At 55.3% G+C, this 138,355-nt stretch overlaps 4 protein-coding genes across 10 annotated transcripts; 3 read left to right on the forward strand and 1 right to left on the reverse strand.

Moving 5' to 3' along the window:
• Window positions 1-1,750: 1,750 nt before the first annotated feature.
• Window positions 1,751-25,183, forward strand: Adgrg3 (adhesion G protein-coupled receptor G3). 2 transcript variants are annotated; one of them, XM_027939107.2, is made up of 13 exons: window positions 1,751-1,868; window positions 5,494-5,647; window positions 14,280-14,418; window positions 16,090-16,236; window positions 16,914-17,048; window positions 17,546-17,585; window positions 17,712-17,812; window positions 17,928-18,040; window positions 19,201-19,323; window positions 20,300-20,580; window positions 20,749-20,842; window positions 22,213-22,487; window positions 24,138-25,183. In XM_027939107.2, the coding sequence occupies exons 1-13, from the start codon at window positions 1,817-1,819 to the stop codon at window positions 24,251-24,253; spliced, it is 1,770 nt and encodes a 589-aa protein (XP_027794908.2). In that variant the 5' UTR covers window positions 1,751-1,816; the 3' UTR covers window positions 24,254-25,183. The 2 variants fall into 2 exon arrangements, with proteins under 2 accessions (XP_027794908.2, XP_027794909.2); XM_027939108.2 differs by lacking the exon at window positions 19,201-19,323.
• An 8,140-nt stretch (window positions 25,184-33,323) lies between these two features.
• On the forward strand, window positions 33,324-52,349 carry Drc7 (dynein regulatory complex subunit 7). Of its 2 annotated transcripts, XM_027939168.3 has the most exons (18): window positions 33,324-33,438; window positions 33,542-33,754; window positions 34,104-34,287; window positions 35,140-35,265; window positions 35,721-35,915; window positions 38,619-38,777; window positions 39,176-39,394; window positions 42,761-42,889; window positions 46,386-46,458; window positions 47,205-47,333; window positions 47,526-47,654; window positions 48,374-48,594; window positions 49,215-49,421; window positions 49,970-50,080; window positions 50,159-50,269; window positions 51,111-51,305; window positions 51,884-52,023; window positions 52,100-52,349. In XM_027939168.3, the coding sequence occupies exons 2-18, from the start codon at window positions 33,561-33,563 to the stop codon at window positions 52,191-52,193; spliced, it is 2,616 nt and encodes an 871-aa protein (XP_027794969.2). In that variant the 5' UTR covers window positions 33,324-33,438; window positions 33,542-33,560; the 3' UTR covers window positions 52,194-52,349. The 2 variants fall into 2 exon arrangements, with proteins under 2 accessions (XP_027794969.2, XP_027794968.2); XM_027939167.3 differs by having other exon boundaries at window positions 33,324-33,754.
• A 3,456-nt stretch (window positions 52,350-55,805) lies between these two features.
• Katnb1 (katanin regulatory subunit B1) lies at window positions 55,806-75,199 on the forward strand. Its single transcript, XM_027939154.3, has 20 exons — window positions 55,806-55,915; window positions 56,970-57,271; window positions 61,449-61,579; window positions 64,484-64,601; window positions 69,329-69,429; window positions 69,741-69,782; window positions 70,281-70,364; window positions 70,551-70,666; window positions 71,048-71,119; window positions 71,278-71,428; window positions 71,518-71,708; window positions 71,810-71,940; window positions 72,344-72,394; window positions 73,106-73,173; window positions 73,307-73,426; window positions 73,527-73,676; window positions 73,941-74,017; window positions 74,089-74,163; window positions 74,351-74,467; window positions 74,783-75,199. Exons 2-20 carry the CDS (start codon window positions 57,232-57,234, stop codon window positions 74,913-74,915), a joined length of 1,968 nt encoding a protein of 655 aa, XP_027794955.2. The 5' UTR covers window positions 55,806-55,915; window positions 56,970-57,231; the 3' UTR covers window positions 74,916-75,199.
• Window positions 75,200-76,169: 970 nt separating this feature from the next.
• On the reverse strand, window positions 76,170-110,893 carry Kifc3 (kinesin family member C3). 5 transcript variants are annotated; one of them, XM_027939223.3, is made up of 22 exons: window positions 110,809-110,893; window positions 106,607-106,817; window positions 103,836-103,978; window positions 99,940-100,078; window positions 97,275-97,477; window positions 87,403-87,468; window positions 86,831-86,953; window positions 86,517-86,756; window positions 85,858-86,031; window positions 85,272-85,419; window positions 85,062-85,192; window positions 83,725-83,836; window positions 82,470-82,651; window positions 81,596-81,700; window positions 79,630-79,760; window positions 79,136-79,259; window positions 78,754-78,883; window positions 78,438-78,667; window positions 78,102-78,236; window positions 77,607-77,715; window positions 77,105-77,131; window positions 76,170-76,881 (listed from the first exon to the last, which is right to left on the reverse strand). In XM_027939223.3, exons 2-21 carry the CDS (start codon window positions 106,776-106,778, stop codon window positions 77,127-77,129), a joined length of 2,802 nt encoding a protein of 933 aa, XP_027795024.2. In that variant the 5' UTR covers window positions 106,779-106,817; window positions 110,809-110,893; the 3' UTR covers window positions 76,170-76,881; window positions 77,105-77,126. The 5 variants fall into 5 exon arrangements, with proteins under 5 accessions (XP_027795024.2, XP_071460425.1, XP_071460426.1 ...); XM_071604324.1 differs by lacking the exons at window positions 106,607-106,817; window positions 110,809-110,893 and adding exons at window positions 100,712-100,959; window positions 101,091-101,196 and having other exon boundaries at window positions 103,836-103,918; XM_071604325.1 differs by lacking the exons at window positions 106,607-106,817; window positions 110,809-110,893 and adding an exon at window positions 106,284-106,352.
• Between the last annotated feature and the right edge of the window lie 27,462 nt (window positions 110,894-138,355).

Here is a 138,355-nt window from a genome sequence, read left to right on the forward strand (position 1 = left end):
TTGGGTCCGGTCCCATCTTCTGATAGGCTCTGTGATGCTCCTGGGGCCCTGAGGATTCTTCCTGGGCTGTGGAAGGGGACCACCAGGGGATCACCCTCCCCCAGGACATGACCAGGTGGGTGTCCCTGTGGCATGGGAACTGGATGGAATGGCCTATGGGTGAATACTGGCCAGGTCTGACCAGAGGGCTTGAGGCCCTGCCCTCCTAGAGCCTTTGGGACAAGCTGGGGACAGGAGGTAGTGGAAGAAGTAGCCACAGTTGTGTTGGCCCTGAGATTTAGGGGACCCAGGGCTCTGTGAGTGGTTCCAGTGGCCCCCTGGCCCTCCCAGGGTCTTTCCCAGAAGAGCTACAGTCCTGGGGGCTCCTCTGGTCCTGCCTGACCTCCTACCACCCTCCCAGCACCCCTGGTCCCTCTCCCACGGGGCTGGCTGCAGATCTCTGGGCCCTTCACAAGCCGGCACTTGTTGGTCCCCTGAGGGCCTGGGCTCAGGGTGGGGCTCTGCAGCGGCCCTGCACGTCAGCACGGAGGCCTCCCCTCACCCCTGCCTGTGTGGCGGGGTGAGGCCGGCAGGTCCAGCGGGCCCCAGCTTCCCTGCTTAGGAAGTTCTGGGGCCCAGGAACTCTGGGTTCTGAGCTGCTGCTCTGCCCTGGATTCCCACCTGCTTCCCACAGCCCATGAGTGACCCTGAATTCTGTCCCCACCCCTCCCCAGGCCCAGAGGACCCAGCAGAGACCTGTTCGGACGCCCTGTGGAAGGGAAGGCCTGGTAGCTCCCCAAGGTACGACAGGGCTAGCCTCCGCCCCAGGGGTCTGGGGGTTGCTGGTGACAACACACGGGGGCCCTTTGCCTTTTGAATTCCGAGTGGCCGTGGGAACACACCAAAGGCCTGGCCTCACCTGTGGCTTCCTCAAGGCCACAGAGTTGGAGCCGGGGTGGCGTGTGTTTGCTGCCCCCACTTCCCGCTTGGGCCAGCAGCAACCAGTCTAGGGAGGATGACGATTAATTCACAGAACTGATTACCATCGAGTGACAGTGTGATAATGCCCCTCCCCCACCAGCAAGTCCCCATTGCCTCAGTCATGAGTTCCTCCCAAGCCCTGTGAGTGGCAGATAGCCCAGGCAGGGTCACCTGGCCAGGAAGTGGCTAGGACAGACGTCAGCCCAGGCCTGACCACCCTGCCAGGGCCCGTGCTCTTGCCCCACACCGTCCTGCCTCCCTGTCCTTCCTGTTATCCTGAGCAGGTCGGCGGGGCCACTCCTCTCTCCTCCCAGGCCCCCAGCAGCTGTGGGCTGGAGTCCGGCTTTGTTCAAAGTGGGGGGCAGCCCAGCATCTCGACCTCATCCCTAGAGCCAGGCCAGGTGCCTGGCTTGTCTCAGCAAATCCTGACCCCACCTAGGAGGCTACCTACTGCCACCAGCGCTTTGCGGAGGAGATGAGGTCCCCATTTGCAAGAGGAGGTGTCTGAGTGGAGCCCTGACCCGGGGCCATCGCTCACCATTCCCAGGGTCTGCTCTGGTACAGAGTCCCCTGTTGCCACCGACTCTAGCCCCACTGGCAGGCCGTGGGAGCAGCCCCTGGGTGGGGCTCAGTCTGGGTCCCTCTGCAGGGGGTCTCAGGGCCTGTGACACTGGGAACACTGCCTAGTTCCCCATAGTCACGTTTCACAACTGATGGCGATGGCGCCACTGAGCAGGAAGGGTGAGAAAGAGGCTGTCACCGGAAGTGACAGTGGGGTGGGCAGTGGGGAGTCAGACCAGAGGGACAGAGCTGGGGACCAAAGGACCAGACAGCTGCAGGGCTCTGCCAGCCATCGATGGCGACACCTTGGGGCGTGGGGACCCTGCTCCTTCTGCTCCTGGCCTCAGGTGAGCGTTGGCGCCTCAGCCCCTCCTGCCAAGCCTGGGAGACCCTGTGTTGCAAGAGGCGCAGGGCAGGGAGGGGGAGAGCCGTGGGCTGGGCAGGCGGGAAGGGAAGGGGGGTCGGAGCATGTCCCCTGCGGAGCCCACCTCACAGCCTCGGGCCTCCTCCAGGCTTGTCCCTCTGGGTGGGTCCGGTGGTCCTGTGGTCATCCTGTGGTCGCAGGCCCCCTTTGTTCTCCACAGAGCCCTGCAGGTGGGGAAGATGGAGAGTGACCCCATCCCAGCTGGGCTCCCTCCCAGGCCTGCTCTGGGACAAGCTGTTCAGCTGGTCTCTGGACTCTGGGGAGGGGGTTGGGGGACACTCTGAATGCGGCCGTCCACCCACTCCTCATGGGCTCACTTTCCCTGTGTCCCAAGTGTCCCAAGGTCCTCAGCGACCCGAGCTGGACCCAGAGGCCTCCTGCCCCTACACACAGAGGTGGGGTCGGGAGGTCTCGAGGGGCCTCTGGAGGCTGGGGCCCTGCCTTGCTGTCCTCCCTCCCAGGAAGCCCTCCTCCAGCCCCCCGCCCCGGCCTGCTCTGTGTGCCCCTCTTAGCTGCTGGTGTGGTTCAGGCAGAGGGGGCAGGAGGTGCCCCGACCTCAGAGCTTGGGATCAGGGAGACAGACGTGCTGACCACTCACTGCAGCGGGAGCAAGCAGGGGCCCAGGCTCTGACCAGCCTTTCTGGGCTACAAAGCCCCCTCTTCTCTTCAAATGTTGGGAGACCCAGCAACTTGCAAATTTCTGTCTCTGCCTCAAAACAGTGCCCAGTGGCGCTGCCCCTCTGGTGGGCAGGAAGGGCCTGGCACAGTGCGGGCAGTTAAGCTAACTTAGTGGGAGATGGCTATCACCGGGCCTCACGAGTGTCCTAGGACCTGGGTCTTCGCCAAAGCCATACTTTGCTGTTGGGCCTTCAAGGCTCCTCTGGCGTGTCCCTGATGGTGGTGTGGGGTCTCTGGGCTTGGGGGAAAGGGCAGCCATTTGAATGACATAAGGAGCTCGGCAGGTTCAAGTCTAGAGGTGAGACTCTGTCCTTTGGGGATGTTTATGGGGCAGTCCCCATTTGCGACTCACTCATCCACTCATTGATTCACTCACTCATTCATTCACTCAGTCATTTACTCATTCATTCATTCGAGAAGCACCAACGGTGTCCTGCATAGATCCTGTGTTTGTGCCACTTGGTCCCTACTCCCATGGGGCTCACGGTCTAGCAGACAGACAGGGGTGCTTCACCCTGGGGTGAGTGCTGGGGACCCGCATGTGGAGGTTGAGGGTGAAGGCTGAGCAGGGGTCAGATGCCTGCTCGGGGGTAATGGAGGGATCATAAAGGGCACATTTCCAAGGTGGGAGAGGAGGAAGGGGACAAACACCCATAGTGGCTCTTCTGAGGAAAGCTCTCAGTACCCGAGTCTAAAGGCTAAGGGAGGAAGGTGTCCCCAAGGAAAAGTGAGGCTGGTGAGCAGGAGGGAGGGGCTGGAGGGCATGGGAGGAGGCCTGGAGGCCGCCCTGGCCTCCCCTCTCACCTCTGCCCCCTCCCTGGGCCACACAGAGCAGCCTGGGGCAGTGTGGGTGGACCAGGCGGGGTGTCTGGAGGGGTGGGTGGCATCTCTCCACACTGAGGCCCTTTGGGGGATCTGCTTGTCTGGGCTAAGTGCTTCTGACATGGTAAAAACAATAATCACAAAAAGCTATTTAACAATGTTCTTTGAGCTGGGTTCTCACCAAGAGCTTCCGTAGGGACCTCCTGAAATGCACAGCCCCAGAGGGCAGCCGTGTCCCCCCACGCCCTGGGCCTCTCTGCTCCTGCACATTTGTGTGCCTGGGGCAGACCAGGGCTGGGCAGGGCTGGGACATTGGAGGAAGGGCGGCTCCCTCCCAAGTCAGCTTCCACTCCCCCTCTTTCCCCTTCTCCCTCCTCCTCCCCACCCACCCTTTACTCCAGGGCAGAAAAGGATCCCACCCTGGGCGGCTCTAGGAGCATCTGCCTTTAATCTTCACATGCTAACCTAAGTGGGCAGTTCCTTTATAAGCTAATGAAGACAACATCGTCACATATAGATCTGACTATTATAAAATCAACTGTAAGATGTTACTTTTTAACCCGTGGTTACTCCTTTCTGCCATGACAATTACCACGGACTTCTCTTCCCCGTTTTTTTTTATGACGCATAATAATGATACACAATGGTGGGATACATTGTTACATATTCATACATGCATGGCCATATGTCCATACAAGGTGGCCAGTATCATTCCCCATACACTTTTTGTCTTAAAAATAAAAAACCAGGGGCTGGAGTTGTGGCTCAGTGGCAGAGCGCTTGCCTAACACAATCCTCATCACCAACATAAAAGCAAATACATAAAATAAAGGTAGTCTGTCCATCTACTACTAAAATAATAATAATAATAACAACAACAATAAGAATAATATTAAAACCCAACTAGTTTAAGTTGAATGTACTACTGCATGTGATTTTTTAGTTTTTTAATTGTAACACCAGAGAAGGGTGTTTAAATGATCCCTCTGCCCACCTCACCAGACCTGGCTCTGGAAACTGCTCCAGGTGGGCTGGTCTGAAAGATGAAGATGCCCAGAGCCCAGACTCCCTTCCTGCCCCAGTGTGTGAAGCAAATGGCAAAGCAGTCCTTGGAAAGATACCAGCAAGTATTTGCGTGCCCAGCAAATACACAGACAGTTGCTCCGACTCCTTCCTAAAACTAGAATGAGACTCTCAAGTTCACCTTTTGGATGGGCAAGAATTTGAAGTTGGGTAAAAGTTGGTTTTATGAACATGTGACCAGATAGCCACTTTTGCCCACTTTTGGTGGGAGTACTTATAACTGCAGCTTTTTTGAAGGAAAATTCAATAGTTCTTAACAAGGTTGGCTTATTTATTCATTGGAGATTGAACCCAGGTGCTTGCACCTGCTAAGCATGTATTCTACATCTGGCTTGTTTTTGGTTTTATTGTTTTGTTTTGTTTTTGCCATGCTGGGGTTCTTTCTACCACCGAGTTACACACCCAGCCCCCACGTATTTAGCAATGCTTAAAAACACATACATTTTGATCTAGCACTTCCTATGATAGGAATGTTTTTATGAATTCTCAGCACAAGCTGACAAAGATGCATACTTGAGAATTGTCATGGCAACATTGTTCCAACTTGTAAAAATAGAAAAGGAAAGAAAAGCCCCAAACCAAAAACCTAAATACCATCAATAGGGGACGAGGTGAAAAATTGTCTTGCTATCCATATGATGGAATAGTATGCAACTATATAAAGACTGAGATGAAAAGCTCTTCAAGATATATCACCAAGTGATCCTATTAGTGTAAATTCGTGTAAGTGATCTGTCCATCTGCCTGTCTATCTTTCCCGCATCTACACTGACTAGTCCTGTGAGGTGGCAGGGGTGTCTCCTTTCACTTTGGAAAGGGGGGGTCAGGGTGGGCGGAGTCCAGCCAGATGCACCGTCGCTGTGGAGGAGGAGGCTGGGCTCCAGGCCCCATCACAGACTCTCGAGTCCCTCCTGGCCCCGGTGCCCCGCCCACCCTGCCATTCACTCTCCACATCCCTCCCTTAGGCGAGGGGGCAGGCCCTGAAGAGCCCCGCAACTTCTGTCTTGGGGTGGACATCCAGGACCAGTACGACCCCTTCTACTTGAACCGCACCGGGGAGTGCTTTGCCAGGTGCCTGCAGCTGGGGAATGTCTCCTGCAACCCTGAAAAGCTGGAGAGGTGAGGCCTGGGGGCGGGGCTGCTCGGTGGGGGAGGGGAAATACTAGGAGGATGCGACGTCTGTCTCCAAAGGTGCGGCTCCACCTTCCCCTCCACCTTGTTTTTAACACCCGCATCCCCCTGTCGCAGCCCCCACCCCTGGCGATTCCTCTCTGCCTCTGCTAGGTGGGGGTCCTCCTGACCTAAGGGATGCAGAAATGAATGGGTCTCTGTCCTTGGCAGTCGTAGAGGGACGGACATGAACATGAACCCCACTGACGGTGACTCCAGTGTGTGACTGAAGGGTGGACAGGTGCCAGGTAGTCCAAAGGAGGAAAGTCTGCCCGCCTTTGTAGAAAGGGCAAGGGAGGAGGGTTCTGAAGAGTACATAGGAGTTTTATGGTTGAACCCAGGCAGTGGCGGGTGATCAGACTTTCAGAGTATTTGGGAAAGACGACAGGATTTTGAGCTGCCAAGCATAAAGTTCTGGGGATGGAGGCCACGATGCCAAGAGGGACAGGCAGGGGAATAGGATTGGAAATAAAAGCAAGGGCCAAGGAGGAAGGGGCTGTGTAAGCCGGTCTGACCTGGGGAAGCAGGCAGGTGCCAACTGTCAAGCCCCCAAAGAGTGTAGACGACTTGGCACTTTAGAAACCGTGACTAGGGCTGGGGGGCGGCTCGGTGGTAGAGTACTTGCCTAGCGTGTGCAAGGCCTGGGGTGGACACCAGCAAAGGCTGAACCGAGACTGAGACCCACGCCTGTGCAGGACAGGTGGCCCCGGGAGACGAGCAAGGTGAAATCGCAGAAAGGAGCGAGAGTGAGCTGGGGGAGCGGAGAGGGAGGGCCTCAGAACGCACCTTCAAGAGCCCTCTCCCCAGATACCCCTGCCTCTCTCCACCCATCGCCCCTCTGAATACCCCCAGAAGGCCCTGGCGTCCAGCTGGGGCTCAACAATTACTCCTTGAAGGAATGAATGAAAACTTGGTGCTCTCAGGCTCGCTGTTGGGACAGCAGCCTGATGGAACTACATTCTTTTGGTGGCCTGAAAAACGGTCCCATCCCCACCCGCAGCTGCTTCTGTAGCTTCAGAAGGATGTGAGGGAGGGGCCTCGTGTGGCCCAGGCTGGACTGAGACCACCAGAGCTCAGAAGTGGCACTGGCCTTTGGACGGGTTAGCTCTCAGTTTCCCCAACTGTAAAATGGGACTAAAATAACACCTCCCCCTTAGAACCATTGTGAGGGCTGAATATATAACCCAGACATGTCAACTGTCCCCATGTCCCCGGTCAGCCCTGTCATTTTAATGCTGATCCAAAGCCTTTGCTGCGGGGCTCTCCTGCCTTCTTCAGGGGGTTATCATGGAGCTTAGAGGATTAGCTAATGCGGGTAAGAACTATGAGTGAAGAGTAAGAACTCAACAGATGTTAGTGTTATTTATGTTAATGATATTTCTCTTCATAAAATATATCTTCATCACAAAATATTTGGAAAATAGGTGCGGAAAGGAACATGAAAAAAATTCCCTTAATCTTACCATCCAGGGACAGCTATCATTTTAACTTTGCAATATTTCTTTTTAGCTTCTTATGTCACACATGACTCACCACTCATTTATCCAGTCTTCCTTGTGGATGGCCAACATGAAGAGCGTTCTATGAGCATTCCTGATGGTGTATGTTGTTGAATGCATGTGTTTCTGTAAGGTATTTTCCTAGGCAGGGTGGGTCAGAGGGTAAACGTATGACCCACTCACTAAATTTAGTAGAAACTGCAAAGCAGTTATCCAAAATGGTTGAGCCAAATTTCACTCCTACCAGCAGCTTATGATAGTTCCAGATGCTTTGCAGCCTTGTCAATACTTGGTATGGTCTTCTTTCTCACTTGAGCCATGTGGCAGGTTCCGAGTGTAACTCATAATAATTGACAGCTCCTTGATGACGTTCAAGGTCCCCACCTGTCACGTGCTCACTTGGCATCTAGATATCCTCTTGGCGGAGCGCCCCTTTTAAGCCTCTTGCTCATTGTTCTATGAAGTTGTTTAAATTATTCTTTTTGATTTTGGGGGATTCTTCACATGTTCTCGATACTTGTCTTTACAAATACACGCATGGGAATCATAGTCTTCCTCCTTGTGGGTTACCTCTTTCTCTCGGTGCTGTCTTGACTAAGCCCAGAAGTTCTTCATTTTGTTATAGGGCGGGTTGTCAAGTTTTTGCTGTCTTGTTTACGAAATTCTCACCCATCCCTAGCCCATGAAGAGGCCCTCCTATTCTTCTAAAAGCTGTATGGAACATCTTTCCCATTTATGTCTACAGTCCCCTACAGGAAAATAACAGGCTGCGGAAGCTCTGCTCGGCTTCATAGAGGGTTTTGGTTTCACCGGCAGCACTCAGATGGTGCAGCTTCAGAACTAGGAAAATTATCTCAAGGACATATTATCTGTGTATTTAAGGCTCTTTGGGAGCCTGGGTCGTTTTCTGTTTTGTTTTTGTTTGAATACTGGGGATTTAACCCAAGGGCACTAAACCACCGAGCCACATCCCAAGCTCTTTTTTATATTTTATTTTGAGACAGGGTCTTGCTAAGTTGCTTAGAGCCTTGCTGAGTCTGGCTTCGAACTTGCGATCCTGGTGCCTCAGCCTCTCAAGCCACTGGGAGTGAACATTTTTTGGAACGTGTTATTTCTCTTGGGCCAATAGTGAGAGAATTGGGCAGGTGCTCTGTCACAGATGGGCATGTGGCTTGTTTTAGTAAGCACTGCCATAGTTTCTGTGGTGGGTGTTATCAACTTACACTCCTTCCAGTCACGTATGAGAGCTCCAGCTACGCACATCCTTGCGATGCTTGGTATTATCCATCTTCTAAATTCTAGCCCCTGCCGAGTATATACTTGTGTATCATTTGCTTCTATTAATTTTGATAGATTAATTGGGATATATATCCCACACCATCTACACAGGTCAATGATTGCTAGTGCATTTGCACAGAGTGTGGACTCGTCACCACAGTTGCTTACAACACCTCCCCACTGTCCACCCAGGTACCCTTGTATCTCTTTGCCATAAAGTCCAGCCCCCGTTCCTAGCCACGGTCAACCACTGATCTATTTCCTGTCTGATATTTGCCTTTTCTGTGCATTTTATCTCAAGAGATCCATACAACAGGTGGTCTTTTGGGTTTAGCTGCTTTCTCTTGGCATGCATTGAGTTCCAATCATATTTCTAGCATATTCTAATATACATATCATATAGCTCTATGACATTGAGTGTATTCATTCACCAATTGATGGGCACTTGGATCGACTTCAGTTCTCGGTTATTTTGAATAACGTTGCCATGAACGTTGGAACTCAATTCTTTGTGGATATGGTTTCCCTTGCGGGGTGGGGTAGACACTAAGGAATGGAATTGCTGGGCTACGCGGTTAAGCGTGTTTTGTGTCATGAAAGACTGACAAGCTGTTTCTCAAAGTGGCTGCCTCCTTTGCATTCCCTTTAAGAATATAAGAAGGCTCTGATTGTAATACACACTTGAATTCCCCCCAGTGTATTCAGGGGTAGCCATTCCAGTGCACGTGCTGTGATGTTGTGCTGTGGTTTTAATTTGCATTCATAAATGAGGAATGAAGCTGAGCTGCTCTTCATGAGCTTATGAGTCCTTTGTAGATTCTCTCTGGTGAAAGGAGTATTTAAATTTTCCCCCTTTTTATTGATTCGCCTTCTTACTATTAACAATCTCATTATTATTAATAAGTCCTTTATCAGATGTATGATTCGCAAATATTTTTCTACCAGTGTCTTGTTCATTTTCTTAATGCTGTCTGTTGCAGATCAAAAGCGTTTTTTGATGAAACCCAATTTAAATTTGCATATGTGTGTTTAATATCGTATCAAAGAAATATTCACCTAGCCCAAGGTTACATAGATTTTTCTCCTGAGTTTTCCTCTGCGAGGGTCTGATTTTAGCTCTTATAATTGGGTTATCCATTTAGAATTAATTTTTGTGCACAATGTGAGACAAATGCCTAACTTTATGTTGTGATCATTATTACTGTAATTACCATTTTTGCATTTGGATAGCCAGTTCTTTCATCAAAGAACTGGATGAAAGACAAAGGGTAGTCTGTCCTTTGTCCATTGAATTGCTTTTGAGAGGCATTTCATGGAAGGCTAAATAGAAGGTTCTGGTACATCTTCCAATTGAGTTAGTAAACCACATCCCTGGAAGAACTGATAGGGGTTACTGCCACCATCCAAGACCTGAAAGAAGGAGGGATGTGACATTGCCCTGCTCAACTCCCCATCGGTCAGGTGGCCTTCAAGAAGGACCAAGGGGCAAGGATGAACTTCCTCAGGGGGGTCAGCCACCTGCATCTGCCCATGAGTGTGCCAGCTCCAGCACATAAACCCAGCCCCTGGCAATGGGCATACAGCAAACACATGCCTAATGCTTTTTCTCCATACCAATCTTCAGTAAACAGTTTACTTTAATCTTGCAGCGCCAACTGTATACTGCCACAGTGATTACTTGGGCGCTCCCAGTTCTCCTGCTCTCTGTCAAGAGTTCACAGAGACCTTCTTCATCTTGACGTTCTGCAAGCTCCTCTCTGCGCTCCCCCTGGTGTGCTGAGTAGATCTGATGAGGCGCGTTTGCATGTTGGGTTCTTCCCCACATTGGGCCTGTTTTACCAAAATAAGTAGAGTGAAGGCCAAAGCCTCGTCATTTACCTTGAGGGGATCTGTTCACATTCACTGAGTTGATGGGACCCTGACTTCATTCCTAGGTATCTGCCTAAAAGGAAGGAAAACATGTCCATAGAGACTGGAATTCAGATGTCCGTGGGGACATTATTCATAAGAACCACCGTGATGATCTTTAATGTGCCTCAGGAAGACATCCAGGATAGGAGAGAAACCCCACAAGAGTGCGAGGCCTAGAAGTTTCTGGACATTTGGAGGTCTGGAGAATATGAGGAGAGCCCTTCAAAGTAAAAGACACATTTTTGAATCTCATAGCACTTATTTAGAAAAAACAGGCACAATGTGAAAAAAAAATACATTTGAAGTAAACCAGGGGAAATCCAAGTAGCTGTATTCATATCAAAGAAGGTGATACTTCAATGAGTGCCAATGTTATGATTAATAATTTAAACAGATTGGGTATGGTGGTGCACGCCAGTAATCCCAGAGGCTTATAAAGCTGAGGCAGGAGGATCACGAGTTCAAAGCCAGCCTCAGCTACTTAGCGAGGCCCTAAGCAACTTAGTGAGACCCTGTCTCTAGATAAAACATAAAAAGGGCTGGGGATGTGGCTCAGTGGGTAAACACCCCTGGATTCAATCCCCAGTATGAAAATAATAATAATAATATTTAATCATACATCTATGCTTTAAACTTTTAAATATGTATCCCATTTCACAACTAAAATAATATTTTAAAGTGGGCTGATGTTGTGATTTAGGATCTTTAAAATGGAGAGCACTCTTCAATAATTAGGAGGGACATGAGATAGAAATAAATATTTTATACTTATGGATCCTGGAGAGTTTGTGGCACATCTGGAGACCGTGCATGTGTGTGCACGTGCACACACACACACACACTCTTCAGGAAGTGCAGCCAGGGAGAGAAAGAGAGACAGAGAGAAACATCCATGTGTCAAAGATTTCCTTGGGGTCCAAGGCATTATTCAAGCATTTCTGCAGGGGAGTTATTGGTGGGGTTAAAGGAAATAGGCGTGAATTCTAGTAGGTCATGCAGGACTGGGATGTGGTCATTGTGCACGTCTGCATGGTTCATTTGGGGGATGTGGGTCACTGGCGCCAGTCAAGTGTGATGTTTCTGGCTGTCCCAGAGGGAAGTGGTCACTAAGAGACAGTTGTACAAGGTGGATAACTGGATTAAGCACATGGATGAACTGGAGGAGCTGGAGAGCAGGAAACTGTGTCAAGGGCGAGGCCTGCTTCTGCTAAGAGAAAGTCCAGTGGATATTCAAAATGTATGTTTAGGCTGGGCACAGGGGACACACCTGTAATATCAGGCTCGGGGGCTGAGGCAGGAGGATCTCAAGTCCAAAGCCAGCTTCAGTAAATTAGCAAGGCTCTAAGCAACTTAGCCAGACCCTGTCTCAAAATGAAAACTGAAAAGGGCTGGGGATGTGGCTCAGTGGTTAGGTGCCCCTGGGTTAAAAAAAAAAAAAAAAAAAGATATGCTGAGGCCACATAAAATTATAAGAATTCCTACACCTGAGAATCAGATCAGAAAATTGTCCTCAGGAGTGAATTGGGTTGTTTTGCAAAGCAAAGGAATTATGTTTAAGTGCATGAATTTAATATGTGTGTGTATATATATAAACATATTTATGTATAAATATAAACACATATATTCATACATGTATATGTATATATATATGCATATATAATTGAATACATGTGAATATATATAGTGAATTGAATATATATGTATATGATTCAGTGTTTTATTTGGCAACAAAATTACAATACTTCTACAATTTGTTATTTTATTTGATTGCAATAAAAGTCACCATACTTCTTTGTCTAGATATTTTAAAGGTAAATGAAAGCTAGGATCAATTGGTGTAGCTCAATCAGTGGGTTTGGACCATCTGTCTGGCTGGTTGCTTTTCTCATGCCTTTTCCACCAAAGCATGTGTGCATATATTTGCATGGTTTGCTATTTCTATTGCACAATATATTTTCTGTAGTCTCTGGGTTTTTTTTTGTTTTTGTTTTTTTTTTTTTTTGCTCTTCATAACAGCAACTGTTCAAGAATGATGGCAAAATAAAAGGCTCCCTTTTTTCCTCCATGGTTACTCCTTTCCAGAACTTTCATCTGGTCATATCTCCACTCCTCCCCGTTATGTCCCATGACTACCTCAGCCTTCCCCTGCTCAGAATTTCTAGAACAGGCTGGCAGGAGCTCTGGAGACTCCATGCCTAGGAAAAGGATCCTGGTGCACGGTGAGATTTCAGCACCACGGAGAGCGCCACTGAGTGGCCTTGACAAAATGAATGCCAGTTAATTCCTGTTTTAATGGTTCCAACACCAGCTCTGTTCCCAGGCGGTTCCCATGCAGCTCAGTTCTCAAAAACCAAACTTCTCTCTGTTGAGTTAGTACTCAAGCAGTGTGCTGATGTGCCTGGGGGAGATTTTAAATATAGAAGGTCAATAAGCACCCGTGAAAAGATGCTCAACATCTACTGGTCATTAGAGAAGTGAAAATCAAAACTCTGGGACACCATGAGCCTTTTATTTAGGCCATGAGAATGGCAAAAATTAAAAATAAAATGAAACAAAAATGAAAGGTTTTAAGCGTTGGCAAGGATGTGGGGAAACTGGGACCCTCATATGTTGCTAGGCAACTACAAAATGGCGCAACTGTTGTGGAAAATAGTTTGACAACTTCTCCAGAGGTTAGATGTAGAATTACCACGTCCCCTAGCAATTCTATTCCTGTGTAAGGATTGAAAACAAATCTTTAGGCAAAAGTTTGCACATGGATTTTCGTAATTTTGCCACTGGCCAAAAAGTGGGAAAGATCCAAAGGTCCATCAATGGGTAACTGCCGGGTTTCTGTTCTCGCGACTAAAAGGCTCAGGGGTCACTCTAGTTAAACTGGGCTAACTGGGCTGCACGAAATAACCACACAAGAGACACAAATACCTTTTTCTTTGAGGTCGCTGTGACGGCTCCTCTGACCTTAAGGGTCCGCAGAAAGAGAGAGAGAGAGAGAGCATGCACTGACCCCTTTTATTGAGGAGAAGCTATTCAAATGAGGCAAGGGGTCAGGTTTCAGGGGGCTGAGTCTATCTTCATGATCTCCACTGTCAGCAGGTTGACTGACACCTGGGTAGGCCACACCCAAGGGCACAGTAAGAGGAGGGGACACACACAAGGCACTTCCATGGAAGATTCTATCCTAAACAGGACAAGGGGTTATATTACAAAGGAACAGGTGAGCATAGCTTCACCCATGGGGCTGTAGCAAGACACACCCATTTCTGTGACTGAGCGCCTCAGCACCCAGCTGGGGAGTGTAACTCAGTCACCCGTAAGGTTGGCCTCCCACAGGTAACCAAAATATGGTACATCCATACAAGGAAATGATATTTATTCATAAAAAGAAATAAGATAGTGATGATGATTCTACATGCATTAACCTTGGTAACACCACACGAAGACGCCAGATGCCAAAGACCACCTCCTGTATGGTTCTGTTTGCCTGAACAATTCAGAATTGGCAGACTTATAGAGGCCGGAAGGCAAATTTAATGGTTGCCAGGGGCTGAGGAGGGAGAGTGACTGCTTAATGGATATGGGACTTCCTTTTGAGATAATAAAGTGTTCCGGAACTAGATAGTGGGGACAGTCCCACAACGTTTTGAATGTACTTATTTCTACTGAATTGTACACTTTAAGATGGCAAATTCTGTTATTTTTTTTTTATCACAGAAAAGATAAACACATAAAATACTTGGAGGGACCCCTAGCTGGAATCCCTCAGGACTGATCTGGTTATTCCCAAGCCACCCGTCTTCCCCCGCAGTGACCCCAGCATCTTTGGTGTTCTGGGTCAGATGAGTGGGTGACTCAGCCTGCAGGCTCCTACTTCCCCCAACCCTGGCCCTTTGCAGATACTGGCTACACTACGAGTTCTACCTGGTGGAGAAGAATTTGGAGGACAGAGTGGATATGCCTTTTGTGAAGGCTTTGGTCCAGAACTTCAGCACCGACACCTCGGAAGATCTGCTTTTCTCTCTGAAACCCTCTCAGGTGAAGAGCTCTCCCGAGCCCCTTGGCTGGCCTTGACCCTGTTGTCCTTGGGCATACAGTTAAAGATTCTGAGAGAGCCATGTCCAGTGCCATGTGCCTGTGAGAGCCTCACCCTCCCGGGTTCCATTCAGTACAACTTTCCCGCCTTGTGAACGGGTGCTAGTGAGTTAACTAGTGAGTTACCTGGATGAGTGGACCTGGTACTAGACAGTCTAGGGTGGTGGGAGGAGACCTCTGGGACATCACTGAATTGAGAGTCCAGAGAACAGTGTCTGGTACTGGCCTTCCCACTTCTGCCCTGGATGTCCCCAGAAGTCCCTCTCCCTCTCTGGGCCCCAAAATCCTCATCGGTAGGATGAATTCTCAAGCTCCTCCAAGTCTAAAATCCCCGTGAGCTCTGCTGCCCAGGGAACACATTTAAAACCAGGGAGGATACACTTGGCAGCAGAAGGGCTAAATGGGCAAGGGGGTGTGTCTTCGTCCACATTGGTTCAGATTCAAATTCCAGCTCAGGGGGCTGGGGCTGGGGCTCAGTGGTAGAGCGCTTGCCTAGTACGTGTGAGGTTCTGGGTTCAATTCTCAGCACCATATGAAAATAAATAAATTAATAAAGTAAAGGGCCATCAACAAATAAAAAAAATATTTTAAAAAATTCCAGCTCTGCCCCTTACCAGCCATTAAGATTATGAGGAAATGACTTTACTGAGCCTCAGTTTCCCTATCGGTAAAATGATGAAGGAGCTGCCACTCTGTATGCGATTGGAGGAGCGAGCCCACCCTGGTAAAGTTGGGGCTCCCAGGCCAGCAGCCTGCCTAGGGGATGGATTTGATGGTGAAGAACCAGGCAGCTGGGCAGGCTGGTTATCCCTGAAGGAATTTTGGTTCTTTCTGGAGAAAGGGGAAGACAGAGAGGGTCTTTCTCCACCCTTGATTATGTCACTCACCTCTGCCTGGCATGGTCCTTTCAACAATGTCTGGACTGAGAACGAGAAAATGGGGGCCTTTTGTTCCAACTCTTAGCTCCTCTATTCCAATCCACCTGGGATGCTGCTGAGGCAGGGACCAGCGGGGAGCAGGCTGCAGTCCCCCGGGAGCCAGGGAGATCAGGGAATGAACACAGTGGGCTTTGTGATCACCACTGGGGTTTATTCTAATGTTCTGAGCATCCTTCGTTTTTAAACAATTTGAGGTTGGGCAGGAAGGATTTCATTCAGTGAATGTGTGTGTCCTGCACCTCTGCCCTTGTCTCCCTTGCTGACCTTCCTTCCTGATGGCCTGATTCTTTCCACTTATTCCTGAGTCGGAAGCCAGACACGGTCACCATGGAGCCATGTGGAAGCACGGGGATGTTAGGTCCCAGCCCACGGCTCTCAACTGCTGGCCTTCCCCCTCCTTGCAAACTGAGGCCGCCCAGGGGGTCTTCTCTCAGGAGCTACCTTCAGCCTGGCAGGTGGCCACGGTGGCAGGTGGTTGTTTTCTATTCTAGGGACACTGGGGCTACACAGGTGTCATTGACTGTGAGGAACAGAGCCTGGCCTAAGCCCAGTGTCCTGCCCCTCGGGGGGGATGGTCTGTAAGTGCTGCCCCTCTGCCCAGCTTGCCTCAGTCTCCCTTCCGACTGGAGCAATGGTGGACCTGCATGGGGGCTGGAGTGCTGACCTGTGATTGCAGATTCCGAGGCAGGTGATGATGGGCGAGGACAAGCCCCCTGACAGAGTCCGACTTCCCAGGAGCTTTTTCGCCTCCCTGCCGGGCAGCAGGTCTGCAGTCCGGTTGGCCATATCTGTTGTGGACATCGGTGCTGGAGACCTCTTCAAGGTGAGGATTCAGGTTCAATGCTGGGTTCTCCGTGGTCCTGTGCACCAGCCTGGGCCTGGCTGGAGACCCTGGGGTTTGGGGGAGGGAGGTACCAAGCCCTGTGAGTGTCCCCAGAGCAGCCAGGTCATCCAGAGCCATTTCTAGGGGGCATGGACTGCAGCCTCCACCGCCCCATAATCAGCAACCCTTGGCTTGCATATGAGACGCCAGCACGCTCATGTGCCCTTGCACAAACACACGCGTCCTTTTCTATTTCTGTACACACACAATTGCACCACTCACGTGTGACCACAGTCAATGAACAGGTGAGCTCTCACTCTTGCAAATGGGAACCCAGTGGGTGTACCCAGAGGCGTGTGGCCACTTCTGTACAGATGTGGGGTCTCCTGGGTGTGGATGCTCAGCCACCTGAAGACACCCACTGCCCCTGGTTTCTCGGCTGATCTTAGCCCTGTGAGCCCCTGGGTAACAGGACAGAGGAGCTGGGGCCCACAGCAGAGGGCTCTCGGGTACAGGGCTTTGTGATCAGCTGGTCTGGAGCACGGGCCTCGGACTTTGCCCCCCAGGCAAGGGCCCCAGGTCCTGGAGGATCCTGGATCTCCAGCCAGGAGGGGTTGGGGCAGTCCCTGCTGCAGCCTGGCCTCCCCCTCCCCCTCCCCACCCCCTCTCCTTCCCAGGGCCCCCAGCTTCGCCTGGAAGATGGCAGCAGTGTGTTGAACAACCACATGGTGGGCTTGAGTGTGGGTCGCACCCCTGTCACCAGGCTGCCAGAGCCTCTGGAGATCACCTTCTCCCACCAGCGTCAGCCCCCGGTGAGTCCCTACCTGGGGCCTGGAGTCACTATCAGGCAGTAAGGCGGGTGGGCACACACAGGCACCGGGGCTCTGTGCGGACACACGTGGGACCTTGTGCCCTCTGTCATTCCCATCAGCCCAAGAGAAGCCATTAGGGACATACACACAATTGTGCCAGAGACACCTCACAGAGACACCCTCTGTGCTCACAGCGGGGCACGTGAGGGCCAGGCCAGCCGCCTGCATGCCCACAGCTTCCCACGCCCGCCCACCGCGCTCCCTAAAGGCGCAGGTGCAGACGCACAGACCCTCCGCCCACAGCCCCAGGCCATCTTTGTGTCCCTCACTTATCGGTCCAGGCACACCCAAGGTGCAGGCCACTTTCCTGTGCAACCCACGGGGCGGCTTTCCCCCCGATGCACCCCAGGTTAGGCCTGGGGACGGTGTCCTCTCCCCCCTTCCTCCACCCGCCCTAGCCTCTTTCCTCTCTCCTGACTTCCACCCTCTGGCTTCAGAACGCGACCCTCACCTGTGTGTTCTGGGATGTGAATAAAGGTAAGGCCTGGAGGACCCTCTCTGGGGTGAGAGAGAGGGAGACTGTGGGCTCCCACGGGGGTGAGGCAAGTCCCACCCTCAGGGGCCTCCCTTCCCTTCCTCTGGTCCCCCTTTCCTCCCCTCCAGGGCCTGCAGGGGACTGGGACTCCAAGGGCTGCTCCACCGAGCTCGGAGCTGAGGGGACTGTCTGCCACTGTGACCACCTGACCTTCTTCGCCTTGCTGTTGGTAAAGCCCACTCCACTGTGACCCCCGTAGTCCTGCCCCAGGGAGGGGCTTCCTGACAGGGCCAGGGCTTTGGGGGAGCATGGACCTGCTCTTATGTCGTCCTTGTCATCCACAGAGGCCCGTCTTGGACCGGGCCACCGTGCAGGTCCTCACTCACATCTCCCAGGCAGGCTGTGGAGTCTCCATGATCTTCCTGGCCTTCACCATTGTCCTCTATCTTACCCTGAGGTGGGTGGCCCCAGCCCAGCCCACACCTCCGGGGGGCAGGGTAGAGCCCTCACTGCTCCTCAGTCTCCTTGCCCACGAAGCAGGGTGGAGGTTGAAGTGTGTCAAGTGGCAGCAACTCAGATTGGCTTAACAAACCATGATAAGGCAGATGAGGTTCACATGTGGGGGCTTCAGGCAGGGTTAGATCCAGAGGCTCAAAAAAGGTCCCCAGTCTTGGTCTTTTGTAAAAACATATTTTATTTTGAAATAATTATAGACTAACTGGAAATTGGAAAAATAGCACAGAGTCCATAGTTCCTCCCCACAACGTTCCCCGATGGTGACGTCTTATGAAACTGTAGAGTATCTGAGCCAGGAAGGTGACGGTGGGTCACAGATCTCCTCCCACTTTAATCATCTTAAACACACACGGGTACGCGGGCAGGAGCGGCAGGACCTGTTCCCAAATGAGACGACGTGGCTCCCTGTTCAGGCGTTATTCAGCTGCCAGGATGGGGTCAGGAGAGCAGTAACCCAGCCCGGGGCCTGTGTGACTCCAGGCCCTGCCGAGGTCACCTGCCCATGGAACTGGCCATTCACGCCGTCTACCCTGTGCCTACACCAGAGCCGTCTCACTGGTCCAACCTGGACCCTGTGCCCACGGGGTCACTGTGGTCAGGGGCTGGAGGGCGCTCGCTGGCCAGGCCAGGCTTCATGCCTGCTCCTGAGTTGGAGCGGACAGGACCAGCCACCAGCTCCCTCACCCGCCATGGATGAGTGCGCGGAAGGGCAGGGTGTTCTTAGGGACACCTGGGGCTGTCTCCAGAAGGGGGCAGGGGCACAGGAAAAGCACAGAGTGAGAGCACGGCCACTTGGCTCTCCTGGCAGCTCGGAGGAGCCGTGGGAGCAGCGGCAGCCCAGCCCTCCCATCCCCGCTCCTGGAGGGGCCTTGCCCGGGCTCACCACAACCCACGGGGCAGCCTCTGGGTCTCCTGTCTGCCCTTCTCAAAGCCTTTGCCTCCATCCCACGTGGCCCTAGGCTGCAGCCCCCGAGAGCCCCACTCATTCCATCACAGGCCACCCCCCATGTGGCACCCACCCCACCCCTCCAAGCTCTGCTCCATGACACCATCCCCATCCCAACTGGCCGAGTGTGACTTTCTACCTGGTTGTGTTGCCAGAGCCTGTGAGCTGGGCTTGGAATACCAGGAAGAATGTCACCAAGATGGGGCCTGGCAACTTAGGAGAGGTGGACATTTATCCCTCATGCCCCCTCCAGGAAGCCCCACACTCCCATTCCTCAGGCAAGAGCCCTTTTGCGGGGCGGGGGGTATCGGGGATTAAACTGGGGGGCACTAACCACCGAGCCACACCCCCAGCCCTATTTTGTATTTTATTTAGAGACAGGGTCTCACTGAGTTGCTTAGTACCCTGCTTTTTGCTGAGGCTGGCTTTGAACTTGCGATCCTCCTGCCTCAGCCTCCGGAGCCCCTGGGATTACAGGTGTGGGCCACGGCTCCCAGTGTCAAGAGCCCTTTTGGATCGAATTTGCTAGGAATTCAGAGGGAGGTCTCCATAGTGGGGGGGAGGCGAGCCCTGCAAAGAAGCACTGAGCAGGGAGGCTGGGGCCAGGCTCCGTGACTCTGTGAAAGTCCCTGTCCCTCTATGAGCCTCTCTTCCTACTACCCCTGTTCACCCACATGCCCATCTACTCACCCAACAATGAACTCTGGGCCCCTTTTGGCCCTGTGCCAGGACTAAGTCTATGGTTCAGGGAGGGGAGAGGAGAACGTTTCACTGTGTTGCTGGAAACGTCCGATCAGCCTGGGCTCAGGTCAGGAGAGTATGGAGACAGCTCCCCAGAAGGAACTGTCCCGGGGGGAGCTTGGGAGGAGAACAAGAGTCGGGGAACCACAGGGGGTGCAGCTGAGGAGCAGGGAAGGGCTTTGAGAACAGAGCTGGGCATGGCCGAGTCTGGGAGGCGCAGGAAAGCAAATTGCGCTCAGGGGACGGCAAGTTATGCAGCTGGTTGAAGCCCAGAGTCATGGGATGAGGCTGGCAGACTCCAGAACCCAGGGTGCCCTGTGGGCCACAGCAGGGCGCCTGAACTTGAACCTGCGGGTACTCACCTCTGGCTGCTGGCAGAGATGGACACGGGAGCTGACCACGAGGCTGAGAGCCCAGGGCTGTCGGGGTGGAACCTAGATGGTGGGGTGGACAGGCCTGGGTGACCCGTGGGAGCGGCAGCCCCCAGGGCCTCACTGGTCCTTCTGGCCCCAGGTTCTCCCTGCAGAGATTCAAGTCCGAAGATGCCCCCAAGATCCACGTGGCCCTGAGTAGTAGCTTGTTCCTCCTGAATCTGGCCTTCCTGGTCAGCGTGGGCAGCGGCTCGGCGGGGTCCCGTGCTGCATGCTGGATCCGGGGAGCCATCTTCCACTACTTCCTGCTCTGCACCTTCACCTGGATGGGCCTGGAAGCCTTCCACCTCTACCTCCTCGTCATCAAGGTCTTCAACACCTACTTCGGCCATTACTACCTGAAGCTGAGCCTGGTGGGCTGGGGTAGGTGCTGCGTGGAGGGGGACAGGGGACCGCGGTCCTGGGGGAGAGAGAGGGGGGCAGCCTTGGGGAGAGGGAAGGGTGTTCCCGCTCCCCCAGGACTGGAGGGGATTTGGAGGAGGACATGCCAAGGGAGCCCGGAAATGCCACACCTCCTGCTCTTGTGCCCAGGCCTGCCCGCCCTCATGGTCATTGGCACCGGCAGTGCCAACAGCTATGGCCTTTACACCATCCGCGACCAGGAGAACCGCACCTCTCTGGAGCTGTGAGTGGGGGCTGTCGGGAGACGGGGTGATAAGGAGCCTCTAGCGTCACGTATTAATGCTCTAGGGAGGTGGGGGAGGGGATCCTAGGAAATCAGACGGAGAATGTCAAGCCTAGAAGGATCCTCAGGTCCAGGTGGCTCGTGGCACAGGGGAAAACTGAAATCTGCAGAAAGGAAGTGAAATGGGAGAGGGGGCTTCCTCAGGAAGGGAGACGGAGACCTGGGCCAGGAGGCAGGATGTCCCCCTCTGCCCCGGGCCACCACCAGCCACCATGGTGACACCCTTCCCATGCCTGGTTCTCAGCCTGGTGAGTGCAGGGCATGCTAGACTTCAGCCCCTGCCTGACCCTCATCCAGGTGCCCTCATGCAGGGCATGACCTGCCCAACCTTTCCCAGCATCCCTGGGCCCAGTCAGCCTCTGCCCCCAACTGCTGTGAGTGTGACCCTGGGAAAACCTGTCCTCATTGGGACCCCAGTCTCTTCTTCTGTACCCCGGAGCAGCTGATGGACATACCCTTCAGGCCTTTAGCCCTGTGGTGCAGGGAGCAGTGGTGGAACTGGCTGAGCCTCCGGACTTCTACCCAGTGATCTCCAAGGAAGCCCTGGCTTCTTGCTCTGTGCTGGGAGGGGTTGGGGCAGCCTTGGGCCTGTCCACAGGGCCCCGTATGCAGGGTCCTCAGAAGCCCAATAAGTCATATAAGTGCACATGGTGGCCACGGGGCTCTGCAGTGGAGGGGGAGTCCCCTGTCCATCTAAGGGGCTGCCAATCATTATCCTCCAGGGAGGGCGTCCGCAGGGCAGCCTGTGAGTGGTTTTACAGGAGAAGCAAAATTCTGGGTATTAATACCCAACTGGCTACAAATTCATATTTTTTACAACATGACGTGGAGCAAGCGGAACAGGCCTTTGGAGTTCGTCTGGCCCTTTTGCACCATTATCTAAAGAGACACCAAGCTGAGCTGGGCCCTGTGGCCTGTAATCCCAGCGACTCGGGAGGCTGAGGCAGGAAGATTACAAGGTCAAGGCCAGCCACAGCAACCTAGTGAGGCCCTAAGCAACTTAAGGAGACCCTGTCTCAAATAAAAAAAAAATTAGAAAGGGCTGGGGATGTGGCTCAGTGGTGAAGCACCCCTGGTTTAAACCCCGGTACCAAAACAACAAAATAAATAAAATAAAGATAAAACAATAAATAAATAAAATAAAGGGGGAGCCTGTGGAGGCCCCATACCCAGCGGAAGAGCAGGGCATGGAAGGTGGAGGTGGGGGGAAGGTGTCTTCCAGGTCACAGAAGGTCAGCAGGGGCAGGAGTCCTGGGGCTGGCTGGCCAGGCTCACCTCCCCCAGTCCCAGTGGCCATCCACTTCCTCCAGGTGCTGGTTCCAGAAAGAGCCTGCCCTCTACGCCACTGTCCACGGTTACTTCCTCATCACCTTCCTCTTTGGTGCCGTGGTGCTGGCCCTGGTGGCCTGGAAGATCTTCACCCTGAGCAGTGTCACAGCCGGCAAGGAGCAGGGGCAGAGCTGGAAGGCCGTCCTCACCATCCTGGGCCTCTCAAGCCTGGTGGGTGTGACCTGGGGGCTGGCTGTCCTCACGCCCCTGGGTCTGTCCACCATCTATATCTTCGCCCTCTTCAACTCCCTGCAAGGTGAGCTTCCTGGGCCGCTGTCCTGTCTGCACCCGGAGGTGCTGGGAGTCGGGGACAGGATGGTTTGTGAAACAGGATTGCTCTCTGGCTTTAAATATCCAGGGCTCTCTTACAATCAGAGCATCAAGGGTGGCTGACTTCATGGGACCTGCTACCAGGATCAGGAAAGACACCCAAATCAAAGCAGAGGCTGTCCCCATCTTTTCTCCGGAGCCTGGTGTTGTCGGTCACTTAGCATTTGTGGAAACTCCTTCATTCTTCTCTCTCTGCTTGCCTGTTACTACCCATGGCCCCAAATGGCTGTCCCACATGGCCCACCTCGACCCTATATGACCTTCGAAGACAGGTGACCATCTCTGGTCCAATCAACTGTGAGAGGAGGGCAAGGTCATGTGATTTGGTGTCCATATGACAGGGCAGGTCACATAGAGTCTCTAAGGAGGAGGGAAGAAAGTGATTGCTATGTGTACTACGGGCCCTGGTGGGGTCCTCCCTCTGAGACCCCCTGCCAAGGAAGAGAAGCCCAGGCGATGGATTACACTTTCTTTCCCACACCTGATCTCTTTGCTCCTCGGTTTCCAATTATTCATGCACACAGCTCAAAGGGACATCATGCCTGACCGTGAGGGACACAGGCAAGAAGGGTGGGATAAGACTCACCCTTTCCAGGGGAGCCACTAGGAACCAGTCATCCCAGATGCAATGGGTGCAAACCTGAGAGACCAGGGCTGGCTCCCGGTGCCCCATGAGACCATGTGGCATGGCGGTTGGGTCCAGGCCCACCTGGATTCAATCCCAGTTTCACTCACCTCTCAGGCAAGTCATTCATTGCCTATGATCCTCATTCATCTCTAAAGTCAGGACAGTCTCAGCACTTTCTTGCCAGATTTCATGTTGAATAACTATGATCTTGTCCGTGTGAGACAATAGATCTTCAATATGTGGGAACTGTAGTAACAGCAATAGCAATGATTACTTTAAAACCATCTGAGGATAGACTCAGTTGAAGAATCGTTGAGTCTGTCTCTGAAAAATTCTAGAAGTTAAGAGTTAGGGAGAGATACATCTTGAAATCATAAATTGTGCCATTATTCTTGCAGAAGTTAAGCCTGCATGCCTCACTCTACTGAGTTCAATTTCAACTGAGTCTGAGTTATTTGGGATTTCTATCTTCCTCCCAAACACTTCAGGCATTTTAATTGCCATTGAATCCTCTAAATTCTATTATTGCTGTGTAGTATTTTTGTTACAAGTTTTTTTTAAAACACAAAGCCTTTGTTTCTCATTCAATTTCCTACACCCCACACCTTCCTTCTTCTTGCTGAAGTGCATCCTGTAGTAATCCTTCAGAGAAGGAGATCCCACTGCAGTAGGTTTGTGTGTCTGACAATTCTTCTTATCTTGCTCTTTCTTTTCTGTGACAGATGTCTGAGGTTTTTTGTTTGTTTTGTTTTGTTCATTTCAAGATCCTTGTTTTTTCATTTCCAAGGTTTATGTTTGGTTCTTTTTCAGGAGTAGGTTTCATTTTTGCCTGATATTTTCATGAGTCCTTGAAGGTTTGCAATGGAGCCCTTCTGCCCTGGGCAGCCACCAGCCCAGGCTGGCCTGTCCCCTGCAGCCCAGGCTCACCAGTCTCTCTCCCCATAACAGGTGTCTTCATCTTCTGCTGGTTTGCCATCCTCTACCTCCCGGGTCAGATCTCCACGCCTTCTTCCTCGGGGGGCACTGGCCGGCTGGACCAGGCCCCCTCTGTGTCCCATGAGTAGGTGGCCACGGCCCTGCGCCCAGACTCACCTCCCATCTGCTGTGTGCCCTCAGCAGCTGCTGCGGATGCAGGGGCCTCGGTTGCTTCCTCTTTACGGCGCAGCAGAAGAGGAAACGGGTTGGATCCTGTGGCCTCAAAGGTCCCGTCCAGATATGTCCACAGATCCGAGAGTCCCCGGATGCAGATGTGCAAGGGATTTAGGCCTACAGTCCTGAGACCACCCCCGCCCCCAAGAGCAAAGAGCACACCTTCACCGCCGGCCCGGCCTCCCTAGTGAGCACCCGCTGGCCTCTGTCCACCTCTGGTGTCGCTGGGTCCTGATCCCAGAGAGTGGGTCGTGGCAGGGCAGCATGTGGAACGGGCCCCGGCCTCCCTGCTCCTCCCTGTGTGACTGCCCCCCACCTCTGCTTTGGTCCTGGTGAGGGACATTCAGGAGGTCATTGTCCCCTGGGGCACTGGGGGAGTGGTGGACTGGAGGTTTGTTTTAGGGGTGGGTCAGTCCTCCAGCCTAGCCTGTCCTGGGCCCATCCTCGAGGAGCAGACCCCACCATGCAGGGGACTGCCAGCCCTCCAGGCCCACCAGGGGCATTGAACCTCAGAGGCCACTTAGTGTGTATCAACCGGGAGCCCTCCCTCCCCCTTCGTGACTGCCTGGTGGGTGGGCCAGTCGACCTCAGATCTGCTGTCACTGTGGGGCGGGGGTCATGGGTCCAAGCTCCCCACAGCTATTCATTCAGTGTGTGGGACTCAGGAGAGAGGGGGAGAGGGATCGTGGGGCAGAGGTGGGCATTTCTGAGAGTCTGAGCTCCTAAGGGCAGGGACCAGAACAGCTTGGCTCCTCCATCAGCCCAGCTGAGCACAGGGCTGGGCCCATGTTGAGCCAAATATCGGCACCAATAAGATTTCAATAAATCTTTGTTGGCTGAACAAATGGGTGTATTTGCAGGGCTCTGAGCCGGGGGCGCTTCAGGCCAGACTTGGGTTGGGTAAGTCACTTCCCGTAGCTCGTTCTCCATTTCCTAGCCATGGGCTGGTCTCAGCAGGAAGCTCAGGTGGCAGAGTAACCGAGGCAGAGGGACTCAAGGGACGGGCTGATACACACAGAGAACAGAGGCAGAGGTGGCCCTGGAGAGACAGCAGCCCCCGGCCTCTGGCAGCCAGGAGAGCACCAGGCTCACCCTTACTCTCCCCTCTGGCCCTGCCCAGCCTCCAGCTGGGCTCCTGCAGGTGGGGAGTCATTGTCATTGTCATGACCAGATGCTCACCGCAGCCCCCAAGCTGTGGGCTCTGACCCCCTCCCCCACCAGCAGCCGGTGTCCACCCGAGGGGCCTCCTTGCTTCTTGTCCAACCCAGCAAACAGACAGACCACCAAAGACAGGAAGGTGGATCACTTGATGCAAGTCACCCTGTTCCTGGAAAGGAAATCCTGGGGCGTGGACATTGGGTCAGTTGAACCACAGTGTGTTTTTGAGGACACATTTGGGGCTTATCTTCAGGGATGTCTGTTTCTCATGGTGAAGGCTCGTAACCTGAGTGTCCTGGAAAAGAGCCGTTCTGAGTATTTCCACCCAGGGCTTAAATTCTTCCTCTGCTGTGTGACCCTGGCATGTCACCTCGCCTCTCTGAGCCTTAGCATAAAATGGGGGTCATCAAGTCCTTACCTCAACCCTGAGGAGCAAAGTAAAGTTCCCAGGAGCAACTGGCTCCCTCCTCCCGAGTCCCACCTTTGACTTAAAGAAAGATCAGTCAGAGGCCCAGGGAAGACCTGTGACCCGCCCAGCTAAGCCCCTCCACAGGCGAGGCCCAAGCCAGGGCTGGCCTCTCTGGGTTGCTGACCCTTCCCCAGGACGTTCCCTGGGTTCCAGAACTGTCACCTTGCCCCACCCTGAGCTTCAAGGGGAACCTTGAGCAGCCGAAACCTCAGGCGAGCTGCTGGGGTGGGGACCAACCAAACCACAGCCCCGGGCAGCTGGCTTCCTGGTACAGGTCCCTTCCTCCTGGCCTGCAACGCAGGGGGCGCAGTGGCTCCCCCCAGGATGGGCAGGGGACGATGACCTGAGACAGTGCCTCCAAGGACTGCCAGCGCCGGTCCCTCTGGCCCAGCAGGAGCGTGGGTCTGAGCACCTCCTGCCCGTGGTCATGGTGGGCCACAGGGAGGGTCCCTCCACCCCGGCTTGTCGCCTAGTTCTGTATTCTGCCCGAGTTTCCTCACTCCCAATATATTTTTTCATTATCATATAACAAACATGCAGAAAATAAGAAGGCGATTTATTTACTCTGTGCCGTCAGAGTGACGACTGAAGACGAGAAGCTGTGACATCCTTCACAAACGAGTCTGTTGATTCAATGCAAGTCCAGAGACGATTCCAATTGATCTTATTCTTTATAGAGTCTCCGAAAATTTATTCTAGAAATTTTTATGGTGATCTATGAATGACTTCAAATCGCTGAATCAGCCTGACTGAAAGAGGGCACGGGAGGAAGACTTGACCTCCAGACGTCAAGGTGTTCAAGGTGTACGTGTGGGGACAGGAGGGAAGACAAGCGAAAAAACACAGAGTGCTCAGTGGCGCCCCCTAGAGGACTTCACACACGACCAAGGTCAACAGGAGTTGGTGGGTCCATGGTCATGGTCATGGTGTGGGAAAACTGGGTCATTATATGGAGAAAAAAAACACGACAAGATCCCTGCTGACCCCTTCCGTGCAGGTGGACTCCAGGTGGAGTCAAGTCTAGGGGAGGGTGAAAGGTGAACGTCAGTGTAGGAAGATATTTTTGTGACCTAGGGAGGGGCAAGGAAGGACTTCCCAAAGAAAAATTTGCCAAGCATCAGACCCCAAACTGATACATTTAATTACTTTAAAATTGAGGGCGCACACCTGTAATCCCAGTGGCCTGGGAGGCTGAGGCAGGAGGATCACGAACTGAAAGCTAGCCTCAGCAACTTAGCGAGGCTCTAAGCAACTCAGTGAGACCCTGTCTCTAAATAAAAAATAAAAAGGGATGGGGATGGGGCTCAGTGTTTAAATGGCCCTGGGTTCTATCCCCAGTACGAGGAAGAAAAAAAAAAAGAAGAAGAAGAAAGAAAAATTGAGGTTTTTCTGTTTAATGAAGGACACCAGGGCCAATGTTATCAGGTGACAGAATGGGGGATGGTGTTCGCAGCATCCAAAACCAAGGACTAACTTCTGGAGTCTTGCAAACCAAACCACGAACACTTCCCTAATAGAGGAAAATGGGCTGAGGTTTTCAAAACTGAACGCTGATGAGTTAAGACAGAAGGCACGCTTCAGATCACCACCCCTCGGCCGTGTGTTACAATGACAGTGGGATCTCGTGTCGCTATTTAACTGGCAAACATTAGAAATCTATTCAAAGCCAGCTGGCGGGGTGGGGGACCAGGATCCCCATGCACTGCAGAGGCAGGAGGGTCCAGCGAGTGTAGCCGCTGACAGAGAAGCCACCACCGCTGTGGGGGTCCTGCTCCCGGGACTTATCCCAGAGAAAGGTTCTCAAGGGGGAGAAGGGACACCACCCGCGATGTGTGCAGCATCGTCCATGTGGCCCAGCCCATGGCCGGAGTTGCCCCCAAAGCGGAGGCAACAGAATTCCATTAAGGGACAGTCCGGAGGTAGGGCCGGTTGCCATTCCAAAGACAGAAACACTCAGGTCAGGGTGACAAGGCCATTTACCAGGGGACTGCTAAGGTTTGGGAAAGGACGGAGGGTCCTCCAAGGGTCCCCACTGTGGGGAATTCAGAGGGTGGGAACTTAATTGACCACGGTGTTTAGAGGCAGGGACTGTGAAAGTGATTAGGATTCCATAGGATCACCAGGTGAGGTCCCCAGGATGGCATTCTGGTGGCTTGCCCTCCCTGCTCTTGAAGTGTGATGCCCTGGGCCATCTTGGGATTCTGCCCTCGTGACAGCTGTTCACGACACGTGAGCCCTTGAACCTCCAGAGCTGTGAGAGAAATTAACCCCTTTTCTTTATAAAATTGCCCAGCCCCGGATACTTCATCACAGCGACACCTCACAGACAGGGGCACCTGTGTCCCCGGGGCTGCGGAAGCAGGCCTTCTACCCAGACGTGTCTGCAACTGGGGTCGGGCCTGGAGTTTCCTAGAGGGTTGAAGGAAGCTGGCTCAGGCCTGGGGCTGGTGCCTGCGTGATTAGCGACATAATTGAACATTCAATGTTTCAGGCAACCACCCAAACAGCTTCATACGGGTGTCTGGAAATGTTCAAAGCCCCGGCTGGGGCTCAATCCCAGGGAAAACAGGGCTCTCTGTTTCTCAGACAGGACAAAGAAAGTGGAGTGAGCTGGGGTCCCTACCCTGGGCCACCATCACTGGAAGGATTAAGGAGTAATTAGTGTGGATTCACACAATAGTATGGATGGATTCTTAAACCCACAGCTCTTGGCAAAAATATAAGAAACAGAAGGATGTAAAAACACAATATCATTTACAGACATTAAAAATGCCACCATGCAAAACATGCTCATTTTGGAAAAAGAGCAATATCAGAATGATTGCCTGTAGAGAGGCGGGCACAGTAGCCACAACTGTGATCCCAGTGACTCAGGAGGCTGAGGCAGGAGGATTTCGGGTTCAAGGCCAGCCTCAGTGACTTAGTGAGATTCTGTCTCAAAATGAAATAAAAAGGGCTGGGGGCGTAGCTCAGTGGTAGAGCATCCCTGGGTTCAATCCCCAGGACCACAAGAATGAAAAGATGTTGCTTGTATAGGATGGGGAATGAGAGTGGATAGATAGGAAAGTAAAAGGAATGAGATGACGTGGGAAAAACAGGAGATGAAGGCTGCCTTCCCTTCTGCCAGCCTGACACGACCCCTGATCTCCATTACCTCTTCCTGCCTTCACCCCATGAAAATCCCCCTCAGGTATATCACCGTCACCGTGCACCAAGACCAGCACTAAGAGGTACATAGGAGTAGTCGTGAGCTCCCCTCCCCTCACCCCTGCCTCATCTGGCCTTTGCTAGAGTGTGACTCTGGAGGCTCCCCAGAGGCCCGTGTGTTAAAGGTGTGGTCCCAGCCAGTGGTACTATTGGGAGGGGTTGGAACCTTCCAGAGATGGGGCCTGATCAAGGTCTTAGGTCATTGGGGGTGTGTCCTGAAAGGAATTGTGGGGCCCTGGTCTCTTCCTTTTTCTCTTTTGTTTCCCAACCATGGGGTGAACAGGCTCTCTCTGCCATACATTCCCACCGTGATGTATTGTGCCACCACAGACCCCAAAACAACAGGGCCAACTGACCATGGGCAGAAATAGCCCAAATCCCAAGACCAAAGAAGTCTTTTCTCTTTTGAAGTTGATTATCTCAGGTATTTTGATACAGTAACAGAAAACTGACTAATACAGCATACAGATATTATTTTTTATGGCTGCATAATGGTCCAGCCAGTGCCGCAGTCTGGCTGGGCACAAATCAGGAGTCACTGAAGCAGGAACAAACTTTATTTCTGAACTCCACCGGCACATTCCACACATGCTCCCCGGGAACTCTCCCGAACCCCACGCAGCTCCTCCAGGAACCACCAACCAGAAATCCCTCCTCCGGCACTTCCCCAACCAATGGGAACTCTCTGGGAATCCCCGCGAGAACTCCAAAGTAGCAGGCTGAGGTGGACAGCAGGGGTCCAATATACATAGCTTAACATAACCATTATCATCTCAATGGCTTGCTGGCATCACCTCTCAACTACTCCGTTCTGGCAAAAATGCCATGCGTCATTCAGACTCAGCTATGGCTCTCAGCAAGCCAGAAAAGGGGAAATCATTCTTTTTTACGGAGAAGTGAGAGATTCTTAAGTTTCCACTGATAACGTCACTATACAACTTCAGCAGGATATTTACAGGATTTCTCTGGACTCTCTCCCAGCCCCACATAGGGTGATATTATGACTTTCATGGGTCCCTTTCTCCAAAAACAAAAGAGCAAAAATTATATTTTATGATTGCATTGGCTCAAAGATAAGTATAATCCAGGGTGAACGCATAATCATAATTATATACTCATTATTATTCCAGTTGGTTTTTTTCCTTCTGATTTGCATGTGTAGGGCTGGGAACTCAGGGCCTTGCACATGCTTTATCGCTGAGCTACAAACCCAGACCCTTTTCTGAATTTTTGAAGAAATTCAAATTAAAAATTGTCATGGGCTTCTAATTAAACAGATGACCTTGGGGCTAGGGATGTGGCTCAAGTGGTAACGCGCTTGCCTGGCATGCTCGGGGCGTTGGGTTCGATCCTCAACACCACATAAAAATTAAAAATGAAGACATTGTGTCCACCTAAAAACTAAAAAATAAATATTTTTTAAAAAACCAACAGATGAGGCTTTTCTTGTCCCAGGAGATAATCCACTAAATCAGAGACCCAGTCTGAGACTCAGTCCTAGAACCCAGGACTTGGGTAGCACGGCTCTGTGGCCCCACCGCAGCAGCCACCCCAGGCCCACGCTGGCGAAGGTCACAGTCCCCCTGTGGTGGAACAGAGGACGTCTGACAAATGTTTAACAATTGGCTTCCTGGGAGAAAAAAATCCTGGTCTGTAGCATTTACCAATTTCCGGGGTGTAAATAACCCCACAGCCAGTTGAAAGCTATTGCCTGACATCACTGAGCAGAAGTTAGGAAGAGACGCAAATTAGTTCACTATTATGTAGTTTTTCCTTTGCACAGAAACAATAACCGTAAACCACCTCAAGAACACAGATAAATGTGAAAGAGAGGAAAATAATTAGGGGATGATGGGGGTTTTATGTATTTATTACTTTGCAAAAATGTAATTAGTTCGTTGTAGATTTTTATCACTTTATTTTTAATAAATGTTTAAAAAGCCGTTTGACGATGGGCTCATAAAGATTTCTAAAGCTTACCAATCAGCCCTTGCCCGCTGGTATCTGCTCTACCAGCAACACCATGGCTGACACCATGGCTGGGCAATCCCAGAAGACTACATTTCCCAGAAGTCCCCTCTTCCAGGACCTGCCCTCCGCAGTTACTACGGAGACCACTAACAGTAAGGCTTCCCTGCTGACAGGGTAAGGAGGGAGCAGGGTGCCAGAGGTGGCTGCACCCTTCCTGGCTGGGAGAAAAGGGACATGGGGTAAAAAGCTTCTTCTGCCTGGGGCCCTCTGGCCTTGGTCTTTCTGGGGAAGTTTTGGGGGGTATGTGTGTGTTTGGTGGGGAGGGAGAGGTTGCTTCTGGGGATGGGGTACAGGGAAGGGCCTGTCTTTGAGGCAGCACTGCCCTCCTCACCCTGGGCTGCAGCTGAGGGCCGCCTCATGAGGCTCTGAAATGCATGGGTTTCAGAGCCAGAAATATATGGGTTCAAACCCCAGATCTGGTACTTCTGGTTGTGACCTTGTGCAATTCCACTTAGCCTCCCTAAGCCTCGGTCTTGTCATCTGCAGAGTGGGTCTCAGGAGAGTGTCTGTCTCAAGGCCTCATTTGAGAATAAATGAGATTGTTTCCATTCAACCCTTAGCCCAGGGCCCGGCACTCAAAAGGTGTTCAGTAAGTGCCTACCCTGGGCTCATCTGCTCTGTCCCCAAGAGGCAGACAAATGAATCTGATGACCTTGCCCTGCTGCTCGACTGGAGGTTTCTCCCTAGAGAACTGGGGTCCCGACAGGCCTGCTGGACACGAGGCGTCAGCTCGGTTGACCCACCGGGGGCTCAGGCAGGACACCCTCAGCATTCAGGCCTTGCTGAGTCTGGGGGCACAGAATGCCAGAATGGGATGGAGATTCCATCCATCTCACCTTTTTATTGCAGAGGGGAAACCGAGGTCCAGAAAGGGGCAGGGAGTGGCCCAAGGGCTCAGCAGGAGCTGCTGGCAGGCTCAGTCCTGGCTGGCAGCCAGTGACTGTCCTCCTCAGGAGGCCCAGGTGACCTGGGTGGGGGTGCAGAGTGGGGGGGGGCGGGTCCCCCTGTCCGTGGCGGTGCTGGGATGGAATCCAGAGCCGCGTGCGCGCTAGGCAAGGCTCTCCCGCTCAGCCACGTCTCCATCCCACCCTCCTGGTCCCTTTTGTCCTGTCTGTCTTGGCTCTGCTCCAGGGGGTGAGGACAAATCTGGGGGGCCCCACTCTCAGTCCTCCCGACTCCCTGGTCCCTCGCCTTTCCAGTGGGTCGGTTTTCCTGTTCTCTGGACCTGTGCCCTGTTTGCTGTAAAGGGAGCAGCTCTTAGAGGTGGGTGGTGGAAAGGCCTGGGCTGGGAGGTGGGGGACTGGAGGGTCAGCAGGGGTGGCATCGGTGGCCTGTAACCAGGACCACCACAGAGGCTGAGTTTCCACATGCACTGGGGTCTGAGGTGGCACTCAGGACTCTGCAGCATCTTTGGGGCCCCCGCTCACCTGTCTCCCCACGTGGGTCACTCATGGCCATGGGCTGGCCCTTACCTCCTGCTCCACACGCAGGTGCCAGGCAGAGAGTGGGGAGAGGACCAGGGTCTGCGCCCACTGGGCCCTTTACCCTCTCCCTCAGCACTTCTGCCCCCACCTCCCTGTCCAGAACTGGGTCACACCCAGGCCACCGATAGCTGCAAGAGAGCCTGGGAAGCTGGACAGTTCCAACCAGGCCCGGTTTGAAATTGAGGTCCTGCCATTGGAAGCTGGGACTGGGTCTTTGGGGAGTGACCAGCAGTCCACGGGAGCCCCAGCCCCTGGGGCAGCTGGGCCCTCAGTGGGCAGTGGCCCCTCAGTGTGGGTAACAGGATGAGCGTCCTCTGGGTCGCGTTACCCCTGACCTTCGGTGGCAGCCCTGCCCTGGAACTCTCGGGGCCTGGGTTTCCAGTTTGATGAGACGAAGCCTCGTTCACCTGCTGCCTCCTCTGTTTGGTCCTATTCTCTGTCACCTTCCTATCATGACTTGTATTTAAGCCAACTCACTTTTTGGATTTTATGAATATATATTTAAATGGGAAACGTTATAACATGCAATAATCCCTCAGCGTTGGCATTGCTTGCTTGAAATCATCCAAATAAACACCGAACAGCAGCGAGGCCGGGGAGGTGCTTTGGGCCACTGGCTCCTGCCCTGTCCGGGGCTCCCAGCCTGAGGCCTGCCTTGTCTCTTTTTTAAAGTGTTAGGAGTTGCTGTCCCCTAGGAGTTGCTGTCCCCGCACTAGCACCACACAGTCTTTCTCCTGGATTGAAAGAGAGGGTAAGAGGGAGTCACTTCCCTGAGGGAGTGGAACTGCCTCCGGGGCCTCCAGGGCCTCCCTGGCCTGCACCTGGGCCGATCCCCACACATCCTCCCCCTCCAGACGGCCGGGGACCCCCAGAATGGAGGTCCTGACGGAGACAACAGAGGAGGATGAGGCAGCCGAGTGGGAGGAGGCGGCCGAGCAGCCTGAGAGGTCTGAGAAAACGAGGCCAGCCGAGGCCCAGAAGGAGGAGACCACCCTGTCGCCCGAGATGCTCAGAGACCTGGAGAGGAAGCTGTCGGAGATCGAGGTCCCAACCCCGGCGGATCACCTGTGAGTGTGTCGGGGTGGGGACTTCTGACCTAGCAGCCCCGGCATGGGCAGACAGGGACTGCCGCAGGAAGGGCCAAGCACAATGGTGGCACCTGGGACTCTGCTCTCAGACTGCCTGATGTGAGTCCCCACTTTGCCCCTACCCGGCTGTGTGACCTTGGACAAGTCACTCAGTCTCTCTGTGCCTCAGTCTCTTTTAACAAGGGCAGGTGCTAATAATGGTGCCGGCCCTGGGTAGTTAGTTGTGAGGTTTCAATGAGGAAGGGGAAAGTCCACGGCAGCTCACATGGATCCCCCTGAGGGCCAGGAGAAGCCCCTCCGAGTAAACGCCAGCGCTGTCATGACACAGGGCCTCCTTCTCCACGGACGCGGACACTATTGACATCTCCAAGCTGCCCCTGACCTACAAAACCAACGCACCCAAGGAGAAGCTCATGCTGCAGGTGGCGGACAACTTCTCCCGCCAGTACAGCCACCTGTGCCCCGACCGCATGCCCCTCTTCCTGCACCCCCTGAATGAGTGCGAAGTGCCCGTAAGCCTGGGTCACGGAGGGCATCGGGGCCCAGGGCAGCGGGAGGTGGGCGGGTTCTCCAAGGTCTGGGGGCCCCAGCACAGAGCTCCTGTGGGCGGGGTTTCTAGTCCAGGTGCCGGCCCTGGAGCGCAGCGGCCTGGAGCCTGCAGACCCGGCCCCGGGCAGCCCGAGGCCTGGGGTGAGCTGGTCCAGAGGAGGGGGGAATCGGGATTTGGGTGGGACACAAGGTAAACATCCCCTGGGCTCTGTGGGACCCGCTGGGCTGGGCGGGTCACCTCTGGATGATCCCTTGCTCCTCTGTCTACAGCTGGAGAGAGCCTGGGAGGTGCTCAGGGTCACAGGCTTACAGGAAGGAGCTGCTGCTTGGGTCCTGGGGCCTGACCTTGTCCTTATTGTCTTCTTTCCCTGCCTTTCCCTGGGTGGGGACAGCCCTGGGACTGGGGACCATGCTGAGCTCTGCCCAGAACCTCTGTAGGCCCTGGGAGGAAACCTGATCTCCCCCTTCAGCCCTGCTTGCTGGGTCACTTCAGGCTGCTCGCTTGGCCTCTCTGGGTCCCCTTTGGTGCCCCAGGGGTTGGGGGAAGGCATTCCCTCAGCCTTCCCAGTCCAGATGCGGAATAAGCTTGTGCCACCCCAGTGCCACCAATGTGGGGGGCTCCTCCCAGCCACTGAGTGCTGGCACGTGCCAGGCCTGGGCATCGCCTTCCCAGCAGGCCACCCGCCATGACTCGCCATTTTGGGGCTGTGGGCCTGGCTGCCTGTGTGCTCTGGCTCCAGGGTCTCTCTGCGGATTTGAGGAAGGAGGCCCCCCTCATCCCGAGCCTGGCCCAAGGAATGTGTTTCCACTTGCAGAAGTTCGTGAGCACGACCATCCGGCCCACGCTGATGCCCTACCCCGACCTCTACAACTGGGACAGCTGTGCCCAGTTCGTCTCTGACTTCCTCACCATGGTGCCCCTGCCTGACCCCCTCAAGCCGGTAAGTGCCACTCACGGGTTCCAGAGGCCCAGGAGGCCTAAGACAGGAGGCCAGGCAGGGACTGAGCGAAGAGCCTCAGCCAGTCTCAGGCTACAGCTTCTCAGAGAGTCCCTAGGGGGAAGCAGGCCCAGAGAGGGACAGCCACTTGGCTGAGGATGCACAGCAAGCTGGGTCTCCTGGCTTCTCCTTTGTCTCCTCTTCCTCTTTCTGCCTCAGAGTCTCCCTCTTCATGACTTTAGGAGGTTCAGAGAGCAGTGGGGGTGCCCAGCTTCCTGTGACATGCAGCCCCATCTTTGGGCTTCTGACTAGTGAGGTCAGCTTCTCATTGAGAACGGGGCGAGGCAGGAGAGATGCACCTGGGCTCGCTCCCGGCCCCCCCGCCCCGACGGGGGCTGTGGCATGGGGCGGAGGCGGGCAGCGGGGCCCGGCCGTGCTGACCGGCTGGTGGTGGCCAGCCCACCCACCTGTACTCCTCCACCACGGTGCTCAAGAGCCAGAGGGGCAACTGCTTCGACTTCAGCACGCTGCTCTGCTCCATGCTGCTGGGCTCCGGCTACGACGCCTACTGCGTCAACGGCTACGGCTCCTGGGACCTGTGCCACATGGACCTCACGCGGGAGGTGTGCCCGCTCACCGTGAAGCCCAAGGAGGTACGCGGCGCCGGCGGCCGTGACATCCCGGGGTGTGCCTTCCTGGGACTGTGATGCCCTCCTTAGAGGGTCCCGTCCTGCCCCGGGCACAAGGACACGGCGCCATCGCCAAGCCCTTGGTTCCCAGAGCCACTCGTCACTTCTCTGTCCTTAGCACCCAACTCTCCAAACCGACAGTCCCTTCCCACTTATCTTCACTCCATTTAAGCTACTGTGTTCCCGCTGGGGACATTTTTTGAATGTCACGTGGTCTCCATCTTGGGTCATTGGTAGAAATCCAGCTAGTCGTTGGCACAGGAGGAAACCGAGACCGCAGGCTTGGCTCTCCCCACTCCCCTGCCTCAGCTAAAGAGGCCTCTTTAACAACTAGACAAACAAACAAACAGCAGAAACCACACACAGCCACGCCCCGGGGGTGCGACTCTATCCTGTGTCTGTTGACTGAGCGGTCAGAATGGGGGGCGCCAGGAGAATCGCCCTGAAGTGAATTTCCATGATCGGAATCTCAGAGGCCTCTCTCTGCGCTGGGAATCTAGTCGCCCTCCAGACAGAAGGTGCTTTAGGTAACCTGGGTGATCCTGTGGTCAGGGTCGAGCCTCCAAGGTCGTCTGCCGCTCAGGGACGGGACCTGGGGTCCGAGGGGTCCAGCATGATGCTGGGTACCTGGGCCACACCTGGGGGAGCACCTGGGGGTCCCAGGCTCTGTTGAAGGAGGCGAGGAAGAGGGGCGGGAGGAGGGCCTGGTGGCTCGGGCTCTGCTCCCAGGGGAGTGGAGGCTGGAGCATGGAGCTTGACCTCAAAGGCCTCTGAGCCCACTTATGGGCCTCTCGCCTTGGCCGAGAGTTTTTTTTAAAAATATATTTTTTAGTTGTTGATGGACCTTTATTTTTTTGATTTTTATGTGGTGCTGAGGATTGAACCCAGTGACTCACACACGCTAGGCCAGTGCTCTACCATGAGCTGCAGTCCAAGCCCCAGATTTTAATCATCAAAATTATATCAATCCAAACAGAGAGAGAGAACTTGTCTCTGCCACCTCCCTGTCGTTGATGTGGCTGCTCCTCTCAGTAGCCCCATGGGATGGGTGTTATCACTGTCATTTCAGAGATGAGTCTGTTGGGACCAACAGGGAGGTGAAGCAATGTGGGGGAGCCCCACGGCTGGTGGGTGGAGACCAGGGCCGCACCCGGGGCTGCCTGCCTCCACCCCCTGGGGGGGTCCCTCTTTATTCCCCAGACTGTCTCAGAAACTGCCACAGCCCTGCACCGTCGGTGGCTGGAACACTTCTTATCCCCTAGCACACACTTAGACACACACAAACACACATGTTCACACACATATGCCACACCCTCACACCTGCATGCACACAGACAGCTGCACCAGTGTGCACGCGCTCTCACCCACGCACAGGCGTATGTATGCACACGTGCGTGCACAGCCTTGTCTTTTCCTTCTTGGGCAGACAAACTCACACTTTGAGTCAACATGTGAAGCCCTCTAATGATAAGATCTGAACCCCCCCCCCCACTTCCCCACCTTCTAGATCAGATCCAGGTCACCCTAGACGGGCAGTGGGTGGGGAAAAGGAGAAGCTCCCACCCCTCAGCTCCTGCCCTGACGGCAGCAGGGTTGCAAGTTCAAGGCCAGCCTGGGCAACTTGGCGAGGCACTAACAGGGCTGGGGATGTAGAGAACCCCGGGGTCCAACTGCCAGCACAGGCCGTGGGAGAGAGGAAGGGAGGGAGGGAGAAAGAGGAAAGAGAACGAGGAAGAGGAAACGAGAACGAGGCAGGAAGTGGAGAGACACGCAGGACCACACTCCCTTCAGGACACACCCAGGGACCTAACAGCCCTTCCCCAGGCCCCACCTCCTAATGGTTCCACCATGTACCACATCACCACAGGTTGGTGACCAAGCCTTTAACACATGAGGCCTTGGGGGACATTTCAGACCCAAGGTAGAGCACCCGTCAGTCACCATCTGACAAAATCATCACCCCGCTTTGACTCGTGCATCCTTTCGAAATGTTGATCGTTGGTTTGTGAGATTAATTTTTCCTTCCTTCCTTCCTTCCTTTCTTCCTCTTCCTTCCCTCCTTCCTTCCTCCCTCCCTCCCTCCCTCTCTTTCTTTCTTTCTGGGCGTGAACCCAGGGACATGCACACACTAAGCATACAATCTCCCACTGAGCTACATCCTTGGCCTCTGAACTCTTTTTTAAAAAAACTTCGTCTTGAAGAGCAGAACGTGTGCCCGTCTTCAACACCCATCTCCGTGAACCCCCCTGGTCCCCTGCACCCAGATCAAGAAAGAGAACGTGCCTGCACCCCAGGAAGCCCTGTGTCCAGTTACTGGTCCCCCCTACCCTGGGCACTTTCCTCTCTGCTTCTCAGAAGGAGCCTGGGGAGGAGGTTTCTAGGGCTCCCACCCCACTTTACAGAAGAGCTGAGATCTGGAGAGAAGAGAAGGCCCCTCCAGGGTCCCAGAGCTGGAGCTGTGGCTCCCTCTGCTCTGAGGGCCACAAGACCCACAGCCGGAGGGACAACTGTGAGCCCTGGTCGCAGGGCCAGGGGCTGAGGACCTGGGGCCAGAGCAGGGTGTGTGTATGTGTGTGTGTGTGTGTGTGTGTGTGTGTGTGTATAAGAGAGAGAGAGAGAAGGATGCACCTCAGGGCTGCTGACTCTGCCTCTCTCGCTGCGTGACAGGCAGTCAAGAAGGAGGAGAAGGCACCCCCTAAGAAGTACACCATCAAACCCCCCCGGGACCTGATCAGCCGCTTTGAGCAGGAGCAAGAGGAAAAGAGGCAGCAGGAGATCAGAGACCAGGAGGAGAAGCTGTGCAAAGAGGCCCAGGAGCGGCTCCTGGTGGGTCCCTTCAGCTGGTAAACCCTGAGAGAGCGACAGAGCCCAGTTGGTGAGCCACAGACTTAGTGGGATCCTTCCATTTTGTCATTAAAACACCAAGCTTGCTGGGTACGGTGGCGCCTGTAATCCCAGCAGCTCCGGAGGCTGAGGCAGGAGGATTGAAAGGTCAAGGCCAGCCTCAGCAACTTAGCACTGCCCTAAGCCATTCAGTGAGACCCTGTCTTTAAATAAAAATATAAAAAAGGACTGGGGATGTGGCTCTGTGGTTAAGCACCCCTGGGTTCAATCCCTGAAACTGGGGTGGGGGGGACCCCATCTTCCAGCCCCAGGGAGAAGTCTAGACCCCCAGCTCCTCTTCCCACCCTACTGGTCAGTGGCCACCTGTCTTTCTCATGCAGGAAGAAACAAAGGTGAAGCCTGACTCCCTGCACGGCCTGCGGGTGCACTCCTGGGTCCTGGTGCTCTCAGGGAAGCGCGAGGTGCCTGAGACCTTCTTCATCGATGCACTCTCGGGGCGCAGCTACAGCCCCCAGGATGAGCACTTCCTGGGCATCGAGAGCCTCTGGAACCACAAGAACTACTGGGTGAACATGCAGGACTGCTGGAACTGCTGCAAGGTGACCCCCGGGGCAGGGTCCCCAGATGTGTGGCAGGCACAGCCTGCAGGAAGGCTCTCCCCACCCCTGGGCTCCCACAGCCCACGCTCCTGCCCATTGTGCCAGTCAGCTTTCCAACACTACGACAAAATACATGAGATAAAAAAATATTTCAAGGAGGAAAGGTTTATTTTGGCTCATGGTTTCAGAAGTTTCAGTTGATGGTGGCCAGGCCCCACAGCTTGGGGCCTGCAGTGGCATAGCACATAATGGCAGGTGAGTGTGACATCTGTTCTCCTCAAAAAGGAGGCCGGGAGATGCTTGAAGTGGTGGCACTTGCCTGTAGTCCCAGCGACTCTGGAGGCTGGGGCAGGAGGATTGCAAGATCAAGGCCAGCTTCGGCAACTTGGCAAGACCCTGTTTCAAAATGACAAGAAGGGCTGAAGATGAAGCTCAGTGGATCAGAATCCATGGGTTCCATCCCAGTACCCAAAATGACAACAGCAGAAATCCCTGAAGATGTAACTCAGAGTGGTAGGTCACAGGCTTAGCATGTGTGTGGCTCTGGGTTCAACCCCTAGCAACACACACAGACGCAGCGGAGGCAGAGAGAGAGAGAGAGAGAGAAGAAGGGGCCACATCCCTTTCCAGGACACTCTCTCCAGTGACCTAACTTCCTTCCACGGGGACCAAGCCTTTAATACATGAGGCCTTGGGGGACATTCAAACCTCTACCAGAGCACCCGTCAATAGCCATTCTGATAAAATCATCATCTCCCTTTTGACTCCTGCATCCTTTTTTAAAAAAATATTTATTTATTTATTTTTTTTAATTTTAGGTGGACACAATATCCTTATTTTATATTTATGTGGTGCTGAGGATCAAACCCAGTGCCTCAAGCATGCTAGGCAAGCACGCTACCTCTGAGCCACAATCCCAGCCCTTCCTGCATCCTTTTGAAATGTGTGATTCACTTTCTTTCTTGTGTGTGCGTGTGTGTGTGTGGTGCTGGGGACTGGATCCAAGGCCCTGCATATGCTAAGCATGTAGCACTGAGCTACATTCCCAGCCCCTGAATATTTTCAGACTCTGTTGAAGTAGAGCAGAATGTGTGCTCCTCTTCAATGTGGAACTCCATGACCTCTCATCGACAGAGCCCTGGTCCCCTGCACCCAGATCAAGAAAAAGAACACTGCCCACACCCCAGGGAGCCCTGTGTCCAGGGACTACTTCCCCATAAATGAATGTATGTATTATGTAAGTGGCACTGACACTCTCTCTCTCTCTCTCTCTCTCTCTCTCTCTCTCTCACACACACACACACGAGAGTGCAGAGGAGGGCAACGTCCTAGGTGTACATCTCATTGAATTATCCTACTCTGAACACTCCTGCATAATTGGGGCCAGCGTCTCAGAAGCCCCCTTCCTCTCTTCTCCTGGTCACTAATTCTTCCACCCTCCGGCTCTATGGTACAGCACTTGCTTAACGTCATCATGAGGCCCTGGGTTCGATCCCCAGCAAGGAAAAAAAGAAGTTCATGCAAACCAACAACCCACATTCCAAAAGGAGGCACAGATCAAAAGGGAGACGATGATCTTGCAGGCATGGTGACTGACGGGCCAGGCGGTGGGCCGTGGAGACTCGGCAATGGTGCGCTTGGGGGTGGATGAGCCCTCCTTGACTGCAAACGACACCCATTAGTGTCACCTGACTTTGGACTGGGTGTCCTTGAGTCCTGCCGTGTCTGCTCTTCATGCCCGGAGTCTTCCCCTCTTGGTTTTGTTTGTGAGGGTCATCATTAGTGTGTGCAGCTGTGGTTTGTTAGTTCTCATTTGTCTTATGGATTTGTCATCCCCCGAGCACACCACATCTTACTTTTCCGTGCTTGAGTTTCACATTTAGATCATTTGCAGCCTGGAAATATTTTAGACAGTGTTACTATGAATATTTTCCGACCCGTGTTTCGGTGAACATACGTATCACTTCAGTTGGCTAAATACACAGGAGTGGGGTTGCTGGGTGACAGGAGGTGCGTGCTTGGGGGTAGTTGATTCTGACCACTTTACCAAAATGACCGCATGGATTCCACTGTCTCCAGCAGCGCAGGAGGGTTCCAGGAGCTCCCCCGACATAAGTGCTGATCCTGGGTATTTCCTATGCTGCTCCCTTTGGCTGTTCTAGAATGGTCCTGCATTTACCAAATGCATTTGATATTTTTCAGACTACCCTCATACCCAGCAAGTTCTAAACCTGCTTATTAATTTAACATGAATCTGTAGAGACGACTGGGAAGCAGTGGAACCTGCAGGGGGAGGACCTCGCTGTGGGAGCAGGTGGGGGGGAGTGTCACGCCCTGAAGAGGGCTTCATGTCCCTGGCTCCCCACTTCCTGCTCCTCCCTTTCTCACACCCTCCCTGCCCCTCCCCCACTGCCAGGGGGAGAGCTCCTTCCCCCACCCTGTCTCTGCCTTGGAGCTAGCCCACCGTGGACAGAACCTTCTGGAACCGTGAGCCGATAGAAATCCTTCACCCTCTGAGTTGATTTTCTCAGAGGTGACAGGTGACTGACACAGAAGGCCAGCACATGACCTCATTCCCCTTAGCAGGAGCAGGACCCTTTCTTAGTTTTTCTGTTTCCTGCTCAGCACTGTGTTTCAAAGTTCTGATCCGAGGTTGCGTCTGCCTCCGACTCCAGGATCCCTCACCCCTTACAGTCCCACGTCCCCAAGTGACACCTGTTCCCTCGTGGGAGAATTTCCTGGGTCTCCCTTCCCAGGTCTGGGATCGCTGAGTCCCGGGGTTTGTCTATGTGTCATTGAGCTGGGGTCTGAGGTGAAGCTGGAGTGGCCAAACCATTTCAGTTCATCTCCCTCCAACAGTGCAAGAGGATCCCGAGGTCCGCCAGCCCCTCGACGCCACCCCCACTTCTGATCTGCCAGCTGGGGAGGGCGGAGGGAGGTTGCGTTCCTTCCCACTTCTCTGTTGAAGGGAGTTGGGGTCTCAGGTCCATTTGAACCTGTTGGGTTTCCTCTTCTGTAAATTGTTCACTTCCATTCTTCCCCCTTTTCTATTGTTGTTGTTTATTATAGATGATCACGAGTCCCTTATGTATTCTGGATACCAATCACAGGTCACTCTTGGACATTACCGACGCCATCTTCCATTCTGCCACCTGTCTGTCCACTTTGCACGTGGCTTCCTTTCTTGAGCGCGTGTCTTTCATTCTGATCCAGTGGGGTGACATGAGGAGTGTGGGTGGCCTCTCGGAGCTGCCTGGAGCTGCCCTCCCCCGCCCCTGTCCTGGGGAGCAGCTGTTCCCATGTCCCCAGGGAGCAGGGGGAGGCTTGGGGCCGTGGCTCACTGGGTTGATTCCCCTCCCTCATCAGGATTTGATCTTTGACCTGGGAGACCCTGTGAAGTGGGAGTACATGCTCCTGGGGACCGATAAGCCTCACCTGTCCTTGACTGAGGAAGAGGATGAGGACTTTAACGATGAAGATGATGTGGAAACGCTGGTGAGTCTCAGTGGCTCGAGGCGAGGGGCCGGGGGGTGTGGGGAGAGCTTTGCTCCCTGTCGCTCAGGCAGCCTCAGGTTTCCCTGAGAGCATGAGTGTGCGTGGGGTGGGGTGGGGGGCATCAGGCCAGGAACAGCGTCTTCAAAGCAGAAGGGCCTGGACAGGGCCCTTTAAGATGGGCAAACTGAGGCCAGACACATTCAGTGAGCCTTCCAGGGGACCCTCCCCAGGATTAGGGGAGGGCTGGGACTTGAACCCAGGTCTTCCGCCCCCTACAGCCTGCCCTGTTCAGGGCTCGTCCTCCTCCTTGGAGAGCTGCCCCTTGGTGCGGGGCCATAAGGCCTCTTCTAGCCCCATGGAGCCCTAGAGCCAGCTGCCCTTCACTTCCCTCCCCAGGAGTCACTGTGGCCTTCTCGTCTGTCTTGTCAGTCTTCTAAGGTCACGGGCCCAGGGCCTTCCCCAAGTCACCAGCCTCACCTTTCTGATCTTCCTTCAGGGGTCTTCCCGGAAGGTGTGCATGATCTTCCCTATATTTGGAGGTCAGGGGCCCGGGGACTTCATATTGGCTGGGACCTTGGGCTAACCTTCCAAGGTCAATAAAACCATTAAAAACCCCAGTTTCCTCACCTGTATGTTAAACGGGGAGAGTGAATCAAAGCCGTATCCATAGGAACAAAAAAAAAGTGCTCCAGTCTGCTAGGGCTGCGTGACAAATGGCACAGACCAGGTAGCTTGAGAAACAGATGCTGTCTCCCGTTCTAGAGGCTGGAAGTCCAAGACCAAGGTGCCGGATCAGGGAGGTTTCTTCTCAGGTCTCTCCTGGGTTTGAAGAGAGCTCCTTCTCCCTGTGTTCTCACATGTCCTTCCCTTTGTATGAATCTATCCTAAGCTCACTCGCTCTTTTTTTTTTTTTTTGGTACCAGGATTGAACCCAGGGGCACTTGCCCACTGAGCCCCATCCCCAGCCCTATTTTGTATTTTATTTAACAACAGGGTCTCACTGAGTTGTTTAGCGCCTTACTTTTCCTGAGGCTGGCTTTGAACTTGTGATCCTCCTGCCTCAGCCTCCCAAGCCTCTGGAATTACAGGCATTTGCTACTGCACCCGGCCTAATCTCTTCTTGTAAGGACACCAATCATATTAGATTAGGGCTACCAGATGACTTCATTTTAACTTTTTTTTGGGTGGGGGAGTACCAGGGGTTGAACCCAGGGGCACTCAACTACTGAGCCACATCCTCAGCTCTACTTTGTATTTTATTTAGAGACAGGGTCTCACTGAGTTTGCTCAGCATCTCACTTTTGCTGAGGCTGGCTTTGAACTTGCAATCCTCCTGCCTCAGCCTCCCGAGCTTCTGGGATTACATAGATGAGCCAGCGTGCCCAGCTATCATTTAAACTTAAACACCTCTTTAAAGGCCTCATCTCCTTCCCACCGGCATTACCTGTTTCCTCACATCCTCGTCAGTACTGTAATTTTTGCTATTCTGATTGTTGTAAAGTGGCATCTTGTTTAAATTTTGCATTTCCTCCATTTTTTTATCTTCTGTTTTTCTTTAGTCAGTCTTCATATAGTTCTGCTATCCGAATCCACCTCTAGTTCTGTCAAGTCTTTCTTCTTGACCAAATTTGATTCCTCCTTTCACCTTAACTTTATCTTCGTTGCTTTTTTGTGTTTCATCTAAGATAAGCGACATCTTAAATACTTACTTGTTTTCAGTGTTTATTGTTTTCAGATAAAATATTTAAAGATACAAAAATTTCTCTAATTACTCTTTTAGACATATCCTGTAATTTTTGGCTGATGGTATTTTCATTTCTACTTATAACTTCTTTCATGATTTCTTCTTAACCCAAGGATTTATATTTTAGATATTAAGTTGGCAGGTATATGAGTTTTTACAGTTGCCTCTTTCTTGCTTTCTTTTTGCGTTGCATTCTGGTCAGAGAACGTGATTGGCATGATGTTAAATTTTTTAGACTCTATCGATGCTTTCTTTGTGGCCTGATATGTGGTCAGTTTTGTAAATGTCTGCATTTGCCCTTGAATGTCTATTTTCTTAGTATTGAGGGTAAATTTCTCTACAGATTAGTATGTTTTCCCACTTAATAAAATATGTCTGTATATTTTTTAAAAGACCTCATCTCCAAATACTGCATATTCTGAGGTACTGGGGCTAGGACTTCAGCATGTGGGTTTTGGGGGGACACAGAGCAGTACCCACAGCCACAGGCAGCACTCAGGCCCCACCAGGGGAATGCCAGGTTCCGTCATAGGTGAGGGACTTGAATTCACTCATCTAAACCTTCCCAGCCACCCAGCGAGGTGGGGACAGGTTTCATCCTCCATACTGTGTTCCCTTTTACATACAGAGTTGAAGGAACTTTCCCCAAGGGACACGGAGCTGAGACTTGAACCTAAACAATCTGGCTCCAAAGTCAGAGTCTCACCAATGACTCTCCTACTTCCTGGTGCTGCGTGAGAATAAAATGAACCACTGGTGGGACGTGCTGGGCACAGTGCTGGGCACAGTGCTGAGCCACGCCTGTCCCTGGGTGGAGTCATCTCTGGAGATGGGTGCGGGAGCCTCCCCGGTGCAGTAAATCCTGGGCACCAGCTCCCCCTGCTGGTCATGAGAGGTGGCGCAGCCCCTGCCCAGGGAGCCGGGCCTGGAGACCAGAGACCCTGTCATGGGACCAGACTCATCCCTGGCCAGGGAACCCCTGTCACTGGCAAGCCTCTTAAGAACACTCAGCTGCGGGTCCCCAGGAAAAAAAATCCGAGCCTCCAGCCACAGCCCACTCACCTAGATGCCTCAGAGACTCCTGCCGATTCTCACTGCTGATGATTCTCCTATCATGTCCCCTGTGGAAAGTAACGATTAGATGACCAGGTGTCGGGTCTGAGCAATGTTCGTAGGATAAAAGTTACAAACTGAGAAAATCGTATCCGAGTTGCTGTAGCTACCTAGTTCAAGGGCCATTTGTCTAGCCCAGGCCTTATTTCACAGAGGGGGAAACGAAAGCTCAGAGAGAAAAGTAATCATGTCAGGAAGATGGCGCTCCAGGTGACACACATTGTCACCTAGTCCTCCTGAGTGGCTCAGCTTACAGTGAAGGACACTGAGGCTCAGAGTGGCTAAAGGACTTGCCCAGGACCCCTTAGTTGGTGTTAGATTGCAGTGTGTGTGTGTGTGGGGGGGGGTCTTGTGTGCTCCTGACACGAGCCAGTGGCTGCCTGAGCCTTGACCAGGACAGGCGGCCTGCAGGGCCCAGCATCGCTGTCCTAAGCCAGGCAGGGACAGGGAGGGCTCCGTGCCCAGAGCTGGGTCCTCCTCAGCTTCTGTATCTTGGGTCATGCTCCTGGTCCCTGGTTCCCCAGGGAAGCTGAGGGACCACCCTGGCTTGGCTGCAGTGGGGAACAGGGACAGGGTCTTTGCGGTGACCTCTACTGCAAGGCCCTCAGCACCACCACCGGCCCCCTCCTCTCCCTGCAGGGCAAGGAGGATGAGGACAAGAGCTTCGACATGCCGCCCTCGTGGGTGGAGCAGATTGAGATCACCCCAGAAGGTCTCTGCTGTTTGCGGGTTCACGCCCCCTCTCCAGAACCAGCCCCTGGGACTCTGGGGAGGTCTGAGCCACAGCTGGGCAGGGACACTCTGCAGAGGCTGCCTGGCCTCTCCTCTCCACCATGGCTCCCACCCTCCTTCCTTCCTGGCTCCGTGGCTCTGGGCATGACACCCACTGGTCCCTGAGACCCCAGGTGGAGAAGGCCAGGGGCTGTGCCCGGCAGGTGACTCAGGAGGTGTCAGGTCCTGGGAGGGGCAGGCAGAGAAGGCTGGAGGTGCCCTGTATCGTCACCTGATGACTGCTAGGTGCCCACCTGCGGGAGGACAGGTCACTCCAGCAGGTGGTGATGCTAGAGAGGTTGTCACAGGGACCAGGGCAGGAGCCCCCGGCCCAGCCCAGGACACTGGACTGGAGGTGGGCAGACAGAACAGGGTTCCAGAAACAGGGGACACTTGGGCGAAGTTATGAAGGGTCCAGAGTGAGCCCAGCAAGGCTGGGAGGGAACAGTGTCCCTGGCAGAGGGACCCGCCCCGCCAAGGGCCTGGCGGAGGGCGTGGTGTGGCAGGGATGCGGACGCCAGTCTTTGGGGATCTGTGCTCTGCCTGGCTGAGAAGGAGCATGGACCGGAGCCAGTGCTGGTGACCTGCTCCTCGGCCGCCTGGAGTGGGCAGGGCGTTGGCCGCAAATAGAGGAGTGCCCCTAGGTGGTGGCCCTCCTGCTCTCAGTCTGGAACGCCGCGTCCACAGAGTTCGAGACCCGCTGTCCCAACGGGAAGAAGGTGCTGCACTACCAGAGGGCGCAGCTGGAGAAGTGGGCGCCGTACCTCAATCCCAACGGCCTGGTGTGCCGCCTCACCACCTACGAGGACCTGGAGTGTAAGAGGCCATGCCAGCTGTGGGGGTGGGTGGGGTGTCCCAGCGGGTCCCCCAACATGCTGTGTGGCCTGGGGCATGTCCCTTCTCCGCTCACAGTGTGTGTGGGCACCAGCGGCCTCTCTGCGCTGGGAGTGACGTGTTAGCAGCGTGGAGGGCTGGCCTGGCTGCAGCCGGCACCCATCGGCCCCACAGGTACCCAGGTGCTGGAGATCAAGGAGTGGTACCAGAACCGCGGGGACAAGCTGGAGCTGAGGCACATAAACAAGAGCACAGGCCTGATCATCGACTACTTCAAGCCGGGCCACCCCCAGGCTCTGCGAGGTGGGTGGACCCCACTGCTGGGAGCCTGGGGCTTTGAGGAGGGGCCTTGTGTGTGCCTTAGAACAGCCTCCAGTTTTGGTGGCCAGCAACAGACCCCGCCTCTCCCTCCCTAAGAAACCCGGCATGTCAGTGGTGGGGGACACTCAGAGCCCAAGGGAGCATGGCCAAGGCTCCTCTAGGGAGGTCAAAGCCAGGGCTGTGTGCCCAGTCAGTGGCTGGGATTGGGCAGAAATCCTGCCAACACACAGTGGGGGCAGCATTTAAAGGGACTAAAGATGCTGAGCAACAAAGCCAAGTTCAACTTTTCTGGAGGACAGTTGAGCAAAATATATTAATAATATATATTAATATACAGTTGGGCTAGAGGTGTAACTCGGGTAGGGCATGTGCTTAGCATGAGCAAGGACCAAGTTCAATCCTGAGCGCCAAAACAATAATAATAATATTCAAAAATTTCTTGACCCAGCAATTCCACTGCTGAAAATTTGTTCTTAGCAAATAGTGGACAAGAACAAAACTGCATGGTGCAGAGGTTCATTATGATATTGTTTATAATTGCAAAAAAAATGGACACAGCCTAACTACCCAGCAATACAGGATCAGTGACATAACACTTGCTCATCCATAACGGAGCGTTGTCCTCTTCCAGTGCCTGGGGTCTGGGTGCCGAGCCTAAGCTGGAGTTCCCTGCGCTCACCAGGCTCCCCCCAACCCACCAGTGCACTCATACAAGTCCATGCAACCCGAGATGGACCGTGTCATGGAGTTTTATGAAACGGCCCGCGTGGATGGCCTGCTAAAGAGAGAGGAGACGCCCAAGACAATGACAGAATACTACCAAGGACGCCCAGACTTCCTCTCCTACCGCCACATCAACTTTGGGCCCAGGGTCAAGAAGCTCTCTCTGAACAGCGCAGATTCGAACCCCCGACCCACGGTGGTAAGAGCTCGCTGGGCCTGGGCCGGGCTGCTTGCCCTCTGGCAGGCAGAGGTTGCCCGGGAAGGGGACAGCACTGGCTGTGGAGTAGCATCAGGCCCACGTTACTTCCAGGGCCAAGCATTTTACCAAATGCACCACCCCCAGCCATCTGGGGCCACCTGAGCCCTCAAGCCCTGGGCCAAGGAGGCACTTCTTTCCTCCTCCTTACAAAAAACAATGTGGGACTAAACTCCTAGAAACTATGAGAACAGAAACAGAAACGTAAAGGGAATATCTTGCAAGGAGCCCTCAATGCTGCTGGGGATCCGTGGGTTTGGTCTTTTTCTCATTTAACTGAGATCTGGGGTGGGATGGGGGTCAGAATCCTGGGATCAACCCGTTTCCCTTGAACTCTGCATTTTTCTCCAAGTCGTTACAATTTATTTGGCACTTGAGGGAGCTGGAGAGGGGTCCAGGTCCACGTGAGGCTGGAGTGGCCTGCCCTGAGAACTCTGTGGGCCACGAGTACCCTGTGTGGCCACCCAAAGGACTCCAGACCCAGTGTGTCAGAGTCCCCGGTCCCGCCGCAGAGCGCCGTGGAAACCCCTTCCTCTCATCCCCCGCGTGTTCTGGCCTCACAGAAAATCACTGAGCGGTTCCACCGCAACCCCGAGAAGCCCGCGGACGAGGACGTGGCCGAGCGCGTGTTCCTGACCACGGAGGAGCGCATCCAGCTGCGCTACCACTGCCGCAGCGACCACATCACGGCCAACAAGCGCGAGTTCCTGCGGCGCACCGAGGTGGACAACAAAATCATCATGACCCCGGACATGTGCATCAGCTTCGAGGTGGGCTGCGGCCGCGGACGGGGGGGCAGAAGGACCCGGGCCCTGTGTCCCCTTCCAGCAACCTGGGGGACCAGGATGGGCGCTTTCGAAGCCCACATTGGAAATTCTTCTCTGCCTTTGTGAAAATTAAAAGCTTCCATCTAGGGACACTTCCCCTTGCAGCTCCCCTGTATATCTTCTCTTTTCCACCAAAATAGAACCTAGGAGGCTGAGAATGCTCCTCATGGTCCATCCCCCCCCCCATCAGAACAGATTCCAGTATGACTCTTGCCACCCATGCTGGAAGGGAGAAGGTTCTCATCTCCTCTGAGGATTTCACCGTCAGTAGTCAAATCCACACCCTCCTGGCATATCCCTCAGTCCCCCACATCTTCAATTCCTCTTCCATTACTATCTGTATATTTGTAAGTGAGGAAACAGATCCAGAGAGGTTCATCAACTTGCTCGAGGTCACACAGCTAAAAAGAGGCAGGAGTAGATTTGAACCAGGTGGTCCCACCATCCTCACCACGGCAGCCTCTCTCTCACGGTGGTGGTTCTGGTCCCAGGTGGAGCCCATGGAGCACACCAAGAAGCTTCTCTACCAGTATGAGACCATGATGCAGCTCAAGAATGAGGAGAAGCTGTCCAAACATCAGGTCTGGGAGTCCGAGCTGGAGGTGAGTCCCTGTGGGAAGAGTGGGCGGGCGGGAGGCAGCCGGGGTCTCAGTCATGCCCTTCGTCACTTCCCAACTCAGGTGCTGGAGATCCTGAGGCTTCTGGAGGAGGAGGAAGAGGCGCACACGCTGACCATCTCCATCTACGACACCAAGCGCAACGAGAAGAGCAAGGAGTATCGGGAGGCCATGGTGAGCGGCCCTTCCTCGCCCAGGCCTGGGCTTTCCTGGACTCTCTGGCCGCCAGGGTGGTGAGGCCCATAGGGAGTCTGCCACGAGCACTCCAGGAGGGGTGAGGTTCTGATACTGTGAGATCACCCTCGCCACTGAGCTGACCCCATGAGTCACCCCCAAAACACTTGGGATCCAGGCCAGGTCTCCTCACCAGGGGCTGTGCCCAAAGCCAAGGCCTGTGGTCATGGTGGAAGAATTAGGATGGCATGCCACCTCCACCTGGCTTTCTCCAGGTTGTGGCTGAGCTGGTAGCCGCTGGCCCCCCAGGTATTTAGCTCGCACTGCCAGGCTGCAAGGCCCAGCTTGGTTTTCAAAGCCAACTTCTAAATCCTCTTCACCACCCAAGTCCCAAGTGCAGATTTCTAAAACCAGTTGAGGCAGGACAGGCCATCAGATGACCGTTCTCAGATCCCCAGAGGAGGGCGTCAGCCCCTATGTCCCCACCTTCACTGGTCACCCACGGAGGCATAAGGGCCAGGGTGAAAGGGAAAAATGAAGGGCGCAGCTGGCATTCCCTATGTCGTCGGTAAGCACCGCCCTTCATCCAACAAGCATCTACTATGGATCCCAGGCACCAGGCCGTGTGCTTTATAGGTGTGATGGCATCTGAATCCTCAGAAGAGGAGCCTGAGGGTCAGGTAGAGACGTGAATTCACGTCAAGATGTTACCATTAAAGATGGCTACAAGAGACTGTCCCGTTTCAGAGGGGCAGGCACTGGGACCTGCCACCCTGCTGATAGAGCTGGTCAGGAGGTCTGGGAAGGCTCTGCTGATCCAGCCGCCCCTCCCCCACCACAGGAGCGGGTGTTGCTCGAGGAGCACATGCGGCAGGTGGAGACCCAGCTGGACTACCTGGCCCCATTCCTGGCCCAGCTGCCCCCGGGAGAGAAGCTGACGCGCTGGCAGGCCATGCACCTCAAGGAGGAGTGCCTCGGCGATTTCAAACAGAGGCTCATTGACAAGGCCAACCTCATCCAGGCCCGCTTCGAGAAGGTGGGCCAGGCCGCAGCAGGGAGGGGCCTTGGCATCCTCGTTCAGCCAGGGGCTCTCTCCCCAAACCTCATAGATGTGTGGGGGACTGACGGGGGCGACTGTGTCGGTGACACATTTCTGGATGGCTGAGCTGTTCCTCGTCACTGGTTTACTGAATGGAAGGAGGGATGGCAGATGGGGCAGATGGGGCAGATGGATGGGTGGGTGGCACATTATCCTAACCAGTCCCTGACCCATTTCTGTTGGCAGCATCTCGCTTAGTCCTCACACAGAGCTCCACAAGGAGCAGGGAGAGGGGTCCCTCGTTTTGGAGACAAGGAATCAGAGGCTCTGAAAACCTTGTCCAGAGCCACGGGGCCGTCTTGACCCTGCTCTGACCTCACGGATGTGAAATAGCTCTAAACATGACCCCAGTTCTTCCACCCAAGACATCTCTGGGATCCCTGCCTCTGCCCCTCTGACTCTGTGGGCAGGGACAGTGGGGCCACCATCGTGGGGCTGCCTGGTAACCAGGGGGATGGCAGCCTGGGTAAGGGTCCACCTTCACCATCCCGCCTACTCGTTTTCCTGACCCTCAGGAGACCCAGGAGCTGCAGAAGAAGCAGCAGTGGTACCAGGAGAACCAGGTGACGCTGACCCCAGAGGACGAGGACTTGTACCTGAGTGACTGCTCTCAGGCCATGTTCCGCATCCGCATCCTGGAGCAGCGACTCAACCGGTGAGGGGGCAGGCCTGGAGGCCTGTGGGGCCGGGCCTCCGCTCCGTGGTCCCTCACCGCCTCCCTCTGTCCTCAGACACAAGGAGCTGGCCCCACTCAAGTACCTGGCGCTGGAGGAGAAGCTCCTCAAGGACCCCCGCCTGGCAGAGCTGCTGAAAGCCTTCAGTTGACATCCTCGTGGGGCCCTGCGAGGGCCACCTCGACGGCCGAGAGCCCCGTGCTCCCTGAGCAGGCTCATGCCCGTCTACTCAGGGCCTGGCCTCACTACTTCGGCCGCCCCCTCCTCGTAGTTTCCTGTGAATAAACACTTTGAATTTGCCTTTGAACTCCAGGCTTCAGCCCTGTCCCTTTTCCTGTCCTTTGGGTTAGTCAGCTTCTCGCTGCTGTGACAAAATACCTGAAGAAATGACTCAGAGGAGGGAACATTTATTTTGGCCCGTGGTTTCAGTCCAGGGTGGGCAGGCTCCATGCATCGTGGGCCTCAGGGAGGGAGCCCAGCTGCTCACCCCACAGCAGCCAGGAAGTGGAGAGGGGGGACAAGGACAGGACACATGACTCAAGGGCTCTCCTCTCGTGGCCCACTCCCTCCAAGTCCTACCACCTTTTGATCATCTGCTCAGCCATGAATCCCTCAGTGGATTGATCCACTACGAGGTCAGAGCCCTCATGACCAACCAGTCCCCAAGCCCCACCTCTGAACAGTGCTGCATCAGGGACCAAGCCTTAAAACAAAAGCCTTTGGGGGACATTCCAAATGCAAACCATAAAACCTTTCCCCTATGGCCTGGGACTGCTCCTTGGCTGCCTTCCTCTTCTGCTTCCTGTCCTCTGTTGGAATACCAGGGGCCCCACAGCCACCTGCACACAGCTGGTTAATCTCAACATGGTGAGGGTGGACCTGCTTACAAAGTGGGAATGGCAAGACCAAGTCCCGCGCCCAAGAACCAAGAGCCCGGGGACTCGACATTAGAGTGCAAAGGATTCCAGTTCCTCGTCTCACCATTTACCCGTCTGTGAAACGGGGACGTCACTGTTGCTTTAAATAAGACCTACAGAGCAGAGAGGGCTGGGAGTGGCACATAGCAAGCACTCACTAGGAGAGCTTAAAAAATGGCCAACACACACACACACACACACACACACACATACACGAAAATGTTTTAAAACTCATTAGTCAACAGGAAAGTGAAATGCCACTACACACCCACCAGCATGGGCTGAGTGTTGGTGGCATGAGAAGCACTGGACCGACTCTCATATAAACACCTTTCCTAGTGAAGTGTCAATCAGTCCGACCACTTTTGGAAAACCATTTGGCATTACCTACTAAAGCTAAACCATGGCGCAACAATCCCTCTGGTAGCATCCACTCAACGGGGCTGCGGTATCTTGGATCTTGATAGGACCTAAAGGCCATGCGTTACGCCTTGGTCCGCAGGGTGGCGCTCTTGGGAGGTGATGGAAGCCTTAAGGGGCGGGGCCTAGTGGGAGGTGGGCTCTCCACCAGGGGATTCTCAGTCTGCAAAACCTCACTGACCTTATAACACGTGCTTTGGGGTATGTGTACTGTAAAAAAAAAAATGTCTTTAAATGCTTGGCATGAATCTGTTAGTTTAGAACTAACTTCCAGTTCACAAGAAATTTGGGGAGGAGGGACAATGTAAGTGGCAGTTGAAGGAAACAGACAACAAATCCAATACATGGGGTCACATATCAGGAAAGGGCTTAATTTCAAGAGATTAATGTCATTAAAACAAATTAAAGATTGGGGGATGGAAACAGGATGAATTTAAAAAGAGCCAAGTGTAATGAATCTTGATTGGTTCCTGGTTAAGATTTTTTTTTCAGTGCTGTAGACAGTTCTGCTAGATGGGGGCTCTAGGAAAGAGCTACACCCCCAGCCTGGTTCCGACAGAAAAGAAAAAAGGTTTTAAATATATTTGAGGGATAACTGAGGGCATCAAGTATTGACTGGCTGTCAGAGAATTAATTTTCTTAGGGGTGGTGATAACAATGGTTAGGTTAAAATAACAGCCCGATTTTAAAGACCCACATGGTGGCTCAGTATTCTAAGTGTCAGGATTGAAATGTCACAATATTTACAATTTCCAACGGGTCCAGGAAAAAATACACAAAGCAAATATGGCAAGATGTTAACAAGTGTCGCAATGTACATGGTGAGTATCATGTGCTATATTTTCAAGTTTTCTCTATGAAAAATGAGTTTTCAAAGTTACTATTAAGTTTGCCGGGCACAGTGGCACATGCCGGTAATCCCAGCGGCTGGGGACGCCGAGGCAGGAGGATCCTGAGTTCAAAGTCTGCCTCAGCAACTTAGGGAGGCTCTAAGCAACTCAGGGAGACCCCTTCTCTAAATAAAATATTAAAAAAGGGCTGGGATGTGGTTCCGTGGTTACCCTGGGTTTAATCCCCGGTACCAAAAAAAAAAAAAAAAGTATTTATTTATTTTTTTTGGTATTAAAAAGCGGGAAGTGGTGCTGGTGCACACCTGCAATCCCAGCGACCCCAGAGGCTTGAAGCAGGAGGATCGTAATTTCTAGGTCAGCCTCAGCAATTTACATAGACCCTCAGCAACTTAGCGAAACCCTGTCTCAAAAAATAAAAGGGGCTGGGTGCAATGTCCGGTACAAAGGAAAGCAGGGGAGTGCAGGCGGTACACTTTCATTCGCTGTTATTCTCCTAATCCAGCCCTCTCTTAAAAATCCCCAAACTCCCCTCCGGATCAGCTTCCCAAAAGTACCACGTGATGGCGGGTGGACTCAGCTTCCTGCGCTGGCAGAGGGGGTCCTGTACAGGGGGGATCTCCCAGGCTTTGACTTTAACAACGAGGATTCGCGCCTTGGGGCCATTCTTTTAGGCTGCGTGGTCTTTTATAAGCACCTTAACCTGGGCCTCAGTTTCCGCTTCTGTAAACGGGTAATTCCTACCCCTTGGGGTTGTGGCCAAGCTGTCCCGACCGGAGGTGCTGCGTGGAGGATAACGGGGCGGTTCTAGGGTCTTCAGGCACTCGGTAGTTAAGGCCTTTCCCTGAGGGCATCCCGCTCGATGTCCCGCATGGACAAAAGGCTGCTGCTGCTTCTGTTGCCCACTCATCCACCGGCCCGGGGCTCAGGCTGAGGGGCCCGCACTCCCGGGCTCCGCGCCTGACTCGGACCGGGAATCTAGCTCTGTTTCGCTCCAAGTTTCTCCCGGGGAACTCAGGGCGCCGATTGGATCAAAGACGCAAAGTCCTCAGATCACTGCGGCACTGCCCGCAGGGAAATGCATGGAGGAGAACAACTGGCAAAATGCTGACTAAGTCCTCCGCTGGCTTCGCCCGGTTCCAAGATGGAAGGGTCCGCGGCTTCAGGCTACTCTCCAAGTTCCCTTCCCATTGGCTACCTCGGGATTGGTTTTTTTTTCCAATAATGTGGATGCTGATTGGTCTATCCAGGACGGTTGCTAAAAGGATTGGAGCGACCGCCATTGGGGGCGACTCGCAAAGTTTTCAAACGCAACCTAGGTTGGAGGAAGAAGAGGAAAGGGAAAACGTGAAGCGAAGGCGGGTCAAAGAAAATGGCAGCCCGCGTTGGTATAGTAGAGACCAAAGGCGTCTCTTGAACCCTCCCTCCTCGTGATTAGTCCGATTCAGGAAAAGGGGGCGGGTACCTAAGAAAAGCGGCAGAAGCGCCTGCTTCCATTGGGCAAACTTGGTAGAAGGCGGAGCGTCCGCGGCGGATGATTGGTGTGGGAGGCGGGGTGGGCGGGGCTCTGGGCCGGAGGTTTTGTTGTGAGGGTCGGTTGTCAAGCAGCGGCCAATCAGGGTAGGGGATGGAGGCAAGTGGGGGTCGCGCCTGGAGCAGAGCCTCGGCCTCGGGAGCCGCTGCTGCAGGTAAAGTGGGCAAGGGAGCGCGGAGGCGAGGGCAAGATGGGCCCTAGGCAGGGCCGAGCCCGGCAGGGCCGGTCGAACTGCTGGCAGAGGGCTCAGGGCGGGGGATCCTACAGCCGGTGCCCCGCAAGCCGAGAGGGGTGGGAGGATCAGGCGAACCCGATGGACCAGCCCCAACCTTGGGACAATCGGGACCAGCTGGGAGGCCGGAGGGAGAAAGCTAGGGAGGCCGGAAGCAGAGTTGGGGGTCTGAAGGAGGATGGGTAATGAGTAGGGGCACATGAAGCCCAAGAGCGAATGAATGGGCGGCGCTGGTGGCAGCGGAGCAAGGGAAGTAAAGTGGATCTGGTGAGGTGGGGACCAAATTAGGGAGTTCAGGAGGTAAGATGTGCTCGAATGGGAGACACAGGAGGCAGGAGAAAGGGAACACAAGGGAGAGGGTTCATGGGAAAGAGGCGAAGCCGCTGTGGGAGGCGGGTGGGAGGCTCCGTGAGGTGGCTTTTTAGAGTTGAGGAGTCATTCCTCTGACGCTCAGATGGAGGCCTACTTTCCAGCTCTGCCCTTGGGGATTTCAGTGGTCAGGAGAGGTTCCCTTACCAGGAGCTGGGGGATTGGACCCTCAATCTCCTTTTTGGGATTATTCCTAGAGAGGACCTTGTCAATGGCAGCCTCTGGGGTGCCTCTCCTGGGCCCCTAAGCTTAGCCTCTGACTCCACCCTCCATCCTATAGGTCAGGTGAAAACAGTGATTCCCAGAAATTTAGACACGTGGTCTTCTCCCACCCCACTGCAGCTGCTGCACTTCAGGCAGCCGGCAGTCCTGTAGCAGAGCTGCTGCCCATTATCACAGCTTCTGGGAGGGCCTTTCTCCCTGTGCTCTAAGTGGCCTTGCCTGAGGTGCCCCTTCTGCAAATCCTCAACAACAATTTGCAGTGCAGCTCCTGATTCTGGTTTGCTTTGGTGCGGGTCAGTTTTTATCAAGTGGCCTTGGTGATCCAGGGGGCTGCAGCTCTTCCCAAATGTTTCCTATCACACCCTTACTTCGGTTTGTATTCCAGCCCAGTGTTGAGCTGAGATGGCCCATGCCTGATATTCCATGATCTGGGATCCTGATAGATGTGCAGAAGCTGCTGCTGTTGCTGCTGTGGATGAGTTAAAGACACCAGGTCGTCCAGGGCCAGGAGAGGAGACATTCCCTCTACCTGGATGTGTGTCAACTCTCTGCCACCTTGATTGGCGGATCTGGGGGGGATCCACCCCCACCCCAGAAGAAGGCACAATCCATTTTGTGGGTGGGGCTTTAAGTGCCAGCCCTGAAGGATGGCCACCCCTGTGGTCACGAAGACAGCCTGGAAGTTGCGTGAGTAGTTTTCATTTTTCTGTATCATTTTGTTTATTCTGTTAGCTGCTCTTTGCTGGGCAGCCTGAACCTGTGGCTGTGTCTTTTCTTGGAACAGGCAGAGACTCCCAGGTCTTGTAAGGTAGACAAAGATGTAAATCGTGGCTGTGGTACTCCTTTGCTGAGTGGTGACAATGTACAGGTGACTTAACGTAAGGCTTACTTTTCTTGTCTGTACGATGATCACACCACATTCGATAGTTGCTGTGAGCTTGAAGTGAGATTTCGAACATAGGATTGCCAGCTAGGCCAAGGCAGAATGGGATGAGAATATGTCTCCCAAGTCAAACTTCCTTGGTCTAATGAAAGCATCCTGGGATATGGGTGGGGGAGGGTGGTGGGAGTAAGAGTGAGCACAGGGATGCTGACAGGGCTCTGGAATGTAACCGAACATGAGCATCCCCACCCCCACCATTACTTTACACGAGTAGCTCTAAACTCTTTGATCTAAGACCCCTTTATACTTTTAAAAATTATTGAGGACCCCAAAGTGCTTTTCTTGTCAATAGTCACCATGTTAGAAGTTAATAGAGACAGTTTGAAATGCAAGAGTGTATAATCAGACATGGACAGAGTGATGATGTCATCATGTCATCTGTCTCCTGGAAAACTCCACTGCATGCTTGTGAGCAAACGAAAGTACAAAACACAAATACCATCTTAGTGTAGCTAGGAAGATAGTTTTGTCCTTTTGTACCCTCTGGAAGGATTTTGAGGATCCCTAAGATCCCTAGAGCACATCTGGAGAACTGCTGTACACCTTGGCTCTTCTATGGGTCCTACCTCAGCTGTAACTTGTTGGCATAGATTTGATGTGTTCCACCTGCTCATCTTCTGCTGCACACTGTCCCTGGCTGCTCTCAGGAGCTGGGGTAAGGCTAAACCACTTTTTAGCCACGAGGTGCTGGGCAAAGCTGTTTGCTGGACCCCACTCTCCTCACTTATAAAATGAGACACTCGGGGCATGTGCAAAATGTTCTCCAAAGCTCTGTGGAGAACTTTTATGGTTCTGGGAGAACCCTTTTATGGTTCCCCAAAGCATGGGGATACTTTGGACAGAGCCATTTCATATTTATTGGGATTGTGTATCTATCCCTTCAACAGCTATTCTCTGCTGAGCATAGAGCCAGGCAGTGGGGACCCAGTGGGGGGACAGAATGGACAGGTTACTGTAAAATTGGAGCTCAGCCTCGGGAGAGCAACAGGCAGGAGTTGGATAACCACATCCATCCATTTCCGACCTTATCTAAATCCAAGATAGTACATGTGCATTGAGTCACCTGAGTGACAAGGGCACTGGGGCAGGGGGTGCTGTAGGCTGCTTGAGCCGCAAACGCAAAGACCCCGAAGCAGGAAGGTTGGTGTATTAAAAGGACCTAAAGGACACTATGGGCTGTGGCTCAGCAGTAGGGAGAACATGGTGCCAGAGGAAGCCATTGAGTCCTGCAGAGGCCCGTGTCCATAGGACCTCAGCCCTTTGACACAGCTTTCTCTGAATGGCAAGGTCAAGCCATCAGAGTATTGGAGCAGGAGGCAGTGTGCCCAGGCATGTTGGGCATCTGCAGACAATTTCATGTGCACAGTGCTTTCCATGGTATAAATTGTCTGAAAAACTCAGGATCGTGTGACTCTAGGGTCAGGAGGTGCTTGGCCAGATGGACCTGTTGAAGCCCAGTTTTGCATCGTCTACCTAGGATGCAGGTCCTTGGCATATCTGGCCAGAAAACAAAGTGTTCTGTTGGGCTGGGATGTGGCACTCAGAAAAAGTGATGTGGGATTGTGCTGCAGGGCAGAGCAGTTGTCACCCCGTCTGCTGTTAGACACTGAGGACTGCGATGTGTCTGCATTAAAATTGGGCACTCAGGTGTGGGCTGTGGCTGGTTGATGGCCTTCAAGCCAAGACAAAGGGGAAGTCTCAGCCCATATCCTGTGCCCCCTGCTCGTTCCTGGGGGATGCCTCCTGCCATCCCCCTAGGCTGCGCTCAGTGCCTGGTCACACTGCTAGAGAAGAGGCGTTTCTTACCCAGAGTCTGCAGCTCTTCCATCCCTGTGCCCTATGCTGGGATTGGGACTGCACTGGAGCATTGAGGCAGGAACCCTGGCTCTCACTCCCCACAGTCTCCCCGTGTGAGGCCTAGAATGGACTGGGCTGGGTGAGGGCTGACCAGAAATGCTTCTGTTTATGAACTAATGGCCATCTCCAGGGACCGCATTCCTGAGATCCAGCAAGAAGTTTCAGTGGTAAGGATCAGAGTCAGGGCACACCAAGGGAGGCCTCAAGTTGGTCCAGGGAGAGGGCAAAGTAGATAGGGAATCGCTTCAGAGGAGGGGACAGGGCTCAAAGTTTGTGGGCAAAGTGCTCAGGGAAAAGATGGGTTCCCTTATTGCTGGGCTGGGCAGAAGCTTTGGAATAGATAAGTGCCTTGGCCAGCGATCCCAGACATCTCTGTCCCTGGTACTCAGAGAACAGGAGGCTCTGTGGTTGGTGTGAGGGCTAAGTAGGGCCAACTCCCTGGAATCCTCATGGTGGGTTTCCAGTACCCCAGCTGATGTCTGGGCCTGCAGGGACCTCCGGCCCTGGGGAGGTGTCATCTGTGAGGTCAAGCCTGTGGCCTGGGCCCCTGGCATCTTGGACAGCCCTTCTGAGTCAGGCTGCCTGGCTTTCCCAGGCCCACTTTCTCAGCCTGCTTGTGCTCTGCAGCCGCCTACACCAGAGCCACCCAGCCAGGCTGGAGTTGGAGCTGGGGCAGAGGAAGGGCCCTCTGCAGACCAGCTACGACAGACCTTTTCCTCCTGTCACCCAGACCAACCCTCAGGGCCTTGGCATGTTGGAGATTTCCCTCGCCTGTGTGGGGAGGCCTGCCTTTGTTCCTCCTTGTTCCCAGGAGGGACTGGCTCAGAGGCCTAGGCGGCCACATGGCTCCCTTCAGAGCACCGATGAGCCCCCCCTCCCCCCCCCCGCCCCTGAGGATTAGGTCTGGGGCCCCACAACCCAGGCCAGGGGCCCTGCTGGCTGCCCACAGGCCTTATCTCCTACTGTGTCTGGTCAGCCTCACCCCGCCCAGCCCACTCTGGTGCCTCTTGCGTCCTCCCCACAGAGCCCTCGCCAGCCTGCCTGGCCCCAGTAGCCGCTCCTGGGGCAGCTGGCCCTTAGCCCCCCCCACCACCACCCCCACCACCGTGCAGCAGCTCCCTCCTCAGCAGCTCAGGGACACATTCCCGAAAACCCGCAGCAACCCCTGGGGCAGGTACTATGGTCATCCTGTTTATTAGACAAGGATCAGCCCTCAGAGGACAAGTGACTTGTCTAAAGCCACACAGTAGCAACCACCAGAACTCAGCCAGCACCTGAGGATGGAATCTGAGCGCAGCCCTGTGTGGGCTCACCTGGGGACAGCCCGCCTAGAGTGGACTTGCGTTGTTTTGAGAGTGTGTCCTGGGGTGGGTCTGCGTGTGAGTGGCACCTAGTGCCTATATATATTTTTTTATTTCAACGGTGATTTTTTTTTGTTCTTTTCCTGTTATGAAAAAAGTATCATGAGCATATTGCTTAAGACAAAGTTAACTGAAAATAGCAAGTTAATCTTAAAAATTGAGTTTATTTGTCCCTTGGTATCCATGTAGGCTTGGTTCCAGGTCCTCTATGTGCAAATACCAAAATCTGAATGATGCTGAAGTCCCTTGTATAAGATGGCATGTTATTTGCATAGAGCCCATGATCTTCCTCCCATTTGCTTTAAATCATCTCTCAATTATTTATAATGCCTGATAGGTAAGTGCTATGTCAGTGGTTATTATACTCTATTGTTTAGGGCATAGTGACAAGAAAAGAGTGTCTGTGTCCAGTGCACACATTCATTTGCTAATATTTTAAAAAATGAAGTCTGATTGTGTAGTTAGCTGTATTATCAGTTGATGTGCAAAAAAGAAAAAAAGAAAAAGAACAAATCATGCATAGGACAGGAATAACTGGCATTGAGAATCCTTTCAGTCCCAGGCCATACCCGGCCCTGTCGCTGGCCCTCCAACTCATGGGAGTTGTCTAGGTTTCCGGTCCCGAGCTGGTGGCCAAGCAGGCCCCCACCACATGGCCCCATCTAGGACCCTGACTGCCTTCTCCCTTTTCTTTCCTGTGTAGAGGAGATCGTCGCCCACGCCAGCAATGTGTCCTCGCTGGTGCTGGGCAAAGCCTCCGGGAGGCTGCTGGCCACAGGCGGGGATGACTGCCGCGTCAACCTGTGGTCCATCAACAAGCCCAACTGCATCATGGTGAGGCTCGGTGGGTCGGGGCGTGCACCTGGAGGGGACTTGTGAAGGGCAAGGTTGGGGGCTGGGCAGCAGGTGGCTCTCCAGGCACTGTTAAGCCCAAGGCATGCCTGTCTTCTGGGGGCCCAACCTAGACCAGGTGGGGCCAGCAGTGCTGCCCCCCCACTGTCTGCTCAGTGAGGCCCAGGGCAACCTAGGCTGGCTGGGACAGTGGCCAGCCCTCAAGAGTAGGGGAGCCACCTGGCTGTGGGGCAGAATTCCAGAGTGTTCAAAGTCTAAATAAGCCCTGGGCCTGTGGTTGAGCCAAAATGCTCATGGTACACCAGCCCAGCCAGCCTGCTCACCCGTCAATGATGGATTCCCAGCCTCAGTCCTCAAAAAGGATTCGCAGGAACCCAGTTGAAGCTGCTTAGGGAGCTAGTTCTTTAATAGCAGTTTTCCTAGTTACTCAACCATATTCAGTGCAGGAAAGCATACAGGAGGGAAAAACAAAAATTAATTACAGACAATTCCATTTTCCAAAGACCACCATGGTTGATATTTTGGTCTGTGCCTTTCTAGATTCAGAGATGCACATACATGGGCATGCATGTGTGTGCATACGTGCAAATACATGTATATACATGTAAATGTATAAAACTCTGTCTCCAGAATACCATCTTATTTACTCTTGCATAACCTGGTTTTTAAGAATAACAATGTTATAAGGATTTTCCTATGTCAACAAATATTCTTTTACAACATGATTTTTAATGGCTTCCTGGTATTCCATTATAGGAATGAGCTGTAATTAGCTTAGCCACACCCTGTTATCATCATGAGGCTGTTGCCAATTTTTGGCTCTGCTAAACCACACTGTGGTGAACATCCTCTTCTACCCAAACCTTTGAGCACGTCTGTGATCATTGCATTTAATCTGAGGGTGTGCACTTTTTAAAAAGCTTTCAAAACATGTTTCCAAATTGCCCTCCAGAAATCAATTTACATCCTCACCGGTAGCATACGAATCTGCACTTTCCCCCCACGTCCTTGGCAACACAGGGAATTACCATTCTTATGACTCTTGCCCAAATAAACATAAAGATAAAATGGAGGGATTGATATTTATTTGTAGAAACTTAATTATTTAGGCATTTTTGTGACATCTAGGGGAAGAACTATGATGTACTCGAACTACAACCAGTGCACTGGGGTTCAATAAGAATGGAATCGAAATTTTGGGGTTTTCTTTTCCCCTGAATTGCCAAAGTAATATACATGAGTTGGAAATAATCAAAATGGGACAGGAAGTGACCCATGCACTTGTCCCCCAGAGCAGGGTGGTTAAATCAGTGAGGCCCAGGGCAACCTAGGCTGGTTGGGACAGTAGCCAGCCTTCAAGAATAGGGGAGCCACCTGGGCACCTTTTGGGCACCAGGGCAGCCTTCAGGTTTCCAGCTGGCCTCATCTGGGTCACTGTTTTGTCACTCATCCTCGACCAGGCTCCCAGATCTTTCAGTGTCCCAACCTGCTGCATTCTCAGTGTCCTGGTGACATGGACACATGTGCTCCCTCTGCAGAAGGTCCACTGTTGTGAACTTTGGTTTAGGTTTGAGCATGTGATGTGCTCATATGGCCCAACATCCAAAAGATGGAGTGTGAATAGTGAAGTCTTCCTTCCGTCCTCCCTCGTCCCCTTCCCTGGAGGCAACCCTGGCTCCAAATACCTTCTGTGGCCTTCTGGAATTATTCTGTGCATCAGTGAGCAAATATGTATATCTGTTCCCCGCTCCTGCTTTTTTACACAAATGATATCGTACTGTGTACACCGTCGTCCATGTTTTTCACCTGAAGGGGTCATGGCGATTAGTCTGTCGTGTTTGAACGGCTGCCTTACTCATTTCCATGACTGACTAGTTTTTCATTGCGCAGGTGATCATGGAGACCACAGTTAGCTAACCACTTTCCTAGGATGGGCATTTGTGTTGTCTCCAGTCTCGTTAGAGAGATCCACGGCTGGGCTGGGGTGTGGTGCGGGTGGCAGAGCCCTTTCCTGGCCTGTGCAAGGTCCTGTGTTCAGTCCACAGCACTGAGTACCCTGGGTTGGCATTGTTTTGTATGGGCTTGGGCAAGGAGAGGGTGAGTACTTTCCCGAGGTGCAGTTGCTGGTTGGAGGGGACCGTGCATTTCTAATATGGGTGGGTTTTGCCCGTTTGTGCCCCAGACTCGGGCTGGACTGGTTGAGTCCACAAGCTGCTCGTAACCGCTGGGCCTCTGGGTAGTTATGCTGAGGAGCGGTCCCCCCCACCCCCGCCTCAGCAGGGCTGTTGTCCTAGCAAACACTGACAGAGTTCCACTGTGCTGTGTGGGGACCAGCAGGTGGGGAAGGACAGACACATGGACTGAGGTTCCAGTCTTCTGTCCAGAAAGCTGGACATGCCGGCACCTCCTACTGAGTGTCCAGCCTGGCCCTGCCCCCCTCTGATGGTTTGAGTAGACGAGAACCTGCTTGTCCCCCTACAGAGTCACCCAGCCCCCTGGGTTCCATGGTGGGGTCTCCCACTGGGGCAGGCAGCCCTTGGGAGTCTGGTACCCACAGGGACCTGTGCCTGGGAGGGGGAGATGAGAGCAGTGGACTCACCACTAAAGGCAGGCATCTCCTTATCATGGTCACCTGCTACCCTGCGAGGGTCTCAGGGCTATTTCTACTGATGACACCCATGCCTGGGAAGGGGCTGGAGGGTGACTGGGGTTTGTGCGGGGGCAAGTGGCCATACGGAGGGGGTCTGCAGGAGGGCTTGGGTGTGGTCCCGGCAGCCTCCCTACACCAGCCACCTCTTGCCAAAGCCTTTCCCAGGGACCCTGAGTTTGGGGCAAAATCTGGGGGTGTCCCCACAACGCATTGAAGTTGCCACTCTCTCCCCACAGAGCCTGACAGGCCACACGTCCCCAGTGGAGAGTGTCCGCCTCAACACCCCCGAGGAGCTCATCGTGGCTGGCTCCCAGTCGGGCTCCATTCGTGTGTGGGACCTGGAAGCTGCCAAAAGTAGGCCTCAGACTTAACTTCCCTGTGCACAGGTTTGCGCTCAGCTTCCGGCTCGGAGGCAGGTGCACGCTTCCCTCCTGGGGCACTGACCAGATGGCGTGGTGCCCACCCAGCCCCCTTAGCCTGGAGCAACGTGCGCTGCTGCCCCCTGAGCAGTTGGCACGGGAGGTGCCCATGGACTGTCTGGATGGGTAGCTGTGTGGATAGGCAGGTGCGCATTGGGGTGGACTCAGAACCTGGAGTGATCAGTGTCCCCAGGGGCCCGCACAGGACTCCTGGGTGGTGGGAGGCTGTGCGGCGCACATCTCCGTGGGGCAGCCCCCACTTAGCCCCAGCTCACGGTTCCCATGGGGACGTGGGCCTGGAGCAGCCAGGTCTGCTTGCTTGTGTTTTTTGAGTTTATTTTTCATCTGGATAAAAGTAATATGTAGTTTAAAAAGCCAAAACAAATATGTCCATAAGCTGGGCATGGTGGCACATGTCTATACTCCTTGTGACTCTAGAGGCCGAGTCGGGAGGATTGCAAGTTTGAGGCCAGCCTCAGCAACTTAGCAAGACCCTGACTTAAAATTTTAAAAAAGGAGGATATGGTTCAGTGATAGAGCACCCCTGGGTTTGCTCCCCAGTACCACAGAGAAAAAGAAAATACACATAAAATATTATCCTCCTACTGTGGAAGATGAAGATGCCTCTCACAGTGACCCCTGACCCTCTCACATTCCCCACCCACCTACAGTGTCACTGTTTAAACAGGGCCATGTTGCAAGGGCCTGGGAAATGGTACTCACAACCGATTTATTCCCTTGGAATTGAACATTGTTCTTTTTTCATCTGTATGTTTTCTTCATTTCAAATTCTGTCCCAGTAAAGTAAAGCTCCTCCTGTTTGCCTCATGCGCATCCCATAATCCAGCTGTCCTTTCTCAGAGTTCTGTTCCCAGGTCCTAGTGACACGGGAACACTGGACCTGCAGCCCTTCTGTCACCTGGGCTTCCTTGTCTTTGTCTGCTACCCTGGGTCCCAAGACATATTTGCCCTCAGGATGGTGAGGGTCCAGCTCCCCTGGCTCTGGGGTTCCAGTGCTGTCCCTCCGCAGGATCCTTCATGTGGGACCTTTCCCCTCCCACTTTCCCCTGCCCTGAGCTTATAGGATCTGTGCCCCAGCTTTGTGAGGTTTCGCAGTAAGGAACACAGATATGGGTTGGTTTTCATCCCTGAGGGTCCCCTGGTCCTTTCTGTCTGGAGGTGCACGCCCTCGGTCCTGGGCCTCCAGGAGTCTCGCCCACCCTCAGCAGGGCTGTCCCAGGCCTGCAGCTGCTGGGGTGCAGCAAAGTGACGCAGCTGCCAGCCCCACGGACGAGTCAGGAGGGTCTGGGAATCCGTATAGAGCCCATGCGCTCTTCACCGTTGACAGCTAAGTCACCCTATTGTGTGGCACGCCACGCAGCCAGCACCGTGAGACCAATAGAGCCCATTTGCTACCTCTGCTCGGCCGCTCTGGCTGGGACCTTTGGGCTTGCTGGGCAGAAGGCCACCATTGCAGCTCAGGAGGGTGGGGACTGTGCCAAGGCTGCCTTTTCCAGAGAGGCCCTCATGCCTGGCTGATGAGCCTTGGGGGCTTCTTCCGAGCCTTCTTTTACACATGCTCTGCATCTGCAGGACAGCAGCCATTGGCCACATGTGCCCAGCAGCGAGGTCCCCTGTGCTTGAGAACAGTGCTCTGTTTGTGTCAGTAGTCCTCGGGAAAGATGGCGCCCTGGGCCTCCACAGTGATGGTCTATTGAAGAGCAACATGGTCCTAAGAACCCTCTGATGCTAGATGGCTGCCCACTGTGTGTCTCAGCGTAGGGTCCCCTCCTGGCCACACCATATGGTATGTGGGCCTTGCTGGACTTGAGCAGGCTGAGAGAGCTCATCTAGGACGCTGGGCTCTACCTGAGAAGGCAGCGGCATCCCGGGCAGCCTCTGCAAAGACCTGAATCCCAGAGGACGCCACCAGCCGTACACAGGCCACTGAGGAGCAGGGGCCAGACTTCCTCAGCTCTGCTCTTCCTCTCATCAGAGACATGTGAGCAGTTCCACCAAGTGACCAAGGACTGGAAGCTGAAGGCCTCTGGATTCCAGGGCGCTGGGTTCCTGCTGCATGAGGAGCCATGGGCACATGGCTGTCCCCCACCCCAGGTTCTGATTTGGTAGTGGGGTAGACCCCAAGTCTGGCTGTATTGAGCTTCCAGGTGAATCTGATGCAGAGCCAGGTTGACAGGGTCCCCTGACTTTACAGATAGGCAAACTGGGGTTCAGGGAGGGGACTGAGCTTGGTAAAATCCCCGTGGCTACAGGTGGCAGGACCTGGGACTTGAACCCTGGTGGCAGGACTCCTGGCCCAGTGCTCCCTGCTCTGCCAGCGGCTGCCTCGAGTTGGGAATTCTCAGAAGCTTGCCCCAGACTCTAGAGTTCCCGGATCCTGCGGCCGAAGCTGGGCATCTCCCAGGATAGACGAGCAAGGGCAGAAGTCATGCCAGAAGAATGTGGTCCTGCCAGCCTTCCACTGGCAGCCAAGGGCACGGGCGGGTCAGCGCGGGTCCCCCAGGAGGCTGTGTGTACCTCATGAAGCTGGCCCACGCAGGGCGGGACAGGACCTCGGGGTCTTTGCTGTGGGAGGTGAAGTGAGTCGCTGGTGGGCTGGAGACTGGCAGGCCGAGGCCTCGTTAGCCTGCAAGGCAATGGGAGCCCACGCAGCACAAGACGCGGAGAGCCAGGAGGGGCGCAGCTCAGGGCACAGCGCGGCGGGTGTCTCCCTGGAGACCTGCCAGCTGCCTGTCACACTCCCCAGGTGGGAAGGAAGCGTAGTCCCAGATCCTGTGCCTGTCATGGCCTGCTACAGAGGACACTTAGGCCAGGTGGAGCAGTGGACTGTGTGCCCAAGGTGGTGAGGACAGCAGCTCCCTCTCATCCTGCTCTCAGCCGTGCCTGCCCTCTGCTAGCAGCTGTGGCGAAGTTCACAGTGAAGGTCGCTGCTCAAGAGATGCCTGCCTCAGGCGGGCCACTGCACCCTCACGCCTCCTGGCTTGGCCACAAAGACCCAGTGCCTGGACAGGGCCACGTCCGCCTGCTGAGCACCAAAGAGCTCAGTAGATGAACAGGGGAGGCGCCCAGATGACAGTGACAGCCCTGGGTAGTGCCTTGTCACTATGCCAGAGGAGAGGAGCAGGACACATGCTCCAGGACCTCAGGAGGAGAGGTCTCTGTCACTTCCCTGCAGCTGTACCATCAGCTAGTGTCTCCTCGGCACCGTCTCGGGCAGGTTGCTTGCCCAGTGGGCTTCACCGCTAGCTGGGGGGACAGACAGAAGGGGATGAAGGCAAGGAAGAAACAGAGGAGGAATAATTACAACTGGCATTTACTGAGCTCTTGGCACGAGTCAGGTCCATGCTGAGCATTTGCAATGATTTTCTTACTCAGTTCTGACAACTCAGTGCAAGGCTCCGGGGGTGAGTGTGTGTCCAGGTCACAGGGCAGACGAGCCACGCCAGGAAGAATCTGTTTGGTCTGATTCCCCCGCTCACAGCCGGACGTAAATGACGGAGAAGATCAACAGTTCGTTCAGTTCTCCCAGCACTTGGGTCTCATTGCTCCTGTCCCTAAAGTATTCTATCTGAAGTCCTGAACACTTCCCACAACAGAGGACTCGCTACTTCACTAGGCACCCAGTTTCACTCTGGCCCAAGCCTCAGATGGCTGGACTCCCGTACCCCACGGCCCCAGTCCTCTTGGGCTGATCAGTTTTCTCTAGACAGTGGAAGTATAAGTCTCAAAAAGCAAGACATGACAGCTTTGCGTGGTACCAGAGAAAACCCCGAGACAGTAACGTGGTTAGATGCCAGTAGGCCCTGGCCGGGCCGTGGAACTGCCTGCCAAACCTTAAAGGATGGGGGCGTGGCTCCTGGGCAGCAGAGGTGCTCAGTGCTGTCCTTAGCTGTGGCCGCTCTTTGTTCTCTCAGCCCCTTCATTTGACCTCATGGCTACTCTCAAGATCCCATGGATTGCTGGGTGTGGTGGCGCCCGCCTGTAATCCCAGAAGCTCTGGAGGCTGAGGCAGGAGGATCGTGAGTTCAAAGCCAGCCTCAGGAGTGGCAACACACTAAGCCACTCAGTGAGACCCTGTCTCAAAATACAAAATAGGGCTGGGATGTGGCTCAGTGGCTGAGCGCCGTGTTCAATCCCCAGTACCCTCTGCCAAAAAAAAAATTCCCGTGGATAAGCATTACCCTAGAGGGCCATTGAGAGCCCGAGATGAGCCCTCCCCCTCCACCTACCAGTGCCCCTCCTCCACGCACTGACACCTCTTCAGATACCACCCCCAAGAAGCCTTCCTGGGTTTCTATCTTTAAGCCACTTCCCCGCAGCTGCACCGCCAGCTAGTGTCCCCTTGGCACTGCCATGGGCAGGTCACTTGCCCAGTGGGCTTCACTGCCAGGAGCCTGGGCTGAGCGCAGGTCTGGCTCTGCTGCCTCGAGATTCTCTCGTGGGCATGCTGGGACAAGCTGGGCGCTGAGCACTGTGGCAGGTTTGCTGGGGAGTTAAGCAGTGACAGAGGTGGCTGCCATCTCTCGAGACAGGAGGGAATTAGTGGTCAGGGTGGCGGGGCTGTGGCTTTCTGTGGTTGGTTCTGAGAAGTGTGCTGCTGACTCGGCCTTGCGCCCGGCCTCTGCTCTCTCTTGGTGTTAGTTCTGCGCACACTTATGGGACACAAAGCCAACATCTGCAGCCTGGATTTCCACCCTTATGGCGAGTTCGTCGCCTCGGGTTCCCAAGACACGAATATCAAGGTGAGACGCTGCTCCGCCGAGTCCCACGCTGGCTGGCTGTGGCTGAGCTGCCTGAGGGTGGGCTTCCACCTTGTTCTGGGGATGTCCTCCTGAGCAGCACCCACACCTCCTGGGAAGGGGACGGGCGGTGCTTTCCAGACTCGTGGGCTCAGAGCGCCCAGCCTGAGTGAGCTTCTGTCTGCGTTAGTGGCTGTCACAACCTGGAGGTGCAGAGTCCCCTTTGCTCAGGGCTGTATGCTGCCCTCTGGCTCAGGCTCTGGGACCAGTCCTGACCTCTCCTGACACTGCCCCTCTGCCCTTCTCCCCCACAGCTCTGGGACATCAGGAGGAAAGGCTGTGTCTTCCGGTACAGGGTAAGGCCGGTGTCCTCTGGTACCATGGTGTGGGGAGTGTGGTGTGGCCCCAGATCCTGGGGGTCTGGGGAACTGCCAGCTGTGGGTGGGAACGTGGAGTGTGGGTCTCGGGTGCAGGTGAGCCACGGGTGGCTCTACCCTGATGTGAGCGGAGGCACAGTGCCAGGCTGCTCTGTGCTGTGCCACCGCAGGCAAGTGGCATGGCATTAGCTGAAGGGGCTCCTGGCCATATGAGCCTGGCAGCCCTGTATTCAACCAGCAGTTATTTTGGGGGGTTTTCAGAGCCTTTAAGGCATTTAATCTCTGAAAGAGTCCACGATCTTGACTTCCTGGCGTCTTGCTGGCTGTGAGTCCATGTGACATGTGGAGACATCTGACTGTGGCTTGCTGTCCCTCTGTGCCTGTTCCCTGGGAAGGCCCTGTGGGGGCAGGGCTGGAGGGGTGGGCGAGGGGCCTGCGGGGCCAGGCCTTCCCGCGAGCCTTGTGCTGTCTCTGCAGGGGCACAGCCAGGCCGTGCGCTGTCTGCGGTTCAGCCCTGATGGGAAGTGGTTGGCATCGGCCGCGGACGACCACACAGTGAAGGTAGCTCCCAGTCTGGGCCCAGGGGCGGGAGCCTGGGTCTGCTGGTCATACTCAGGCTGACCCTGCCACCCTCCCGGTAGTGTCCCATGCCCTGAGCCTGGGCAGAGTCAGCAGTGGCTGAATTAGAGGGAGAGCAGGCAGCCAGGTGTCCGTCCTGCCCCTGACCCCCACCCTCCCTGTCCCCAGCTCTGGGATCTGACTGCCGGCAAGATGATGTCTGAATTCCCTGGTCACACGGGGCCTGTCAACGTGGTAGAGTTTCACCCCAATGAGTACCTCCTGGCCTCCGGCAGCTCTGACAGGTGAGCAGGGGCCAGCTGGCCGCCATCCCTCCCCCTCTGTCCTGGGTGTCATGTTCTGGTGACTGTGTAGAAGAGTGGGCTTCGTCTGAGCCAGGCCCCTTGTCTCCCTCAGCCTTGGTTCCTGGGCCCCGGTGTCCTGGGCTCCCTCAGGTCAGAGAGGCCTGTGACTGGGGGCCAGCCCAGCAGGCAGGGCCACACAGCCCAGCTGGGTGGTACTTACCCTCCTGCTGCCGTTCAGGGCCAGCCCCTGCCCAAGACAGGGCTTCCTGTGGCCCTGGGGACAGAGGTCTCTAGAGAAAGCCACTGGGCAGGCCCGAGGCGTGTGGCGGGTAGGCGGTCGGGTGGGGGAACTGGCCTCTGACAGAGCGGCTGCCTTTGCAGGACGATCCGTTTTTGGGATCTGGAGAAGTTCCAGGTGGTGAGCTGTATCGAAGGGGAGCCTGGCCCCGTCAGGTATGCAGGGGCAGAGCGCTGGGCCCAGGCCCTGGCCAGGGGATGCGGTGGGCCCAGTGCCCTGTCTCCACTTGGCCTCTTCCCTGGGCTCTCCCGGTGTCTCAGGGTGGGGGACAGGGAGTGCCCTGGGACCCACGGCCAACTCTTGCCTGGCCCAGGAGTGTCCTCTTCAACCCCGATGGCTGCTGCCTGTACAGTGGCTGTCAGGACTCGCTGCGTGTCTACGGCTGGGAGCCCGAGCGCTGCTTTGACGTGGTTCTGGTGAACTGGGGCAAGGTAGCCGACCTGGCCATCTGCAATGACCAGCTGGTAAGAGAGCCGAGGCACCCATGTCCACCCTTCTACTAAGCCACTGCCCCCTCAACCCCGGCCCCCTCACTCCTTCCCCGCTCCCGCAGATAGGCGTGGCCTTCTCTCAGAGCAACGTCTCCTCCTACGTGGTGGACCTCACACGAGTTACCAGGACAGGCACTGTGGCCCAGGACCCCGTGCAGGACAGCCAGCCCCTGGCGCAGCAGTCGCCCAACCCCAGTGTCCCTCTCCGGCGCATCTATGAACGGCCCAGCACGACCTGCAGCAAACCTCAGAGGTGGGCGCCTGGGGGTGTGGGCTCGGGTCTTCCTGGGGGCTGGTGGGGGCAGCCTGGACTCACCTGGGCCTGGTGCCCTTGGGCTCTGCCCTGCACCCCAGGGTGAAACGCAACTCCGAGAGTGAGCGTCGCAGCCCCAGCAGTGAGGACGACCGGGACGAGCGGGAGTCCCGGGCGGAGATCCAGAACGCTGAGGAATACACCGAGATCTTCCAGCCCAAGAACAGCATCAGTGAGGCCCCTGTCCTGCTGAGGGGAGGCCCTGGTCCTTCCCAGGGACATCCTGGCTGGGCTTGAGCCCTTTGTCTTCGTCCCTGGCCCCCTCCTGCACCCAGCCTCTCTGCCTTGTCCTCCAGGCCCTGTGGGCTGGGCTTCCATGGGACTGAGGGCAGGAGCCTGGACACTCCCCAACAGAGGCCCAGCAGCCACTCAGTGCCCCAGCCCTGCCCTGGGCAAAGGGAGGGCCCACAGGAGCAAGTGGACTGGGGCTCCTGGGGTCAGGAGCAGTGTCATCTTTGCCTGGGGACAGCTTAATCTCAGCATTCTGACTAGGCCCTGGGCCCTAGGCTGGCATGGCCAAGAGGGCTCACAGACAGGACCCTGGTGTCCTTAGTCAGCCCACTTTGCTTCGGCAGGCCGGACACCACCCCGAAGAAGTGAGCCCTTCCCAGCACCCCCAGAGGATGGTGAGTTGGGGCAGAGCTGGCCTCTAGGGGCCTGGCTCTCCCAGGCCTCCCCTCCATGGCATGACCTCCAGCCTCCCCCCACGGGCTCCTGTCCTTCCCTCCTCAACAGTGCCTGCTGTTTGCAAGGGCACGGCCCTGGTGACAGTGTGGGTGAGGCAGGCAGGTGCTCCCTTGAGGCCTGTGCCTAACGGTGGAGAGAGAAACAGTGGACAGACAGCTGCAGGGGGCCTGCCTGGGGACACGTGCTGTGAAGGAAGTGGGGTCACCAGGGCCACTGGAGATGGGCTGAGGGGACGGCTCTGAGGAGGTCTGAGGATGGTGACAGGAGGGAGAACCTGGGGAAGGCACTGAGAGGAGGCCTGGGGGCCTGCAGCTGAGCAGCCAGCCCAGCAGGAAGCCAGGCCCTGCTGGGAGTTAAGATGAAGACGGAAAGGGGCAGGGGTGGCCCTCTCCCCCTCCACTTCCTGTTCACAGCCAAGGTCCCCTCCCTACCCGCACTCGCTGCATTCCTAGTGAAGAAAGGCCTGTGAATCTCCTGGGTCCCATCCACAAAGAGACTGGAGGACAGGAGGAGATGGGCCCAGCCCCCGGACACAGTCGAGGGTCTCCCTGTGCCACCCCCTGGGCACAGAGCCACCTAGAGTCCCACCCGGGCCTGCCTCTCCCCCAGTCTCTCCTGGTCTGATCCAGTGTGTCTTCCTCTTGCCCCAGACACGATCACGGCCAAGGAGGCAGCGAAGCCCAGCGCAGCCATGGACGTGCAGTTCCCAGCACCAAATGTACGTCCCAGCTGAAGGGCTGTGGCCAGGGCTGGGAGGGCTGGAGTCCTGAGCCAGGGTCGGGGTCGCCCATGTTAGGAGGCCGAGAGGGGAGGCCTGGTGTGGCCACCTGCTGATCCTTTGTTCCCTTTAGCCTGAAGCCCTTCCCCAACCCCTGGTCACCACTTCCACGCCTGCACCCAAGGGTGATCCCGCCATCATCCCTGCCACCCGGAATGAGCCCATTGGGCTGAAGGCCTCTGACTTCCTGCCTGTGAGTGGGGTCCAGCCATGGGGTGGGTGGAGGCCCATGGGCCAGGGCAGAGCCCTGCCACCTGTTCCCGTGTCAGCGCCTGGGTGCCTGTCCCACATAGGCCGTGAAGGTCCCCCAGCAGGCGGAGCTGGTGGACGAGGATGCCATGTCCCAGATCCGAAAAGGCCACGACACCATGTGTGTGGTGCTCACCAGCCGCCACAAGAACCTGGATACCGTGCGGGCCGTGTGGACCACGGGCGATGTCAAGGCAGGTGCCCTCCTCTGCCCGGGGCTGTTGTGCCCCACTGCTGCCTGGCCGACGCTACACCCGAGGGCCAGGCAGGGGCTGGGGCGGGCAGCCCTGTCTCACCCGACCCGCTCCTCCCGTGTGACGCCCGCTGCCATTCCTGGAGCATCCATTTCTGCTGGGCCTTGCCCTCCTCCTTTTAGGCGCGTGGTCTTGGTAAAACCCCAGCCCCATCTTCACACCTCCCCACATGTCCCACCCGCTCATGGAGCTCTGTTTGCACAGACGTCAGTAGACTCTGCGGTGGCCATCAGTGACCTGTCGGTAGTGGTGGACCTCCTGAACATCCTCAACCAGAAAGCGTAAGTGGCTGGGAGGGGAAGGGAGGGGTGGGCAGGGCCGGCCTGATGGTGCCCGCCTGGCCTTTCCCCAGCTCCCTCTGGAAGCTGGACCTGTGTACCACGGTGCTGCCGCAGATCGAGAAGCTTCTGCAGAGCAAGTACGAGAGGTAGGGAGTTGGGCCTGCATGGGGAGTGGCGGGGCTCCTCCAGGGACCCTGCCCCTCCGCAGCAGTGGCCAGAGCAAGTGGCCTTGTGTCTGCCCCCCCACGCCCCACCCCACACTGTCCTGCTGTACCTCACTACCTTTCTGGTTGCTCTGGTGTCTGCCTTGACTCCACCTGTCTGTCCCTAAAGCTACGTCCAGACAGGCTGTACCTCCCTGAAGCTCATCCTGCAGAGGTTTCTGCCGCTGATCACTGACATCCTGGCAGCTCCGCCCTCCGTGGGTGTAGACATCAGTCGTGAGGAGAGGTGAGGGCCAGTGTGTGCCTGGCAGGGGTGCCCCAGCAGGCTAAGGGACACAGGGCCCATATGTTAATGGCCCTGATACAGCAGCTCATGGGGAAGCACACAGGGCTGGGGGTGGTGGCACAGGGCCTGGCCAGAGCCTGGGTTCTTCCCCGTGCTGGCTACGCCCTGAGCCCTGGCATGGCCTAGGGTCCTGTGCTCAGGGCCACAGCCTTCCCTTGGGAGGAGGGCTGTTAGGACAGCTGGGTCCCGATGCTAGGCGGGGCCATGGTGGCCGGCTGGCTGCCGCTGCCTCAGGTGCCAACCCTCTGCCCCCAGACTACACAAGTGCCGGCTCTGCTACAAGCAGCTCAAGAGCATCAGTGGCTTCGTCAAGGGCAAGTCGGGCCTGAGCGGCCGCCACGGCAGTGCCTTCCGCGAGCTGCACCTGCTCATGGCCAGTCTGGACTGAAGAGCCAGTGGGTGGGGCACCAGGCAGCCCTTGGGCTTGTCCTTGGCACCCCCTTCTGTTCTGTGTGCCCTCTGGCCACGAGCTCTGCCCGGCCCCTACCGCTGCAGCTATCCTGGAGATGGGCTGGCCCACCGGCCACCTCCACAGCCCGGATTCTGAGACAACTTCCTCTCCAGCTGCCCAGCTTTGCCCAACGATTGCTTCTTGGGGCAGCAAACTGAGCCCTGGGGCTGCTGCTGTAATTTATAAGGCAAATTTTATTAAATTTGTAACTATTCCCTGGTTTCCTTGTGAGAGGCATCCTCTGGCCTCATGGGCTCCCCAGGCCCACGATTGCCTGTGCTGTCGTCTCTAAGCCAGCAGGGGGCAGCAGGGTAACAGAAAAGGTCAGTTCAGACTGGAGAAGAGGGTAGCCCCTCCCGCGGCTAGGGGAACAGGTGGGGCTGGGGCTTGGGCTCGGCCACACTCCCAGCTGTCCTTTGAGCCCCTTCAGGGCCCTGGAGGCCCAGCCCCGGCAGCTGTGCACTGCAGGGTGCCAGGATCTGCCACCGGCTGGCCCCCAGGATGCCTCTAGGACAGGCCTGGAAGGGCAGCTGTAGTCCTCTGAGGACTCTGACAGCTTTCGTGTCCTCCAGGAGCCCCCTGGGCTGGCTGGCCAGCCAGACCCACTCCTGTGGTCATCCCTAAAGGGCAGCGCCCCTACCCTGCTGCACTGCAGCCCAGGCAAGAAAAGGAGGGGCCCTCTGAGCTCCTGCACAGGGTCCCCTGGGGCTGGGACCAAGTACGGGCAGCACAAGCCCCCTGTGGGGTGGGAGCTGCACTGATGATCAGGGTACTAGAGGCACCAAGGGGAGGGTGGTGGCCTCCCCTGGCCCGTTCACCTAGGACAGGAATGCCAGGGCAGAGGGTCAGTGGTGGGTGGGTTGGTTTGGGCAAACCTTTGACAAGTCTCAGCTCCCCAGGCCTTAGTGTCCTGCCTGAACACAGGTAAAGCCTGTCAGGTGGGGCAGTCAGCAGGCACAGGCTGGGCTCAGAAGGGTAACTGTGACCGTGAACAACAGAAACAGGCACTTTTGCAGGGTGGGGGGCAGCGATGACCCCCGCCTCCCCCAGTTGTTCAGATGTGTGGTCCTGGGAGAGCTGGGTCCTGGAGGGCTGGTGACTGGCCAGCAGTGGGAGGCAGCTGGTCATGCCCCTGCCCCAGCTCCCTGCAGTCCAGCCAGCGGGGACTCCCAAGACCAACTCAGACTACACTTGTGTAAAAAGGCTTTTATTTTAATAAGTAAAAATGGCTAAGCTTCCAAAAGTTTTTAAATAGGATTTCGGAGGAAGGAAAATGTCAAGAAGCCAGTGGGCAAGGACAGCGCCTGGTGCCAGGCAGATGCGGGGGACATAGGCCCACCCACTGGCCACCTGCCAGCCATAAATACAGCCTGGCCCCGTGGCAGGGAGGACCAGGCGCCTATGTACACCTAGGCACACTATGTACACGCCCGGCTGGGGACCCCCCCTCTCCTTGGAGGAGAGCAGGGACAGGCTGCCCCTGGTGCCCACCAGCTCAGCTCTGTTCCCAGGGTTCCTGTGCCTTCGTGAGGCCTCAGCCTACCCGCTCCGAGCAGGCTGCCAGGCCCACAGCCTGGGGAGGAGATGGGCCAGCCCGGGCCAGAGGCCCACCCTCCCACACGCTCCTGCCCTCCCTGTGAGGGCCCAGCTCCGACGGATGGCTCAGGCCTGCCAGGCAGGGCGGGCCATCCCTGCCTGCCCTTTAAGCCCATGACATTGTGCCCAGAGCCACAGCCGAGAGACACTACTTCCTTCTGGACATGTTTCTTATCTCTGAAGAGAGCAGGGCAGAGGACCTTCCTCCTCCTGTGGTGCTGTAGCAGGAGCAGGCCAGCAAGGCCTTAGGGTCCAGCTCCAGGCCAGCAGGATGGATGTCCTCACACAGGCACCAGCCTGGACTTCCCTGTGGGAGGAGCCAGGGATCGTCAGCCTCTGCTCCGCACTGCAGCTGTGCCCACAGCAGGGGCAGATGCCAGTGCAGGAAGGGGCCTGGGAGAGCACAAGGACAGCAGCGGCAGCAGGACAGGCCCAGCCCCAAGCAGCTGAACACCGGCACAGCCCTGTCACCCAAAGCTGGCAACAGGTGGGTGGCAGGCAAGCAGCCTGGGCCGCTGGCCCCAACTCACCTGGACACTGCAGCCCCAGCCGTCAGGCTGAAATCAAAGCAACAGGCGTCTCACTGTGGGCTTGCCCCTGACCAGGACATGCTGCCCTGTCCCTTTGGACTGGGAACAGGCCAGGCCTTCCCATGAGGGCCCAGCAGAGGCTGGAGCCCTGGATTGTAGTTGGGGATGGGGCCCACTCGTCTGGGACACGGGTGAGCCCTGAGTTTCCACCCTCAGGGAGCCAGGGCCCAGGGCAGGAGACGCAGGCCGTTTGGGAGGGTGTTACTACAGCCAGAGCCCTAGCGAGGGGGTACAAGGTGGGCTCCTCCTGATATCACCCTTCTCTGGGGGCCTTGGATTTACCATCTGTAGAATGGACACAGTCCTGCCTGCCCTGACTACTTCTGGGGCGGGGAGGATGTGAGACTCATGCTAAAGTTACAAGCTTTAACAAGGAAAGGAAAAGCCCATCCAGGTAAAGGCAGCCTGGTGGCTGTGACTGTCCCTTGTGTGGGGATCTCACCAGAGGGCTGCAGCTTCCTCCGGATGGAGCCTGGGCGGCTCGAGGTCCCAGAGCTGGGGGCCGAGTGGGCTCGTGCTGCAGGCTGTGGTGTCTGGCAAGCCGACTCCCACTGTGAAGAGGAAGGGGGGTGGGCGTGGCTGCCCTGGCTCCTCCCCTCCCCCATGCTTCCCCACCCCCATTCCTAAAACTCTGTTTCCTCATCTGCAAAACGGGCCTCATGATACTCCTGCCTGCAAGAATCAAGTGAGATAATATATGAACAGGAGTCAACTAGTTCCTACGGCAACCCCCCATGTGTCAGACCCGCACAGCAGCTCCCTGACAACGGATGCACTCCTCAGTACCTCTCAAGCCAAGAAGACTTGGATTAAAGGGCTACTGGGTTTGGGTTCAAGTTCTAACCCCACCCACCAGGCAGCTTCTTTCCCTCCCACTCAAGGAGTGCCCCACCTCCCCCTGCCTGTGACCGTTAAGTGTGACCCAGGCCTGGAGTACCTCCAGATGCTCCTGGCTAGACCAGGACCCAAGCTCTGTGCGGCGGGATCCAGGGCCCAGCTCCACAGAGCGGACCCTCTCAGCAAACTTGAGGGAGTAGAGCGTCTCACTGGTGTTCTTCTCCACGGGGGACACCTAGGAGACATGACAGCTCGCACCCCACCCAGGCCAGCTGGCTGCTCCCAGCCAGGGGACTCCAGAAGGCTTCCTGGAGACAGCCTGGCCTGGCTGAGAGGAGGGTGCAGACCACAGCTACCAAAGACCAGGGTCCCTCTCTGCAGCCTGGGATCCTGCGTACCTGTGCCACCCTGTGCCACCCTGCCCCCAGGCCCTCACCTGCACCACCATGAGCGTCTTGCTGTCACCACTAAGTGAGTCCTGCAGCAGGTAGGTGAGTTTGGAGTTGCGGAAGGGCACGTGGCCCTGGCGGGAGCGGAGGGCAGCAATCACGTCCCCCAGGGCTGACAGCGACTTGTTGATGTGCTGGGCCTCCCGCAGGCGGCTGCCCTCGGCCCCCGACTTGCCCACGCGCTCCGAGCCAGCCAAGTCCACCAGGTTCAGCTTCCCTGCGGGGAGGATGGCAGGCAGGTCAAGGCTGCCCACGATGGGGACCCTGGCAATCCTCAGCCAGGCCGCCCGCTGCCCGCCTCACCCGTGGTGCGGAGGCCGGTGCTGCAGTCCACACCGCGCACCGTGACGATGAGCAGGGCGTGCGAGCGCGAGCTGTGTTCGTTCAGGTTGGTGAACTCGGTGGTGCGGTTCGTGTGGCCAAACTCAAACACCTGGGGACAGTCAGGGGCACAGGGTTCAGAGGGAGGCTTTGGGATCGCCTGTCTCCAAGAGCAGCCCTGGGAAGGGTGATGCCACCTACTGCGTTTCAGACAGGGAAACGGAGGCCCAGGAAGGCCTGAGGACATGCCACTTGGGACGTGGCAGAGCCTAATTCCAGCCTGGTCCTGTCCTCTGGAACAGCCGTGCTCATGTCCAGAGTGTCACCCAGCACTTCCCCAGCCCCAAGACCCCAAGGCAGGCACCTTGTTGATGTCGTCCACGCTCTGCACCTGGAACTCCGTCAACCCCGGCACGTACAGCTGCCCGCTGCCATCCGGGCACAGCCGGATCTCCAGTTTCTCCTGAGGCTCTCTGCCCAGCAGGTCCCTGGAAGGGCAGGCAGGACAGTCGCTGCATCCCCCCTCCCCAGCCTGGAAGGCTCCCTGCCCATCACACCTTCTTTGACCATCAGGTTAAGCCTGGCTCTCCCCACGCCTCTCCCCGGCCTCAGCTGAAGAGGTGAGACAGACTGTTCCCCAGAAGTCCCCGGATGGTCTCTCTGGCCTCCACAGTGCGCTGGCCTGTGGGCAGGACCTCCCAGGCAAGATCAGGGAGAGCCCCCTCCTGCTGGGACCACCTGGCCCTCCTGGACTGCGTCAGGGTGTATCTGGGACGAAGCTGCTTAGCCGCCTCCTTTGGAAGTCAACTCCCACCGGAAGGCCCTGCAGCCCACCCCGGGCTCCAGCGCGCTGCCCACCTGAGGACCTCATTGTAGATCTCGGCCGCACTGACGGTGATGGTGTACTCCCAGTCAGACGCCTTGTCCTGCACCTCGGAGAAGAGCAGCTGCAGGGCCCGCTGGTTGATGCCTGGGTTCTCAGGGGTCCCCTAAGGGTGGAAGGGAAGACCCCAGTGGCCCTGAATGTTGCACATGGAGTCCGTCACCCCCAGCCCTCACCCACTCACGGGTGAGCCTCCCGCCCCTCAGGAGCTCCCCCACTAGCTCCGCCGACTTCACCTGTCTGGCCTCAGTTTCCCCCACTAGAGTGGCAGTGTCCTGCCAGGTTGGCCCTGAGGCTTAACGCAGAGCCATGGGGTGGAGGGCCTGGCCTGGCTCTGCACAGGGCTGCTGAGCACCTGAGACATGCCTGGCCCCGCTGGGCCACCTGGGAGGGGCAGCAGAAGTGAGTGGATCCCCTCACTGGCCACCTGGAGCTCGGTGAGTGGCGGAGGGTAACCACAGGCGCTGGGTCCTGAGGGACTGGCAGACCTTCCCAGAAGGCACGTGGCGTCCCTCAGAGTCTGGCCCTCACCACTCCCCCACCTCCCCAGGACCCAGCTGTGTCCCCTCTGCAGCCATGCTCTCCCCTGACAGCCCGCACACCCTGGGTTCCAGCACTGTCTCCTGGGGAGCGTCCCTTGAGCCCCCAGACGCCCTCCCTGCCGGGCCTCGCCTCTGGCTTTGTGTTGTCCCTGGCACCTGTTGACTGGCTCTGTTCACCACTGTCTCCCCACTGCCAGGTGGGCTCCAGTGGGGACAGGGACTGTTAGGTCATGTGGGGGCCCCAGTGCCTGCCTGGTGACTGACACACCTCAGTCCTCAGCAGAGCTCTGAGGGAAGATGCTTGGTGGTCCTGGTAGTCACCCCAACTCTGAGCAGCCCCAAGACAGCGGGGAACCCAGGAGTTGCCACACATAACGTCACCACCTCCGTCCCTGGTCTGCCAGTTGGCCTGCCCCTCAGTAACTAGGCTCCATGACCCTAGAACTGGGGGAGTGAGAGCCCAGACAGAACAGAGCCACGGCAGGCTCCCAGGGGGCACCCACAAGCTGGCCGGAAGGGCCCGTCCAGTCCCCCACCACCTTCACCCAGACACGGGGCACCTGCCTCCTCCCCTACCTGGAATTACACACACACACACACACACACACACACACACACTCCCCAAGGAGCCGGGGAAGTACTAATGAGCCAACAGCAAATCCCCGAAGGCCAGCTTCCAATTTCCATCCACGCTCAGCGTTCCTCCTCCTCTCAGGCCCCACTCCTCGGCCAGCCACCTGCTCCCGCTGCACCTCAAGGAGATGAAGCCCTGCCCTGACAGCTGGGGTTAGCTAGTCACCGTGGCGCACACCTGTCATCCCAGCAGCTCAAGAGGCTGAGGCAGGAGGATCACAGTTCAAAGCCAGCCTCAGCAACTCAGTGAGGCCCTAAGCAACTCAGCGAGACCCCGTCTCTAAATAAAATATTTTTAAAAGAGCTGGGGAGGTGGTTCAGTGGTTAAGCACTCCAGGGTTCAATTCCAGTACCCCCCCAAAAACTGGGTTCCCACAACAGCCATCATGTGGCCAGTCTCTCCCAGTGCCCCGGGATGCCTGTGAGGCCCCACCCCATGCATCCCACACCCTGGTGCAGCTCGAGGCAGCCATGAAGGAGGGGGAGGCTCTGCACAGTGTGTGGGGAGAGAAGGCTGCGTCCTGAGGGGCACTGCGGGGGCCTGCGCTGGACGAGACCCTCTGACGGCTTGCTGCCCTGCATGCTGTCCCCACCACCTGTCCTGCTGGGACACGGCAGTGCTCTGGGGCAGGAAGCCCCTCTTCGGGCCAGGAGCTGACTCAGGTCTGATAGCCTCTGTCCCCAAGAGCCAAAGGAGGTGAAGCAGGCTCTGCGCCACACCCTGGGGGTGACGAGGAAGCCCCAGCAGCAAAAGGGGTGCACCCACCTCCATGGTGTAAGTCTTGCCAGCGCCCGTCTGGCCGTAGGCGAAGATGCAGACGTTGAAGCCGTCAATGCAGGAGGTGATCAGGGCCTGCACCTCCTGGAACACCTGGAAGGATGCGGGGGGCAGAGAGAAGGCTTCCAGCGCCCTGCGACCAGGGGCCCAGTCCAGCCACCTCCCCTGCCCAGGGCCCTTTCAAAGTGACAGAACTGTAGCAGCCAGCTCCTTCTTAGGGACTCCTGAGTAGCGAGTCACCACCCAGGACACATCAGGGGGCACACACTGCCCACAGAGGCCAGCAGGGGCCCAAGAAGGGCTGAAGACAGAGGCAGCACGGCCTGGTACCGCCTCTGGCCTGGCCTTCCTGCCAGGGGACAGGATGGAGCAAAGGAGGCCAGCTGTGGGAACAGGAGGGCACAGGACAGGCAGCCCTGGCAGGTTAGCTGGGTGGAGGTGACAGAAGAATGAAGCTAAGACATGAGGTCCTCACACCGCTGAGGGCTGGGCACTGGGTGTTAGAGTCCTGAGCCACCATACCACTGCCTGGAGGCCCCAGGCATGCAGATGGGGGCTGTGGTCAGGAGGTGAGGCCATGGTCAGTGGGTGGGAAGGCTCGCCTGGTTCTCCCCTTCCTGAAGGAGGCTTCTTTTGGCCATGCTGGGAACCAACCCAGGGCCCAGCCCCCCTAGGCAAGCACCCTACCACTGAGCTGTACCCCCAGTCCTCTGAGGCCCCTGCTCTTGGCTTTCTACTCCCTTTTCTCCCAGAGGGAAGGTGAGAGGGACTCTGGGGCCCCACTTGTCAATCCCATCCCCACTGTTTTGTCTATTCTGTCCCCCTTTTCCCTGCAGATGCTGTCCCCCAGGGCCACACTCACATCTTGCTGTGAGGCCCACGGGGAGAAGACCTTGTCCAACTCAAAGGACACAGGCTTGCCCTTATGCAGCAGGTGGATGATGGAGTCATCATCGGGATCAAAGGTCACAGCGTTGGTGGCCTCAGGTCCTTCCCCATCCTCTTTCGTGACTGGTCGGACACGAGCAATGACCCGGATGTTTCCTGGGGTGGTTTGGGTTGGAGAGATGAGCCCAGGCAGGGTTAGGACCAGGCAGACTAGGGGCCCAGGAGTCACAGCCTCCCAGGACAAGGTGGCCCACAGCTGTTATTAGTCACTCACAATATAGTATGGGTTCACTTAGTACATTTCCTCCTGGGCAGACTACTCAAGGGTGGGGGTCTTGCCTTGAACAGGGAGCAAGGTCAGCCATGGGGCTCAAGACTGCACCCAGTCTTGGGGAGACCTCCTGTCTGGATTCCATCTACACCATGAGGAGCTTGGGGCCCTATGAGCCCAGGGACTTGTCCTATCAATCTAAAAGGTCACCGTGAAAACCAGGACAAGGCTTGGGCACCAGACGGGCCAATAGGACCAGAGAGACAGTGGACAACTGGCATGGTTATCTAACAGGCACAGACAGTGGGACAGCTCGTGCCACCCTCTTGTCCCCAGCCCCTTTGTGGGATCTCTGTGCTCCTGCAATGAAGACAAAGTGCCCCTGCGGCCAGCTTGGCCGTGCCTTCCCTCCCTCTCCAACTCACAGGCCAGATCAGCTCTGGCTCTGCCTCCTTGGGCAGCCCCCTGCACCGTGGGGCCCTGCACCTGGCCACGGGGCAGGGTTAGGGGTTTCCCCCTGACTTCTCATCACTGGCCACTCCCCGGCTAAAGTGAGCACAGTGGGTGCGGGCACAGCGTCTGGGCCACAGCCGAACCCCCTGGGTGTGGAACTCCTCCAGGTCCTCCCTGGAGCTCGGGCAGGGAAGGGTGACATTCTCAGCTTGACCAGGCCCCAGGACAGAACAAGTGGCACTCCAGCCACCCACCACCCAGCACTGCAGCACCACAGGCTCCCCTCGGCCACCAGGGCCTGGAAAGTAACCTGCCATGGCACCGGAGCTTCAGAGCTGGGCCAGTGACCGCCACGTGGCAAGGCCCCCGGCTTCTCTGTGCCTCCATTCCTTGTCTACAGAGAGATTTCAGTGGCTCTCGAGGACAGGGCACAGCTCGGAGGGTGGCCGCTGAGCCAGTTCAGGGACCGTATGCCGTCACACCAGCCCACGTCCCCGGGAGTCACCTTTCAGCCGCACCAGCTCGTTGTGGCACTTCTTGCGCAGCTGCAGCTCCCGGCGGTACTTGCGCAGCAGCTCCTGGTTGTTGGTGTTGACCTCCTCGATGGCCTGGCCGATCTGGAGGGACACGCGCCGTGGGAGGGGCGGACTCCATCAGCCTCGCCCCTCCAACGGCCCAGCCCAGCCGGACGCCGACTGCTGCCCTGGACTGGGCTTGACACGTGCCCGATTTCCCACGACCCCTCGGAGAGGTACTGCCAGCATCCCCCTGTCATGGGCCCCCAAGCCTAAGCCAATAGCTCAAGGTTACCCTGGGGACAAGCAAAGAGCGGGAGTCGCCTCCCTCCACAGCACTAGCACTACTCAAGTCAGCTAGGCTCAAATTCCAGCTCCACCCAAGTTAGTGGGGGGACCTGAGGCAACTGGACCAAGGCTTTGAGTCTCACTCTTCTCATCTGTAAAGTGGGGGTAACGTGTGGAACTCGGAAATCTGTAGGAGCTGATAGGGAAAGATTTCCATGGTATACAAAGCCACAGGTCCAGTACCTCCCCCTGTCCAGTAATGTCCCCCGTCAGGTAAAGGGAGTACGTATGCTGACCATGTACCTGTTCGTGATGCTCAGAACATCCGGGGAAGAGCAGGGAGACAGGTGGCCCTAGGCAAGGGGATGCAGTGGCCAAGAGCCCCTCCCTTTCCACGCCCCTCTGCAGGGCTTGGCTTTTCACCATGTCCATGTGTTGCAAAACTTTGGGGGTGTGGGGGCTACCGAGGATTGAACTCAGGGGCACTCGACCACTGGGCCACATTCCCAGCCCGATTTTGTATTTTACTTAGAGACAGGGTCCCACTGAGTTGCTTAGCGCCTTGCCATTGCTGAGGCTGGCTTTGAACTTGCGATCAGCCTCCCGAGTGGCTGACATTATAGGCGTGCACCTACGCGCCCGGCTACAGAACTTTTTTTAAAGGAGAGCTATTTTCTATGTATGGACTCTGGAAAGAGCTGTCGGACAAATTCAAGGATCCAAAGGCCGTGAGAGGCCCAGCACAGAGCTGATATCGTGGCTCACTTGCCTAGCTCGCTGGGTTCAATCCTCAGCACTGCAGAAAATAAAGGCATTGTGTAAAAAAAAAAAAAAAAAAAGGCCCAGCCTGCAGGTGGCCCTATTCCCATACTGCACACGTACAGCTGTAGAGAACTGCCTCGGGGGTTGGCTCCGTGGCAGAGCTCTTGTCTGTGTGTGCAAAGCCCTGGGTTCAGCCACCAAAACCACACGCAAAATTAAACACAGCAGATAAAGGAACATGTGCAGCACATCTGCCCAGATTCTAGGCCTCGCTCACCTCGGCCTTGACGCTCCTGAGGGCCTCCTGCAGTAGCAGCGGGAAGCCGCGCACCTGCCGCTTGAGCCCGTTGTAGTCGTTGGTGAGGGTCCTCAGCGCCGGCTGTAGTGTCAGCAGGTTGGTTCGGACACCTATGGGGACACGAGAGGTATGAGGCCGACGGTATGAGGCCAAGGCATGGGACGGATGGGGCCCAGGCAGCAGGCTCACCTGCCAGGTTCTCGTGCACGGCCTTCATCTCCACCTGGGCTCTGGCAAAGGCCTCCTCGATGGCCCGGTTCTTGTCCTCCTCCAGGGACTGCATCTCCTCCAGCATCTGCCCGTGTGCCCGCTCCAGCTCCGACTCATACATGGCGATCTGGCAACCAGGCCAAGAAGGCTCAGTGGTCACGAACCGGGGAGGCAGGTACCAGGAAAGAAGCCACACTCCAAGCAGTGAACCTCACTCCCAGGGAGGGGTAGTATGGCCGACTCTCTCCTCCACACAGGGCTGTGAGCTCCATGCACTACCACCTCCTGCATCAGCCCCTGCACCAACCTGGTCCAGGCACAGAACAGATGCTGGGCTGGGCTGGGCTGCAGTAAAGACATGCTGTGATCATGATGCTGTGTCCCCACCGTGCAGGAGGGTCTTTGACCAGATCATGTTACAGACGAAAAAACAGAACTTGCCCTTGGCCACTTGGCCATCAAAGAAATGAGGGACTGGACCCCCCCAGTCTCTGGGATCCTCAAATACTTAACCCCTCCACTGTACAGAGGGCCTGGCCCAGCATGCACCCCACGGCCCACACACCTGCGCCCGGAGCTGCACGGTCAGCTGATGTGAGCTCTGCAGCTGCTGCTCCATTTCTTTCAGCACCTGCCGCTGCATGGCCACCTGCTCCTGTAGGTGCTGGTTCCGGGCCTGGGACTCACTGAGGGCCTGCTTGGTCTTGGGTGACTCCACCTCCACTGTCTTGATGACATACTGCAAGGTGAGGGGAGGATGGGCGCATGGAGGCGTGTGGGTACCTGAGTCACAGCTGGCCACTGGGGAGCCTCGGGGATGTCTCTTCAAGACTCCCCACAGAAATGACAGGAGCTGCAAGGTCCCAGCTTTGCAGACTGCTGCAAATCTGGCTTCCTGGAATCTTCTCGTCTCAACAAGGCCTGCACCGTGACCTGGCCGCAGCCCAGCCTGGCCCGGAGCACTCGGGGAGGTGCAGAATGGAGAGGCCGCACTTCATCTGGGCCTGGCACACGGGGGGCACCTCTGCCACTGCTTGCTGGCTACCTAACTGGGCCTGGCCCTGATTCGCAGAGGGAAGGGACAAGAGAGCACCGACTGGAGGATTCCTCTGGCGACTGGCACCTGTTCACCAGGACAGCTGCTCCTGCGTGCCAGCCCGGCCCTGGTGCCACGGGCCGAAGCTTGTGTAGGGCCCCGCTCCTGGCTGGCGGCTGGTGGCTCACCTTGACAGGCGGGGACTGGGCCCGCAGGCTGGCAATCGTCTCGTGACTGTCACGCAGGCGCCGGCTCAGCCGCTCCTCCTCCTGGGCCTTCTCGGCCAGGCAGTCCTTCAGCCTGAGCTCCACCTCGGCCAGCCGGTCCGTCTTCTGCTGCACCTCCAGGTTCAGCTCCGACAGCGCGCCCCTGTTCTCCGCCACCTCCAGCTGCAGCTGGGAGAGCTGGTCACGGAGCCGGGTGCTCTCCTGCGGGGGCCAGGGGCGCTCTGAGCACTGGGTTCCCCGTGGGGAGCTGAGCCCGGCCCGGGCGAGCGCCTCACCTGGCTGTGCTCGCAGCCCGGGCAGGGTCCCGCCGGCTGGGCCCGCCACTCCTGCAGCTCCTGCCTCAGCCGCTCGTTCTCCACCACCAGCCGGTCCCGGTGCTTCTCCAGGTCGGTGCCTCCCTGCGGAGAGCCAGGGCCCAGGGGGGCATGTGGCAAGGACAGGTGGCACAGCGAGAAGGGCAGACGGAAGGCGGGCAAGGGCAGGGAGAGGGAGAGAGGCGAGGAGCGACGGAGGAAGGAGAAGAGGGACAGGGAGCAGGGAGCAGGGAGGCCCAGAGAGCCCTGGAGACAGCAGGAGGAGAGGGGTGAGCAGGGCCCCGCTGCCCCGCCCCTCCGCCTACTTTCCTGAGTGTGAAAGTAACAAGAAGTCACACTTATGCACAGAGTTCACACTCCTGTTTTACGTAAGCCAAGAAGAACCAGCCCCCTCCGCTCAGGAGCCACACCATGGGCACCAGCTATGGCAGTAGTCTCTGGGTGGGACGTGAGGGCTGGGAGACAGGGCCGCGCCCCTGGGGGACGGGCCGGGGTGCACGGGACAGCCCCCGGGTGGCCCTGCAGAGCCTCACCAGCTCGGAGCGCAGTCGGCTCACTTCCTGGGCCTGGCTGATGAGCTTCTCCTTCAGATTTTCCACCTGCGGGCACAGAGCCAGGGAGGCTGAGCCTGGGTCCTCACCTCAGCCCTCCCCGTCCTCCCTTCTGCACCAGTTCAAGGACCCACCAGGCTTCTCCCAGCCCCTCCCGAGCCACAGCCTCAGGCCAGGCCTGAGACTCCAAGTAGGAAGAAGCTGGCCTGCGCCACAGCCTTCACCGCCTGCAGGGCCAGGCCAGCCCAGGCGCCTCAGGGAGGCCTGAAGTGCAGCCGAGGGGCAGGGAGGCCCTTAGCAACTCAGCCAGACCCTGTCTTTAAATAAAATAGAAAAGAGCTCCCCAGCTCTTTGTGGCTCAGTGGTTAGGAGAGCCCTGAAGACAGCGCGGGAGGAGAGGGTGAGCAGTGGTTAAGTGCCTGGGCCCAATCCTGGTACCAAAAAAGAAAAGGCTGAGGCACAGAGGCGTCACTCGCTGGGCCGGGCTCGCCCCAGAAGCAGCTCTAAGACAGACTCGGGATCCCTGCTTGGCACAGACCCCTGTATTCATGTCTGTAATTTTAAAAGGGCCCTCAAATCATATCAAGCCCAGGCCCCGCAAGCCATGGATTCATCCCTGCCTAGTGCTCAGAATTTTCTTCTTTGAGTAGTTTCTGGCAAGTTGGCCTGTGGAGCCAGGTCTGTCCACAGCCAAAGCACGCCTGGCACCTGTGTCCACCCCTGACCCCAGTCTCCTTTGCAGGAGAGCCGTGGCTGACCCAAGCTGAGAGAGAAAGGGGGGTGTTCACCCCATCAGCAAGCAGTGGCACCCTATAGTGGCTAGAGCCACAGGGGGCCAGACCCTAGAGCACAGACCCCAGGACAGTGACCCTTCCCTGTCCCCAGCTGACCCATAGGCCTCAGACACCTCAGACCCTGGGCCTGCAGCAGGAGCCTCCCACCCCCAGGAGCCTCTTCTCAGGAAATAACAGGCAGAAAAGACCTCAGCACCAGCATTCACCAGAGTGTATTTGGGTTCTCTTCCAGAACATTCTGTAATGACCACGTCTCACCTGTGAAAAGGCTCAGTGAGAGTCAGGCTTACTCTGGTGGTTCAGGAGGTTTACATAAGCTAGCCACAAAAACACTGGGTTCCAATGACTAAATGACAGGTGACAATGTCCATCACCTACAGGAGCCAGCCCGGTAAGGCGGGTGAGGGGCTGTGTGGGATCAGATGCCCAAGAGCCACCCAAGGAGGCAGCCACATGTGCTCCCCATGTCCCTCAACCAGGGGGACACACTCCCTTTTCTCTCAAGGGAGGCTGATAGTGGATTTGGGGGTGTGCGGAGCTGCTCCATTTTATATTGTTGGGATGTCGTTCATCAAGCCTGTGGGCAGCCCTTGACCTTGGACGTCAGGGCCTCCTGGGGCTGGAGTCAGCGGGGCCTCTGCTTCCAGGTGGCTCTGGGAGGAATGGGCCAGGAGATCTGCCCTTCCTGCTTGCTCCTGGGTGGGGGGGGGTGTCCTAAGACACAAGACCCAGCTGGGGGTGGACGATCCTACCAGCCTGCCCATGGCCACCTGGGGGACATGCAGGTGACCTGAGGGCCAAATCTGTCACGCTGTCACCACCCCCTGCCCGCCCCCAGTGTCCCCTTTCTGGGGCTGGGAGCCTGGAATGAGGAGGGGCTCCATTCCTCTGCCCCAGAAGGGATTGAGGGGCAGGTCACACGAGGCAGCTTTTCTATCCTCATTCTCAACACGGGGAATAGCCGATGGCCGCCATCGGGGCAGCGCTGGGTAAATGATAGCGTCTGCGTCTCAGCGCAGTGCCGCTGGCCGGGATTCTGTTCTAGAGTTTGTGTGAAGTTTGAAGAGTTCTCAGTCCCGCCTCTCGGCTGCCTCCTGCCTGCTGCCCAGACAAGCCCAGAGAGGACCTGGAGTCTCTGACCAAGGGGTTGATTTTGTCTTGTTCATCACCCTGCTGGGGATGGAAGCCAGGGCTTCACACACCACACGCGACCACGAAGCCCCCTCCCCTCCCCTTTCTCAACCCCCTCTCCCCCACACACACCCCAGGTCTGCCCAATGCAGCTGTCAACATGAAAAGCCAAAGCAAGATTCCAGGGTGGGAGGGGTCTCAGGCTGAAGAGCTACAGCCGACCACCCCTGATGCTTCTCAGCATTAGACACTGCTGAAAGTCCCAAGTGTGTTCCCTGGAGTCCCCTCACCCTGGACTATGTTCTGGGTCTACGTCCAGCTTAAGCCAAGGTCTGGGCACCTCCCCCAGCCACTCCCCTCCCCAGGGCTGTGCTCTGACCTCAACCATCTGGATGCCTGCACTCGGGCCCGCCGATGCCTTGAAAGAGGGTTTTGCAGGTTGGCTGGGTTACAGGTGCCCCTCCCGGCCTGCCCCTCATGCTGGGCCTTTCTGGCATCACAATGGGGCCTGGGTGCTCCTGGCTCTGGAATCAGTCAGGAGCAGCATCCAGGAGGTAGGACTGTGATGGGGGGCTTGCCCTTAACAGGGGAGGAGGGTTGCTTTGGTCAGAGATGTCAGTCGCTAAGTCACCTCCTGGGACAAGTAGCATGCAGCAGAGCAGGTAGACTGACCCTTTCAGGCACCCTGGCCAAGGTGACTCAGGCTGCTCAGGCCCAGGCAACTGAATGACTCTATGGGCCCTGCAGGCCAGCTCCATCAGGGGCTGGGAACCAAGAACACCAGCCCAGGAGGGGGACCCTCACCCTCCACGCAGAGGGCTCGCTCCAGGAGGGCTGGGGGCAAGACCAACCTCCTCTTGGACTTGAAGGCACAGCGGGCAAGACTCACAGGGTTAGGGACAGTGAACAAGAAGTCAGAAGCAAGCAGGGCACCCAGAGGACCAGACAGGAGACAGGGCTGGGAGCAGTGGGGCGTGGAGAGGGGGGAGCCAGCGATGGCCGCCCGATGGCCGCCCTGGCGGTCAGCCTAAGAGGGGAGGGCCACGCCCCGTGTGGGGCCACCATAAGTAGCTGCTCAATAAATACTGGCAGTGACATCAAGGGGCATTGTGCACACGCCTGAGCCAAAGGCCAAGTCACAGGGGAGCACAGCCTCCCAACCAGGTTGCGGAAAGTGTCCCAGGCCAGCCCAGGGGTCAACTCAGAGTTCAGCAGGGCCAGCCTGGGCAGGTGTCACCCCCTTCCTGGTGGTTCCCAGCCAGAGAAGACGAGTCTCGGTGCAGGGGCCTCAGCCCTGCCCTGCTGAGGGCCCAGGAAGCCGGGGCTTCTGCTGACCTGACAGAAACCTGCATTCACTTGTCAGGGCAGAATGGACGGGGGGCGGGGGCGCCCTGGTCTGTTTTATCAGCTGTCAGCTCCTGAGGCGGCCTCCTGAGGCGGCCAGCCTGCTCATTACCTCCCTACCGCCCGCCTCGCCTCGCCTGGGCAGTGTGGTCACCTGCTATTGGCTGTGGCGGAGCTGGGAGGGCCTCAAGGGAGCACCCCTTTCCAGCCACTGTCCCCATCCTGCCCCAACACTCTGCCCCTCCTGATATGCTGGCTCGTGGCTCTGTGACCACTGGCCAGGCCTGTCTGCCCCTGTCCACTCAGCTGCCAAGAGTTCACACTTACGTCCTTTTGCCCCTGAGGAATAGGAATAGCCTCGAGAACAATGGATTCTCCAGCCAGACTGCCCAGGTCCTAACCCAGACCCCTCTCACATGCAGGTGACCTGAGGTGACCTTGGAGGGGCATCTTTACTTCTCCGTTCTCTTTATTTTCCTCATCTGTATGATCGGGCTACCTCACCATGGCTCTCTTGGATATCAGATGAGAAAATATACACGAACCACTTACAATAGGGCCCAGCACCCTGTTACAGATTGAGTGTACTTTATCTCAAATGCTTGAGACCACATTTTTTAATTTCAGATTTTGGAATATTTGCATATATGTAATAAAACATCTTGGGGATGGGATCCAACTCTATGACAGGCATAGTGGCTCATGCCTGTAATCCCAGCAGCTCAGGAGGCTGAGGCAGGAGGACTGTAAGTTCAAAGCCAACCGCAGCAAAAGTGAGGCACTAAGCCACTCAGTAAGACCCTGTCTCTAAATAAAATACAAAAAAGGGCTGGGAATGTGGCTCAGTGGGCAAGAGCCCCTGAGGTTAATCCCCATACCTGCCCCCAAAAAAGTTTATTTATGTTTCACACATGACTCACACATAGCCTGCAGGTAATTTTATATAATATTTTTAATAATTTTGCATACAGAATAAAATTTGTGTGCACTGAGCCATCAGACTTGTGGTACGATGTTGATACTCAACGTTTTAGATTCAAGAGAACTTTGGATTATTTGATTCCGGATTCTCAACCTATACTAGAACGAAAGGTCTGCAGAGTCAGGGATTTTTATCTATGGTGCCCAGTGCTAAATGCCCCAAGCCTGGCACATAGTAGGTACTCAGTAAATACATGGGGGATGAATGCTCAGTAAATACATGGGGCTGGGCGGAGCAGGGCCTGTGGGTGAGGCTGGTACATGTGTGAGACGAGGGGTGTGGATAGGTGTGGAAGGGAGGTGTGGAAGGGTGCTCACAGCACCCCCAAAGGCCGGAGCTGCCAGCCCACTACGGCAGTGACTGCCGTGTCAGGAATGTCCGCCCCGAGAAGCCACAAAATCAGTTGTGTTTCTATGACAATTCACCAAGAAAAAGAAGAAAATAATTCCTTACAATAGCATCTAAGAGACTAAAATCGCTAGGAATGAACGTAATCAAGGAGGTGAAAACTTCTACATTGGAAAACTACAAAAGTTTGCTGAGATTAAAGCAGGGCTGGGGCTGAGACTTGGCGCACAGGTTGGCATGAGCAGGCCCTGAGTGCGGTCCCCAGTACTGAAGGGAAAAAAAAAAGCAGAGATTAAAGAAGACACCAAGAAATGAAATGCCATCCTGGAGACTTCATATTGTTAAGGTTTCGATGTATCCAAAGTCATCTACAGATTCAATGCAACCCTTGAAATTCCAACGACATTTTTAAACAAATAGTAATAAATTCACCCTAAAATTCATAGGGAATCTCAAGGGACACCAAATAGACAAAACAATCTTGGAAAAGAACAACCAGGAGGAAGTCTCACATTCCTGACTTCAAAATGCAGAGCTGCGGTGATCAAAGCAGGGTGGCCTTGGCGATCACATTTAAAGACAATTGGAAAGGAACAAAGGACTCAGAATTAAGTTCTGACAAGACCACTTAATGGTAAAGGTCAGTCCTCTCAGCGAGTGGTGCTGGAAGCCCGCAGGTATGTCCACATGCAGAAGAATGAAGCTGGACTTTACAGACAAAAATTAACTCAAAGTGGACCAACTAAATATCACAGATAAAACTGCAACACTCTGAGAAGAAAGTTCATGGCCTGGAATTTCACAATGATTTCTTGGATATGACCCTAGAAAGAATACAAGTAATAAAAGAAAAAACAGATAAGTTGGTCTTCATAAAAATTAAAAACTTTGCGGGGCATGGTGGTACATGCCTGTAGTCCCAGGGACTGGGAGGCTGAGGCAGGAGGATGGCAAGTTTGAGGCCTGCTTCAGCAACTTAGCAAGGCTTTGACTCAAAAGTAAAAAGGGCTGAGGATGTGGCTCAGTGGTTAAATGTCCCTGGGTTCAATTCCTATACTACTACTAATGATAATAATACTAATAATAAAATAAAAACTTTTGCATAACAAAGTATACTAATGGAATAAAAAGGCAATGGGAGATAAACTTGCATCATGAACTCTTACAACTCAACAACCTGATTAAAACAGAGGCGAAGAACTAGGTTACACATTTTCTCCAAAGATGATACACAACTGGCCGAAATGCCCAGGAGAAGATGCTAGCATCACTAAGCATTAGGGATGCACAAATCAGAACTACAGTGAGATGCCACTTCACAGCACTGGTATATAGATACAGCCTGCACGCCTGTAATCCCAGGGTTCCAGAGGCTGAGCAGGAGGATCAGAGTTCACAGCCAGCCTCAGCAACTTATGGAGGCCCTAAGCAACCCAGTGAGACCCTGTCTCTAAATAAAATATAAAAAGGCTGGGGATGTGGCTCAGTGATTAGGCACCCCTGGGTTCAATCTCCAGTACCAAAAAAAATTATAAATTGTAACAAAAATAAGTGTTGGTGAGCCTGTGGGGGGAGCGGAACCCTTGTGTGTGGCTAGGAGGAAGGTCAGATGGTACAGCCGCTATGGAACCCAGTAGGGCAGCGCCTCAGAAAATTTAGCAATGCAATTACCATCTGATCCAGTAATTCCAATCCTGAGTCTATTCCCAAAGGAATTGAGGCAGGGACCTGAGGAAGTATTTGCACACCCATATTCACAGCAGCGTTATTCACAATCGCCAGAAGGTGCAAGCACCCCACTGATGAGTTCAAGGGTAAACGAATGAACAAGCAATGTCGAGTGTTTACACAAGGAATAGTCTTCAGCCTGTAAAAGGACAATCTGGCCCCCATGCAACAGGAGGAGTCCTGAGGACGTTATGCCAAGTGGGGTGAACCAGTCACCGCTGGGACCCCACTCAGGAGGCACCGAGTGCCATCCAGGCCGAATGAGGGACCCGACGGCTGCCGTGGATGTGGATGCTCTTCACACCCAGACTCTGCACTTCAACATGGTCACGGCAGCAATTTTTACCCCACGTGCATTCGACTGCGATTTTTGAAAAATGGTTAAAACTGGGTTTTTTGTTTGTTTGTTTTTTGGGTACTAGGAGTCAAACTCAGGGGCACTCGACCACTGAGCCCCACCCCAACCCTATTTTGTATTTTGCTTAGAGACAGGGCCTCACTGAGTGGCTTAGCACCTCACCATTGCTGAGGCTGGCTTTGGACTCGCCATCCTCCTGCCTCAGCCTCCCCAGCTGCTGGGATTACAGGCGTGCACCACTGTACCTGGCTTAAAATGGGTTTTTAAAAACAGGTCAAACAGGACTCAGTGGCGACCCAGCGCTGGTCTCCTGGACTGCAAGCCCTGAGGACGCCCTGGATGGCTCTGCCTCAGGGTGCAGGGAGGAGAGGCAGGGGGCCGCTGGGCAGCGCAACGCTGGGGAACCTGAGGGACCACGAGCCACGGCTCCAGAGACGTCCATAAGAGGACAGGAGAGCGGGAGGCCACGGGACATGGCCTGGGGCTGTGGTTGCCAACATGCAGTAGGGTCCTTGGGACCAGTCCCCAGAGCAGGACCAGTGGCCTTTGTGACCTGGACCTTCTGGGTGCCTGGGGTCTGTAGCCCCCTGCCCTGAGTGCTCTCATTATCAGAAACACCACATGTGACAGTGACAAAGAGGTCCGACAAGCCCAGGTGCCAAGAGTGACAGTAGCAGGCACATGTGTCCCATCATCTCCCAGTGGGGCCAGAGGCTTGGTGAGAAGGTCACCTGGCCCCCTCAGTCCTGTGGTGGGTACTGTCATCATGCCCACTGCACAGGAGGAAGAGCTGAGGTCCCCAGGGGCAGGACTGAGGTGGCCCGACTCTGTGGTGACCTCGGCTGCAGCTGGGACCTGGCTGCCTGGCAGAGTCCCCACGGGCCTGTAGAATACACTGAGAGCGCCACAGGCAGGGGCGAGTCTGGACAAGGCCGGGACCAGCACTGAGAACCGGGCAGTGGGCACCCCACGGTGGCCTTTCCTCCGGGAAGAGCACTCAGGGACGTGGAAATCGGCGTCCGACCACAGCCAGGCCGCGAGGGACCAGACCTGGTAGGACAGGCGCCCGGGCGGCGTCAGCTCCACAGCTGGTTCTCCATCCTCCCTCGCAGCTGACCCACCCAGTAACCACAGAGCCACGTGTACGAGCTCGTTCAGAGCCGGGGACATGAAGGCTCAGGTGGCTTCCTGTGGAGGCCCAGCCGGAGTAGCACAGCCAGGATGAGGGTTCTGCTCCCAGGACTCCAAACCCAACACGCGCCCCAGTGATGGTGGGGGTGACGGTGGCGGCAACCCCAGTAACGCCCGGGGGTCACCTCACCCAGGTGCTGTGGCTACAGCCGCTTTACAGACGAGGAGGCTGAGGTTCAGAGTGGTCGTTAACTAGCCCAGGGTCATATGGCTAACGAGCAGGGCCACACCAGGGCTTGACCCTGGCTGGCTCCAGGCCCAGGCGGAGGCCCCGTCTCCTGGGGTCAGACCCTCCAGAAAGCAGCCCAGAGACCTGGGGTTTCAGGGATGTCTATGAGAAATTTCCAGAAAAGTGCTGGAAATCAGCAAGTTCACAGGTGAAACCTGAGCAGAGACGGGGACTGTTCTGAGCTCCCAGGCCACCGGGGGAGGGGGCTGGGGTTCTCCTCCAGGAGGCGGGAGAGCTGGGGCCCAAGGACACCAAAAGCCAGGGTGTCTCCTTCCACTGGCCCGCTTAAAAAGTCAGTCGGTTTTGCCAACTAAAAAGAAAGAGAGTTTTTAAAAATGTGTTTCAAGTAGTAAAAGGCCCCATGTTACTTTGATCCTATGAGACGTCAGAAAAGGAGAAGCATCAAAATAGTAGATTATGGCTGCCCAGGGCTGGGGGAGGGGAAGCAGGGAATGACTGTCACTAGGTCTTTTTAGGGTGATGAAAATGACTTAAAATTAGGGGTGACGGGTGCATCGTCATCCTGACATACTTACAACCACCAAACTGACCTCCTTAAAGGGGTGGATTTAATGGTCTATGAATTATGTCTCCACAAAGCTCTTAAAAATAAAAAATAAAAAACTTGTTTGAAAAGTGGTGTCTAGTCAACCTAAACAAGGGAGGGAGGTGCTGCTACTGAGTTCTTGCCTTGGGCCAGGTGTGTGACCTCCAGGGTGGGCCCTGACCCAACCACAGCCCCCAGGGCAGCACTTCCAGCCTCCCTCCACCTGCTGCCACAGTCCCTTTGCACTGGTTGTTTCTTGGGCCCAGAAGACACTTCCCTCGGCTCTGTGCCTGACCTCAGCTCCAGGACTGCCTTCTCAGGAGGCTGTTCCTGACCTCAGCAAGTCCTCAAAGCCTTGTGCATGCCCTTCCCGTCACTATTCTCACTTTACATGGAGGCAACAAATGTCCATCTGCCCCCAGGACAGAGCCTCCCCAGGGCAGGGGCTTGCCTGTCCCCCTGAGTATCCCCTCTGCCCAGCCTGGTAGGAAAGGCTCACAGAACCACGAGGAGAACAGGCGGGCACGAGTGGGCACAGGAATGCAGAGCAGGAGCCTCCTATCATTGGGACAGACGGGCCAAGACAGAAAAGCCATGAGGTGAGGGCACAGGGGCCACAGGGAGGCCACAGGGAGGCCTGCCCAACGCACAAGGGGCAGGTGGGCAGAAGAGAGAGCTCTCAAGAAGAGCCGCAAGAGACGGCCACCCGTCTAGGTGACCTGTTAGATCACAGGATAGAGGAAGAGTGTGGCCCCACACTCTGTCGAGAGAGAGCCCAGGCCGGGAGCCCAAGAGCCCGAAAGCCAGGCCAGGCCACTGACACCGCAGGTGGGGCTGGGGACCGCGGGTGAGCCGGCAGGGCTAAGACGGCCACGGAGACAGGTGCTGAGCCACAAGTCGGGAGCCGAGCCCCAGGAAAGGGGCCCACATGGAGGTGGGGAAGAAGAGAGGGATGAAGAGGGCCAGGGGTCAGTCGCTGGTCCTCCTGGACAGCTCCACGCCTGGTACAGCACTTCCTGAAGGGGACACCTGGCCCCACAGGCGACGGGGCAGGAGGAAGGTCGGGAGGGAGGCCCAGACCTCTGGTTCTTGCACCCTGCCCTCTAGCACGTGCCGAGGCTGCTCAGAAGACCCCGTCTCCCTCCAGCGCCCTCCACGCTCGCTCCACAGTGGACCTCTGCTGTCCCTGCCTCCCCGGGTACCTGGTTCTGCAGCTGGGCGGATGTGGCTTGCTGGTCACTGTCGTGGAGGGCCAGCCTCTCCCGTAGGACCACCAGCTCCTCCTGAAGCTGGCACTTCTCCTCCTGAAGCTGGGACATGGCCTCCACCATCCTATGCACCACAGGGGCTGCGCCCGGAGACCCCGACAGGCTGGAGCACCTCCCGCTGCCAAAGAGCCGCCCACCTACAAGCAAAGTAGCAGCTCATCAGCCGGGCAGCTGGGCCCGCCTGGCCCAGGAGAGGGCCCACTGTGCCAGGGACAAAGGATGGCAGGGGCAGGCCATCCACCATGGGACAGGGACGCCAGCAGGGGTGGCGGGGGCAAGGGAGGCGACAGCATTGAGCCAGCCGGGGGCCTGCAGGCTCCCAGCAGTCACTTCATTGGGAAGCTTCTGGAGATGCCCGGCCTGAACCAAGATGCCGCTCTGTCGGGGCAGGAGGCTGGGGGATGAGCCTCCCCGCCGCCAGCCTGCAGGCAACCGCTGCTGAGAAAGACCAAGGCAGCACTGTCCCCAGGAGAAATGACTTCCTAAACCTCAAGCTCCCTCGAAAGAGTAGAAGAGAAGCTGTCACCAAAGGAAGCAAGAGCAGTGTGTGCAAGGGGGTCAGCCAGGCCAGCTCCAAGGCCACCTACACGTGGGTACCACATGGGCAACAGAAAGGGACGAACACCCAGCTGGGCGGGGCCTCAGCCCGATGCCTCTTCCTCGCACAGCTTTCCACTGTCCTGTCACCAGGGACAAGACAGAGACAGACAGGCAGACGGGTGAAGGACAGACATGGGTCAAGGCCTTGACCTGCTAACAGGCCTGGCTGCCTGTCACAGCTCACTGGCAGGGCACCAGGAACCAGCCCCGGCTCGGCGGGCAGGGAGCGGGCACGGGGGGGGGGGGGGGAGACAGGGAGGCGCAGGGGATCTGCCTCCATGAGGCCCAAACAGGATCCTGCAAAGTGTCCTTCTGGGCTCTCCAGGGGTGAAGGAGCCCCCGGACACTATGGCAGAAGCCTCCTGTTGCCCCCACCCCGGCAGCCTCGACCGAGATACAGCAAGGGCCCTCACTGCCCAAGTGGACTGAGGGGGGCGGGGTGGCTCCCAGCTGGGCAGAACCCTCTCAGCACTGGCACCGAGGGCCAGATGGGCGAGAGCCTGGCTCCTGACTGGGGAGGGGAGCACTCATGAGCCACCCTCCCCTCCTTCCAGAGGGCTGGGGCTGGCCAGTGTCTGGTTGGACAGTGACCCTGGCTGTGTAGCCTGCATGTGACACAGCATGCAAGTCACACAGAGCTGGCCGAGCCTCTGTGATCTGTTCTAGAGAGAGTGAGGGTGGACAGATGCTTCCAGGCCCAAACACGGGGCTGCCACGGGAGGCATGTGACCGGCGTGGCCCTCCGCCCCCACAGCCTGCTGCGGTGTGGCAGGAACACGCTGGACTCAGGCCCCAGAGCCAAGGCTGTCGCTTAAGAGGTGTGTGGGGGGACTCTGCAGGGTCTTCCTATGGGAGAGGGGGACAACGGGCCTGGCCCAGAAGGCCACCTCAGGCAAGGAGCCTGGAGGCCTGGACAGGGGAGAAGGAAGGGAGAGTCTAAGACAGAGGCCCGAGGACGGGTAAGAGGGAGGACTGGCCAGATCAAAGGGGCCCCGGGCAGAGCAGGCCTGCTCCCGAGGCTGGACGCCGACTTGGAAGGTCAGTTTTTAAGGTGCTGTCATCACAAGCTTGGGGATGTGAGCCCATCCCTGGCCACCTGCCAAAAGCCACTCCTAACGCTCCACTGGACCTGGCCTTCCCGTCATCAGCACTGCTGCTGCCCGGTGAGGAAAGCCCACCTAACTGGGGAGACGCCGCTCCCCGGGCCCTGGAGGCCACCTCAGCCAGGCCCACGCCTGCCCGGATCACAGGAGGGCTGGGGCCCAGAGGTGAACCTGGCTCTAGCACAGCCTCGGAGCAGGGAGAGCTCCTGCCAGCACCTGGCAAGTCCAGACACACAGCCCTTGGTGACAAGAAGAAACAATGGAAGACCAGCTCCTCTCCCTCCCCACGCTCTCGGCCTTCCCCTGGGGCTCCTGCAAGATGCTCTTTCCCAGTGGTCACTGGGCTCTGGCTTCCTGCTGGAAACCCCAGCACCAGCCCTCAGACTACAAAGGGGGAGGGCCTGTGGAATGTTCCAGAACCAGCTTCAAGGTGCCATGGCGGGACTCCACCAACTCCTTTTCCTCCACTGGAGGCGGTGGACTCAGAGCCCTGTCCTAGCAGCCTGAGACCCCGTGGGCCCAGGATTCGAGAAGCCTCCCTGCGGGCAGTGGCGTCTGGGAGGCTGCACCCTGCGCCCTGCTTTTGACAGGCGCTGGGGAAAGACAAAACGAGGGGAAATTCAACCCCAGCCCCTGCTGGCCAGGCCTCTTGTCACTGGGTGGGGCCCTGGTAGCACGGGAAGGAGGGTGGTGAGGGAAAGGAGAGACCGCACGCTGTCCCTGGATTCAGGAGCAGCAGGCTGGGGTCTCAGAGTTCCCTGTCAGGGGGTCAGCGTCTGGCTGGGCTACCTCCAGCGGGGGAGGACCGGGTGTGGGGACAGCTGGGCCTCCAGGAGAGCCTCCCTGCATGCTAGCTTGGCCAGGGTGCTCCTGCTCCCAGGGCGGACCTCCTTTACCTGTTTTCTCTACATTCATGGTGCCACCAGCTTCCAGGGCCTCCGGGTCCCGCCTGGGGGCCGGCACCGGCCTCTTCAGGAGCTTGTCTTCTTTCGTCCCCTGACTCTGGCTCTCGCACCCCTTGTTCTGCAGGGCCCGCTGCCAAGACACAACCAGAATCCTCACGTGAAGGGGACCGCGCTGCGGAGGGGCCCTGAGTAGGGAGAGGCTGCGCTCCCGGAGCTGGTCAGGCCTGGGCCCCGGGGTGGGAGCTCTCACTGCACTGGGGCCGCGGGAGCACTGGGGTCTGAAGAGGGCATGCCCAGACCCCTCAGCAAGACAGTGGAAGTAGCTCTCCTGGCCCTGCGGCAGCCAGACTTTGCAAAGAAGGTTCTGGGCACCTGAAGTGCCCAGGTGAAGCGCGGGCCACACCTGAGGCTCCAGCCTGGCAGCCGGCTCACTTCTGGCCCAGGGTCATCTTTCACAGGCCAGTGTCCGTCCCTGCCATACGCACATCAAACCAAGGCCACTCACTCCATGATGTCAGCTGCTGCCAGCCCTAGGAATGGCCCCCACCTCCAGATGGCACCCCCCAGGGCTAGGAGGTTGCACATGGGCCACCAGAGCAGGGGAAGGGCCACCACCCCCAGGCCCACGTGGATATCATGGGACCCCCACTGCTGGCCAAGGACAGACTGAGGCAAAGGAAGCTGGGGCGGAGCCCACCAGTGGACAGGTGGCGGGAGGGCCAGAAAGAGGCGCTTCACCCAGAGACAGTCACCGGCTTCTCACCTAGAGAGACGCCGGGCAAGCAGCAGATCGGCGTGGGACGCGTGATCAGGGACAGGAATCAGGTAGAGAAGGAAGCCTGGAGAAGTGTCTAGGTGGTGGCTCTCTGGCCATTGCTGGTGATGGGGCAGAGGCCAGGCAGACACGAACACCGTGAAGTGCCGGGCTGGGGCTCAGAGGTGGAGCCTGGCACGTGGGAGGCACTGGGTCCGATTCTCAGCAGCACATATGAATAAATAGTCCACCAACAACTAATAAAAATATTTTTTTTAAAAAGAAATGAACACCATTTAAACTTTCGGGGAACAAAAAGATACGTCCCAACAGGAAGGGGAGGAGGGACAGGGGCGGCCTTCCACTTTCTGGCCCTTGAACTGCTCACCCTATAAACGCCTACTGAGTGGGGTTTGTTTTTCTAACATCAGCAGAGGCATCTGGGGAGAGAGATCCTGGGCAGGCAGGTCTCTGTGTGTCCTTGTGTCCTCTCTCTTTGAAGCAAAGAAAAAAACGTTTTTTAAAGCCGCGTGGATTGCGCGAGTCCAGGTGGGTGGCCCCGCACAGAGTGCGGGGTGCGGGGAGAGCGCGGCACTAGGGAGTTTTGCTCATTAAAAATCCAATGGAAGGAATCGCAAAGAAGGGAGAAGTGGCCTCGGCAGGCCCCTTGCTTTGCCACCCACCCCTCCGCCCCTCCCTGGCCCCGCGTTGGTGGGACTTAACTCCGTCCCCACCCTTCGACCAACTGCCACCCCAACACGAGCAGGCTCGCCGGCAGGGGCAGCGATGGCAGCAGCTGGAAGTGTCCATTTGCCGACCCCAGCAGAGGTTACGCTATTTCTGGCTTCCTGGCCTGCTGGCCTCGGCCCAGGAAGGGCAGACGGCGGGGTGGGGTGGGGGCTGGGCATCTGCAGCCCCACCGGAGGGCTCAGGTTGGAGCTGCTGGCGCAGAGGCTGCAGGTCACTTAGCTACAGGTTACTTCACTGTGCTTGGAACCCACTCACGTCCCATGTCCAAGACCCTGACGCACCTACAAACTGAACAGAGCTTGGGGCGGGGTAGGGGGGTGGGAAGGACCAGAGCATAGAATCTGGATACTGGCGGCAACTTCTGAGACCCGCAGATCTGCTGACCCCAGGACTGGGCTGAGGCCCCAGCCCAACACCCATAATCAAGGCTCAGAACAGAGCCACCACCCAACTTGAGGCTGTGTGTTCCTGACCGCAGCCTCCGGGTTTAACTACCAGTGGCCCAAGGCAGAGCAAAGAGTGGTTCTCTCCCTGGCTGGCCTTCCTTGCAGGCTTCACAGATAAAAGAAGGACCATGTGGTTCCATTTTCAGATAAACCACATGAGAAGGGCTGAGAAACACCACCGAACGCAAGACTGTCCCTGAAGGAACACCAATCCCAGGCCCTACCAGTGGGGACTGGGGCCATACACCCCACTCCTGGCCACAGGACTTCAGGTCCACTAGACGGGCATGTGAGTTTCCCACGCCCCTGACCTCCATTTGTGCACACACCATCAACGCTGTGTGCATCCGGGATTCTGGAAAGGGCGGAATCTGTGTTTCGACGTCAGAAGAACATGTGGGAACGCAGCCCTCCCCTGTACAACCTTCCTTAGGAAGGCCTCCACCAAGCCCCCGGATGACCCTGGTATTTTGTCCTCTGTCCCTGCATTTATGGCCCCTGCCCAGCTTGCAGCCATCACCCCCTGGGGCCTGGGGCCTCCACAAGGTGGCTGTGGGTCTATTTCCTCCCTGTATCCCCACACAGAGTACATGCCGGCACGTGGTATGCCCTTCGGTGATTAAAGATGGGCAGCACCCATGCCGCCCTGAAAATACTCAGTTATAGCTGCACGAATGTTCAAGGAGCTCCCCACAATTAGAAACAACAGCAGAGAATCTTTTTTTTTTTTGGTGGTACTGGGGATCGAACCCAGGGCCTCAAGCATGCTAGGCAAGCACTCTATCATAAGCTACATCCCCAGCCCAATAATAACTTATGATAAAACCTCAAGCAGAATATGATACAACTGTTTAAAAGAGCAATGTGGTTCTCTGTATACTAACATGTGTAAAGAGATCACTGAGACTACTGTTAAAGAAAAGAACTAGTCACAGAATAATACGTGAACCCAGCGCCGTGGTGCATGCTTGTAACCCCAGTAACCTGGGAGACTTGAGACAGGAGGATTGTTAAGTTTGAGGTCAGCCTTAGCAAAACCCTGCCTCGAATTTAAAAATTAAAATAAAAAAGAATAATAGGTCAAAATGCTAAAACTCATATAGCTAAGTGAAGATAAATGGATTCACACCAGTGATTTTTTCAAAGATAGAAGACCACAAAAGGTCTTTAGCTTCTAAGTATCCTATCTCTGCATAGTGTGAATTCTGTGTGCCGTGTGTTATAAAGTCAGCTGTGTTCAGTGGTTGAGGTCCTAGCCTGCTCTGTGACCAGCAGCAAGTTACTCATTCTCTTACTTCCCTGTCTTTATCTATAAAACAGTAACTGTCCTGATAGGACATATAATGCCTCTGTAGTAACAGTGTTCAATAAATAGAAGCTGTTAGTACTACTCTCTTTATGTATTATTTCTACAAGCAAACACACACACACACACACACGTAAAAATGCCTTTTAAAAGTCAGTGATAACGGCAAGAGAAAAGAACCCAAGTTTTGGTGAAACCCAGTCTAGCTTGGGATTCTCACTTAAAAGAAGGAAATACAGCATTGCCCCCCAGGGGCTCATGTGCCAGAGAGGAAATCAACAGCTGCCCCAAACGGGCCTATTCTCCCAAGACCTCTCCCTAAAAAGGCCCCATACTTTCTACTTCAACACCTCAGCCAGGGTGTGAAAGCATCTGTCACTTCCCCCACGCCCCCTCCCCGCCCCCAGCCCCGTGTGATCCCCCTTAGATAACTTAGAAAGCAAAGTGCCCCATCCATGCAGGCCCATGGCTGGGTGGGCTGCTGGGTGGGCTGCGAGGAGCTTGGCAGAGACATGAGGCAGTCCCCTGTTCTACCCAGAAATCTTTTGGGGAGACCATGTCTGGAGCTCAGAGGCCAAGGCTCAGCCGGCCCAATTCAACCCCCCACCTTGCTGAAGGCCCCAGGGCTTACCTGCACAGTCAGGTAGAGCCGGTGGGGACTCCCGGGGCCCGCCCAGTCCACGCTGAGGGCTCTGCACCGTGCTAGGGCCGGGCTAGCTGCTACTCGGGCACTGGAGTCCTCGTCGCTGCCAACCAGGGTATCTCTTCCACGCCCTGTCCCAGGACAGACAGACAGGTGAGAAGCTCAGACTGCTGGCCACGGACCACTGGCCAGGGCCTGGCTTGTGCATTCTCCCAGCTGGCCCAGGCGTGGCCAGAAGGGACTCACATGCCCTCACGTGCCTGCCCTGTGCAGAGGAAAGGCCTGGCACCAGCAGAGCTGAGCAACTTTCTTAACAAAAGCCACCAAGATTCTCTGCTGGAGGGCACCCAAGATGCCGGCAGGGCCCCCCTCTTCCCACAGTGGCTTATGGGACGCACTTCCTCACCGACACCTCTACAGGACAGCAGGAGAAGGAGGCCAGAGCTTGCCACCCCAGGGCCTCGGCTTTATTACCCAGGCTGCCTCTAGGTGGCAATTTCTCCCCTGCCTTCATTAATACCAAACTGACTGAGGTTAGGAGCCGGGTGGCCGGGTTCCTACAGTCTCCAGAAGCGTGTCCTGATGGGCCTTTGACACATTGCCTGGGGCTGCCTGGGGCTGCCATGGGGCGGGGCAGCGTGAAAAAGGGGCTTGCCTCACAGGGCAAACCGCAGAGCCACTGCTGGGGACAAATTATATCCTGAGTGCCAGCCACAGGGCTGTGTGCCTTTCAGGTCTTGCAGGCCTCCCGATCCTCTGTTTGCCTGACATCAAATGGGGATAACAAACCAACCTCAGCGCCTTGCTGAGGATCAAATGGGATGAGGCACAAGAAGAACCCCCAAGTGCCCAGCACCCAGAAAGTGCCCCCAGTCCAGCCCATTAGGACTGCAATTGCCAGCAGCTCCTCACAACCACCAGGGGAGGTGGGGAGCAGGAGGGTTAAGAACGTGCCCAGAGTCATGTGGAGCTAGTGTTCAAGTCCCACATGTTCAAGTCCCACGTCACCCCTTGCAGGGCACTAGGAGGTGGTGGGGACAGGGGCTCAGTCGGCTGAGATCCTGCCCAGGGGCTGCCGCTCTGCCTGCATTTCACACCTAGGCTTTTGTTTGACTTTTGTCTTAAATTTTTAAGTGGGTAAAAGTCTGTGTGGTCATAACGCTTGTCTCAAAACACCTATACACATGCGTGCACACACCATTAGAGTTATACAGAATGCCCACTGACTTCTCTTTTCTTTGGCCATACTGGGGATAGAGCCCAGAGGTAATTTCCCCCTGTGCTACATCCCCTTTTTGTTTTGAGACAGGGTCTCACTAGCCCAGGCTGGCCTTGAACTTGTGACCCTCCTGCCTTGGCCTCTTGCGTAGCTGTGGTTACAAGCATGTGCCACCATGCCCAGCAACTTATTTTCCTTTTTTTAATGTTTTTCTGTTTTGTTTTTTTAAGTTTTCCAAGGGAAAATGTTTTTGTTTTCTTTCTTTTTTTTAAACTAGAACAGCCATACTTATTCATATTACATTTATAATCCTGACGACAACCTCACAGGGTGGAGAACATCCCCTACCCTTTTCAGACAACCAGATCCACCTGACATACAAGCTCCAGCCTTTCCCGGAGGTCTCCAGGTTATTCCAACCTGGATTGGATGCTAGGGAGCAGCCAGTCCCAGGCACCCCAATTGCTGGGAGACCTTGGAAGGAATCACTCTGACTGTCACTGATGACATAAATGTGGTCTGAGGGCTGGGGTGGTAGCTCAGTGGTAGAGCACTTGCCTAGCGCATGTGAGGCACTGAGTTCAATCCTCAGCACCATATAAAAATAAATAAATAAATAAGTTAAAAATGTGGTCTGAGTGTGAGTGTGTGGGGGGGTGGGCAGGAGTCTGCCCTCTCTGGTCCTCAGTTTCCCTTTCTGTACACTGAGAAATTTGGACCTAATGGCTTAGAGGGTCAAAACTGGCAAACTAAGCCCCTGTCCCTGTCAATCAGGAGTGCTAGACGGCAAATCCCTCCCTGAAGGCACCTCACCTGTAGAGCCCCATCTCCCACACTCTCTGGGTGATCTGCCCACACATTAGCTCGGAGAAGGGTCATGAGCAGCTCCCCAGCCCTGACAATCCAGCCCCACCTGGAATCAGAGGAGCTACTCACTCCTGATGTTCCTGCACCAGGGGACATGACCCAGAAAAGACAAGCTGGCTCTGACAGCTCCCCAGGGGGCCCGGAGGGACCCAGAGCCCTGAACCTCTTCACCGTGCACCTGCTGTCAGGGTCCCCACACAAGCCAAAGTGGACCTTAAGTTGAGCGCACAGCACCCAAACCCCGCCAGCCGCGCTCCGGGGCGCCGGGGCTCAGTCCTCGCGCCGTCCGTCCGGGGCGAGCCCAGGCGGGATCAAGTGTCCGCGCCGGGCCGAGCAGTCGCTTCACCTACCTTGTTTACCAGCCTCTGGCAGAGACTCGGCGCGCCCACCGGCAGGCCACCAGCAGATCACAGGGCCCCGACCTGGCGGGCGAGCGAGAACCGGCTGAGCCCTGCCCTAGGACGGTCGAGGCAGCCCGCTCGCTCCAGCCGCCTCCTTCCAGGCAGGGGCGCAGGAAGGAGCCGGAGCGCGCTCCACGCCCGGCCGGGCCGGTTACCCTGTAATTACCTGACAGCTCCGACTGAGGTTAGGAGCCGGCGAGAACCTCAGTCTCATCTCTGGTATCTGGAGGAAGGAAGGGAAATAAAGAGGCATTTTAAAAATGCGGACTCACCAGTTCTCAACCTCCCCGGGCCGGTGTGTGGGAAAGGGCGGGCGGCGGGACTGGCTGGGGCTGGGGCGGGGCGAGCCATCCCCGGCTCGGGCTCCCGGGCCCGGCCCACTCTCCACAGGCCCCGCAGTGAGGGCGTGGCTCCCAGGTTCCACGTCCTGCGAGAGGGGACCATGGCCCGGGGCTCAGCAGCCTCCTCTGGGTGCCGGGCAGCCTGCGGAGAGAACACGGGAAGAGAGCTTGAAGAGGGCTAGGGGCACCCTGGAAAGTCTGGAGGGTCTGTGAAGGATGGGTCACCTGTTACCCAGCCCTGCAGCCTCAGTTGCAACATCTCCCAAGGACCCTGGGCTGGCAGGACGAAATGGGTTCTTTCTCCATTGGGGGGTGCTTGTTCCTGAATATGGAGTGCTCAGATGTGTCTGGGGCACTCTGAAGAGACCTCACGTCTGAGCCCCTCCTCCCCAGCCTGGCAGCAGGAAGGTATGGCGGGCCACTGCCCCACATGGAAGAAGCACTGGGAGCTGGCAACATCCTGGTAAGTCTTGCCCTTTTTCTGGGAGACCTCTCGTTTTCTAATCATCACCAGCCATGGGCTTAACCTCTAGCCTTCAGGCTCCTCTGCCTCAGCTAATGCTCTGAACATTAGCATTTCACTAAGGAGGGGCTCAGAAGAACCCGGACTGTGGCCAGCCAATTCTCTTACAATTCAGTCAGTCCTGCACCCCAGCACCCTTCCTCTGAGCCAAGGGCATGGCAGAACCCTGCCAGGTGTTGAGACACCAAGATTCACTCATTCTCCATTTAATAGTTATTTATTGAATGTGTGAAGGGTCATAGGCAGCTTCCCATGGACTTCCTCCTAGAAGTTCTGTTTGATTAGGGGAGATGTGACCTCAAAGCTTTCAGGCAGAAGGGAGATAAACACTTCATAAACCCTCACGGTGTGAAAGGATACATGGAGGCCAAAGGTAGTGGGGAACAGAGGTGGGGTGGGGAGCTCTGGCCAACAGAGAGAGCCCTGCAGGTCCCTCGTGAACTGAACAAACAAACAGAAGAGACGGCAAACATTCACTTTCCCCATCCCCCAGAACTAGGGAATGGAGCCAGGGGCACTCCACCACTGAGCTATATCCCCAGCCCTTTTTTCTTGAGACAAGGTCTCAATACATTACAGAGGCTGGCCTTGAACTTGCAATCATCCTGCCTCAACCTCCCAAGTCCCTGGGATTACAGGTGTGGGCCACCACATCCAGTGCGTTCACTGCTTTACTGAGCACCTACTGTGTGCAGAGCAGCCTTGAGGACATTTAAGATGACTGAGCTACAGTTCTAGATTCAGTGAAGCCACTTACAGAAAGTCAGCTTGGAGTGCATTCGAGGCGAGCACTCTACCAACTGAGCTATATCCCCAGCCCCTGGTTTTGGTTTTAATACTGAGTTAGGGACACCCAAGGGACTTCCCATGGAGCTACCTGTGCTGTGGGCCACTTTCCCCATCCTTTGCAGGGCTCAGGGTACATCCACCTTTGTGGCCCACAGCACATGGCCTGAGCTGCACCTACCCCAGGAGCTCACCATGGCTCCCTGGATGAGCATCCTGAAACAAACACCCACAAACACTCCCACTGAAGCTTGGAAGAGAGGTCAGGTCAGGACACCAAGACCCAGAGCAAAAGGCCATCGCTGCCAAAGGTAAGGGTACAACCCCAAAGGTTGAGCAAGAAACGTGGTAACTAGGCGAGGCCAGGGCTCCGTCCAGGGGTGGGAAGGGAAGCTGGTGAAGGAAAATCAGAGAGTGCCAGGAGCATGGGGCACTCCACAGTCCTCATAAGGGACTAGAGAGTGAGGGAGAAGGAAAGGACAGTCAGGTGGCCATGTCAATGTGGAAGAAAGATGGGCAGAAAGCCCCGGGGGTCCTTTTAGAGAATCACACAGAGGAGGGCAGAGGAAGACTCAGGAAGTGGGGTGGGAGCCAGAGGAAGCAGCTACTTCCTTCTCCTGGGGGAAGTTTGGGAGGGAGAGGATGAACTGAGAGGCTGTGGAATTTAGAACAGGGGAGTTGGCCTGTTGGGTAGACAGAGGTGCAGGAAAGAATGGAGTTTAAGAAGTGGTGGGGTAGAGGGGGAGTGCAGGGGTGGGAGGCCAGAAGTTTTGGTCTCTGATGTTTTGGAGCTAAAACCTGGAAGAACAGCATCATGGTCTCCTCCTTCCTTGACGGAGGAAGCAGCTTGAAGTAGGCTGTTCCTGGGTGCTTCTCACTGGAAGGGGACAGGAATGTGGTTGAAGGACAGGGCAGAGCCTGATCCAAATTGTGGCCCAGCACCACTGAGTAAATGAAGTGGCAGTGTGGAGGGGAGAGCCAAAGGTGCAGACTCTTGGCCCTTCTCCAGGCTGTGTGAGGCAGAGCTGGGCAAAACCCAGCCCCATCACGAGGGGCAAGGAAGGAGAGGCAGGTGCACCTGTGTGCCAAGGTGAGATGGTGCCAGGCACTGAGGGCTGACTCCACAGTGAAGGGAGGAAGATCAGCAGGGGTGGGGGAGACCGTTTTCTATGCTATCAGGAAGGGAAGTAGAGCGGCCGCCAGGAAGATGTCAGGAAGAAAGAGGAAGGGTGTGTGCTGATCCCCAAAAGGAAAAAGCAGCTGAATTTAGCAGCTGGAGGGATGTGAAGGTCAAAAATTTCAAGGAATCCCAAGGAAGCTCAGGTTGCAGGCCAAGAAAGAGGTTCTGCACTGTCTCGCCTCATTGCATGGGCCTCTGATACCCAACCTGAGTCCTGGGACCTCTGTGGACCTAGGAGTCATGGGGTAGGGAGGTGGACTGGTTCAGAACCTGGCTCTGCCACTTTGTAGACATGTGACCTTGGGAACTTTGCCTCTGTGCCTTATTATCACCATCCATAAAATGGGAACAACTCCACCTTAGAAGGTTGGTCTAAAGATTAGACAATGCATATATAGTATTCAGAACAATGCTGGCATACACTCAGAGATCCAAATTTTTGTTATTCAGTGACTTTGCTCCCAGTGGAGGGGGAATGTAGAGGGCCTGGTTGGGAGAGAAGGCATCTGCCCCTCATTTTGGGCCAGGACACAGAGCTGCAGCCCTCCCCACTGCCCTAGACCAGGGACAAAGTTGGAGGGAAAGACTTCACAGCACTCCACCCCCAGACTGCTACTGGGAAAGGCTTGTCCCTCTGGGAGAGTTGGGGGCAGGAGGGTTGGACAGGAGCTGGGACTTCCCCTGCTCCACATCAAACATCCTGGGTTTTCCAGGGCAATCCAGATTTCAAAGCCTCTGCTCCCTGGTGCCATTACCGGCAGCAGAACTCACCACCCCGTGTCCCTTAAGTCCAATCACTGCGAATCCAGAGCCCCATTCTGAGGCTGCATTCCTAGCAAATGACTCTGCCTGGCCAAGGAGATGGCTACTTTGTCAAGGGCAGAGGGAATAGCCTAGTACTCACCTAGCCTAGGGCTGAGAAAAAGCCAGGGAACGGGAAAGGCAGGGGGTGGCCACAACCCCCAACCTTGAGACAGATGTCTTGTGGGGTCGGGGTGACAAATGGTACTTCAGAATTTACATACAGCTTCCGTTTTAAAAATCTCCCGGGACGGGACCAGGCCCCTTCCCTGTGCCAGCCAGCCCAGTTCCGAGTTGTGGCTCTAACCGGGCATGGGGGCTGCAGGGGGCAGCTTCTGGGCCCCCCCTCCCTGCCGGGATTCCGGGGCTGCAGCTGTCAACGGCCGATTCCTAGTGTTGGAAGGACACTGCCCAGGCCCTGCTTCCCCACCTCAGGGCTGGCGCACCCCACCCTCCGCCTGACAGGGGGAAAGCCAACTACCCAGAGGACGTGGTGGGAGGGACCTCAAGGACAGCTTTCCAGGGTGTCCTGGGGGTGCGGGGGACCCCTGCAGGGGAAGGGGCGGTGCTAATTGACCAGCGGCTCTCAGGTAGGTAAGCGCTCTTTCTCGCAGTTACAATCTGAACAGGGTCCCCAGGCTGCTCCGATCCCAGGGGACAGGCCGCCCCCACTCCCCCGGAGAAACCTGGGAACCCCATGGACAGCCAGGTCCCGGGGCCCGGCCCTCCCAGCGCCCCACCAGGTCCCGGCGGAGGGGTCCCGCGGGCAGAATCAGCCGGCTGCTACGCCCCGGTCGGGGCTGGGTGGGGCCCGACTGCTCAGCCGCTGAAGCCCCGACTCACCCGCCTGGCGGAGGCAGGATCCCGGTGTCGCCGCAGCGCCCGGGGCTCGGCCCGGCCCGGCACGGCCAGCCGGCGGGAGGCAGCTCCACGCCACCGCCTCCTCGGCTCGGCCCGCCCCGTGCCCGCCCCTCCCGCACACTTTCCACAGGAAATGATTAACTCGAGCAGCGGCGCGTTCCCATGGCAACCTGCTCTGCCTGGTGGGGGGGTGCCAGTGGTGCGCGCGCATTCATTCGAAGGCTGGTGCTCACACGCACACCCGCACACCCGCACGCGCTGGTGCACGCGTGTGCACTCACCGTCTGGTGCATACATACCGGCACGTGTGTTGGTGCCTTCCTGAACACGCCCGTGCCCGCGACTACCAACACATGCCTGTCCACGTGCCCTCACACTCAGTGCACGGGAACATTTGGGCTTCCTCGTGCACACCCACCCCAGGCGGTACGTTTGTAACAATGCTACCCTCACACTAGTACACACAGCTCCAAAATCAAGAGTACAAAACTTTGTCCCACTGCAGCTGGTACGTGCACACACTTTGTTTCTCATATCCTCACTCTAGGATGGTTTCTTCCCATCCTAGCACACACACATATGCACTTGCTCCGGAAACTGCACATGTACAGGCGCACTCACACTGCTGTGCAAATACAAGCTCTCACCAGCTCCAGCGCCCAGCTTAGGCAGGCTTCCTTCCCAGCCCCGGTGCTTCCTTGCCCCATCCCAGCAAAGGAACATCATCCAGGAACAGGGAAACTGCTGGGGTTTGTCCCGGTCAAACATGCCTTTAAGATCCAGCGAAAACACCTGGGAGCCTCGGGAAAGGCCTAGGGGAGAGCAGGGAGCCTGCCAGCCAAGAGGGACAGCTGACCGGAGGAGCCTTTCTGTTCTTTGTCTCTGAAACAGAGGCTGCATTTTATTCCAGCGTCAGCAGCAGTATGCCCCTCCAGGGTGCGGAAGGAGGAGAAAGAAGGCGCTCAGAAGTCAGCCCAGTGCAGGCTGATGCTACCGCAGATAACCAGAGAGGGTGGGTAGGGGGATGGCCCAAGAGGGGCAGGCCCGGGCTGGAGGTGGCCCCGTAGCTCTGTCAGGTCTGCCTCCTGCTGCTGCCCAGGCACTGGGCTGGCAGTCAAGAATCTGGACTGAGACAGAGCCAACGGCCTGGGCCTCAGGGCGTCCTGGAGGCCAGGCCAGGACAGTTGCAATTCTCCAGCTGGAACGGGGCTAGTGCATGCTTTATTTTCCAAGATTCTTGAGAGAAGTCCTGATAGAGGGCAAATGTCACGCTCCTGGAATGGTTCCTTGGAGAGTTAGACTTCCCGCTGAGAACTGGGAGCGCCTTCCTGGTGGGAGGAAGGGCCTTGTTTTCACAGTTGCGCTCTCTGAATTCCCTGCCTGCCCTCCAGACAGCAGCGGTCAGTGGGACTGCAAGGTTGGGTGGAGGAGAAACTTCTCGAGCTTTCTGACCAACTAACTCCCTTTAGTTGGTTGGGGTGTTGGGGGGCGTCTGTCTTTAAAGTTTCAGAATAAAACCAGAGGTCTTGTCTTACTTGAGGGTCAGTACACTGATATTAACAACAACAAAAAAAAAGATTTTAAATTAATAACATTTATTGTTCTTTTTTTCTCTGATTACAAAATAGATATTCATTGAGACCGTAATCCCACCCGTTGGACTTAAATGCTGCCAACACTTCACTACAGACATATTTTTTTTTCCTGTGCACATAATAGATACCATTTATTCAAAGCCAAACACCGTGCCTGGCGCTGAGCTCTTTATAAACAAGATCCTATTCAACCCTGATCACCCTATGAGGTGGAGACCATCATATCCCCATTTTTTTCAAGAGAGGAAACTGAGCCTGAGAAAGTTCATTCATAGTGTGTGTCAGAGCTGAACCATGAGCTCAAGAGCCCTCGTGGACATAAGGAGGAGCTTATTAAGATCAAAGAACCAGGGCTGGGGCTACAGCTCAGGGGTGGAGTGCTTACCTGCCATGTGTGAGGCACTGAGTGGGATCCTCAGCACCACATTAAAATAAGTAAATAAAAAGGTATTGTGTCCATCAAAGCATCAGAAGGAAAAAAAGAAAATGGAGCCATTACGAGGATGCACTTCTGAAATTTTAGCAAAACTCTGGCTTAAAATGTAAAAACTAATTATTCAATGATTGTTAGAATTAAAGAATGCACCGAACTTGGACAGGTTGGAGCTCAGTGGCTTTGGCCTTGACCCTTCCTGTCCACCTTCTGTTAGAGGCATTGCTGTCTCAGGGAGGGGCAGACAAAATGCAGAGACCAGAACACTGCATACTCTCGTCTACCCTGTTCTCCAGACGCGAGTCAGCAGGGCCATCTTTATGCTCAAAGGGCCTGAAACCCTCCACATCTCACATCTCCATCAGAGAAGCAGCCAAGGGCCAGAGAGTTCTTTTCCCCAGAGGGAAGCAAGAAGAGGAATGAAAAACCAGACTGTGTTTGATCTGCCCCTCATGGCAAGCCAGAGTCCAGCACAGATAAGATGAACATGACTTTCCAGTTTTAACAATTTCACTTAAGATCCAATCACCCCCAGGCTTTGGCAAGTGCCTTCCTCCCTGCCCAGAAGGCCTGTCACCTTCACCTGCTTGCACCTGCCTCCACTCACCTTTATCTGACCAATTCCAGCCTGTCTTTCAAGTTTCTGAAAGCTTAGAGACCAGCCAGCATCCTTGACCCTCCCAGGCACCCAAGGCAGCCTCCCCACCCAGCAGTGCATTGGCCTTTTCCTACCCACGCCACCCCCTCCCTCAGCTGGGCCCTTTCCTGACATGGACAGGGAAAACCAGAGCACGGGGCACAGTGTCACATGCATGCCACCAAAGAAACTCTGGTCACGTAGAGTTCAGAGGCAAACAGGATGCACGGAATGGATCTGAACAGACCATTCCCACGTGAACTAATGACACTTCCTACCAAAAGGAAGGGAGAAAAGGGTCCTTAGGCAATTATTTCAGCATGGCCAGTTAGGAACACCCTGTGGCTGCAAAGGGTGCTTATCCTTTCGTGATCCTGAGTGAGACTTTATTTTTTCCTTGGAGATGGGACTCCCTATGTTGTCCAATTTGGCCTCTAACTCCTGGGTTCAAGCAATCCTCCTGTTTCAGCCTCTCAATTAACTTGGACCGCAGCCCCATGCCACTGTGTTCAGCTAATAGTTTCTTAACCTGAGAGAACATTCTGTAGTTAAGAGTCCCATATTAAGGGCCAGGTGGCAGTGGCGCAGCCAGTAATTCCTGCAACTTGGGAGGCTGAGGCAGGAGGATCACAAGTTCAAGGCTAGCCTCAGCAACTTAGCAAGATCCTTGCCTCTAAATAAATAAATTAATTAAAATGCCCCTAGGTTCAATCCCCAGTACAAAAAAGAAAAAAGTCCATATCAAGTAATCCTGACTCCATCAACTGCTAGTTAGAACCTGTGTCTTCCAATAGCCCTGAACTGTCCATCAAGAACACCCAAGAAACACCTGGAGAAGACACCATGGAGGTCAGAGCCACTTGCACTCAGCTTCACAAGCACTAAGTTTGATTGCCAGCTTTGCCCTCCCCAGCTCCAGGGCTCTGAGCCTTTTTGGAGGACAGACCCTAACCTCACATCTGCTAGCTTTCAGGAAGCTGTCCTTCTCAGGATGTGAAGGGGCAGGGGTCTTTAGAAGAACACAAGTTCCTCTAGCCCTTGTCTGCTGCAGACTTTTCTTGCAGGCACTGGGGACTCGGTGGATATTTGGACAAATTACACCTTGCACCTTTCTCTCCCCGTCCCCTTCCTGCTCTGAGCTCCCTCCTTTCTAAAAGGTATATTAACTGGAAACAATTCTTCCATTTTCAGAAGTCCCTGCAGGAAGTCAAAGCAATCCTCCCCCAATCAAACCACCTTGCCCCAGACAGTGGCTGCCTTTCTGCATTTCCCCAGGGGCTGGACTTAACAGAGCTGCCCCTACTTTCAGATGAGGGGAACCCAAAACCTATTTATACCAGGAGGAGGAATTTGGCAGAGATTCTTTCCCTGGGCACCCCGAGGGGGAAAGCAAACAGAAGCTTTTTTTTTCCCCCTTTATCATTTCCTGTAGTTAAAAAAAAAAAACACGAGAGGAATGCAAACATGCAGGAGATAATGTATTTAAGCACCAGGTAATAAAAAGATTTAGCAAGAATGGCCAGGGGAGCCGCACAGCCAGATAAGCCCCGCCCCCTGTCCCTGCCCCTGCCACGCCCCCGCACCGACTCAGTCTTGACGACCGTCCAAAGCTGCCCTGGATCTGCAGGGCTTCGCTTCCTGTCCCTAACTCTGTCCTACCCCTCATCTAAGCCGATGCCTCTTTCCCTGGGTCCCCATTTTCTCGTTCTTTTCTCCCCATCTGGGTTTTCTCTGTTTTGCTGTGCTGGGGATGGGATCTAGCCCTCCCCCACCCCCACCCCATGCTAGGAAAGTTGGCTTTTTGGTTTTTGTTTTGGGTTTTTTTGTTGTTATTGTTGTTCTGTTTCGTTTTGGTTTGGTTTTAGAGAGGAACTAACTACATTGCCCATTGTGATCTCAAACTCCCGGGCTCAAGGGATCCTCCTATGTCAGCTTTCCGAGTAGCTGGGAGCCCAGGCATGTGCCATCATGTCCACAAAAGACCAAAGTGGGTTTTTCTGCACCAATGAATTAGAAACCAACAAAAGAAAAAGCCCCCAGATCTCACTACCTTAACTTAAAGGCATCGACCAGATTTTCTTTCGGGTAACTGATCTTGGGCAGACATGCTTCTACAGTTAAAAGAGGCGGTAGGAAGCATCAGTTGCCAGGTGTGGGGACACATACCTGTATTCCTCAGCTCAGGAGGCTAAGGCTGAGTCAGGGGGATCGAAAGTTCAAGGGCAGTCTCAGTGATTTAGCAAGACCATAAGGAATTTAGCGAGACCCTGTCTCTCTATAAAAAATAAAAAGGGCTGGGGATGCAGCTTAGTGGTAGAGTGCCTCCATGGTTCAATTTCAATTTCCACATACACCCCAAAAAGGGCGGGGTGAGAAAACAATGGTTATTACTGGGCTTGGGGTCAGATTGTGGGCTTGAACCTGGTTCAGCTGCTTCCTCAGTGCCTGGTTTCCTCCCATGAACTTGGGGCTACGAGGAGTGCCTAATCCACTGGGTTGCTGTGACATAATTTAGAGTAAGCATGAAACACTCTTATCATCTAGCATTCGATGACTTTTTCAAGAACACAAGCTGCAGTTGGTGAAAAGCAGATTAGACAGAGTTTTCTGCTCTGGCCAGGCCTGGTGGCTCATGCCTGTCACCCAGCAGCTTGGGAAGCTGAGGCAGGAGAATTCAAAGTCCAAAGCCAGACTCTTAGCGACTTAGTGAGGCCCTAAGCAACTTAGAGCGACCCTGTTTCAAAATTTAAAAAAAATAAAAGTTGGGGTTGTGGCTCAGTGGTAAAGCACCCTGGTTCAATCCCCAGTACAAAAAAAAAAAGAAATTTCTACTGTGCCTATTCTCACTTTATATCCCATAATAAGTACTGTCTGCATTGCTTTTTCCTCCTTAGGCCTGCTCTTTTCTGCAGTCCCCAGGCTGAGGCTGGGACCCCATGCAGCACTGGGGTCCTATTGAACAGTCCCTGTTTTACATGGCCGCATAATATTCCACTGAGTGGCTCTTCCTGACTGAGCTGACCCTGCCACAGGCTTAGAGTTAAACAGCTTCCACTTTTGCACTTTATAAACAGCATTGCCACCTCCTCCCCCACAAAACACACACTGCACAAGTCCATGCACTCCCTGGGGGGGAGGGGAGGGAGCCGAAGGTCTGTCAATTTCACAAAATCTTTCTGAACAGAGTCGGAGCGTTTTTGTTTTCATTTTCTATGTTGCCAGATTGCCCTGGGAAGGGCTGTACCCAATTTACACCGTCCTTGGCCGCATGTTTGCATGAGAACGACTTTCCATGCTGAGTTACAGCTTTTCTCTGGGATCTGGAATCCATACCCTGGCTGGCTCTCCTGCGAGGCACATACGGAGATGCCTGAGTGACGGCTGTCAAGAGAGGGGAGTGGCTGGCTCTGCCTGGGAGCATTTGTCAGCTGGGTGGGGCCAGGTGGGGTCCTGCCTGCTCTTAAGCCCCCAGCTACTTCCCAGGTGGGTCCCCCCACCCTGCTGTCAACCCCTGGGAGGATCGTCCACTGTGCTCCGACATCATTTCTGCTCTCCCCCGTCCAGGCCCTGGATGCTGGCATCTGGCAATAAGTGAATCAGTCACTGCTGGAAAGAAAATCCCTGAGAGGTGGGGTCAGGGGAGTCCCCAGGCCAAGGAAGCCCAGAGCTCTGAGAAAACCACAGCCCAGCCCCCACCACCCCCTCGCCTCTCAGCACTGTCCCTGCCCTTCCACTGTGGCGTGGGTGGCCCTGGCCAGCACCATGGTAGCCAGGCTGGGCCGGCCTCCTGGCCTCCTGCTCTGGGAGTGGCCCGTGTTTGCAGATGGCAACGGAAGTTTTGACGCTGATGATCCAGCAGCCACCCACGGCTCTCCCTCTCCTGGTTCTTAGTCATTCTCACAAGGCTCAACCTCCCGGCCACCCCACGGACGTCACAGCATCCAGGTGACAGGGAAGAAGGGAGCAGGATCGCTGTGGCTTCGGTGGCTTCCCGGAGAGGGGAGGGTAAGGAAGGGTTGAACTTCCAGCCACCCAAACAACCAGAATGTGCAGGGCCTCGAACACCAGGGTGGGGAGGCCACTTGTGTGTCGAGCACGGGGCGGACTCTTTACCGGCATGTGGCCACACCACGTGTGGCTGGCATCGTTCCCGTTTTAAAGGTGGAGAAACTGAGGTTCTGCATTACGAGCAGGGCCAGGGAGGCCCAGGACTGAGTGGGGAGCCACTCTGGAGGGCAGCCGGGAGTGCTGGATGTGACAGGGCCGCTGTGTCCTGGGACAGAGTTCTTCTCTGTCCCCTCGAGCCCCTCCCTGGGTAATTGAGCAGGGTGGGCTATTTGCAGCACTTCAGCCTGGAGGAAGTGAGCAGGCCACTCGGAAGGGACGACTAGCTCTGGGGAGGAAGGAGGCCACAAGAGAGGAGATCTGCAGAGGCTGGCCTCAGCCACCTTGGGAGTCGGGCCCGTCCCCAGTCATCCCCTGTAGCACCCGCACTCCAGAGCCGCAGAGAGGTGTTCATGTGAGGCCACCCAAGTAACAGGTCCTGGGGTCGGTGGCCCCTGGTCTCCTCAGAACTGAAGGGCAGGTGCTTGTGGGGCTGGAGGAGTGGCTGGAAGGTGTGGGAAAATGGGCGGAGCCAGAGCAGGTGAGACCCTGCGAATCAGAGCCAGGTGCTGCTCAGCCGAGGGCCTGGGACCCCGGGGCTGGCCAGGGCCTGCCCAGTTGCCCCCCTGAACCGTCGGCCTCTACCCTGAGCCAGAGGCACAAGTAAGTGCGGGGCATCCACAATGAGGGCAAAATAGACCAGTAAGAGGCAGGAGCTCATTCCACTCCTGCTGCTAGGGCCACTTGGGCTGAGAGAGGAGGGTCCCAGCTTCCTGCCAACCTCCCCAGCAGGCGTCCAGGACACCCCGCCACCAGGCCTCTCCTCCACCCAGGAGTGTCCGCCCCACCCCGCCTCCTGGGCAGGTGGCACCAGATGGCCCCATCCTAGGTGAACCCAGGGGGTTCACTCCAGCCACCTCCTGGAGACCGAGTGCCACAGGCAGTCATTCAGGTTCCACCCTGCGCCCAAGTGAGCCTGCAGCCTGGGCCCGTCCATGCCCAGGACCCTCCTGCAGCAGCACTGCCCACCGGGTGGGTTCTGCCTCCTCACGAAGAGACCCAGGGACCATGGGGCTCAGGGCGGCTGCAGCCCCACAGCCAGAGACTGGACTGAGTGCTCCCAGGGTGGTGGCCACAGGGTGCCCAGCAGAGGCAGTGGGGGTTTGGGCTGCCTCAGCCCCCAGCTGTGAGACAGGCTGGCCCCAGTCCAGTTCTTACCCCTGCACCACACTGCCTCTCGGGGTAGTCAGGGGTCCGTGTCCCACAGGTCACTCCTGAGCATGCGTCCAAGGCTTGTCACCACCTGCCTGCAGCCACCCTGCATGGCCTTCCTAACATTCGCCCTCCTCAGGACACCCTCTCGCAGAGCCTTGAATTCACCACGTTCCCACCTGCTGTCCTTGTGCCCGTGGTTACCTTCATGACGACAGCCCGGGCACCTTGAGACCCACCACTTCTGTGGGGCCTTCCTGACACTGCCCCATCAGAAGTCCTCAGGATCACTTACCCTCCCCGTAGCTCACTAGCACTTGAAGGGTGAAAAATGTTGGGAACATGTTAGTCTTCTCAATTCAGACTCCCATGCTGTGTGATTTTGGGTAAGGCATTTAACCTCGTTGTACTACATTGTCCACATAGGTACTATTTATTGAGCACTTACTATGTGCCAATGACAAGGTACCTAGTACTTTATGTGCATGATCATATTTACCCAGACACAGCGATTACCTGTTTCCCAGCTACTTGGGGGACCGAGACAGGTGGATCACACGTTTGAGGTCAGCCAGAGCAATTTAGATAGATCCCGTCTCAAAGTAAAAAATAAAAAGGGCTGGGTATGGTACAGCACCCTTGAGTTCAGTCCCCAGTACCAGGAGAGAAAAAATAAACAGAAAAAAACAGCTGCCACCATTATGGTCATTTGCTCTTGTTTCTGTCTCCCACCCAGCCTAGCGACGAGCAGCACTGAAACTCCATTACAGGTAGGTATGGATGTGAGTGGGAGGGGCTGGGACAGGAAGGAGTTCCAGAGTCACCGCCCTGCACATGCCCCAGAATGCTCGGGGGCAGTCCTGTCCTGGCTGGGGCAGTACCGTCAGAGCCTATTGCTGACAGACAGTGGTGGCAGGGGACCTGGAGGTGACCTACTCTCACTTCTCCCATCGACCCTGTCATCACCCATAGAAAACAGACTGTCCCAGCCAGGCCTGCAGTGGGCAGAGCCCCGCAGCAGACAGGCTGACCCCGAAACCAAGTTCTATGGCCCTGGGAGGCGGACTGGAAGCAGCATTTGTGCAGTTGGTGACCAGCGTGGATTCTGGGTTGTTTTTGCCAGTTCAAGGCCACAGGGACAGATGCCCTGCCTCCCTGTGTGCCAGCCCGCCCCAGTATTTTCGAGAATACCTGGCCCCTCCAGACATCTCCCAGAAGCCCCAGGGGCTGTTTTCAAGGTTCTTTGCCATCACCTCCAACCTAGCTGAGCAGGGTCCACATCCCACCTCGCCCGCCCCCTCTACCAGGATGCCCTCCGGGATGCCAAGACCAGCCTGAGCCCCGCTGAGCATCCTGCACTGCACTGCACTTGGGTGGGGCAGAAGAGGGGAGTCAGGTCCCCTCCCTCCATCCTGCCCCGCCGCAGCTCATCCAAATTCTTGTGGCATCTCCGAGTTCTTCTTTCTCATCACAAAATCCCAACCACCCCGGACGCGTCTCCTTGCACTTCCCCTACCGCAGGCACACATTCAGTGCCCGGCACCTGGAGCGAACCTGTGCCCCCGCGTGGGCCCCGGTGACCAATTGTGCACGGACTGGCCAGGCTATCCCTGCTGCAAATGGACGACGATACCCCTGCACCTCAGCTGGGGTGAAGAGTTCGGGAGCCCTGACCCTTTTCTCCCCCGAGTCCCCTCCATCCTGATGTAAACCGGTGGCTGTGACCAGGCACCCACAGGAAAGGGGGCGCCAAGCCCTCCTCCCCACGGATCTGAGCCATTGGATCAGATACTTGTAGATGTTGGAGGAATGCACCTGAGATGTTGGGGAGAAGGGAGGAGAGGGAGCCCCCATTCTTCATAAGTCCTTAAAACGCTCCCCTTCATAGATGGGAAAATGGAACCCTAAAAGAAGATCAGTCCAAAGAAAGTGCCAAAACCAGGTACTCCGAGCCGAGGAGCGTGGAAGGAACCCACCATGACACCCACTTTGGGTCTCTGAGCAGGAGCTGGGCAGAGAATCCAGGGTTTTGGCCGCCACAGGGGAAACCTGGGCTCAGAACTGCTGCGTGAGTCATGCCTACCCGGGGAGCAGCTGACGCTCCGTCTGCGCCTTACAAAACCACAACAGGCTGCCGAGTGACAGCCGGCTGCCCGAGTGTCGAGGAATGCTGTTGCCAGACAGGTTTCCGAGGCCCCTGCGAGCGGGCTCCAAAGAGCAGGCCTGGGCTGCTGCCACGCAGGCAGCAGGCACAGGCCAACTCACCCCTCCTCACCGCAAGGACCCCTCAACCTCAACATAGCCCCCTGCCAGGAGTCCCTGAAGCCAGCCACCACTCCTAGGGCAGCCACCGCTTCCAAGCCAGCACTAAGTGAAGACTGTGACTTGGGGCAGCCACCCCCCCAAGCAAGAGTGGGGGCCAGGAAGGTTGAAGGGCTCCCCACCCCTGACAAGTAGGCCATCACCACAGACCTCCCTGCACCATAAATAAGTTCCTACTAAAAATGGTAACAGCCGTGACACTGACAAGCCCTCACACAGCGCTCACTGTGGCCATGCCCGGAATTGCAGCACTGAGCACTTTTGCTGCGTGTGTATTAGTTTCACTGTGGCTGCTGTAACAAAATGACCACAAACTGGATGTAAGCTTAAAACAACAGAAATGTCAGCGGGTGCTATGATACACACTTGCAATCCCAGCTACTCAGGAGGCTGAGGCAGGAAGATTGCCTAGATCCAGGATATATTTGTGTTGGTTTTTATTTTTGTTTTTGTGCTGGGATTGAACTTGGTGGCACTGAACTACATCTCCAATCCTCCCCCTCCCCCCAACACTTTTAAATTTTATTTTGAGACAGGGTCTTGCTAAGTTGCCAAGGCTGGCCTTGAACTTGTGATCCTCTTGCTTCAGCCTTCTGAGTCATTGGGATTACAGGTGGGCTCCATGGTGCCCATCTGATTAACAGGGCTTGTCCCCCCCAGGTCCAGCACACTCCACAAGGGGATCTAACGGAAACACCTTCTGAGGCCTTCTGAGCTGGCAGAGGCTATCTGCCTGGTGTGATCTATGGCACTGTTGTGTTTCCTGATAACACCCAGCTCGGCTTCTCCTGCCAAGCTCATAAAAGGTACGTAAAGCTGCGGCTTGGTTGACCTCACCAGGTACCAGCGCCATCCTGACTGTCTTTCCCAGCTGCAGGGCCAGCTGTGTGAGTGGTTACGGGGTGGAGAAAATCCAGCTCAAGAATCCACAAGTTCTTACCGTGGAGCTGAGCAGGGGCTCGGGGAAGACAGCACGGGCCGGTGGGTGCTGTTCTCAGGGCTCCCAATGCAGCAGCTGCCCAGTCCTCAGCCCTGGGTTGGCCGGGCCCCAGGCAGAACCCAGCATTTTCTCACTTAATTCTCACAAGGGCCCCACTAACAAGGTGACATCCATTTTTCCAGATAAGGAAGCTCATTCTGCTGGCTGGAAGCCAAACCAGAACTTGGTCCCAGCTCTGCCTGGGCCTTGGTCTATAACATGGGCACTCGTGGAGGGCGGGAGGCCCCTGGATGGGGAGCACCTTAGAGGATGGAAGACTCGAATGGGGCCGAGGGAGGACAGGGCTGAGGATCAGGAGACTAGGGCACATGATGTGGCCCAGACAGGAAGGTGGGACCACCTGTCTGGACGCTGCCACTGGCAGCCACAGTCTTAATATGCAAAGAGACTGCGTTGCCTTCCAATTTGAAAAGCCTGCATGGCTTTCCATGAAGCTGATGACAGAATCCAAAATCCTTCTATGATCAACAAGGCCCTGCAAGGACAGCCAGCAGTCTCCCCCTCAGCTCAGCTCCAGCCACACCGGCCCCTTCCTGCTCCCCAGACATGCCACTGGGCCTTTGCACTTGCTGTTCCCTATGCCTGCAGTGCCCTTCCCTCAGCTCCACAGCATCGCAGCTCAGGGGTCCCCTCCTCAGAGTAGCCTTAGGGTGGGTGGCCCCCATTACTCTCCATCTTACCTCCCCACTTTGTTATCTTCCTCCTACTCACTTCCACCTGTAATAATCTGTGTATGGACCACCTGTTCCTTAATTGTCCTTGTCCCATGAAGGTGAGGACTTGCTCTTGTTCCTGGTGACCTCAGCACCCCTCACTGTGACGCACACATAGCAGGTCCTCAGCAGATAGTCACTGAATGAATAAATGGACGAATTCAATAGAGAATGCAGAGTCACAGACAGATCGCAGACAAACAGACACTGGGACCCTGGGCTGGCGGGAGGAGGTGGAGAGGGGAGTGGCCTGGGAGAGCAGGGGGCGGCTGGGCCAAGCCTGGAGGACTTCCTGGAGGAGAGTGACCCAACCCTGTGACGGGATGCCTGGCTCTGGCTGCAGCACTGACCGGGGCAGAGCCCCTTAGTCCACATCGTCCTGCCCAGCCCATAATCGCAACCTGGGTTAGGAGGCGGAGGTTTCAAAGTGAATCTTCACCCTGTGATTCTCTGTGCCCATTTGCTGGACTTCTCCATGGTTCTGAGGCTCACTGCCCCTTGCCCTTTGCAGGCCTGGGGGAAGCAAAAGGCCAGCCCTGTGTCTCCAGGTGCCTGCGGGGGGCAGGGGTGTCCTGAAGGGTAGGGGAGGGCTAAGGGCCCCGAGGACAATTGGTAGGCCTGAGAGTTCCAGAAGTTGACAGGAACTAAATCACCAAGAAATTCTCTAAATCACCAAGAAATTCTCCAGGGCACCAGAGCCCAGGGGTTCAGAAAATGTGCTCTGGGGTTGACATCAGGGCCACCTCTCAGTGGCCAAGCAACCTCAGGCTAGCCCCTTGACCTCTCTGGGCCTGCACAGAAAGAAGATAAGCCCACACTTGTCCTGCAAAGGATTGCTGGAGGATGAATGAGCCAAGGCACACAGGAGGCGCTCCATACATGCAGCACTTCTTAGGGGCCGGTTATGTGCCCGAGTACTGTGGGAGGCACCTTCATTCTGAGAAATAGTGGCCTGGCCTCTTCAGAAGTGTCAATGTCATGAAACACACAGAAGCCCCCAGGGACTGCTCCAGATGGAAGGAGACCGAAGAGAGACAAGTGCACACAAAACCTGAGTGTGAGCTTCTGTTTGCCTCAGAGGACACTCTTGGGACCACTGGCAAATCCCCGTGTGGACTGACGGTGCGATGGTCATGGGGTTTTGACATTCATTTCCTGATTCTGATGGTTGCACACTGGTTATCAGAGAGAACGTCTTGCTTTTAGGGACACACGCTGACGGATTTGAGGGGAGCGAGGCAGGTGTGCGTCCTCCTCTTGAATAATTCAGGGGAAGAAAAAATGTTAACATGAAAGTAGTCACCGGTTAACGCTCGGGAAAAAGTTAAAAGAAACGGTGGAGGAGGGTATTTGGGAATTCTTTGTATTATTTTTGCAACTTTTCTGTAATTATAAAAGTCGAGAGAGAGAGAGAGAGAGAGAGAGAGAGAGAGAGTGGGAGAGAATATGAAAAATAGAGGAAATGCATGACCCCTCTCTTGAAAGGTCACAGAGACCTGGCAGGAGGGCATATCTTTCTGGTGGCGGGCCTCCAGCAAAGGTGACCATTAACCTCTGACGTGATGCTACAAGTGGAAAATCCCACACCTGACCTCATGTGACGAGTCACAGAGTGTAGATGCGCTAAAAATGTCAAAATTGCTCAGGAGTCTGAGACTGCAGGATTGCAAGTTCAAGGTCAGTCTGGGCAATTTAAAGAGACCCTGTCTCAAAATAAAAAATACAAAGGGCTGGGGATGTAGCTCAGTGGCGGAGCACCCCTAAGTTCAATCCCTAACATTGCAAAATAAAAAAAAATAAGGAAATAAATAAATGTCATTCATACATACACACACATATGTATGCCTACATGTATACACACACACACACACACACACACAATTACCTTTAAGCCATGTGTATAAGGTATATCTGAAGCAAAAGAATTTCCTGTTTGGTTACCCTCTCTAAAAGATCTCATTATATATATGCAAATATTCTAGAATCTCCCCAAACTCTGAAATGTGAAACACTCTGATCCCACAACACTCTGGTTGAAGGGATCCTCAACCTGCAGATGAATGCAGCAGGTGCCTAATGAACCTCCAGTGCCCCACGTGAGTGAGTCTCTCTGCTGTGGGGGCGGGGATGGTGTCACCAGGGCTACACCCTCGGTCAGGGCCACGGCAAGTACGTAGGCCAAGGATAGACTGGACACCAAGAGCTGGGCCAGCAACTTCCTGACAAAATAAGGTGTTCCCTGCAAACTAACAAGGTCCCGGGTGGCCAGGAGGCCCTTGGCTGAGGTGACCCGAGGCCCCGTGGGTGGAATGAGGCAGGCAGAAGGGGAGGCCAGCGCTGTCCAGGCCCTCGGGCAAATAGCTAACCTGCATCTGCAGCCCACTGGGCCCTGGCTGCAGCGGAACCCCACCCCAAGGATGAATGAACAGTGACGGTGGCCAAGGAATGTGGCCTACAGCGCAGAGCAACGCAGCCCAGCCCGGCCTAGCCCAGTCTGCCTGGCAGGTTGTGGCCCAGCCCCTGCGGGCCACCTCAGGCTGCTGGGCCTCACGGATGACCTCCTGGGGCCTCCCCTCCTGTGACCTGTCCAGGGGCGAGCGTCACACCTGAGTGGGTGGAGAGGCGCTGCCTTCAGTCCCATGACTCACCATCCGCTTCTCTCCCCTCCAGACGCAGGGTGTCAGGGCTACAGCAAGGCTTGTCCCCAGCCTGGAAGGACTCCCAGGAGGGAAAGTGGGGCTTGCACTCGAGCTTTGGGCTCCATTCATGAAAGCCGAGAAGCGTGTGATTACCAGAGGATACGAGCTTGCCTGCGACAAGCTGCTAAACCCCAGGAGCAGGACGCCACTCCACTTAACACCCGCGGCTGCCGCGGGGCCAGCAGTGACTCAGGCCCTGACCTCGGCCGCCTGCTTAATTTAGAGCAGTGGCAGCTGCCCCCCTCCCAAAATTAGCTGCCCTGTTCAGCCTCGGTCCTGCCACTCACGGGCCTCTGAGCTCCGGCACTTTGGAAATCCAGTGGGCACAGGGCTCTGGGAGGTGTTCTCCACCCAAGTTCAAGTTCAAGTAGTACCAGCTTTGGTGGGAAGTCACTCTCCTCCTCCCACTCACCTCTGGCCTCCACCGCCTCCTCTGAGACTATCACAGCCACCAGGCCCAGGGATCCCTCCCAGGCACAGTCCCCATTTATAAGTTGACACTAAAAAATTTCACAGCACTTCATTTCCACACTTAACCCTCAGGAGCCTCCGCGTCCCACATACAGACACCTTGGTTTCCTCCCTCCTTGTTTTTTTCTTTGCAGTGCTAGGGTTGAACCCAGGGCTTCATACATGCCGGGCAAACCCTCTACCACTGAGCCATATCCCCTACCCAACTTTATTTTTATTTTGAGACAGGGTCTCACTAAGTGGCCCAAGCTGGCCTCGAACTTTCAATCCTCCCGCCGCAACCTCCCAAGCCGCTGAGATTACAGGCATGCACTATCACTTCCAGTGGCTGTGCTTCTTTCAAAGAGTGAACTTCTCCAGCTGATTTCACCAGTTCCCCTGACACGGATAATTGAGTTATTTCGAGTCCCTTGCAACCACAATGCTTCTCGGGACATCCAGGCACCTGGATCTCTGTTCTCATGTGTAGCAGGTATTCCTAGGAGTGGAACTGCTGGCATTACCATGTTGGTGTTTGTGCTGGGGTTTGAACCCAGGGCCTTGTGCTTGCTAAGCAGCTACTCTGCCACTGAGCTCCACCCAGCCCCAGCAGAGGAACATTTTAAATTTTAGTTAGGAACAACCACACCTTTGAAAATTGAATGAAAAATAAGAACTGCGCCTATGTGATTGTTTTGCATTCAATGTCTGGATGGAGGCTCAGAGACTCCACATTAAGAAGTCTTAGAAGGGCCAGGCATGGTAGTGCACGCCTGTAATCCCAGGGGCTAGGGAGACTGAGGCAGAAGGATTGCGAGTTCAAAGCCAGCCTCCACCACTTAGGGAGGCCCTAAGCAAGTTAGCAAGACCCTGTCTCAAAATTAAAAATAAAAAGGGCTGGGGATGTGGCTCAGTGCTTAAGCACCCCTGTGTCCAATCCCTGGTACCCCCATATCCCCCCGCAAAAAAGTCTTGGAAGCGAGAACTAGAACTTGTCCAGGAAAATTGTGTCCAGCCTCTGCTCCTGCGAGGGCGTTTGACTCGGTCCCTCCACAGGAAGCCAGCCTGTTCTGCTGTCACCGCTGGAGGAGACGCAGTTCCGTGCTGATTCCAGAAGTCAGATTCTTTGTCACGCTCCACTGCCAGGGCACATACCTCTCATAGATGGCCTCGGGCTCCCAGGATGTGGCTGTCGCTGTCCGGCAGAAGTGCCAGGCCAGGGTGGCTCCTCCTCAGGGCGCTGGGGTGTGGGGTCCTGGGGCCCTGGTGGCCCCTGCGCAGCTGCCATCTCGGGACTATGAAACCGGACCCTGCTCAGGGAAGGCTCCGGGGCTCACACGCTCGTCAGCCGTTAATATTTCAGCAGCCACCAAGGACTCAGGTTAACAGACGCCACTTCAGGAAAGCACCGGGCCAAACACGGACCCCGTCATCTTCCTCTTGGGGTCCACGTGAGACTGCAGGATTCCACCAGGGAAGGCTAACTGGACATGCAGCCCGCGGCGGTCAGCCTGGGGCCAGCAGGCTCAGGTGTGACCTCGGTGCCCTTGGGAGCCAGGAGCTTCCCTTGGCCATGGGCCACATCCTAGTGACCAGCTGGCTCTGTGTCCACCATGAAGACGTCGCAAGGGCTCTGGCTGACCATCCGCTGGGCCGTTCACCTGATGGTGCCTCACTCAGCACAGTTTCCACAAATCTGGAGCCAAAGAGCGGCCCCAGCCTGGCACGGTGGAGACACTGGGCACCTGTGACCCTTCCCGCTTCCTTCCCCTCTAAGTTCCTGGAGCTCAAACTCTCTCGGCGCCTCACACTGCCCGTGTGACACGTCACAGAGGTCTTCAAGACCACGGCCTCCCTGGTGGTGTGACCATTTCCAGAGGCAGTGGTGTCATCTGCCTGGGCTTCAGCAACCATGAGGCACTGGGTGGAAACTCCCCTGGGCCCTTCCAGTGAGCAGAGACCATGTCTAGAGAACATTCTAGAAAACATGTGTCTCTGACGCTCTGCAGAGGAAGGGACTGAGAACTCCCATTTCTGGAATTCCATGTCAGTTCTAGAAGGTTCTACCTTGAAGACTGAAGCCATTTTGCCATGTGTGACTCATACCAAGAAAAAATAAAAATAAAACCGAGCTTCGACTTCGAGGATCACGACATCCCAGAAGCCCCTGGAGCATCTGGGAGGAGCGACCCCTTGTTTCACCCAACAACACCCGGAGACAAGTTCTGTGTGTGAAACCGTTTTCAGATGAGGAAATTGAGGTATGTAAAGGCCAAACACTTGCCCAAGTTCCCCCGCCGGTGAGCAGCAGGCCCAGGACTTGCTACTCAAGGAGCCGCCCACTTTGGGAGGCTGAGCAGCCTCCCTGAGCAGCCTCCCCAAGGAACAATGGATAGAGAAGCAGCCCCACACTCCTCCTCCTGACGAGTGCCTGTCACACAGTGCTTCACCCATGTCACCTGGTGTCACCTGCCCCCTGAGGTGGCTAGCATGATGATGTCTGTCTCCCAGGCGAGGAAGCCAACCAGCAGCAACCTGCCCAGCGAGTCAGCCGCAGAGCAGGGACTGGCCTAGGGCTGTGCCATCTTCAGAGCCCTCTCTGGGCAGCGCACGCGGCAGCCCGTGTGCAGACAGCCCTGAGAACATGGAGTGAGCCAGTCAGGCCAAGGAGGCGGCGTGGGCTGTGGGAGGGAGCAGGGGCCAAAGCTCGCCTCTGCCTTCACCAAGATCTGCTCTTCATGGTCTAGCGAGGTGGCACCTGGGCAGGGCCCCTGGCGCTGGGCTGGGGTCTGAGCCTGGCTTCTGGCCCCAGCTCTGCCCTGACAGGTCCAGTCTCTCTGCAGGCCTGGGCAGAGCCCCGAGGACCCTCTGCCCTGATTGTGAGGCAGGAGCAGGAAGCAGGGTGACAGCACCGACTGCTGCCACAGTGTCCTTTCAGTAAGTGCCTGAGGAGCAGCCCACTCCCGGGAGGCACTCACCCCTCCCCAAACTAGCCCCTCCACACACAGCACCCCCAGCCCCTGCAGAGGGCAGGGACGGCGGTACCACTGCTGGAGTACCAGCTAGACACCAGGAGTGACAGGCTGCCTCTGTGTTGGCCACTTGCCATGGATTCAAGCAGACACTGTCACTGTACCCATTTTACACACGAGAAGACTGAAGCTCCGAAAGTCAACTTGCTCAAGGTCACCACCGACCAAACACAAGGCCAGCTGACCCCAGTGGGCACAGTGCCTTGGGCCCACAGCGCTTTGAGGGGCCCAGGAAAATGGTTTAACTTCACTCAAATCAAAAGAGGAAAAAATGAACTTTTAAAGTAAAGACAATGCTTTCAGATATAACACTAATATATTCACCTTTATACCAATACAGCAGCAAAATATAGTTAACATTTTTTTTTTCTCTCTTTTAGTAAAGAAAGGGATTGACAAAGGCCAAAGTGCCCGGGGTTTGTGGAAGTCACCACATACTCACAGGCAGAACTTGAACTCAGAGCTGTTCCCTTCAAAGGTCCTGTCTGTCAAAGAATCCTCCAGTGTCCTCCCAGCCTCTAAGGGGGACAAGCTGGGGGAGCTGAAGAGTCTACCCGTGTCCCTGGGAGCGTCACAGCCAGACACCCAGCTGGCCACAATCCCAAGTGGGCAAGCTGGCCGGGCTCGATTCCTGGCCTTCCAAGAAGCTGCTGGAGCAGAGACATTTCAGGAGACTCCTTCATGGAGAGAAGGCAAAGAACAAAGAGAGCCGGGGTAGGTGCTCACTCCTAAGCCGGAACACATAGACAAGAATGATAAAGATTATCTGGAAGAACATTCCAACTTTTCTTCTTCACTTGAAAGAAAACAGGAGGCAGCCTCCACCATGGGAATTCTGCCTATGAAAGTCCAGGAATAGCCCAAGGAGACAAAGAGTGCTGGCTTTGAGGGTACCCAGACCTGGGTTGAGTCCATACTCGGCTATTTAGTTTGCTATGTGGCCTTGAAAAAGTTGCTTGACCTTTCTGATTCCATTTTTCCCTTTTGTAACATGGGAATGATAGCAACCCCAACCCCCATAGGGGGTTGTAGTGAGAATTGGCTGAAATTTAAAAATTTCTATATAGTAAAGCCCTTGCAAGGACTAAAAAAAAAACCAAAAGAATATTCACTTATTTGTTGGGGAAAGAAAGAAAAAAAAAAAAAAAACCTGATTTGGACAACCCTAGGGCCTTGAGCAATGATGCCGTGGCCTTGCCTAAGACATTGATAAATCTGTGCAGTAACCAGGGTCACACCGAGGGGCCGACCTCTTTCTCCCTCCAGGTCTTTGAGGGGAGTTTAGAGACGAGGTAGTGATCTTGCTAATAAAAGAGGTGACTTGCCTCCAATTAAGGCGTCACCAGAGTCAGAAATGCATCAGCTGGGTGACTTGGTGATTCATGCCACTCTTGCGCCTTCCAAGTCCAGGATTGCTCAACCCACGGCAGAAACCGTGAAATGAGAGCAAAGGCCTGAGTCACAACCAGGTGAGGGTCCCGCACAGGTGAGCAGCCATCGGTCTAGCAGGAGGGCCTGTCCCCCGGGAGGCTCAGGGCTAGAGTTAGAATCACGCCAGGAGGAGGAACCCCCAGAGCTCTTGGCTAGACAGCCTCCCCCGAGAACTGCACCTCCCTCCTGCAACCCGGGTCCCAGAGCAGCACATTTCAGACTGCGCATGCGCAGGCACAGCCTGGGCTGCCAGTAACACTCGGCTTCAGACTGAGCGGGTCTGGAATTCTCCTTCCCTTTCCTCCCCTCCTGCCCGTCCCCTCCCTTCCCCTCTGCTCCCCTTTCATCTCCTTTCCTAGGGCCTTGCCAAGTTGCTGAGGCTGGCTTTGAACTTGTGATTCTCCTGCCTCAGAATCCCGAGCTGCTGGGATTACAGGCGTGCCCCAGAATTCGTCTGGGCTGAATTCTGCATTTCTGACACACTCTGGGCTGGTGCTTCAGAGCATTAAGGACCCTGACTCTCCTCCTGGCCCCGTGACCTCTTGGGCTGTCCTCCACCAGGAACCTGGCTCAGCTTTACTCCGAAACATGGGATCCGAGGACCCAACTGCACTGCTAAAAACTGGATCCCTTGGGATCTCTGTTATTTGTGGGGGATGCAGGGATAAAAAATGGATTCAACAGCATGGCTGGCACATACTGTGATCTCCATTACTTGGGGGGGCCGAGGTAGAAGGATGGCACGTTCAAGGCCAGTCTGGGCAACTTAGCAAACCCCTGTCGCAAGATAAAAATGAAAAGGGCTGGGGACCTAGCCGAGTGGCAGAGCAACTGCCTAGCACACGCGAGGTCCTGGATTTCATCTCCAGTGTGTGTATGTACACATGCATGTAGCAGGATAATTTATTGAAAAGTTAAATTTCTTTTCATCTCAACATACCCACTCTACATACTCTGTTCAGGCAAGTAGCAAGACCCCTTGATGTCTGCCCTCAACCCCGGTGCTGGGGACTGGATCCAGGGGTGCTCTTACCACTGAGTTACATCCCCAGCTTTTTTATTTTTTTGACACAGGATCTCACAAAATTTTCAAAGCTAGCCTTAAACTTGTGATCCTTCTGCGTCGCTGGAATGACAGGCGTGCACCACCGTGCGTGGCCTCTGGATGCCTTCTTGCCCAAGGCTCTCTAAATTACAACTAACTACAGAAATCAGACAATTCCTTTTAAAAACAGAAGGCTCCAGATAAAGCCGGGCCCTCTCCCAACACCCCTGCTCCTAGTTGCTAAGGTTTTTTTTTTTTTTTTTTAATTTTGCAGGGCTGGGAATTAGACCCAGGGCCTTGTGCGTGGCAGGCAAGCACTTTACCACTGAGCCACACCCGGCCCCAGAAAGCTGTTTTAAAAGAGGGATTTCTGCAGAATCATCTTGGACTGGGTCTTCCTTTTACAAAAATATAAGCCCAGGGGCCCAGGAAGGCAGAAGGAAAGGGGCTCCCCTTTTCCATCCTGTTGCAGGGCATGACTGGGGTATGGGGGAGCAGTAAGGATATAAAGGGGGCCTTCCTTCAGCCTCCCCATCAACGCCACCAGGTCCTGATTAGAACAGAGCATGGCCACGGCATGCTGGAGAGGCAGACCCCAGCTCTCTAGGGGACGTTCCCACCCCCAGGGGCAGCCCTTCACTGGGGAGCAGGGGTATGTATCCCACTGGACCAACCCAAAGGCTAAAACCAAGGAGGGGCTTCCAGGCAGTACCTGGGCTTCGGCCCCAAGCATGCCCCACCTGGCAGGGGCCCCCAGAAGTTGGGTCACCTGTGGTGTCAGCATCAGGGACATGACATGGACATGGAAAGGCAGAGCCCGTGCCCCTGATTCTGAATGAGTTCTCCGTCCTGGTGTTACCTGGGAAGGGAAGGGCCTTCAAATGACTGAAAAGGAACTTAGGGCCACACCTCCCCAGGGGAATTTGGGGTGAGCCCCAGGAAGAATCAGCTGCAAATTCTAAAGTGCTCTTATATCTACTGTGTCAGTCATGGCTTCTGCAGAATCGGAGTGCGGGTGTGTCAGCAAGGCACACCCGTTCTGAATGGAACCCAAAGGTATCCACTAACGCTATTCCATATTAGAAATGCATTCACTTTTTTTTTCTTTTTTTGGTATCAGAGATTGAACCCAGGGGTGCTTAACCACAGAGCCACATCCCCAGCCCTTTTTATTACTTTGAGGCAGGGCCTCGCTAAGTTGCTTAGGGTCTCACTAAGTTGCTGAGGCTGGCTTTGAACTTGAATCCTCCTGCCTCAGCTTCCTGAGTCTCTGGGGTTACAGGCATCTGCTATTGCGCCTGGCATATACCATTTTATTTTTAAAGTAATACACATACTATAGTTTTGGAACACGTTATCAACCTGTTTGATCCAAAAAAAAAAAATTGCTAAAGGTCACCATCTGTGGAAACATCCTGTGCTGCTTCCTTGAGGAGCCACCCTTGATCTTAACTGTTCTAGGGTTAGGGACCACGAGTTTGTCCCTAAGCAGGCTGCGCTCCCTGGCTTTTTTTTAAACATTAAGAAAAAAATTATTGCAAAGGTTATATACATTCTAGAGTTCATTCATTATTCAGTAGAATATGCACTTTGATCCTTTTTTTTTTTTCCAAGTGATAAAATTCAGAACTGTCTCAGATAAAAATACCTTTGGGTTCCATTCAGAACGGGTGTGCCCTGCTGGTCTCACCACCGCGCTCAGATTCTACAGAAGCCGTGACGGATGAGCAAGGCTCCCGCCTCTGCTGTGACTGCCACCCAAGTCCTTCCCCACAGGGGCGGATCTGGGAAACCATGGGAGATACCTGGATGTGATTGTAAAATTCAGGAGGAAAAAAAAAAAAAGCAATAAAAAACTTCACGCACTTTCCTCTTTGCCAAGGTTGGCTGACTCCCCAGAGGCCCCTCCGCCCAGTGAGTAAGAATGAGAAGGATTTCTTCTTTGTTCTAGGGATAGTCATAAGAGATGCTGCTTCTTCCCCGAAGGGGTTTCAAGGATATTTTAGGAGTTGTGATAGGTGATGTCATTAAAAAAAAAAAAAGCAGTTTTTTTTTTTTTGTTGTTGTTGTTTGTTTTCTAGTGCTGGGGATTGAACCCAGGACCCAAGAATGCTAAATATATATATATACACACTACCATCTAAGCTATGCCCCCACCCCACTTTTTATTTAAGACAGTTTAGGGTTGGGGGTGCCTGGGTTCGACTCCCAGCATGACAAAGAAGTAAATAAAAAACACCAAAATCAAATCAGCCCATTTATCAACAAGGAGAAAAAAAATGAATGTGTATTTATAGTCTCTCAGCCTGCTCTGAAATTCAAAGCTGGAAAGCGTTTCAAAAAGCAGCGTAGACACGAGTATGGAAAGTGAAAACACACGCGCCAGCACCGTCTATGGTGGTTCATTCAATCTCCATAACAACCTGTGGGGAAACTCTACTCATTAGCCTTGTTTCTAGAACCTGAAGAGCTGAGTGGTTTTCCAGAGTTTGGGGCCTAACAAAACTCCAGGTCTCCAGGCCCTTGCTCCTGACTCAGGATGTGCTGACTCCCTGGGGAACAGCCACTGTCCTGAACCTGACGTGCAGATCACTCTCTTGGGGGGCAACTCAAAGGCTGGTGCCGTTTTCTGGCTGATCTTCGTCTGAGCCCACGGTACAGCTAACAGCAGGATTCTTCTCTTGATAAAGAGAAACCCTCGGCCAGGCACAGTGGCACACTCTTGTAATCCCAGCAGCTTGGGAGGCTGAAGCAGGAGGATTGGGAGTTCAAAGCCAGCCTCAGCAATTTAGGGAGGCTCTAAGCAACTTAGAAAGACCCTGTCTCTAAATAAAAGTATAAAAAAGGGCTAGGGATGTGGCTCTGTGGTTAAGTGCCCCTGGATCCAATCCAATCCCTTGTGCCAAAAAAAGAGGAAAAAAAAAAAAGTCTGTTTCAAGAAGACGCCCAGCTCATCGAATATCAAGGAAGGAAATAATGGCAGAGGTGTTTGGGGCTCAGGTTGAACCGTCCCTTTATCTCATTGAGGCACCCTAAAAATATACATAAAGAAAATAAAAATGTATATTCTTGACCCCAAATAATTCTTCTGGCTTTCATCCCCGCCCTTTAAAGATGCATCATTGATTCTATTAGTCTTAGAAACCAACCAACATGTATCTCGTGTGTGTGTGTGTGTGTGTCCAAAGGGCAACAGAGCTGGGGTGAAAACCAACTGAGGAACTCAATCAACCCAATAGAAAAAAACAACACAACTTTGAAAACGTAGCCTCAAACACGAGATCGGGTTGCCATAGCAACCGCTTAATTGACATTTTCCTTTTTGTAGTGTTTGTTCTGGGCAGGTAGGTGCAGACATGTGTCCCCAGGGTTGTGCAAGTATGTGGGTACCCGGCTTTCCCCATCAGGGTTCATCACTGGGGGCTGGTACTGCTCCCAGACCAGGCCCTGGGAATCCGGGTCTTGCGCATGGAGAACCCTCTGTCTCAGGACCCGTGGCCACAAGAACCACATCACCATGTAAAGAAATGATATTTCTGAACTTGCTCAGGGCATGGCCAGGAGGCTAAGGATCAGGATGCAGAGTGACGGTGGCAGACCCCAGAGCAGTGACACCAGGTGGGCTGTTCCTCACTGGCTTGCTGAGCCAGGTGACGTGGAGGGGCAGAGGAGAGAGGAGGCAGCACAGCCCAGTTTCAATCCATCAAGAACGCAGGACCCCCTTTTATCTTCTCAAAGCGCAGTCATTTTCTGCACCAAACCATATGCCAGCAAAGCTGTCGTTAAAAAAGACAAAGAACAGGAAGACAGGCCAGGAGTGGCTGTGCCAGCCTCAGCGATGGAGGACAGAGTGACCCTTGGATTTACCTGCAGGAGTGACTGACTGTGGCTTCAGCCACTGACCTCCCCCACGCAGCCTCTGAGATGCAGAATTCCTGAGCCGCACAGCAATGAGAGGCAGCCCTGGCTCAGTCCCTGCAGCCACGTGGCTTGTGACAACGATGCATGCAGAATACTAAACATGACCCTGGGAGCTCCTGACACGGCCACCTGGCTGCAGCCCTGCCTGTTCTCGTCTGTTTCACGCGGGCCTGTCACCGAACACACGTGGACAAGCCGGTGTCCGGAAACCACGGCTCTGCGCCTGCAGATAGGAGTCGTCAGCAAATTATTTTTTGCCGGGACAAGAAAATCGGTAGGTGGAAAATATTGCTTTTGTGATTTCCCCATGCCCAAAGAACGGGATGGAATCGCAGCTTGCATTTTTGAAAAGGCAAAACGCTCCCCAGAAGCCCACTGGAGTTCCACCTTACCAGAGATTCGCTGTCTCCGTTTCGTCACAGGCCTGACTGTGTCACCTTTGTTTCCTGGACCCCTCCTGCCTCTAAGAGTCACTGCAAATCTCATTGTATAAAAATCTGGAGCATCTGTGTGTTGTGTGAATCAGACCCCCAAAAGGCGCCACCAGGATCAGGTGCATGAGATTCTGGGTGGAAGGAGGATTTGAACAAAATGACCCTTAGGATATGGGGGGAAGGCCTCCTTGCCTCCTGGCCTCCTGGACCTCTTCCTACAAACTGAGAATAACATTCTGGGAGGGAACCCTTATTTGGGTGGTGGTATTACTCCCCCCAGATACTAAAGATGATGGTAGATGACATGCTTAGCATCTGTGGTACCCTGGATTCACTCCCCAGCAGCCCCCCAACCCAAGTAAAATAAAAAATTAAAGACCATTTGTAAATGTCTCTGTCACTAAAGTGCCCCCTCCAAATACATTTGGAGACCCCACCCACTATGATTCCCTTTATTTTAGATTTTATTGAAATTTATCTTACAACACTTTCTGTGACTTGAGAATACAGACGTTTTGACTGACATTATTATCCAGTGATTGTACTGGAATGTCATAACTGTCAAGCTTATTTACTCAGACTTGCTTAGATCTAGGTTTTAGATTATTTTCCCCCCAATATCTAATATTTCATCATTCTTGGACAACTCCTAAAAGCCACTATTTTAAGCATTTTTTTTCCTTCGCCATCTTTTCCCACGACGATTCTGATGTGGAGAGCACCCACATCAGACCCAGGGAGGAGCTACACCCCTCCTGCAGCTCCCGGTTATGTTAGGATGACCTCCTTGGATTGGAGGTCCCTTCCCCCACCTTCTCCTCTCCAGGCATCCCCGTCCCTGTCCCTGGTGCAGGAAATGGCCTCAGCTGCTCAGATCAAAAACCTAGGAGAATTCTCATTCCTCCTCCAGGCCACACCCCAGCTGTTAGCAGGTCCAGTGGGCCCCATGAACAAGACAGATGTCACCCTCACCTTCTAGCAGGCTCTCGCTTGGGCCCCTCAGGCCTTTCTGCCACCTGGTCAGAGGAGACACCTTAAACCATGTCACTGTCTTCCATTTCTCCTTCAACAAATATTTGTGCACCTCCTCTGGCTAGCACCGCCCTAGCGGGAGCATGACCTTGTGCTCTCTTTGAGGCAAGGACGGTGGACAAAATTAAAGGGTGAAATGCAGAGTGTGGTTGGGGGTACATTGTAAGAGCTGCAGGCTAAAATACTCGGGGAAGGGGGACGTGAAGTGGCGGGTGCCTGAATTCCTCTCTGCTATTTAAACAGGGAGTTGTGATTTCAGGGAGGGTGGCCAGGGAAGGCCTTGCTGGAAGGGGCGTTTGGGACCCAAAGGAGGTGGGAGAGCACCCACATCAGACCCAGGGAGGAGCTACAACCCTCCTGCAGCTCCGCGTTATGTTAGGGTAAAGTCTGAGCCCCTTACCATGCTCCATGAGGTCCGCTATTGGGTCTGCAGAGGTAGCCTGTCCACAGGCCTCTAGAATGTACTTTCAGTCCCAGCCTTTCGGTGCTCTTGGGGTGTCACCAGACCAGTTCTCTCCCATTTAAGTGTCTTTGCTGGGATTGTTTCTTCTCTGGGCCACCCACTTCCCATAACACACAGCCCGAGCTCAGTGGTCCCTTCTTCTCAAAGCTGGCTTCTGTCTACTCTGTGCTTAAAAATGTCACTTCCTCAGAGAGGCCTTCCCGGACCACTCCCACCTTCTTTTTGTGTCATAATCTCCTCACAGCCCCTTCTTATCGCTGAAGTTATCATGCTTTCGGTCTGTCGCCCCCCCACCAGGAATGCAAGCTCCCAGGGGGGCAAACCAGTGTTGACCTGTTCAGGGTCAGATCCCCCCAGGTCTGGACCACAGCCAGGGCTAGGTATGAGCAAACATTCCAATGCATATTTATGGAGTGAGGGAATCAATCAATCAAATAGAGGTAGATAACGCACTTGTGAAAAATTCATGCAATCCCATGCGGCAACCCTGGAATCATTTAAAAACCTCATATCCAACCCCCATGGCAGGCGTCACCATTTTATCAACAACAAAAGCAATAAAGTCCGGCATGGTGGGTGCACGCCTGTAATCTCAGCAAGTAGGGAAGCAGAGGCCGGAGGATTGTAAATTCAAGAAAATAAAAAGAGCTGAGAATGTAGCTTATGGGTAAAAATGCCCCTAGGTTCAATCCCCAGCACCAAAAAATTTTTTAAATAAAAAAAAAAGAAGAGAATAGCAATAAACAAAATTCAATAGTAATTCAAGAATTCAATTTCATAATTCCATTCAGTAACATTGCTCATATTATTAACTTGGACACTTATTAAAAAACCTTTGCATGTATGACCTTTCATCTTCACAACAACCCAATGCGGGTGTGTGTGTGTGTGTGTGTGTGTGTGTGTGTGAGAGAGAGAGAGAGATCTAGTATCCCTTGTGTTAATAGGTACAAGAACCAAGGTTTAGGAGATGTTTTGTATTTTCCCAAGATCACACAGCCAGCCT

Source organism: Marmota flaviventris, chromosome 18 (genome assembly GCF_047511675.1).
Source record: "Marmota flaviventris isolate mMarFla1 chromosome 18, mMarFla1.hap1, whole genome shotgun sequence".
Lineage (NCBI taxonomy): Eukaryota > Metazoa > Chordata > Mammalia > Rodentia > Sciuridae > Marmota > Marmota flaviventris.

What these genes read in the sequence shown, in the direction of transcription:
- Drc7 (XM_027939167.3), top strand. Translation starts at nt 33,561, where the DNA reads ATGGAGGTCCTGACGGAGACAACAGAGGAGGATGAGGCAGCCGAGTGG. An exon ending in TCACCGTGAAGCCCAAGGAG is followed by an intron (nt 35,916 to 38,618) that starts GTACGCGGCGCC and finishes GCTGCGTGACAG; the next exon opens with GCAGTCAAGAAGGAGGAGAA. An exon ending in CTGGAGCAGCGACTCAACCG is followed by an intron (nt 52,024 to 52,099) that starts GTGAGGGGGCAG and finishes CTCTGTCCTCAG; the next exon opens with ACACAAGGAGCTGGCCCCAC.
- Katnb1 (XM_027939154.3), top strand. Translation starts at nt 57,232, where the DNA reads ATGGCCACCCCTGTGGTCACGAAGACAGCCTGGAAGTTGC. An exon ending in GGGGAGCCTGGCCCCGTCAG is followed by an intron (nt 71,120 to 71,277) that starts GTATGCAGGGGC and finishes TGCCTGGCCCAG; the next exon opens with GAGTGTCCTCTTCAACCCCG. An exon ending in GGACCACGGGCGATGTCAAG is followed by an intron (nt 73,677 to 73,940) that starts GCAGGTGCCCTC and finishes CTGTTTGCACAG; the next exon opens with ACGTCAGTAGACTCTGCGGT.
- Kifc3 (XM_027939223.3), bottom strand. Translation starts at nt 106,778, where the DNA reads ATGGTCCCCTCTCGCAGGACGTGGAACCTGGGAGCCACGCCCTCACTG. An exon ending in GCCGACTGCGCTCCGAGCTG is followed by an intron (nt 86,954 to 87,402) that starts GTGAGGCTCTGC and finishes GGCTCTCCGCAG; the next exon opens with GGAGGCACCGACCTGGAGAA. An exon ending in ATCTACAATGAGGTCCTCAG is followed by an intron (nt 79,260 to 79,629) that starts GTGGGCAGCGCG and finishes CTGCCCTTCCAG; the next exon opens with GGACCTGCTGGGCAGAGAGC.
- Adgrg3 (XM_027939107.2), top strand. Translation starts at nt 1,817, where the DNA reads ATGGCGACACCTTGGGGCGTGGGGACCCTGCTCCTTCTGCTCCTGGCC. An exon ending in GTCCTCTATCTTACCCTGAG is followed by an intron (nt 18,041 to 19,200) that starts GTGGGTGGCCCC and finishes TTGTGTTGCCAG; the next exon opens with AGCCTGTGAGCTGGGCTTGG. An exon ending in GCTGAGCCTGGTGGGCTGGG is followed by an intron (nt 20,581 to 20,748) that starts GTAGGTGCTGCG and finishes TCTTGTGCCCAG; the next exon opens with GCCTGCCCGCCCTCATGGTC.